This window comes from Eucalyptus grandis, chromosome 10, assembly GCF_016545825.1.
Source record: "Eucalyptus grandis isolate ANBG69807.140 chromosome 10, ASM1654582v1, whole genome shotgun sequence".
NCBI classification, from domain to species: domain Eukaryota; kingdom Viridiplantae; phylum Streptophyta; class Magnoliopsida; order Myrtales; family Myrtaceae; genus Eucalyptus; species Eucalyptus grandis.
The window spans coordinates 7,574,626-7,715,205 of NC_052621.1; the positions used below are offsets into that span (position 1 = coordinate 7,574,626).

Consider the following 140,580-nt stretch of genomic DNA (forward strand, 5'->3'; position numbering starts at 1 on the left):
ATGCTGTGCTGTGCAAATGAACAAGTTTCCTAGTCTGAAAGCACACTGATTATTCAAATCAGCAAGTATCTAGAAATAGAAAGTATTACTCCCACTAAAGCTCGAGTTGTGCACCCAGAGAAAATTGTTTGGAGCATAGTCCTGTGATCCTAGACAACATGGAAAAACCTAACAGATGTATGACGTCTATCATCACTGAGATATGAGAATCACATCTAGTATGTCCCAAACTATGTAATATAAACATCCATTACCGAACGACTCAGTGGTCCATGGGGCAGCATTACATTTGCAGCGGCTAGCTAACAAGGAGAACACTAATAGATGCCAAGTGATAGGAGTATAACAATTATCTTTCACAATATACTGTCACTAAGAAAAGAGAATGAAAGGACAACGCCAGATATGCCCGTCCAACCCACAAGAGATCAATCGCCAAGGCAACTTGCAATTCAAGAGTCTGAATGGCCAGGCGGCCAGCGAACCTGAATTCATTAAGGGGAATGGAGCTGGCTTCTGACTCGAGAATGAGTAAGTAAAAAGACATACATTTTCTAAATGCCATCACACAGCCAAAGAGTAAGATGATCCTACTGGCAATATCAAACAAGTTCTGCTAGAAGAGAACTGTCACGGTTTCGAAGACATGTCTAGACAGCATTCTGCATAAAAAATCCCAGCTCGATATTTTCCCTTTACTTTTTGGGCGAAAAATGAGCAAAAAAACCAAGCATTTCTCACAACTGAATGGGGTGGGTGTTAATATCTCTGTTTCATTCATCAATCGAGCGAGTACCCACGACAGAATTTGTCTACTTTTGACAATTGATGCCCTCAAGGCCAATGCTTGCCATGTGGGTTCTACAACATCCCCCCAAAAAAAAACCCTTTCGCTGCCCAATGCAGAACACCAGACTCCATAAAAATCGCACAGAAAATTGGGAACGAGAAATGCCGCCGAATCAGACGAATGCCGCTAGATGAAACGAAGCGTATCGAGAGCGCGATTCGGCATCGAAATCGATTCGGCGGCTCGGGAAGCGAGAGCGCGACGACATGCGTCGGAGAAAAGGGAATCATCATCACCTGCTCAGCAGTTTTGCGGCTGGAATTGGGGGGCAAATGGAGACAAGACCGACTCGCGACGGATCCAACCCTTCCCCTCCCTCCCGATTGAAGAAGAAGAGATGGAGACTGTTCAGTATAAGAGAGTCGCTGCTTCTGGTTCTGGCGACTTCGGGCGGGAAAGCGTAGTAATATTTAAAGTTGTCGAGACAAATGGATCGATTTTTGTTTTTGTCATACTGAATATGTCGTTATGATTTTTTTCTTTTTACAGAATTTTTACACGCTAATCCTTTTGCTTTTTAAAAAAAAAAAAATCACAAAATATCCCAAATTATATCCATCGGGTGCATTTATTTTGAATTTTCTTATAATATCAAAAATCCCAAACTATATCCATCATGACATATTTATCTTAAATCTTTTTTTTACGTGACACATTATCTTCCATCAATATTTTGTTAGATGATTTTTAGCAAAAACAACTCTTGGGTTCTTGTCGGTAGAACTTTAACAAATGGGAAATATATCGTAAATGTATCATTAAAACAAAATTAGAGTAAATGTGTTACAATAAATATAATTTAAGTTATTGATGATTTGTGCCCATTTGCTTTTGCTAAATCTTGCAATGCACGTTCTTCAAAATTTTATATATTTGAAACTTTTTGCAATACATTAAAATTGACACCTCATTAGGCATGTTCGGCAATTATATTTGGCGATCGATTTAAGGTAACATGGTGTCTATATATTTCAAAGTTGAGGCTTGAGATTGAGCTCGAATTATATGATTCAAACGACTTATGAGTATAATTAAGTAGCTAAATTATATTAATATAGCAAAAAGGAAGAAAATTATGTTTTTCATATACTTAGTATATATGTATATAAAAGTTGAGAAAATTGAAGATTATAGTATTCTTTTCTTTTTTTTAAGACGGCAGCTAGTTCTGAAGTTTATTTATTTATTTTTAAATGTAGTCCTCAAGGCTTTCGTAAGTGTTTTTTTTTTGCAATTTTTATTTCTATAATTAAGTGGCCCACCGGAAGCCGGCGGAACCAGACCGCCAGAAGATGCTGGACCTCGACCCCCTCACCCTCTCTCTCTGCTCCGTCCTTCCTCCTCTTCCTCTTCTTCGCCTCTCGCGCTCCGCCGCCTCCCCCGCCCCCGGCGGCCCCGCCGAGACCCCATGCCCGGAGTCGCACCCCTTCATCGGCAACGTCGTCGGCTTCCTCCGCAACCGCCACCGCTTCCACGACTGGGTCGCCGACATGCTGTCGCGGACCCCCTCCTCGACCCTCCGCGTCCACGCCTTCCTCGGCCTCTCCGCGGGGTCTGCACCTCAACCCCGTCAACCTCCAGCACCTCCTCTCCTCCAACTTCCCCAACTACGTCAAGGGCTCCCGCTACCACGCCGTCCTCCGCGAGCTCCTCGGCGACGGCATCTTCGCCGTCGACGGGCACCTCTGGTCCCTCCAGCGCAAGATCGCCAGCCACGAATTCACCACCAGGTCGCTCAAGCAGTTCATCTCGGAGACCGTCGGCCGCGAGATCTCCGACCGCCTCCTCCCCTTCCTGTCCAGGGCCTCCGACGAGGCAGGGTCGTCGACCTCAGGAGGCGCTGCAGAGGTTCTCCTTCGACAACATCTGCAGCGTCGCGTTCAGCGTCGATCCTAACTGTTTCGCCGCCGCGGGAGAAGCGTGGGGGATCTCCGGCCGCAATTCGGCTTTCGTCAAAGCTTTCGACGAGGCGGTCGAGAACTGCTCGTCGCGGTTCATTTCGCCCCTGCCTGTTCTGTGGAAATTGAAGCGATTCTTCAATATCGGGTCGGAGAAACGGTTCAAATCGAACATAAGAGTGATCAACGAGTTCGCGATGGAGGTCATCAGATCGAAAGAGGAACAACTCGAATCGGCGACCGGACGAGAGAACAGCGACGAGACGAGCCGCGATCGAGATCTGCTGTCGAGGTTCATGTCATCGAGCGCCGATCTGGAGTTCCGAGACCTGAAGGAGAAGAGGAAGTTCCTGCGAGACATCGTCATAAGCTTCGTTCTCGCAGGCAAGGACACGACATCGACGGCGTTGACCTGGTTCTTCTGGCTGATCGCCGCGCACCCGTCGTGCGAGCGCGAAATCCTCAAAGAGCTATCGTCGGCAGCTGCGGCGGAGGCGGCAACAACGTCGGAGGTGAAGATCTTCAGCTACGACGAGCTGAAGAGCCTCCACTACCTGCACGCGGCGGTGACCGAGTCAATGCGGCTGTTCCCGCCGGTTCCGATCAACTCGAGATTGACGGTGAACGACGACGTGCTGCCCGACGGGACCCGTGTGGGGAAGGGGTGGTTCGCCGACTACTCGGCCTACGCGGTGGGGAGGAGCGAGGAGGTGTGGGGCCCGGATTGCAGGGAGTTCAAGCCCGAGAGGTGGCTGGACGGCGGGGACGGCGACGGCGACGGCCAGAGCGTGCGGTTTAGGCCGTCCGACCAGTGGAAGTACCCGGTGTTCCACTGTGGGCCCAGAATGTGCCTGGGGAAGGAGATGGCGTACGTGCAGATGAAGTCCGTGGCAGCCGCCGTGATGGCGGAGTTCGAGGTTTTACCGGCGGCAGAGGACGGAGGCGAGAGCGCGAGGAGGATGGCGGATCCGCCCTACACGCTGTCGTTGCTCCTCAAGATGAGAGGAGGATTGCCCATTCGGCTAAGGAGGAGGAGGAGAGATTGAAAAGGAAGACATTCCACAAAAAGACCATGAAACATTCTATCTTCACTTTTAGAAATATACACACACATATATGTATGCATGTATATATATATATGTGTATATGTATATGTATGTATATGTATATTTATAGATGTTTTTGTACTGTAGTTTTTCTTGGGTCTAATTTTGTACTATAGTTGAGATTATTGGTCTCGACAGTGTACAAGCTCTGCATGTATCAATTTTATGTTTTGTTTCTTTTTTCTACATTTTTGCATTCTCATATATAAAGCGAAAAAGTACTTGTGAATTCTTATCTATCGTGGACTAGATAAAGCTCAGTTAGCAGTTAGTATCGCACGAGCCCACGTCACTCGATGGTGCGATCGTGTGATTTATGGAGGATCGGATTCTCGGGAGAATTCCATTAACAGGCACCTTCAATTGTTGGCGAACTGAAGTGACTAAATTTGTGGTAAAATTGCTCAAGATGGCATTAAAAAAGATTAAAAATAAATTATTGTGGAATTCACGTTCATCTTCAACTCACTGCTGTTCGATGGCTTCCATTCCTTAGGGGATAATCCTTTTTTCCTTCTCAATTTCTTGTTTCTCAAGTTCCTATCTCTCAAAACTTTTGCAAAATTGGTCCTTGCTTTTCGTATCTCCCAAAGCACAAACGCCCAATTAGGTTGTTCAATTTGAGCATAAAATTATTTCAAAGATTTTGACAAATCGCTTTAAATCTTTTCTTTTAAATTTGATAGCAGGAGAACAAAGTGTTTTTCTGGAGAGATAAATCCAAGATAATATCACGATAGTACAAGAAGTATTGCGTCAGCTTAGAATTCGAAACAGAAAGAAGTTTCAAGCAATGCTCAAATTAAACATGAGAAAGGACTCTAACAGGAGGGCAATGGGCATTTGAAGTCTTTCGCAGTCTTTGAAAATGAAATTGCTTAACTTTTGGACCAAGAAGGATGAATATGCAAAGCTGATTTATAAGGGGTGTCAGTATTTCTTTTTTTTTGTCAGAAGATGTCAGTATTTGAATGTCTTATTTGAAAGTGATTGCCACTAAGGGCGCGTTTGGTTGTGTTTTACGTTTAAAAATTGTTCCGGAACGAGAAATAGAAAAAGTATTTACGCTCGGGAACAATTTTTGAACAAAAATACGCGTTTAGTAAACTTGTTCCGGGAATAAAAAATAAACGAAACATGTTTGGTAAATTTTGATAATTTTTTATTTCTTTTATTTTTCTATTTTTTTCTTATTTTTCCTTTTTTTTTTTTTTTCTTTTTCATTTTTTTCTTCTTTTGGCGAGGGCGGCTCGCCCGGCGAGGCGGCGCGGCCTCGTCGAGCCACCGCCGAGCGAGCCGAGGCTCGCCGGCCGTTGGCGGCTCGGCCTCGCCCAGGCTGGCGAGCTCGAGGCGGGATCTGGCGAGATCGAGCTCGCCCGGGCCGGCTGCGTAGTCGGCCTCGCCTTGATCCGTGGGAGCCGAGCTCGCCCGGCGGGCGGGCGAGCCGGCCTCGCGGATCTGGCGAGATCGAGGCTCGCCCGGGCCGGCGCGAGTCGGCCTCGCCCGGCTTCTGGCGAGCCTCGGCCTCGCCGGGGACGGCGACGTCGGCCTCGCCGGGCCTAGCGAGCCTCGCCGTGGGGCGAGGCCGCCGACCCTCGTCGGCCGATCGCCGGCCATGGCCGAGGCGGCGACCGGCCAAAAGAAAGAAGAACAAGAAAATAAGAGAAAAAGAAAAGAAAAAAAAGTGTTTCTCATTTGTGTTCGAAAACGAAAACACAAAATTGGTGTTTCGTTTCTGTTTCTTTTTGTTCACGGGAACAAAAGAACAAAAAGGCAAACGCACCCAAGCAACGTTTCTTTTTTTTTGTTCCTGGAACAAAAAATAGAAAAAGCTGTTTAAAAACAAAAAAAGAAGTGCAAACAAACGGGGCCTAAGCGATCGACCAACAACATGAGATCGGTCGTCAAAAGTTTCCGGTCAGGGTCAAACAACTCGACCCCGCCGACTAGGTAAAAACATTACGATAACAATCCTTTAACATTCGATGCGGAATCGGACGAAAGACTAAGGCTTTTATAAAATGAATTATCTCAGAAATATTTTTAGAAAAAATTGCTTGTATAATTTGAAATAATTAGTTAATGAAATTTTTTTCATTATAGACAATAATTTATTTCTAAGTATCTTCATGGATGATGAAAATATTTTTCGTTTGTTAATTATTACAAGAGAATTTTTTAAGAAATTTTTTCCTAAATCATAATTTTTCGCTAAACAAATGAAACTTAAAGTCTGCTATTATTTTCCTATTGCCATGTGGATGTCTCAAAAGTACTTTGCTATTTGAACCTTCGATGACAGAATGAATGGAAGACTCGCGAAAGTCGACAGATCATTTTCACAAAGAAGAAGCATCGATTCTCATTCAAAGGATAACTTCGGCTCCAATTTTCTAGTATCACACAAAAAGACACCTAACTCTCACTCGACAAAAAGTATCAAAAAAGTCATAGAGCTAATTCAATCTAAAACCTTTTCAATTTAATTAGTTGAGTCATAAACTTTTTCGCATTTTGCCAATTGAATCCATTTAGTCAATATAGGTCGAAAATTATTAACGTGGACGTTGATTATCCTATGTAGTATAACTAGCATTGACGTGGACTTTTTCTTTTAATTCTACTTTTAGTTTTTTTTTTCGTTTTTTTTGTGGTCGATGAGGATTTGCCTCGTTAGGCCACGCCTAGGCGAGGGTGAGGACCAACCTAGCCAGATTTGGTGAGGCCAATCCTTGTTAGCCATGTCGTATGCTGGGCACCGATAGAAAGAGAAGAGAAAGAAAAAGAAAGAAAGAAGATAAAAATAAATGTCCATGTTGGCATTGATAATGACATTCACGTTAGTAATTTATAGCCTAAATTAGCTAGACGACTCGATTGACAAAAACATGAAATTTTTATAAACAAAATTGATCAAATTAAAAAGTTAATGATTAAATTGATATCAATGCAATAGATTTAAAAAAATTTCTTACTTTTTCCTATCACTTCCGAGATAATTTTGGTTCAACTCAATTTTCCCTTGGCTTAAAATTCACAGGAGAGTGGTTTACATTCACATATATGTTGCGGGCCAATGCTTGGGCTTGCGAACCGTGCGGCACTTGGGTTCCCTTTGGCTCTTGTTTGGATGCCTAAACGTAATTCTAATGCTTGAATGCTAGATGATACAAAGAAGGAATGCGTACCCTTGTTTATACATGAGGCCTCCCAATTAATTTCAATCTCCCCAACAACCATCTTCCCCGTTAAATACAAGACCTCGATCTATTTCATTAAATATAAACAATATCTAAAATGCATTTTCATGAAATCTTAGGTCTTTGGTAGTTGAAGACTTATTCGGTTCCCTTAGATCATATGTCGGTACATCAAGCCTTGAAAGCCTCCTGACCGTGATACAGACATATAGATACTATAGTTAATGTGCATCGCACGTCAAGATAAGCACTACCGTGACATAGAGAAAAAGAGAGGGAGCGTTCAAAGAACCTTCCCTCCCATGAGAAAAGAGAATATTCTTCCACACCAATCTACATTATATTACCATTTCAAAACTTTATAACACAAAAGCTCTTATAGAAAAGAACGAAAAATAAAAAATAAAAATCAACGATATCACGCTACGCTACGACGACGACGACAAGACAAATCTTCGTGGCGGCGGGAACAGCAGGCGGCTATCGAAATATTTCGAGGAACGATTGAGAATCGAACGGGTCGCGATGAAGGAAATGATTTGAACCTGGAGTGGATTCGATCCGCCGTTGACTTGGTCAAGTGAAGGTGGATGATCGACTGAATCGTCGTCCCCCTAGTCCAAGCAGCGCGGAATCCTCAACTCGTACCCCTTCTTTTGGCTGCTTCTCATCATCTCCACCACAGCTTCGTCGCACGCCTTCCCTCTCTCCTCGTCTCCGCCGAAAGCGCCGATCAACAGCTCGGCGTCCTTCTCCATCGCGATCTCCCGATCGTCGTCCGCCCTTCGAGCCGCGGCGATCTTCACTCGCTTCATGCGGCGGCCGCTCGCCGGCAGATCCAGGACGGGAACGTACCACACGCTCACTCGGAGAGGGCCTCTCAGGCTCCTCAGCCTCTGCGACCTCAGTTCCTCCGCGGAGCTCCCCTTCGCGGACGAGCTCCCGTTGAAGCTCGCCAGCTCTTCCTCTCCCATGCACAGCTTCCCCCTCCCGGCGTCGTCCGAGACCACGACGCTCCGGAGCCCCCCGTGGTCGCGAGGGACGAAGTAGACGAGCCTAAACGACGCGCTCACGAGCGAGCACCTCGTCGTCTCGAGGATCGACTTCAGGTCGGACTCGCTGATCCTCTCCCTGACTCCGCCGCCGCCGCCGCCGCCGCCCCCGGGGGCGCCGGCCGAGGTCCTGCAAATCGACGCCGCCGAGAGCACGACGCAGGTCTCGAGCCGGGATCCGAAGACGGCTTTCCACCAGGTGAGGGAGCCGCGAGCCGCATCGTCGCCGCGCGACCTCGTGGAGTTCCGGAGCTCCACGCGGAGATCTCCGAGCTCGCGAAACCGGTACTTGAGGTGCGAGAGCTCGCCGTACGGGGCGACGCGGCCGCTGGAGCAGCAGACCGAGGCCGACGACCTTGACCCGACCAGCCTGGCGCGGAAGCTCTGGAGGATCCGCTTCAGGGCGCGAGCGGGGTTCCTCCGGGCGGAGGAGCCACCCCGGCGGTCGAAGTAGTCGAGGGGGAGGGAGAGGGCGTCGACCTGGGGGACGACGAGGCGGAAGCGCCGGCAGACGGAGGAGCAGACGACGAGGGCGTTGAGGTCGGCGATTTTGGAGAAGATGAGCAGGAGGAGGGCGTCGGGGAGCGAATCGAAGGGGTTCCCGTCGGGAGCGGCGCGGCCCGGCGGCGGCGGAGGATGAGGAGGAGCGCACGGTTTTTGAATCATGGAGGCGACGGAGGAGGAGAAGGAAGAGAGAGAGAGAGAAAGAGAGTTTGAATAGAAATGGCGGTGTGTTGGCGTGTGTGGATTGGATTGGAGGTAATGTTTGTATGTATGTATATACGGTGATGGGACTGATTGAGGTCACGCGACGCACGTGAGGGGCAGCTACGTCACCCTACGTAGAAGATTTATAGTCGACGCCCGATTTCTTTCTTTTTAAGAAAAAGGCATTTTGTTAAAGTTTTTTTTTTTTTCCCATCAAAATGGAAAAATAATTTGCACGGTAAGTAGATTTCTTTTGCTTGGCGCTAAAGAATCAGGGTTCCTTTTTTTTCCGTGTCCGCAAACTTTAGTACGCGTTGGTAAGTTAAAGAATGTATCAGGCAAAAGAAAAGGATTTGTGACTTCTTCGCAGCATTTTCATGAAATTACCCGATTCTTTTTTTTGTTGTTTGAAAATTAGCAATCTTTTTAACTACCTTGCCGACATCTCTTTTGCATAAAATTCGAATTTACTAAATTTACTAATTTTGAGAACACAGCTCTAACTTGAATCGGTAATTCACGTTTAATTATTATTCTTATTATTATTAATTTACCAACTTTGCTGTTGATTTACCGGTTTCTATTTACCTTAGGAGAAAGTTGGAGAGAAATGACGACAGTGATTAAATCTAATGATTGGGGGTCTTTCCCAACTAAAATTTGATGTTGTTAAAAAGTCAGTCCATGCATTCGAACACTTGTTTCGAGATGCGGGGGAGGGGGACCAATCATTCGGAAATGTCGAGATAAGAAAAGAGGAAAAGACATGACATGCATGCTTATGTCGATTTTGGTACGACCTATACGTTATTTTCTAAAGGCTAGTCAGAACCTGCCTTCTGAGTTATTTGACTTTCGATCACATCTTTTTTCGAGGGTTGGATGGCCTTTTCATCATTTCGTAGGAATCTTGAAACTCCAAATTTAGATGGAATGCTCATCGTCAGATTGGGTTACGTTTTCTCACATGATAAGGAAAGGCTATTACTATTCGGTAGAGATATGTGGACATAAAATTTTTGACATTCGAATTTATAATTAAAATGGGAAAATTACTATTTACGCATAAGTGCATGCTGACCTATGAAAAATTGCGAACAGTAGTGAAGGAAAAAAAGTTGCTTATCATTAGTTGATACATTCATTAGCTGATACATGCCACTCGGCATGTACTGTTTACCTTTTTCGTACACTAGAAAGGTGTCGGCACATGAAAGAGTACTAGATTGTTGAAAGCTTGAGAGTTACATTTCCTTATCAAAACTTGAAATTGCATGGGAAAAACAACAATTATTGATATAATTAAATTTGCTCTTGTTTTGTGTCATGCGCGGGAATCAATCATCTATGGAGAAATCATTGATTTTTTTTTTTTATTCATGAAAAGCGATTTTTCTCATTGAAATTTACTGACTACATAGAAAAATTGCTAGCCACAAGGAGGTACTTTGTACCGAAGATGAGACCATATAATTAATGATTGCAATGTTATCCACCATTACATCCAAGAGTCGAGCTAGCAATGGGCCAATGGCATACAAAACCACATTTATGCAACGGCTACCATAGTATAAAATGTATAACCAATATGACGTGACACAACATGCACGTTAGCTCAGGTAAATACGATTTCATCATCAATCAATCGTTTGACAAGTTAAATTAAAAAAGACAGGTGCCAATCTCGGCACAGAATCGACGCACGCAACTGGGAACTATAACTGCAACAAGACGACAGAAATTACTAGCAGTAGCCGAACTCCTAAACTACTTTCGTGTATATTTGCATCTTAATTCAGGATTTACCAGACATATATGAAGGCACAAAATCTGCAACGACGCAAGGAAAGAACTCTAAACTAACTGCTAAATGGACGTATACAAGAAGAAGCATCATACAGCGATCGGCGGTCATCGACGGACGATGGTCTCGAAGCAGTTGAGCCCATCAAACTGAGGGGCCAACCGCGGCGGCATGCTCTGCTTCTCGGAGAGGTAAGGCGAGCTTCTCAATGGCTCGTTCTCCGCGACTCTTGGAGCTGAAGACGAAACCGGTTGGAGCCGCGACGAGCGCACCCCATGAGGATCCCTCCCATTGTCATCGCCCGCTTTGCTTCTTTTGCCGTCCGAAACTGCACGAACCTGCAAAAAACCCTATCATTACCCATCAAAGATTTCTGTAACCCAGAGAGAGAGAGAGAGAGAGGACGACCGACCTCAGTGGCGTACATGGCCAAAGCAGCGAAAGAACTGGACATGGACATGGGTGAAGGAGCACTGAATTGGAGAAGAAGATGAAGTTGAAGATGATGATGATGATGATGATGATGATGATGATGATGATTGGGGGAGAGGTGGTGACTGACACCGGAAGTTGGACAATGAGAAAGAAGAGACCGACGGCTGATTTTATATGCGGATTACCGAAACGCGGATGGCACGCCGTGTGGACGGCAAAAACGCGAGAAAAACGTGGGTTTTTGTTTTTTTCTTTTCCGCCTCATGCTTTCAGGTTTTGTATCTTGTTTTCTCGGTCGTTTTTCACGCTAGAACATCCGTGGGGATACTTTCGTGTAATGAAAAAGAAACCTTGGACGCGGTGAAGTTCGAGTCGCAACTAAGAGGTGACGAATGGACAGGGCCGCACGTTTCTCTCGTGGACCGAGGGCTGATAGTTGCGACATTTGGAAACTCCCACATCAATTAATATAAAGGAAATGAGTGTGATAAATATCACGAGTTGAAATTTCAAATAGATTATAATAATGTTGTGGTACGCAAGGGATTCAAAATGTAATTTTATTTGTTTTATTTATAGTTTTCGAAAGGGATTCCGTTAGGGTTATATTAATAAATATTTGGCACTGGGTTGGTTAATTTAAAGTGGTGATAAAATGCGTAATGCCACAATAGTTGTTAATGAAGACTAATACTCTCTGAGATTATGTATCGGACAAATGGTAGGTCTTAGTGGATTCAAAATATTTTTCTGAATTATCAGTATGGACACTGATTTTCTTATTTGTGTACTGATTTTACTAAATATTTTGGTAATTTAATCACTTCTTCTTTTTCATCCACCATCATGTATTTTCAACCTAAGCCATCATTACTTTTAACTCTTGTTTTTTTTTTTTTTGGTCGGTTATACTATACTCATACCCTATCACTCTCTCTCTCGAACTTTTTTGCGGGTGTGAGAATCGAAATTTATTCCTGAAATTAAATCGTTTCCACGTCAACTCCTCTTGAAAAGATGGGGATTTGAATATTCTACTTCTCCTTTCCCATGTGGAAAGGGTGGTATTCCAGTGGTTAACTTTTGATTAATTGTTCTTATGCTTTTATACCTCATGTAAGTTGCTAAATACATCCCATTTGGTCATGAAAATCCATTTCGACATGCTTCAAGTCTTCAACTTCTTTGTCGTCTTTTACTTTCCAATCTTCTAAGTAACCTCGCATTGGTATTTTTAAAGCTTCTAATTTGATATTTCAAGTGTTTACAAGGTGAATTATTGGATTCCTCTTCATCTTATCAAACTAGTTTTGTTGCTTAAAAAAATTGAGTTAAAATTATGTTCTTGATTTGCTTTAAAGGTAATTATAACTTTCATTTGCTCAAGTCATTTTTCTAGCAAGTGAAAACTCTAAAGACTAATGGCCCGTTTTTTGTTCAACTTTGGGGAAATGGTTTTGGGAAAATACAAATACCTTTAAGGTAAATGAGTTTTTCAAAATGTTGTATCGTCGGGTAAATTGTAATTTTAAATAGCATTGGAAAATAATTTTGGTGTAAATACCATTCGATAAAACTCACATTTATAAAAGGGTTTTGCTTCTTCTTTTTTTAATCTGAAAGTTAAATCCAGTGGAGGTTGGTTGCTGGTCAACTGTTGAATGGCCAAATCTAGGGTGCGTTTGTTTGCGTTTGTTTAAAAATTGTTCCGGGGGAACAAAAATAGAAAAAAGTGTTTCTGTTCCGGGGAACAATTTTTGAACAAAAAACGCGTTTGGTAAACTTGTTCGGGAATAAAAAATAAACGAAACACGTTTGGTAAATTTGTATTTTTTTATTTCTTTTATTTTTTCTATTTTTTTCTTCTTTTTCTTTTTCTTTTTCCTTTTTCTTTTTTTCTTCTTTTGGCCGGTCGCCGCCTCGCCATGGCCGGCCCGGCCGACGAGGGGCGGCGGCCTCGCCCGGCCATGGCGAGGCTCGCCGGCCCTCGAGGCCGAGCCTCGCCGTAGGCGGGCGAGCTCGGCCTCGCCGGATTTGGGTGAGATCGAGCTCGCCCGCCCGGCGAGGTCGGCCTCGCCTTGGCCGGCGAGCGCCGCTGGCGGTGGCCCTGGCGAGGCCGAGCCTCACCGGCCGTTGGGCGAGCTCACCTCGCCCGATTTGGGCGAGCTCGAGCTCGCCCGGCCAAGGTGAGCCGACCCTCGCCCGGCTACAATGAGGCTCGGCCTCGCCGTGATCCCAGGCGAGCCGCCGGCCCTCGTCGGCCGATCGCGGTCATGGCCGAGGCCGGCGACCGGCGAAAGAAAAAAAGAAGAAGAAGAAAAAAGAAAAGTGTTCTTCAAATGTGTTTCGAAATAAGAAACACAAATTTGTTGTTTCTTATTTATGTTTCTTTTTGTTCCCGGAAACAAAAGAACAAAAAAGGAACAAAACGCACCCAAACGCGTTTGTTCCTTTTTGTTCCCGAGAACAAAAAAACAGAAAAAATGTTCAAAAACATAAAAAGAAACACAAACAAACAGAGCTCTAGTGGCCTAAGGTCGTGCACTTAAGCAGTGTCGCTTTAGTCATGGGTCACGCCACCCTAGGTGATGGTTGTTGGGACACGCAACCCCCAAGCAGCGGTGGTGGTCGCCAGAGAAGCCCGATTCTTAGGCAGTGGATTGGGAAAGACAAACGGTCGTGAATGAACGGGGAAGAAGATGAATAGTGGATAGATGAACAGTGGACTTGCATTTCCAAAATGTTGAAAACTTAAAGTAAGACCATACTTGCATTGGGCTTTCAGCATTCAAAATGCTAGTATTAGGCCATAGGAGTCTTAAAAATACTTGCCAAACATTTTGTATTTTTCTCGGCTACTTTGGAGAGCCCAAAGGCCCTTGCAAAAGCTAAACCAAACAAGCCTAAGTTAGATTGATCTACTTATTGTTTTTGACTTGCTTGGTTGATGGGTGTGAATTTTGTTTAGTTTTTCTAGTAAAATGAAGGTGAGTTTCAATGATGGTATGTGAAATCTTTGTGTACTCTCGAATTGGATCGATAAGCTTGTTACATCTCTAGAAGGCATTTGATTAATTTCTTAGGGGGTATTTGATTGTTTCCGTGAGATGTGATGACACTTTTTTTGTCTGAAAAATATGGAAAAGGTGAAACTATACCTAAAAATGATATTTTTGTAATTCGATCAGGTTACTGAATTATCAGCTAAATGTTGCCGATTAATCATGTGGTTGATTCTTTGAGTTGGTCGATCATTTGAGTTGTCAATGTTTACATGATGGATTGCCTGAGCTGTTAACTATTTGGGTTTTCGGTATTCATATTGTGAATTTGTAAGCATCGGTTCCAAAGTTACTGATTACCTATCAGCCACCTTTTCAACATGTACTACCTCGAGAGGGCAGAGTCGACCGAGGGTGACGATAAATGTGCTTAGCTACTGCTTCGGACTCCACTATATAATAGCCAGACTTTAAATGTTGGAGGGGACTCTTCAGAAATTGGGCGTCTTCTCTTGACTTCTCGAAGATGAATTTTCCTCGTATGTTATGTTTCGGCTTGGTCTTGAGCGGTAGTCGTCAAATCCATCCAAAAGGGTAACGTTCGAAAAATGGGAATAGACCCCCCACCAAATTTTGGAGATTAGGAACATCAGTCAATGTCGGTGTAATGACTCGTGTACTTCGCGCAGTGCCATGAATAGTGTCGACAGAGACTTGAGTCAGTACACAAAGCGGAGATAAGCAACTCCAAGCGTTCGATTGAGAGCATTACGTAATGGATAGCACAATTTATCTTAGAGACAATTATTTAGAGGATCGAATCCTCTCATTACGGCCGTCGCGGGACATTTCCTTAGATTTGAGAATCGATCGGGATTGCTTTCGATCTAAGTGCAGAACGAAAACAACTATAGCCTCGTCTCTTTTCCGTAACGGAATCTAACTTCATTCCTCGAAGTATGGCTTGGTCAAAAGCTTCATCATCCTCGTTTCCCCCTTTGACCAACCAATTCCGATTCACCAGTAGTGAAGCACAACCTCCAGTAGAAGCCGATGCAAATTGCTAGCGACTTCAACACAAACTCCCGGCGATGATTATAATCAATGAAGCTTTTACCCACCGGATTTTTGCAGAAATCCTCCCAAAGGTAAATAGCAAGTAAATTGCCTCCAATAACTACTACGTCACCGTAACCAAAAATCCTCTTGGCTTTTAACAATCCAAACACGACGACAAGCCATGGACCACGAGAGGGTGCATCATCTCATGTTGCACAACAAAATAAAATGAATTCAATAACTCCTTTGAAAAACAGACTACATTTGCATTTGCCGTTGCTTAAGATAAAGCACACGACTTATCGAGTACTACGCAAAATTTGTAATGTACACTTCCATTTCAGGATTACATGTGAACCTCTTTGTTGTATGTATACATTATGAGACCTCTAACAATTTACACGTTACATGTAGAAAATCGCTGACCTAATTATTTGAAGGTAACTTGTAGCCAAAACAAATTTGTCTCCAAAAGATGAGCTTTGCCTCTGTTTGTCAGCCACCTGTTCCACCAATTTCAAAGGGTGCGCCTGCACCGCAACGTCTCACTCCGTCCAATGCTCTGTCAAAGAATACCAACAAGAATCATTGTGTCGTCCCGATGGACAAGTCAAAATTTCCAAGGAACAACCAGTGGCTGAACCGGATGCATCCGGATGGAAACCTTGGGGTTTCAACCAACCACATGCAATCAACGGATTACTCCGACATAGCAGTGCATGCTTATTTGATATCCGAAGAAAAATCTGGTCTCTGGGGAAAGCTGGACTGACGCATTCTGTATGGTCTCTCGTTAGCAAATCGTCTACTATCAGATGGTGCTGCTCCAAGAATGCCCAGCGAATTCGGGTCAACTAAACGGGAACCATTGGTCATTTGCTGTTGCATTGGAGGCTGAGCAGAAGAATATGCCTCTGCTTCGGGTCTCCTCCTCCGTTTCCAGGCTTCTAATTTAACTGGATCATGGACTTTGTTTGCTGGCTCAGACATATGGTAAGAGGTCGCATTCCTGTAGCCTCTTTGGTTGGGGAAAGGAGGGAAATAGCCAGAATCACCATCTCTGCCCATTGAGCCGGATGAAGAACCATTAACATGAGATGGCCCAACCTCCTCATCCTGCTCCTGTCTAAGTTTTGAGTAAATCTGATGGAGTCTCTCCCCAGATAAGTTTGAGAAGGTAGACACATAGTTCCATAGTCGCGTGGTCATCCCTACATGTTTATATACAACTAAGTAAAGACATAGTGAAGACATTCCCTTCATGAGAGAGAGAGAGAGAGAGAGAGAGAGAGAGAGAGAGAGAGAGTGGATATAAATGGAAAACATCATGTCAAGAAGGATGTGAGAGTATTGAGCTAGAGAACGTACTGTCTTGCTTGTAAGTCTCCTCCTCGTATTCATAAACGATTCCATCAATCCTTCTTCCAATGAGCTGGAGATAATTTCGAATCCTTGCAAGCACCTGAAAAAGGTTTGTAAAGAAAGAAATGTAAATCTTGCCACATGATCAGACCTTGACAGGCAAAAATATAAAAACTCGCAACACCTTTTCCTTGGGAAGATTGGCACTGGTAGTCTGTAATCTATGAAGACGATTCAACGTTTTTATCTCATCCGCCATGACATCTTCACACCACTCCATCCATTTCGCTTCCTTAAACTGCTCATACACTTCTTCATCATCTGACATTTCACCTTCCTCTTTAGCTAATGGTTCAGCTTTCGCCAATTTCTGAGGCCTTTCTTTTTTTGCTTGCAACTTAACTTTCACAGGAGCAGCAGCTCTGTTCTCCCTTGTTTGAGCGGTGTTGAGAACATTATCTTTGACATTCTTAGAGGCTTTACGTCCTCCTTTGACATTAGAATTCTTGCCTCCAGCAGCATCAAGTTCCTGACAAGAATTGAACAGGTTATCAGTTCATTTAAGTCTAGGCGCAGAATTGCACAAAAAAAAAGGGAGAAAAGGAAGTTCGGGAGCAGAGATACTGAAAAAGAAAACTATTTAGCAACATTGACAAAAATAATTCCAAATCAGATTAAAGTAAGAGATTAATACTTGGGGAAAAAAATTCCACTTGAGATGAATAATTCTGTTTTGTTTAGTTTGACTCCACTTTCTCTTACATAACATGAATAGAGGTGATCACTCTAAACATTCAAAAGACTTCTGAGGGTAAGAGAGCAAAGGAATCTGCCTCAAGCAACAAGCTTTAAGTTTCACTGAAGAAGCTTGGAACTTGGTGATTTTACTAAGGCATCATATGCATTCGGATGGTGTTGGGGACAATAAAAACAGAGGGATGCATCCAGATGGCCTGAAAATTTGCAATCTACACGGCAACAAGAAATACAAGGCAAATAAAGAACGGTAAATAGAGATGCAAAAATGACAGATGGTCTTCATGTTACATGGAATTAAAAATCGGAAGAGATCTACCATTTCTAGAAGAGCAGTTGCACGGTCTCGCAAATTTGGAGCACGTGGTAGAAATGTCTCATGGTGCTGAAGTTCGACTGGAGCAATCTTCTTTGTAAGGCCAAGACTTCCATCTAACCGTATCTTCTCCCAATTGCCAAATCCATGATAATAGATGCCAAGCAGTAATCTTGCATCGTCAACTGAGTATATGCAAAGAGCGCGAAAAAGCAAGTACGAAGTCTCAGCTAAAACTGAACGTTTTCATAAACATCAAAAAGCAAACAAATGACAAACAGATGGAGAAGAAGCAATCTACTCTGATTCCATCCACAGCCTTTGGACCAATTCGAAGGTTTGAGATAAGTCAACACCCTGAACTGCCTGATTGGATCAGTGTAGTGGTTGATGCGCTTTGCTAGAAGCTGGAGTGCTTGAACTCGAGTAAGAAGATCATTAGCTTTCACAGAGACACCAAAAAAATCTAGAAGTGGCCCCTGTACAGCAATCAGGAAATGCAATCAGTAGAGAATCAGGGGCTTCGGTCCTTTCTTTTTCTTTTTTTCCCTTTTAATTTGTTGGGGGTGGGGTGTTGGGGATGATTATTATAGAACCAACCTTCGGATCAATGTTTCCCATATTGACTGCCTCTCGACATCCATCAATCAAAGAGTTGAAAAGCTCAATCTGCGCTTCAGAAGGAGCTGCAGAAAATGATCCTCCAACCTCCGAAGCAATAAGAGCAATTTGATTCTCATTCCCAAATTTCATCATCTACATAACCAGAGAAACAAGACAATCAACAACTAATGCAGGACTAAGACCAAAGAAATGAAAGAGACATCATAACACAGACAAAAATATAACATACAGAGCATGACAACTTGAGTGGTAATTTCATACACCTCTCTATCAATATAATGGCTGGGATAAGAACAAGTTAGAATCCAATCAAAGGAGAGATTTTTGTACTCCTAACTCTCTCCTTTGCAATGAAAATGTCACAGCTAGTTGACAAGAGATTGCCAGCCAAATATTTGTAAAAATCACAAGACGAGTCATGAATAGAAGGTTCCAGCAGAAAACAAGGAACAATCCCTCTCAATAAATAAAATGTTCCATTAGGGGCCACTGGGATGTGAGTAAACATGAAACTCCCACACATTCAGCACTTCAAATGTTCCACATAATAAAATCCCTTTCCCCAAGACTTAGAAACACAAACCAGCTTCAACGAATGTTGCAAACAACCCCCCAAAAAAAAAAAAAAAAAGGAGCTCATAATAGCAAAATATAAACCTCAAATTCAGCTCTAGTTTGACAGCTATATAAAATCCAGTTGATTTCCACATAGGGCAATTTTCCTAAAATTGTTGCGAACACAGATTAACACCCAAGTAATTAAGTAATTAAGAATTGTGAATTGTGAAGTAACAATAAACATTATTGCCTACAAAGTCGGTTGTATGATCAGCCCACACTATTAGGTTGGTTCTCGGTGGGCTTGGTTCGACCGTGCAAGTTCCACCCTCTTCCTAGCTATAACAATCAGCTAAACGACACAGAGTCAACATAAGATAAGAACTCAAACTTATAAACGCAACAGATAGGACAACAAATAGACACTCACTTGCCCTATCAATATCAAGTTAGGCATGATATCTTTCAGTAACCCCTATATACAATAACCATATAAGGTAGGACCTACCGCACGAGAAAAGCGCAATGCATCTCTCTTAGACAGATTGCCATAAGACCATCCTCTTACTTGAACAGCTGCACCTTCGATGGCTGTAGCAGGGGGCACAGAATAATCAGCTTTGCGGCGTTTAAGGACCTTCTCTTGTGGTTCAGATTCCTTTTTCCTCCTTTTATTGGTTCTCTCAGGTTGGTCTGAGTGATTAACCTCTGCATAGCTCTTGATGTTCCTCGCAGCACGAGGAAGTAAAGCTTCCTAGAGGAAGGACAGAGAATATTTTAAATCAAAAACTCTGCTAAAATTGGTTAATTTTAGTTTGGAAGACTGTTCCTGTAAGACTCCAACATAAAGCAACGTGTCTATGGAATAGAAATGCTCATACTTCGGCTTGAGCTATAGCTTCTGGTTTGATCCATCGACTCCAAAAACTACTGTCATCTTCAGCACTACAGAAATTAGCGACCTGGATACAACAGGAGAATGTCATCAGAATAGAAACTTCACAATCATACTTCAATTTTCCTTGCTTTGAAAACTAAACAGTTACGATATGTCATGCTCATAGTGCAGGACTCAACATAGAGAAAAAAACAAACAGAGGTTGATAAACCTAATACAATGAGTTTATTTTCCCAGAATAACATTACATTCATTTGCTATTCCTTTTACCTTGAAAGCACCCAACAATTCATGCCCCTCCTCCACAGCTTCCTTCTCTTCCACTTTTTCAGCTCTATCAAGAATTTCGTCAATATCCATGCTTAGTAGTCCCTTCTTGCTCTCTTCATCATTTTTTTCCTCCTTGAAAAGTTCCTCTGCCCCAAATCTCAAGATAGCAGACAACTCGTTCTGCAAATGGTAATAGGGACAATGAGTACCAAAATATGGCATCAGCAATATAAAATATGACAAAAGAAAACCTAACAATAAGAACAGGCAAATATTTGTTTCGTCCTTACTTTGTCAAAATAGCTCCCCTTTTTTGTTTCTTTCTTCTCCAATCTACCCTCCGCATTCAGTTTTTGGATTACCAGATGGTCAAGAACCTTAAAAAGCGAAGATGACCACAAGGAGCACATGTCAAGAGCAGCGTCACTTTAAAATGTCTAACAAATAGTTGGCAGCTTGGACGAGCAAAATGATACTAGGAAAAATATTCTAGATACTCCTACCATCTTTCTCTTGGCACGCTCCAAGATGTCTTCCTCGACACTTTTGCTTGTAACAAATCTATAAATATTGACAACCTCTTGTTGCCCAATTCGATGAGCTCTACTCATTGCCTAACAATAAAATATCACAAAATTTTAATCAGATTCACAAAACATCAAGCAAGACATGTGCTACTCCTGATAGAGTAAAATGTCCATATAAAAGAAGGGAAAAGGAGGGAAAAGAGTGAAAACTGCACCTGCAAGTCATTTTGTGGATTCCAGTCAGAATCAAATATAATAACAGTATCTGCTGTAGCAAGATTAATCCCAAGGCCACCTGCCCGAGTTGATAGGAGAAAACAGAAATCATCACTCCCAGGAGCATTAAAATGATCCATAGCCTGCTGGCGCAACTCGGCCTTTGTACTACCATCAAGCCGCTGGTATTGGAACCCCCTAAGCGACATGTAATCCGCCAGTATATCCAACATTCTGACCATCTGCAGAGATCATCAATTAATAGAAAAGAAAACTCTCGGTATGTTATAAGTAAATATCTGAATGGGTGTTCAATTAATTCTAACAGTGATTTCTTAATGCAACTACAAGTCAATTTCCGGAACCCTCAACCACATCAATTGGCGTGATAAGCAGTACAAGGATTCTGCAGCAATGCAGGGAGAAAAGAAACGAGTATTCTAGCCGGAACTTGACAAATTTGAAGCAGTTAATGCAGTCTATTCTCCATCTTCGCAAATTACTTAATCTGCACAAGCATGCACATGTGATTGCATATAAGCTCGACGCTAGGTCTGGCCCACTGTTACACTGACCACTATGCCTATTATTCTTCTCAACTCCTGGACTCCGCCTGCCATTAAATTAGGCCTACTCCTTGGTACATTTTTAATAAATACCATTTCATTGAAAAAGAAAAAGGGAATGTGATTTCCTAATCTGTTGCCATTCATATGCTTTCTTTTTACAGGTGAACTATGCACTTTTTCCATCTCTCAATGCTTATAAAATTTTTTAATATGCTTTAAAAGGGAGGAGGAAAAACTGCACACAGCACCAACTTAATTTGATTGTGCATGAAGTCTCTATGCCCTCTCATATTGACATGCATATATCTTCAAGACGTTTGCCTTGAACCACTCCCAGTAGATAAGAACAAAGCTGAGCACTACTCGCACTACAACCTTGACAACAAAGAAAACATTACGTCATTGTAGGCCAACTCATCTTCACCACCAGATAAAAGCAATGAAATACACAACCTAAACCATGAATAGGTTTGTGGCACCATGCAATTTCCAGAAGCATGGCACAATAGTCTACAGCTTCCAAAAACTATCCAAACCGGCCCTAAAACATACCTGGGAGAAGATCAGAACTCGATGTTTTGTCTCATGCAATCTGACAAGCAACTTGTCAAGAATAACCAGCTTCCCACTACTCAAAATGATCCTTTCCAATTTACTGTTGTCACTAATTCTAAAATCCCCTCCATAACCATGGTCTGCACTTTCAAACAGGAAAGGGTGGTTGCAGCATTTCTTCAGCTCCACAACAATGTTTAAAAGAGAGACCTGCAATTTCAGATCGATTATATATATATGCAAGCAAAATCCCAAAAAGAAACAATAAAGAGGGAGCCATTTTGTTTTCATAAAAAAAATTAAAGAAATCTTGAAGCAAAAACTGCTCATTGTCTTAACACAATGCATACAGTGTCATGTCAGTCACTACCAACAATACAAGTACTATCACATAAGAGTCTAAAGTGGAGCAGAAATAGAAGTTCCAATTAAAAACAAGGTCAGGTTATCCAATCACCTGATTCCCACGAACTCCTTTGTTCAAGTCATGGAAATTTCTTTCTAATATCCACTTGTAGTACCTAAGAACAAAGTAATTAGAAAGTGAACACAGCCAAAACAACATAAGCAGTTTTAACAAAAAAGAGGGGAAAAACTCTTCATAGAAGTGGAGAACTGTTCTCACTGTTTCTGTAAAGGGGACATTTCAACCCTAAGAATACGCTCGATCTTTGGAGGCAAACTCTTCTCTACATCCTTGATAACTCTCCGTAGAATGTGAGGTCTTAGTTCCATATGAAGATTGGCCAGCTAAAGACAGACAACAAAAATTATCATAATCAATGGACTTTTAATAAAGTGGAAATCAGGAGAAAAAGATGCAAGAAATATATACCTCATTTTCGTTAAACGAGCTGAGGTTCTTGTAGTTTTGGACAAAATCATCTTTACTCTTGAATTTATCAGGATCAAGAAAGTGGAGCAGAGCCCTATTCATTAATAACTCAATAGAAGAATCAAATCAGTTGATGACCAATGACAAAGGAACAGAACAAGCGATTGAACAAGGACCAACGTAACAGCGGACTTAACTAGCAAATGCATCTGAATAGGAAATGAAAAATGGTCCACTGGAAACAAAAACTAAAACAGAAAATACTTTTCACATGGATAAAGACATCAGAGTTAACTGTGTCACAGGCATACCCTTGTCAACTTTTCACATCAGATACAGGGCCAGAATGGGTAGGCAACTTTTATTAATAGGAAAGCAATTGTTCAGTGATATAGCTCCTAACTCTACTTTAAGATGATCTCACCACCTTCTCTTGTCATTTAGAAGGATTCCTCCCTTAAAGTTCATGCCTTCAAGACAAGTGACTAAATCCAATTCCCAGTCCTTTAGCTTTTAAGTCTTGCCCACAAATTATTTCTCCTTTCTCTATCTCATTCTGCAATTACCCCATCATTACTAATCCAACCAGAAAAAAAGATACCCTCCAGAAGCGTCTACTTGGACATTTACCAAAAGCCAGATCAATACCCCCAGATAAACTGCAAAAAAGGACAACGAGTCATCTTCTTGCATGCTAATGTTGTATTATAACACTTCTGGAACCTCTTTTTGCAGATGATCCGTTTTTATCATATGTGCACCAGTCAACTCTATTTGCAGGTGAATGTTATCATATGTGTGCAGTATGTTTATTTGAACTTATTGCCCTTTAGTCAGAATTCTGATGAAGTTACAAGTTCTCTTTCAGTTAAATAAAGTGGTCCACTAAGGGGAGCTGTGTATCCTCTTCTTTCCAAAAAATTTTCTCAAACTCTGGGAGGGAACATATTGAACCTCCCTCTATTTTGCATAAATCAAATTTGCCGAGTACAAGTTGCCATGTGATTTTTTTGTTTTAATATGAAGTCCGCACAGTAAGAAGCAACTGCTAGAATTTTGCAAAACAAAGCAGCAAAGATTCACGTGAATTACAACACCTAATTAAATTTTAGTCCTCAAAAGGGAGACCCAGATTATCGATAAAGATGGTAAAACTAAATCTACCCCTTAACTTCCTTTCGAAGAAGCTTCGAAAAAGTGAAGATTGAAAAATCTTTCACCGCATACTAAAATTGCAGATATGTCAACAAAGGTACCCCCCACCCAGAAAAAGTACACATCCAAGAGAAAGCGCTGACAGATGAAAATCCATTCATTAATGACTTTTGACTACATGAAGAAAATAACATCTATTTCAGGAAGAAAAATTTATTTAATGTGGAAAAGAGATCCAAAAGAAGAACTATAAAGTAAAAAATGGACAAAATCCTCATCTATGGATGCAGCCAACTGCCTTAACTAAATGAAACTGCACAAGAGACTCTCCACTGTGTCAGAAAGTACTTAATCATCTTCCGATTCCTACATAGAAGACAAAGGCATAACTGAAAGAGGCAATTACCAGAGCTCCTCCACGCTGTTCTGTAAGGGGGTACCCGTAATAAGCAACTTGTTTTTTGTGCTAAATTCCTGTGAAAGAGTAAGGTCAAAACAAACAGATATACCGGATGAACTAGGTTTTGGGTCATCCTATACAGCCAATCACAAGAAAAGAAAGGAAGCAGACTAGTCCAGAAAGTACCAAAAGGGTGGTGTACAACTGTGCCTCACTATTCTTCAATCTATGCGCTTCATCAACCATAAGATAACTCCATTTGATCTTTGATAGAACAGCTTTATCCTTTAGGACAACTTCATATGTGGTCAATAAGGCATTGAACTTCATGGTTCGACCACCCTTCTTATCATTATTGAACTCATACTGCTGGCAGACCTGCCAAAATAAGCAAAAGGAACAATAAAACCAAGAAATGCTAACAAATATATTTTAATTGTATTGCACACACTGCCAGTTCTATGAAAACTGATCAATTCATGTACAATATAACAAAACTGTAATGACAACTCAGTCATCCAATATAAAATGATGGCGAACTGATCTTCAATGTACTCGCAGCATAAGGAAAAGACACTTCACATCTGTTAGTTGCAAATTCTCTTCTTCACATGACCACCACATAATCCAACAGAGACTTCACAACGATGTCAGAAAGATCCTGATGCAGGTGTACAATGCAAACCTATGAAATTACAACCCTAACTCACTCACACTAATCCCGAATCATATCAAGCATCTCTAATATGAAAAAAGACAATAAAATCATACAACACCACCAACACAAAGAACATGAAGTTTCACGTAAGAGTACAGCATCTTCCCCTTACAAGAAAGTTCATTAAAGAATGAACATGAACAAATTGTCATACAGAGATTCACAAGAATGGACAGTCTACCAGCTAGAATAAAATCGCATCTACATACTACATTGCCCTCTACACCATTAGTGATCAACAACATATCCATCAGCTCTTCACTACACTTATGAGACTCACCACACTATTAAGAGACTGAATGAAACACTATTAAGAGACTGGATGGAACTTGTAATGCTCCTTTTAAGCAAGATCAGAACATAAGGACACTGTGCATGAGCATGAACTTTCCAAGACCAGATGCCTAAGCAGCCTGTAATATTGCCTAAGCAACACTAAAAATTTTCACTCTCAAAAAAAGAAGTCATATAAAATATTTAACTAACTGACTAGAATATACACAACCTTTTTTTTGGGTATAGAACGTCATTAAATAAAAAAGGGTCATCCATTCCCATGTACTGGCATAATAAATAACTATATGAGCTAAAAGAAACTAAAATGCCAACTTCTTGCGTGCGATTGAAAAGTAGGAAGATAAAATAATCTATACCTCTCGGCTAGCACGAGTACCAACATAAACAATGACATTCATATCAGGAAGCCACTTTCTGAATTCTTTCGCCCAGTTCGACAGAGTAGACAGAGGTACAACAACAAGAAATGGCCCATAGACTTGCTGTGCATTCTGCATTCAACAAAAGAGTTTCTACATTTAACACAATGGTGATAGTAAAGAAGATGAGCACATATATGGCCTAATCAAATAAGCAGGTTGCCAATTACCTGCAGAAAACCAAGCATGGAAACTGACTGAACAGTCTTACCAAGACCCATTTCATCAGCTAAAATAACATTCGTGTCATTCCTCCAACTGTCACATACAAGTTGCCAATCAACAACGATATAATTCAAGACTGACCACACTTAAGGGCACATATTCTTCTAAGACTCCAAGTTCACCCTTTCTTTTATCAAAACTGCCAAATTTTAGAAGAGATAGACAAACACACCTGTTAACAAGGAAATTTAAACCTTCCAACTGATAGTCACGAAGCTTTCCTCCCTTCAACCACTCTGGTTGTTCGTCAAGCTTTCGTAAACTTGCTAGAAATGAGAAAATTGCAACAGAATCACATCTTGCACATATAAATATGAAAAAAGTGGAAATGATATCTCATTCGGCAATCAATGAAAAAGTATGCTATCCACTTGCCACTTGCTAGTCGGATGAGGTATGTCATCCACATATAAAGGGACCACACAAAATGATAATGCATAAAAGAATAGGAAAAGCAAAAAGTTATGAAAGATACAAATTTATTAGAAGTCAATTTTTCAAACTTATAGCTATACATCACAGAAATTCAAGATGGATGCTCCATGGAAACATCGTTACCTATGAAGACACCCAAAAAATACCAGAACTTGCTCATGCAAGACATAGTTAATTGTGTCAAGCACATGATAATTCGGAATATTGAAACATAACAAAGCTGGCCCCTCACTGACACTGCAGATATGGAGAATGTGTGGTATTTGACTGGTAAGAACCCTACTTTTCAAATGTTGTTTTTCTAATATTTTTTCTATCACTACTTCTCAAATGGAAAGTTTTAGACATGACTAACTTGCCTATCTTTTCCACCAGATGGACCTATGAGCACAGTAACTCAATAAGTGAGTCAAGCAAGACATAGTTAATTGATTCAAGCACATGATAATTCAGAATATTGAAACATAACAAAGCTGGCCTCTCACTGACACTGCAGATAAGGAGAATGTGTGGTATTTGACTGGCAAGAACCCTACTTTTCAAAAGTTGCTTTTCTAATATATTTCTATCACTTCTCAAAAGGAAAGTTTCAGACATGACTAGTTTGCCTATCTTTTCCACCAGATGGACCGATGAGCACCATATCTTAATAAGAGACCCTCTTTCTTCTTAAACATTTACCAAATGAGTAAAGAACACTTATCAAGTGGAGTAATTTGATTTTCTGCATCAGTTTGCACTACTTCGCCCCCCTAAAAAAATAAAATAAAAAACTACCAAGGAAAAGAAACTACTTTTCACAATAGATCAAGCAACTCTATAGTAAGTATGTCTTGCACTTCTAGATTTCATGGACTACCAGCAGCCATGAAATTGAAATTGTGGAACATTTAATTTAAGAACACCAAGTACCAACAAAACAACATCCCCCCCGGGCCCCGGTGGGGGCGGGTGGCAGGGTTACATGTGAAAAACTCTCACATGAATTGGTTTCCCAGCTGAAACTTGGAAAAGATGGCCCTTCGTCACAAATTACATGTGATAAAAGCACTTCTTGGGACCTCCCAAGAAATTAAACCAATGACATAACCAAATAATAACTCTACCCTCACATTAACAGATCTCCCAACTCTAATGAACTCTTGTACATCTGCAATTCCATCAAGCCCAAACTATAATAATGGCATCCCCAAGTGGGATAAGGATTCCCCTAAATACTAGATTACACTAATAGGCCACCACATTAGGAGTACACGCAAGCCAGAGTCCAGAATTCAATTGAATCATCCTCACACCATAAAACGAGCAAGAAGAAAACCATTTAGCAGTCCCCAAAGACACTGACTGCTTTCAACTTGCACATAGAAAAGAAAAAAAGAAAGGAAAGAGGTATATTGAGGAGAAAGGTGGTGCAAACCTTTGCTCTTTCTGCGCTGGAAGTCCACCGACTTGCCTTGATCAGCCATAGCAGCCTCCCGTGCCTACTTACAAAAACACAACAAATGATCATAATCTGACACAAAATCTCTTTCATTTGTCCCTTCTTCATGTATCACACACCCCAGAACTTGGAACAGACGCTCATCAGCATAAAGACAGTCACATGCGCACATACCCTCCTCTGAGAGAGAGAGAGAGAGAGAGAGAGAGAGAGTGTCCCACAGCAAGGGACCAAGAAAGTCACTTGACTGCTGGCAGTGAGAACACAAACTAGGACAGGTTCAAGATGTGCCACCAAATCACATCCATTTTCAAGTCAAGTTAAAATTATTCAGAAATGAACTCATTAGCGACTGAAGCCAATCTTCAGCTTTTCATTTCCCACAAGAATAACAATCTTATGGGAGTCTTGGAGAAAGTGATATTGTTCCTGCTCAGTGAAGACATCAGAGGCAATTACTACTTCGATGATTTATTCAATCCCCCAACTGTACTACTGCCTTACATATTCTTCAGATCTCGCCGTAGTAACCTAAGGACAAGTACTTACTGAGAAAATTGCAAAACTTTCGGTGCAAAATAAAATCAAAGTACAAACGCTACAACTTTTCATACATACTGAAGTCTGAAACTAATTAAGGCTTGCAAAATGTGCCAGGACATCACATCTTTTTCACTGGTCTCAAGAATTATTAGGTTCGAGAACACCATTTCATAATTAAACAAGCAGTTTTTTCCTTACAGGCGGAAGATCACACTGCGATACAAGATTAAGTTCCACAACTACAGAAAATTAACTACATAATCATTCTAACCTAAAGCAGAGAAAAAGACAAGAGTTACCTTAAATTCACGTTTAGCACATAGCAAAGGTAAATTCAAACTTAAAGTTGGCAATTTCCAGCACAACTGACTTTTCAGAACAGTCAATTGAAAGTGTTTGAGACAACCTTAATCATGTTAAGGTCCCCAGAAAGTCAATCCATTCATATGTGTGATGCGCAGGTTGACACTTTTAACCTGTTTATAACAAGCTTAGACACATTTATTTCAGCATACTAACATATTATTCACGTCAACATGGACACATAGATTAATTCAAAAAAATTTATCTACTCACCTTTTTACATGTTCCCATTACAAATGACAGATCATTTCATGGACAAGTTTAACATGTCGTGTCATGAAACTAGTTTCGAAACGTATGGTGTTTGGGTTTGGGTTTCAAAGCCATTATAAGTAATAGGCGTGTTACTTTGCAGTTAACATTTGACATGACATAACTACAACAAGAAACCACAAATCAAGACCCTAAATAGTCTGTATATTCACAGAAACAATAATCAAAACAAACAAGTCCAGAATTATGGAATTTACTATATTGTGAAATTATTGCGACATACAATGCAACAGCAACATTAAAGCATAACAGGCAGCAAATGCATTTATGATAAAAAAGAAACTGGAAAAATCCTTCAGGCAAATAGCAAAGTAAGTTCAGTCAAACCAGTGTTCTACCTTGTACTCATCAATAGCATCTTGAGCAAACCCAATATCGTTGTCCTTTTCCCTAATTCCAAAAAGAGAAGTGAAAAATGAATGGACCTCAACATTTCCTTCACCAAATAAAACTGTAATTTTACAAATTAAAAACAGATAACTCAGACAAAAGAGCTAATGAACTCTCTAAATTGTTGAGGAAATATGGAAGTCATAAAGGCACAAAAATGCCAGTTTAGCTTTTCATACCAGGTTGCTTCAGCATAAGATAGCCCTTGCCATTTGACTAGATACTCAGGGACAACATCTCCAGTGCTATCTTTACTAAGTCTGTCAGAAATTACTCTTTCCACCTAAATAAATAACAAAAACAAAGGATATAACAACATTAAAAGCAGCAGAGGCAAAGAAAACTGCATGAAGGTAATCTGCAAAAGAGCAAACCTGACTATATTGCTTGATGAGATCTAAGTCCATTTCCCTGCTCACATCATTGACTTCAATCTAAAGGTTAAACAAAGATCAAGAGCAAAAACGAATATTAACAGATTACATACAAATGAATCCCTAAATTCACATAATTCATGGCACCAGAAAGTATATAAGCAGCAAGCAAACCAAACAAGAATCAGTCATTCATTAGAATCATAAGATAAAGAAACCACCACCACCACCATCATTGTTGTTGTTGTTGTTGCGCAAGCCATTATTGGGATCAAAGAATCGCCTCAAAAAGTTCACCCTATTTTGCAATTACCTTCTAATATCAAATTCATCAACCAAAGCCTCCTCTCAAGAATAAAAGAATTGTCATTACAAAGAGGAGAATGCCAACAACTGCCCCATGTGCATGTTAAGCTAGACTTGTCATGATTTTAAAATATAAACACGTAACGTTTTCATGTTGCAGTTCTAATGATGTGAAATATTCTTGCTTTTAAATGTGCGAAAATAAAATTCCTATACTACCTACATATATGACATATAGAAAAAGGAAATTATATCATGTAATATCCTGGCCACTTGTTAACTAAACCCCTATGCAAAGCAATTCAGTATATCTGGATGACAGATACAATCAGTTACTTTCTCAGTGTTCAGCGGAGCAATCAATTTGCTACTGCATGAGTACACTGATGGAAAAAGCACAAACAATTCAACAAGAGAGTCGCAATGGGTCTCGAAGCCAGACCAATAAAATTTTTAAGGAAGCAATTTTTCAGCACAGTAAGGATTTTCCCTGACATATCGAAAGAATCCCTCTGAGAGTGACAAAACTTGTTAAACCACAAATCCAGGAAAACCCAAGTCAAGAATGCAGCAAACAACTAGACCGTCTGCTTCTTCTTCTTAAATTTTATGGATAACTCAAAAGTCCTCAACTTGCTTGCTCACTTGTGAATGCAATGCTCATCCGAACTATTTGCAGAGAAAGTAGAAACACAGAAGTTGGTAACCAGTGTACTAGTATAGGAACAATTTAATAATCATCCGCCCATCAATACCCCCCAATACAAGCACAGTAGTAAATATCTCCCTTTCTAGACCAGGATCTATGGTAGAACAATACGCCACTCAACTAACTAAGCATGAGGTTCTTAAACTAGAAGCTGGATTAAAACTTTTAGCCTTATTTACACTATCCATCCCTTTACACCATAAGCAAAACCCAACTTCATGGATTAGCCTAGAGATCATGTAGAACTAGTGCAGTGTCCATGCTGGTTCTCATAAATGCTTGGAATTTCCACCAACCTAGGTGCTTGCTAGTGCTTTTGCGTACTTTTTTTATTTTCTATCTCATGAAGCTAGAAGACAATAAGAAGAGTCTTCCACAAGCATCCAAAAGCTGGAGAAACTAAACAAGTTTTCAGGAAGCGACCCAGGGATGCATTGGTTGCTATCTACTCAGCTTGGATTTAAATATTTTCTTTTACCTTTCTATTAAAAAAGTTTCTTTTAACTTCAATAATTAGCAAATACAAGAAAAAGATTAAAAAGAATTCTTTTTGCTCAAGAAGAAATAAATGTAATCCAATATACTATTCACTTTCTTAACCAATCCCAATAACACAATTAAATATTGTTTATTGGATGCCTGTCCTAATGGCAGCTAAAACACATTTCAACAAATTAAACACCAAACTAAAGCACCAAAAGCCACAACCACCCCTCACGAAATCTAAGATTCTTAGGCAGAATCTGGTATCAAGATTCAATTGCTAGGACAGAAGCTACAATAAGATGAAATAATCCATCATACACACTCTATATGAATTGAATAGCCTTATGGCACAACAGGCCAGTGAACCACAAAAAACTTACATAGAAATTTTTTTTTTTTTTTGGTCAAACATAGAAAATTAAATACAATGACATTTAGTATTCCCATCTAGCATGTTGCACAGATGTGGAAGCAAATTCAGCCATTTCAACTCCGTTGTTTCATCATAAGAGATCAAGAGAACAACTTTGGCACAGTAAAGATAATTTACCTCCTCCCTAGAGATTGATCTCCTATACCTCACATCCTCCGTCACTTTTTTAGTATAATTCAACACCTTCTTATATCCACTGAGCTGAAAATGCATATATGTGAAATGTCAATACTTAATAAAAATGAAAAATTCAAAAATATGTTATAGTTTCACACTTGTAAAGGATGTACATGGCTAGAGGTATTGAGGAACCTACATTTTGTAGATCAGGAAGGGACTTCCACTGACAGTGTAAGTGAGACTGTCCTTTCCACTTTATCAAAAATTCCATTTCATTCCAATCTGGCTCAGAATCAAACAGATGGCTCATGAGAGTAGGCTCTGTTGATCTGTTATTCCTACTAGCCGCTTCAGCTGTGCCCTTTGGCTGATGCCAGAGAACCTTTTCAATTGAGTCACCATCTTCCTCTTCCATCTCCTCCTAGATAACCAATTGAGAACGATTATCAGAATCCTTTTAGGTGCAAATTGAAGAAGCAAGAGATGAAGCCACTAAGAAAGAAAATTCAACTTCATGGGCACACAGCCAAGCTTGTTCTTGGATTGTGAATTAAAAAGGGGTCTGGTTAAAGGACGACCTTAAACATTCCAATGCACTGATTACACATAACACAAAAGAGGTTGTTAAATGGAAATGGGAGACTTTCCTTATCTAAATATTTATCAAGTTCCCTGAGGGCATTTTAAAGAATAATCAGTGAAAAATTCTCACAAAACCAGTTAGGAAATTCTTCTAAATAAAAATTGCAGCCATGCACAATCTCACCTTTTTATGTTTTCAAGAGACAAGCAAAGAAAAAGGTCCAAGTCAACTTGTAGAAATTAATGTATTAGCATAACATAAAGTCAAATATGCCACACCACACCAAACCCCAACATTGGGCAACACCGATGTCATCATCCTTATATTCACAAGGATCGATTTCTTATGAGCTGAATTAAGCACAACTAAGGCAACAAGACTGCATATAGTTCTAGTAGGTCTTGATAGGCAAGATGTGCTTCACATTGTACACCATTTTCTCCGGTGAAGACTAATACTTCATCTAGAAAAAAAAATCAATTAGATAAAACATGAAGGGCATGTCTAGATTGACTTTTACTTTATACTCTTTGCTTAATTTAAATCTAGCGATGCATGCACTTTGAATTTTTTAACATGAGATACACGAAAGTTTCACAAAATAAATTTTAGCACATATAGATTCGCATATTCTTATATTTCATAGGTTATAAAGTTTGAACAGAATTTTGCATTCTAGGGGAAAAGCAAAAGAAATACTTTTGGCTTCTACAAAGCTTAAACAAACAGGCCCTGAATATGAATGTCTGATACTGTTGCAGCCAACTCAGTCTACCAGTTGCTAGGAAGAAGAAGGAAAAGAAAAAGCAGGTCTACCCATCCGCAAAGTTCCAACAAATAAAGTCCGCACAGATAAGCACCAAGCACAAGACACGTGTTGATTAATACTTCAAAAAAAAATAGATAAGGAAGAACCAATCTTAAGTAATGCTTACAAAGTTGACTTTATGGTATTAAAGTTTAAAAAGTTGTACCTTTTGTGATTTTTTCCTCTTTCCTTCATCAACATCTTCACTATCATCACTTTCAACATATGATACCTTCCTTACTGACCTAGTTGAGGTACGGACCTCATTGTTTTCTCTTATGCTGCTTGTTAAAGAATTTGACCTGACGTTATTTTTCCTAAGCTGTCCACCCCTCCTTGTAACACCCTTGAAATCTTCTGCACTCTCACTATCAGAATCCCTGGCAGAAGACTCATCTTCCTCCAACGGACTTTTACCTTTTCTTGGTCGCCTTGGTGCAGGGAGTGACTTCCGTTCTGTGGAAGATTTGCCACTGCGTCCACCTTTACCTCCTTTTTTACTCTTCATTTTCTTTGAATAAAACGAGTCATCTTCATCCACAACATCCACATCATCATCAGATACATTATCCTCATCAGAGTCTTCAGCATCCCAGTCCTCGTCCTACAAATGAAAAGAAAAAAAAAAAAGTATCAGGTATGGTCACTCAAATGTCATCGAACTGCCACATAAAATTGTATAAGGATTGCCCAAAAACAGAATGATAGGAGCTATAAAACAAACCTTGAATCCAACAGCCTAATAAACAAGAAATTTACTAATAATGGGCTAAAAGCAATCTAAGGAGATTAAACAACAAAAGATAATAAGCTGATATTGATTAAACCCAAATTATAAAAGAACGTTTGAGCAATCTATCAGGATTTTTTTCCTCAATGAATAGAAACCATATTCAGGGAACAGTCACGCTGTAGAAACAAATCTACCAAATAAAAAATATTGCCGACACGTGTCACAGATTATCCTACCATTAGAAATGCATCTTTTCCTTACATAAATTGCATTGCTGTCGTTAGTGTCATATGCCGCAATTAAACACCTAGGAAAACCTCTTTCAATTGTACTTATATTGGCTTAATGCTCCATTTTCCTCCCACTACTGAATAAAAGAGATCTTTTCCTAGATCCTGTGGGGAACCTAGTCTTCCACATACCAAGTTCATCTTCATCTTATACCAAATATGAAGCAGATAAAAGCTAAGCCGAGAATTTGAACCTGTTCCTTTATAACAAGAGAACACCTCAAGATGCAATTAACACTTGATCTACCATTTCTCACATAACTCAAATTTATTTACAGGCTGAAACCAAGCATTGTCTTTATTCACTGATAACATATATGCATAGATTTTGATACGCAGCTCAGATTGCTCAATAATTCCTAACAATTTCGGCTTCTTTTTCCTCAGGACACAACCACGCAATAAGAAGACTTGGATGAATGAGTTAGGACAAAAACATGTTATCCGACAAGGACTAAGAAGAGAGTCATTCAATAGCACAAGCAACGAAGTAACACCCCTACATCTAAGTTAAGAGACTGGAATTATATTGGACCAAAGCCAAGTCTCAGTCTCCAGCAATATCCCTCATACTCAGGCCATCCAACTTTGGTAAGTTCATAGCAATATCCCTCATACTCAGGCCATCCAACTTTGGTAAGTTCATAGCAATATCCCTCAAACAATTACCAAGTCTGCACTGAAGCTGCTCATGACCACCATCAACATTTCACGAGCTATTTCCTCATCACCTGAAACATTACCCTATCCATGAAACTCTGAACATTGCTAGAGGTCAATCATCTACCACCAAAATAACTGGTCCCTCCTGTGTGTAATTGAAAAGTTAGCCCGACCTCCCAATTGAAAGCAAATACAGGCCGCAACAACTCAAAATGAGATTAGAGAATGCATCTGGAGAACTATAAAAAGCAGCATTCTCTCCAAAGCTGAGTTGTGCGTTCAAATATTGCCCCCATTCTTCTAATAAAACCTCAGGGTAAACCTCCCCAGTTTGTCTTTTTTTATGCAAAATAACAATCGCCCTCACTGATATGTTAATCAAATTCTTAGCCACAAAGTAATTTTACGCATTCTTTATTGCCACAGTTAGCATATGGTCAAACACATGAAACAATATAAGTTTTCGCAGCACCAACAAGCTCCTTGTTTTTACGCTGCCCATACCATGATATTCTCTAAGTAGATCATTGGTAACACTGGTGAGCAAGCTGGAAACAAAAAATAATGAAGCTCGGCAACCAACTATTCAGTGTCATTAGCTGTTATCTATGGCCTCCGTCCATGGAAATAGATATGCAATTAACTACTAGGCTATGTGTTTGTGTCTGTGCGAGGTAAAAATCATAAACCACCCAACATTAAAATTCAAAAGAATGCGACTCCAACAAATTCACCTTTTTTGCTAATTGACGACCTGCAACCCCAGAATCAGGCTCAAAATCAGCATCATCAGGGTCATCTCCTGCGGCAGCAGAGGAACAGTAATCAATGGCAATTCCAAGAAAAAAGTCATAAAAATGATCAGAAAATAGCAAAAGAAGCCTTGCAAAACTGCAATATACGTCTAAAACAAGTACTAGTTAAATAATGGATGAGCTGAATTGATTTTACTAATTACCATCTTCATCGTCTTCTCCCTCATAGTCAGCATCGTCATTCTTTTCATCATCATCTTCTTCATCGTCATCATTCAGGGCCCTTGGATTCCGAGAGACATTTCTATTAGCTGGAAAGGGCGTTGGTTTTGTTGAGGGTATCGAATTCATCCTTGTGGAATGATTGAACGCTCCAAAAGCAACTGACTCACCCTGCTCTTCCCCATCCTGCTCGTAATACTCATCAGACAACATCTCATCTGCTGGAACATCAGAGGGGCCTCTTTGACCCTTGGTTACTTCTTTATGCCCATCGTCATCTGACTCTCTTGCATCAGCTGAATTACCTGCTGACCTTCCAGAAGTTTTACAGTCTGACCCACTTTTCGAATCTTGTCCAGAATCAGACCCTTCTGGAGGACACATGGGTTGGCAGTCCTTCCAAAATGTGGAACCCCACTTGCCCACATTAGCCGTTCTCCTTACAGAAGGCTGCAGGTTGTTTGCTCTACTTCCATTATCTGCTGCTGCTTCTTTCTGCACTCTGCTGGAACCAGATGGTTCACCGTCACTGGGGTACCGTGCATCCAGATTCATATCAAATCTCTCGCTGAAAGACCTATCAACATCGTCATTCGCTACGGAACTCTGAGCCCGGCTATTTTCCTCCACGATGCCACGTGATACTGTTTCATTTGGAAAATTCTTGAAGAAGGCCATCTATCACATGGAACTAAAAATGTCCCCTAAAAGTCCAGATTGCTGTGAAGGAGAAGTAAGAAGTGAATGATGAGAACGGTCTTGTCATACTGAAAAACAAACTTTTTTCTTCTAAGATAATAATAACAGCACCACAGGCAAAAACATGGAGATTCTATGCAGTTCAAACGGCTTACATAAGAACGAAACATGCCTTTATTTGATAAGATAGGAAAAGCAGCAGCACAAACAAGCAGATAGAAAGCTGGCAATCCCATTCAGTTCAAGTGATCTCAAAAAAAAAAAAAAAAAACAGATTTCATAATTCGGTCTTTCTGATAAAAAAAGAAACATAAAACCTTGCTTGAGAGGGTCTGGCACTGGATGGACTTCAAAAATTCTCAGTGCAAACAGAAAAGCTCAGGCAAAACTAGCCTATCTAATCCTCAGCGAAGTACTTCACATCAAGAAAAAGTCACACGTCATTTTGAAAAAAGTCAAAAGTCCAAAAACATTTGAAACGCAATTCAAAACACGCCCGTCGACGCTCCAACCTTCGTACTGAAAGCAAGCATTGGGCAAAAATTCAATCACATTCGATCCCAGACGAGAGCAAACCACGCAAGGCAGCAAGACGAGCAATCAGGACGCATCGGAGAGAGCAGGCGACGGATCAAGGCCGCGGCTTCACTAAATCTCCAAAACAGAAGGCGAAAAAGCTCAAGAACACCGAATCGGGAACCTCAGAACGCTAATCCCGTCCGAAATTCGCGAGCGGAGGGCCGACTTCGAGCTTGTTTACAGTGAAATTAGTAAATCGACCCAAGCAGCGACGCCGATGATGGGAAAACCGACGACGCTCGCCCCTCCTCGGGGCGCGACTATATGGAGAAACTAAGAGCGGGGGATTGATTTCACTCGGGGACAATCGGATGAGCGCGCGCGCATGTTAGCAATCGTGCGCACCTACAGAGTTCCGGACCGGCCGGAGGCAGACCGCCGGGCGGCGGCTGGGGGAGGGGATTCCGATTGCGCGAATCGCTTTTTTAGTCTCGGTTTCCGGGAATCGGAATAGGAACCACCCACCGCGGCGGCGGCGGCGGCGGCGGCGGCGGCTAGGGGTCCGATGCGCCGCTCGGCGGAGGCCGACGTCCGATTCGCGAGGGAAGAGGCGGAGGTGATTTTGGATTAATCGCCGATGATGTACACAGAGAGAGAGAGAGAGAGAGATAAGAGAGAGAAAGGGGGGGGGGCGTTAAACAGAAGGGCAAAAGTTAAAGAGATTTTGGGGTTATTTTGGGGGCTTATATTTGCGCTTGGGGCGAAAACGTGTTTAAGGAGTCTCCCCTTCTCTCTCCCTCGATTACGAGCGTGGCTCGTTTCGCATTTCTCCCTCCGGGGGTCTCCTTTCATTTTCGATCTCTCGAAACCGCCGTGTGAGGGCCGACGAGGCCGCGCCCCGTGGCGGCACCGGAGGCTGAGGGGACCACGGATCGGGCGGCCCTCATAGCTCAGGCTGGCCGAGGCACCGTACCGGTCAGGGAGGCAGAGTCGAAGTGTTGCGTTCCGGTTCGAGAGCGGAGACTGTGAAATGACCAATGTACCCCTACTGAGCGATGGCCTATTCCATTTTCCGGCGAGGAGAGCGATGCGATTCGGAGAGTGTATGGCGATCATATAAATTCTATATTGGCTTTTGTGATGAGTATTTTTGGAATTAAGAATATAAAAGTAAGAGTAAATCCAATCACGGATTTGTGAATACATAAATAACCCGCCTCATTTATCCAAATATACTAAATTATTTTACATTTTATCAAAACTCATTAAAAAAGCTGAACCAAATGTATTGTATATAAAAAAATCAAAAGTGCCAGTTGACCCAAGCCCTACCTAACCTTACTGTGTTTACTAACGATGATCCTTGCCTCGTCGTAGGAATATTGCATTTGCATTTATATTTTGTTCTTATAATTTTTCTCATTTCAAATATGCCGTATTTGTTGACCTAGAAATCCTTAACCAGCAAGTCGAATATTGAGAGGGATGCATATGCCAAAACAATGCAAAAAAGATAGTTTTTTAGATTACTGCATTCTGAAAATAAATAGTCGGATTTAATTATTAACAATTTACATGAGCAGTGATGGACCTTTTATTTAGGGAGGAAATCCATCATTCTATTGGTTCCCCTGAAATAATAAGACAAAGATTATTGATTTTACTAAATTAGAAGTATAATAGAAAAAGGAAATAAGAATAATCTCAAATAGAATTTCACAGCGAAGAAGCATCTATACCCTCAGAACCTCCTTTACAAACAATTTTTGAATATTCGAGAACTCGGAAATTTGTTCGAACGAACCGGAAGTGAAATTGAAAATTTTGTTTAAAAAGAAAAGGAAAAACATACAGAATGGAAAAGATGGTGAAAAGGAAATGGGTGGGGGACTCGCACTGGAAAAGGTTAAAAAGGGGGGACCGAAAAAGAAAAAAAAAATTGTGTCCTTCGATGCTCCGAGGAATTGAATTCGTATCCGTGCGCTCCCTTTTTCAAACCAATTCTAGGGCTAGGGACTGCATACATATACATATGTTACAAGGTTAGGTTTCGAGCGGCCTGTCGCCCCGGTCATCGTAAAAAATAAACATTTCGCTCGTAGCATATTTAAACGTTTGTTCGAACCAGAATATGAAATAAAATTGATAATATTATGGGAATGATAATGAATAAATGATAGCACATTTGTGTAAATGTATAATGAAAAATCCTTATTTGAGAATTGCTCATACGGTTGTTGTCACCTCTGGACGAATTGTGCTACTATCAAAAGCTAGCGAACCGTCGATATGAGAGAAACCTCTACCATAGCTACTTCCTCGTAGTAAATAATCATACAAAGTGTCGGTGAGATTGAATCATCCATAATCGACGAAAGGCACTATGCTTATGTGTTCATTAAGCATAAGTGTCGTGGTTGCTGATGAAAGACGTTGAGTTTGCTTATTGATTAATGTCTTAGTTCCAAACGGTAATAGAATGCAGCAATGGGTCGTATCATCATTTATAGTGAACATATATTGTCTTTGGTTGCCGAGTCTTCTGTTAAACACTCGTCGAAGATGGCACCTAGATTGGATGGCACAAAGTGGGAGCATCATGGTTGTTAACGAAAGGTGCAATGTCTGCTCATCGATTGGTCTTTGGTTGAGCAATTCTCCAAGGCCGCGATGAGGTAGAATCATCCACATTGCCCACATCATAGTAGTTGTAAACTTAAGGTTTCACTTTTGCAAATCTAATGATCTCCTGGTAAACAACCATAAAAGGCGTCAATGAGCTTGAATCATCCATGGCAAATGAGATAGTGTTGTGCAAAGAGGCTTTAAACTTATTTATTCATCACTCTCCGGGCAATAAACAATTGTAGAAGCTCATGACAAGGTTGATTCACCCATGGTTGAAAACATCATGGTTGTAGATGACAGACATTGTATTTGCTTGTGGATTAATCTCTCGGTGGTGAATGTCAGTTTATCAAAAATGGAAACATCATGTAGACATTGTGTTTACTTGTGGATCAATCTCTTAGCAGTGTACTGTAGTAGAAGATGGCAACATGCGACAAGATCGATTCATCCATGATTAAAAAACATCATAGTTACAAACGAGAGACATTATATTTGCCTATGGATCACTTCTTGAGGGTGAAATGTAATAGAAGGTGGCAACACCCGATATATCCATAGTGGAAATGTCATGGTTGTAAACAAGAGACACTGTGTTTTGTTCGTGGGTCAATCTCTCAACGGTGAACCGGAGTGGAAGGCAGCAACGCGGGCAAATTGTCTTCGGCAGTGGAGGGATTGTCGTCGATTAAGCGCATGGTCTCCGCTTGCCGAGTCTCCCGGTGATCAAGCGGCATCGCATCAACGTCGCATCACATCGCATCATAGCAAGCAATGAATTTTCTCTTTTTCTACTTTCGTCCAGTGCATCGCAATTTCTGACTGCCCACAATCCAATGTCGGTCTGCTGCATTGACAAGAACGGCATTTGGTACTTCGTCAGTGACGAGGATGAATGGAGTCCAAATCGATTTTGCCTCTGACCTTCCTCGTCTAGGCGGGACTTCCAGTGCGAGCGCGCACGTGGTCTGAAAACCTACGGATCCTTTTTCGAGGTCGTTTGTTTCGTGCAGAAGAACGCGCGTGACCTTAAATTAACACGAGCATGGAAAACGCTACTTTTTCCTTGTGTCCACGTCAGAACCCAAAAACCCGAAAGAGAAAAGAGAAAAGGAAAAGAAATTCATTACAAATTAAAGCATAACAATTACATGCCCTGTCTAGTCCCCCCTCCGTCAAAGAATCTAATAAGGAAGATTAAATATTCTATATAGACTCAAACTTTATATGGCTATGCCCCAGGAATAAACAAAATTATTATATGATGGCCAATTCAGTCGTAAACCTATTAATTGTGCTAGTTTAGTCCTTCACATTTTGATCATTCGTCAATTTAGTTCTACACATTTAAATCAAGTCAATTGGTTTATGCTATGTAGGACGGTTGACGCTGACTAGACCGTAACGTTAACAATTTCTAGACAAAATTAATGGAAATGATTAAATTGATAAATTATCAAAAGATTTGGGATTATAATGATAAATTGCCAAAATGCTTGGGATTAAATTGACGAAATTTAAAGATTCATAACTGAATTGGCAAGTGTCTAAAGAATTCACGACTAAATTAACACAATTAAACTTTAGGACTGAATTAATTACCATGCAATAAGTTTAAGATCTTTTGAATAATTTTTCCATCTAAACAGATGAAATGAAGGGACCTTGTTTGTTCCTTTTCATGCTTTTCTGGCATGAAACTTGGTCAAAACCCTACATTCTGTTTTGACTGTAAATTGAGTTCACATAAAAGCCGAAGGGAAGAGGCCACTGGTGCAGAAGCACTGGGCCCAAGTCCATATTAACTTATGATGAATGAATTGGACTTTACTTTATTAAATCCATTCTCATCTATATTTTAAATTTTAGACAGCCCGTATGTCATCCGATCCAATAAATATTAGGTAAAACACAGGTCCATGATTCATTTTGCCCACTTTAACTCTTGAATTTTTCCTTCAATCATTAGGTCTCTAGAGTGTCCTATGTGAGTTTGCGATCATTTTTGGGTCTTATATGTTACCTCTTCTTTTCCATATATGATTGATAAACCTTACTTATGGAACATGAATCACTTCTATGCGCTTGAGTGTCGTCATGTCATCATATAGATCATAGATGATCATTGATCTTTCGTACATGGATAACAACAACAGACAATGGACAAATCTTATACTGACTAATGCATTTCATTACTTTACATGTCAAAATGGAAAAAAGAAAAATTAAAAGATAAAAATATTATTTCATACTTCAGATTTTATGATATGTGAAACTGATAAGTAATTAAATGATGACCAATTTCGAAAGTTAAATTCTACAAAGAAAGTAACATAATGGGAAAGCTAAATTTTTAAAATGCATGAGTGTTAAATCAAATTTGTGAAATTTTTGTTAAGTTTAAAAATGAAAAGTTCAAGGAGAGACTAAAAAAAAAAAAAAAAAAAAGGGAAGGGGGAGGGGGGCGGGAATTTAATTATAAGTAGTGGATGCGGGATTCCACCGACTTTTGGGTTTTGACGCGGCTACAAGGAAAAGGTAGCGTTTTCCATACTCGTGCTAATTTAAGATCATGTGCCTCATGCATCCTTTCTTTCTTTCTTTTCTTTTCTTTTTCTAATACTATAAAAAAATCCAAACTAATACACTTATGATAAATTTACCCATAATTAATTTTTTGGCCATCAAAAATCTCAAATCAATACTTTTGTAATAAATTTATTTTCAATTATTTTTATTAAATTGAATAAATATCATGAAAAATCATAAACTAGTATATTTATAACTAATACCTTTATCAACTATCACATATCATTGAACTTAGTAATTTGACAATAAAATTTAATGAAAACTAATTGAGGGTAATTTTTTACAAGTATACTCACTTTGGGTTTTATATGGTAAAAAAATTAATTTATGGCAATTTATCATATGTATCCCAATTTTGGGTTTTCGTGATTTTTTTTTTCCTAATACCTATCTCATTTTTGTCCTATTGTAATTACTCTAAAAAAATCATCACTCGATGTTATGATAGTAAATCTATTAAAATAAATAATAAAGTAATTTCTTAACTCATATATAATGGGCTTGTTATAATCCGTAAATAAGTCATAAATAAATTTAAGCATGATATGAATATTAAATGAATCATAAATAGGTTTACAACCTTTTTTGTTTTTTGTCATACTCTACTCTTCCTCTATCTCTCATTTTTAGACTTTTCCATATTTTTCTGCAACGTGTAGAAGTTTAAACCCACATCATCATCCCAAATCCTACCCTCCGGAAAATGTGGGAATTCGAACCCCCACCTCTCAATTTCCAAGTAGGAAGGGTAGCCAGGGCAAACCCCAATAGTTAGATTTACAACTTATTTAGACTAAGGATATGCATGACAACATTTTTATTTCTTGATTTCTCTGTTTTTTTCCCCAAAACAGGTTTGGAAAAGAAATCTGTTTGGTAACGCAATTTTTTTTTTTTCTGAAATAGATTTATATTCTAGAAATAGATTTTGAGTAGAAATCAGAAGTTAAAATTTTTAGCTTTTCTATTTCGGAACAAAAATGATAAATCAAAATTTTTCTCATCGTTCATTCTTGTCACCACCCATCGTCCACCGGCCACCCGTGGGACGCCGGACGCCCACCACTCACCGCCACTCGCCGACCGCTCGCCATCGGCCGCTCATCACCAACCACCGACCACTGGACTCCGGCTGCCCGTTGTTGACGCTTCGGCTATTGAATGCCAAATGCCCACCGGTCGTTGGCCACTCATTGCCAACCGTTGGACGTCAAAGGCCCACCCTCAACCACCGAACGTTTGTCACCGACCACCCATCGCTTGCCACCGGTCGTTGGATGTTAGCCACCCACAGCCACCTGCCAAACTTCGGCCATTAGTCACTGATCGCCGGTTGTCGGACTCTAGACAATGGACGTTAGACTCGGATGACGGACGCTTTGCCCGGCTAGTCGAATGCGGACGCTTGGAACTCCAAACGTTAGATGTCAAATGCCAGTTGCCGATCGCTAGACGCCGAATGCCGGACTCCGAATGTTGGATGCCGGACGCGGACGTTGGATGTCGGACTCCGGCCATCGGATGTCGGACGTCGAACTCCGACCATCGAGACTCGATCGTCGTTGCTCTTAGAAATAGAAATTTTATTCTTTTACCAAAAGAATTTTTATTCTAAAAATAAAAATTTTGAATCATTATCAAATGTGTTTCTTTGCACTCGTTCATATAATAGAAATTGATTTTTATTCCAAAAATTTTGTCATGTGCGTCCTAAATTCACCTCCATGACTTTCTCTTAATTTTCTCTTGCCATCACTAATTTGGGAATGGGCTTTTCTATATTGAGTTATGTATGAAAGTATTTTAACGATATGGTTTGGGTCGGATATGAGTCATTATATTTGTATTGCATAGAAATGAAAGAGTTAAATGAGTATTTTTTATCAAATATTTTTGACTCAACCACGCCTTCAACGGGTCAAAGAGATAATAAATTCCGGATGCAATTTTGTTAAAAAAAACCATCGAGACCTTGCAGAGAAATTACACTCACAACAAAAAGGTCAATGATTGTTTGTTTTGTCCTGAGATTACACGAACATGACATTATATATACATACACACACACACACACACACACACACACACATATATATATATATATAAACAGATTGCTATACGTAATCTATAATTAGTACAATTTCACGGTAATTAAGGATGTTCCGATGAAGGCAAAGCCAAATTCGATTCAAAAAGGGTGTAAGAGCGTGAAAAACAAAAAAGAATGAAATAAGATAATGAAACCGTCAAATTCATCGACTATCTTCTTCCGTTTACAGTAGTCGAATATATTCCCTGCGAGGGCTTATTCACGCGACCCAAGGCAGGACTTTGTCCGCGCTCCACAGCTTCACCGGAGAAAGTAGACTCACTGTCGGGAATAACGAATTCCCTAAATCAATTCGATACTAAATCAAACTCCTAAAACAAATGTGGAAGACGAGTTCAGGAATCACATGTATCACCGATCAAAGATATACCACGGAATCGAGCGTACCTTGTTTTCACATATTAAACACCAATGCTGAGTTCGAGGAAGAATCTTGATTCCATTTTACTGAGAAGCGTACTATTGCTATTAGGGGAGAAAACTTTGAACTGTCTTTTTGGAGGGGGAGAGATAACTGTTTTCTGAAGATCCTACATACTTCCAAAAGGTACGTCTGTTTTTTATTTTCTCCATTTAAAAACGTATTCTCCAAAAAACATAAAATGTTCCTCCAAAAGACATAACCCATCGTATCTAAACAACATAGCATTTCACATCGCAACCGTTCCTCCATGGGCTCTTATCTTGCGGGTCAGGCTTTTAGGCCCAACATGGACGAGACGGGCCTACTTAGGCCCATCATCATAATTAAAAAACCATCACTCACAATGACGCTGCTACAACCACGTTCGGCTGGCAGGTCGCCGGCTCTCTGCACATACTCCAGCTCGTCCGTTGCCAGATCATAGAACAGCTAGCTCTCCAAGTACTTGAACACGATCTTCCGGCCGCCACAGCCCAGGACGGTGAGGAACCAGTGACTGCTCACGGGCCAGGGTGAGTTCAGTCCGATGCTATACCGCTTCGCCCACCGTTCGCCATCCTCCATCGCCCACATGTCCACCCTCTCCTGGTGCGAGCTGTCGACGAGGCCCAGGACTCTTTAGAGGTCCACCAGGTGGGCGTCTTGAAGCTCAGGGCGCGGAGTCCATGAGAACTCCTCCTTGGCGACGTCGAAGGAGGAGATCCTGGTGACGCTGCATTCACCGACGAATTCCCTGTGGATCGATCTAGCAGCGAACACGGAGCTTTCGGAGAGGAGGCTAGGAGGGACGCTCGCTATGTCCCTCCATGACCGTGAACCTTGATTGAGGACCTCTGCCTTAAGTGGGGGGACTGCGTGGTTCCTAAGGTAGATCGGGTGGACGATTTTGTACCGGTTAGTTAGCTGATCAACCCCGATTCCGATCATGTGCAGGCACCACCGTTCGTGCCATGGGTTGATGCTCGGCAGCGAGATCATTTCTTGGGTCAGAGGATTAAGGATATAGGTCGCTGAGATAGCTAGTATAAGCACCTAGAGGGTGGTGAATAGGTGCACAAACAATTTCTCGAGATACGGAAGCGATTCTAGGCAAATAATAGAAAATAAAATATGATCAAAGTAAAGTAAAGGTTAGGGAAGAGAAAATTGAACACAAGATTTATAGTGGTTCGGCTTATTCCAAGCCTACGTCCACTCTTCCGCACCGATGTACCCCACCTTTGGATTTCACTATGAACAAAAGAGAAGTTACAAAGACAGCCTTTTCCTTGATTCCACAGTGTAGATGTTCTACCACACTTCCTCAAGGTTTCTCACGAATATAGACTCTCTTTTGTTTACAAGATTTTGCTCAACAAATGAATTGACTAAGAACAAGGAGCTTTAGACTTTGGAATTCTTCTATCGTGCACTCTCTCGAACAACTGGAACGTCTTCCTTATATACTCCTTCATGCCATCATACCCGTTGGCACTTACCAAAGGAATTCCTCCAATCTACCCATTGGACGGAATCAATTAGGAAGATCATTCGAGCTATTAAAGGAATATGTCGATAGCCCATCAATCATTCGCCCATACAATCGGGATCTCGGTTTCCATAAGTAAAACCTTCCAAATATACTTTGCCAATCATCGGATCCTTAATCTTCGAATCAATTATGATCAAATAACGGATTCCGTCATGTCATATCCAGCCAAGAGATCTTCTCCAATCGATAAGGCCACATCCTTAATAAAACATCAAGTTCTGGATAGCCTTTCTTCAACGGATTAGAAACTGTCAATGAGGATAGACTTTGAGTCTTGAGTCCGGCTGTCCGGTCTTCGACTTTAAATAGCAGAGTCTACAAGCCTTCAGACTAGACTAATGGAAATGTTTTGTCAACTTCAAAACACTTCAAGAGGATTTCTCCAACAGTCGCGTCATTGCGGAGGTTGTTGAAGCAGAGCAACCCGTTACAGGAAGCTCTGGCTCCGTAGAGCCACGACCTTGCGGCCGATTTGGGGAGCGAAGTCACCATCCACCACCCGTTAGAAGAAGCTCTGGCTCCGTAGAGCCACGACCTTACGGCCGATTTGGGGAGCGAAGTCACCAGGAACTCATCATCCACCATAAACCGGCGCTCTGCCTCTGCTCCGAGTGCAGCAGAATCCGAGGTCTTTCGACGCCGCAGTGAGCACAGCGGTGAAGTGCGGATCATTGATGATGTCACGCCATTCTCTGCAGATGGACCTGAGCTTGAGGAGCGATATTAGGTGTAACATCCCGAGCCCACTATGTAATATTGTCCGCTTTGGATCACCCGCCCTGGCACGGTCGAACCGCCATCCCAGCCACGGTCTTTTCCCTCACGGCTTTAAAACGCGTTACACAGATTAGAGGGACCCAAGCTTTATAAGCTAACCAAGACCTTCCTCCCTAGGCGATGTGGGACAAGAGAGGAGGCTATCACAATGGGGAAGCGAGAGAGAATGTCGCGGAGGAGGTCGAGAGGGAGCGAGCTCGTCCTTGGCGTTCCCAACCGAGAAGAAGACGAAGAAGAAGAATGACAGCTCGACATTGACGAGAGCTTTGAAGCTAGGGCAACCTCTTCACTTATTACTCGATATAGAAATTGAATTGGAGATGTCTATGTTCTCAGCCGTTGGTATTATCTACGAGTATTTGCCAGATAGATAATTTAATTTCCATATGAAACAAAGTATATATAAAAGGGGAAAGAAACCTTTTTTCATAAGATATGCTTAGGAGGTGTTAAAATATTTTACAAATATTTAAAAGGCCTAAACGTATTGTACAAATACCAATTCAATCTAAAATATTTTAATTTGACTAGACATGACACGGTCAACACGTTTACAATTTTTGCAATATTTTTACATTTTTTTTTTCATTAAGGCCGATGAGGGCACTAAGGCTTTAACCGGATCTAGGCGAGGGCCGCTTCTTCCTGGGCCTTGACGGCTAAATTAGCCAAATTAAATTTAGGACTAAATTGATATTCGCACGATAGATTTAAATTTTTTTGGTATTTTTCGCACAATAGTTATTATCAATTATGTTAGAAAACTCGTCGCTAATTTCTATGTCATAACGGTAAATTTTGAAGTCGATTTGGTCATAAGAACCAAGACCGAGATATCACGTGTATAATGAAAGGTACGGAGGGTTTGTTTTATACTAAGTTTGCGAACGCATAAGTGCATACACGTCAATTGAACAAACCAAGGCTTAATTCTACGCTCAGAAAGCTAAAAAATTGTAAAATTTAAGTTAGGGCTTAGGCTATACCAAATTTACTGGGTCAGTATGCTTTTTTACGAAAAAACAAAAACCTGGATTTTCCAACGTGGGGCAAGGTCAATTCGACTCAAAATGCGGTAAAATGTGCAAAACTAAAAAACGAATGATAATATATGCAGACTCATGGATAAATTCATCAACTTCGAGGAATAATATTGTAACTAGTAAAAAAATAGCAATTATTCTTCTTTCGACTAAACTAAAGATTAGTACCTCCAATCCGAGCATGATGTCTCTTTCTTTCTTTTATTTTCCAGATGGTGCGCAAAAATTTAATCGGGGCTTATTTCCTTAACCCTTCCGTTCCACCAGCGATAGCAAACTCTCGGTGACGCTGCAAACAATCCTGGCCGACAACGCGCCGGCTCCGTGCTCATTCCTCAGCTCATCGGTCGCTGGATCATAGAACCAGAGGCTCTCCTCGTAGTTGAGCACGATCTTGCGGCCACCGGCCCACCACAGCCCCAAACATTAAGGTGGCAGAGACTACTCTCCGGCAACGGCGGGACCAGTCGGATGCTGTACTCCTTAATCTACTGCCCACTTTCCTCCATCACCCACACATCCATGCTCTCCCTGCAGGAGCTGCCGATCCCTGGAGGTCCACCAGGTGCGGGTATTGAAGCTGCGGGCATGAAGTCGGCAAAAACTCTTCCTTCGAGATGTCGAATGACAAGATCCTGACAACCTTCTTCGGCATCCCTCCATGGAACGATCCAGCAGCGAACAAGGGGTATTCGTGGAGGAGGCTGGGACTGGGAGGGACGCTCGCTATGGCCCTCCATGACTGCAAGCCCTGATCAAGGACCTCTGCCCTAAGTGCGTGGTGGACTGGGCGGTCTTAACGAGATACAGCTCAAGCGTAGGATCTTGTACTGGCTGGTCAGGCGATCCATCCCGCTTCCGACACTGTGTGAGCAAATCTGTTTGCGCAGCGGGTCGCCGCTCAGCAGGGGGACGATTTCTCTGGTCAGAGGGTTGACGAGAGAGGTCGTGCCGTGGCGGGGGCCCTTAAAGCTGAGCAATCCGTGGCATGAGGCTCTCTGGTTCCGCAGTGCATCCACCTAGTGAACAATTCAGGGAGCGAAGTCACCAGGAAGTCGTCATCCACCGCTAACCAGGGGCTCCGCACCCCTGCTCGGATCTGAGAGCAGCAGAATCCGGGGACTCTTGGCGCTGCTGGCGGCGTGCATGGTGGTGAAGTGCGGGTTGTCGATGATGTCACGCCATTCTCTGCAGACGGATCTGAGCTTAAGGAGTGATATGGTGGGTAGTTGAGAGAGGACATTGTGGAGGAGGTCGAGAGGGAGTGAGCTCGTCCTCGGCGTGCTGAGAAGAAGATGAACCAGAAGAAGAGGAAGAGTTATCGGTCGACATGGGCGAGATGTGTTCCGGTGTGTTTACATAATGGTGAATCTTTCACTGTCCTTGATATAGGAATTGACTCGGAGATGTCTTATATTCTCAGCCGAAGGATTCATCTACAAGTATATGTCTTATTTGTATTTTAATTTCCTTCTTAAAAGAGAAATAGGGAAATGGAAATAAATCTTTATGACAAATCGCGTTATTGGGTAACTTTATCGAGAAGAGATCAATCTCAAAGCCATCGATTATATAATATTTTAATAACCGCTACATCGAAAATTATGAAACATTCTCAACCAGTTCCTTAATAAGACCCTCACTAACAAAAGATTGGTTTTATGTGAAATAGTTTAGATATTAAGGTGTTGATCCAACATAACACGAGATATGCTAATATATTGGGTTGTTTAATAAATGCTACTAGTGAACTCCTTAGTAAAATTATATCGAGGATTTCACTGAATGGTCTCCTAGCAAAGATTATTCTTAGAATTAATGTGACGCATGAGTTAAATGCAAACTAGTTACTTTACTCGTGCTTTGCGCGATTCATACATATTTTTCAACCGTTAACAACCGTATTAATACGCCACATGATGTAAGGTAAGAGAGGAGACTTTATGCAATGTTAATATTTGTATTTTTCTGGAAATATCGTATTTTAAGGAGACTTAAGAATAATATGAGGCGTATACGATGTTCTAATGTTGTATTTCCTAGGCATGTAACGTGTAGTTAGAGAAAGTGGTTATCTCAGTACGATTAATGGAAGCTATAGTTAAAATAAGTCCATCTAAAAAGAAAATGCACTTTGTTTAAATAAGTTGAATTTTTTTCTTTTCTTTTCTTTTTTTTTTTTTACTAAGAATCCATTGCAAGTTTAAGACATAAAAAAAATGATAAGATTAAAGTAATCGTAGTTATTCACAATATGTAATATTTTCGCAATTAAAAGAAAGAAATTCAAATATTTTTTATTAAAATTTTCTATGTTTTTCAAATTAAGTGAATTCATTCGCTCATTGTAGTTCTCGTAATGCACTAATTAAACTAGTCAGATGAAATAAATTACACTAGAACCATTAGGTCAAGTGTCGTGACAATATCTGAGGATGCGATCTAGACGAGCCATTGGAGAAGCTTAGGTGTTTGTCTTTGTTTGTTTCCTTATTTTGTGTATTATTATTACTACCACTATTACTACTACTACTGCTATTGTTATTATTATTATTATCATTAATATTATTATTATTTTGTCAGCCAGATCATCCTCTTGCACATCTTCCGTATTTCACGTTGTGTGGTCTTCTTCTTCTTCTTCTTCTTTATTTTTAAATTGTATTTTCAGGGCTAAGAATATAACAGGAAATGCAGAAGCCCCCTATTTCTGCTTTCAAGAGTCAACGAACTGACGGGAGGGAATACATCAATTATCCTTCTTTTGACCATTTATATGTTTTGACTACTATTTCTGCTTTTCACGGCATCGTAACAAGTTCAAAATCAAATTGTGGACCTTTCACCAAAAGTGATTGTTTTCCGATTGGTTTGACTTATCTGGAAATTGAAAACTCAATCAGAGAGACCAATTCCCATTTTTTAGAACCGAAAATCAAACCAATGTCTCCTAGAATTGGACTGGACTGATCTAAATGAGCCAACAGAACTGATTGCATGATCAAATTCTCCTCCCAATTCCAATATCCACCTTGTCTTATAGAAAGCTAATATTGTAGTCCTGGTTCACAAAAGTTCACAAATCCAAACTTTCTTCCAAAAGAAAATGTATCAATGTCGCCCCTTGAACCATCCTCGGTGGAGGGTAAAAGTTGAAGGGATAACCTCGCCTAGAAGGAGGGGTCAATCATTGAATCCATCGACAGCTGCATGAATTACTTGAACTTGAAAACTGAAGAGAGGCCTTGATCTATTGCCTCTATTGATGGGAATGTGCATGAATGTATTGACCGTGCATCGCCCTTTATTTCCCTTTTAGTGGTCGTTTTCATAATTTTCTCCTTGAACGGCTTGATCCAATTCAAATTAACACTTCTATTTGATTCTTCAATATCTTCAGATATTTCAAATTTGTAAGAAATTTAAAATTTTAAAAATCGGTCCGATCTAGATGATATGAGTGGGAGGAGGTTCCATTCACGGAATCAGGAATAAAACCGAAAATCATAGGATCACGACTTTCATGGACCGAAGGTTGCTTGCGGAGTCACATCCTGATTTGGCCACGCGGTGCGCACCTTTGGTTGCGTTATTTTTCGAAGGTGTGAGCGATGGAGCAGCTGATGAGCTCTTCCGGCAGTCTTCCATAATCGATGATGACGAAGTGAACAGCAGTGTATAAATGTTTGGGCGAACTCGTTATGGTGGCGATGGTTTTTGCGTCATTGAGATATTTTTCTTTAACTTCTTTTCCATGTTTGAACTTAAATATTTTGAATAGTAGATAAACAAAAAACAAAATTTAGCATAAATCACCTAAAAATTCTTAATTATATTGTGCATATGCTAATTAAGTTTTAAACCTTTTAATTTGGTCAATTTAGTTTTAAAGCTTTTGAAAATTTGTCAATTTCAGTCGGAAATTACTAAAGTTGATAATTCTATAATTTTTAAAGAAAATTTGAATTGTTTAATAATTTTTTTTTTTTTTTTTTCATTGAGGTTGACGAGGGCATGGAGGCCTTGCCCAAACCTAGGTGAGGGTTGCCTCTGCCGAGGCCCTATCATCAACCCTCACCGGCCAATATGAAAAAAAAAAGATTTAAAAAAGATTATAAAAATTATTCATGTTAGTTCCGGCCGTGCCACTTAATATGACGAGATTTATGTTAGGGATTTTCGGTCAAAATTAGCTGAAAGCACTCAATTAACAAATTATCAAAAAGTATGTTTGAAGGGAGGAGTTCGATGAAAGTGCAATTCGAATTTTAAGAGGTATGTTTGTATGGTTTTATTGATATATTTCTCCTTTTAATCTCTTATCAATTATTTGGAAAACTCATCACTAATTTCGATTATGGGTGATATATTCCAAGGTGGGTAGGTTCCAAAGTTGGAACCTGGAACTTACTTGTTACACAGTTTTTGACCTTGGAACCTATCCTGTTTGCCTGGAGCTAGTTCTGAAACCTACCATGTTTTTTTCTAGTCCGATTTTAGGGTTTACCCAAGAACCTGTTTTTACTTTCTCATTCCTTTTTTTTTGGTTCATATTTTTACAACAAAATTGTATGAGATTATGAGTAATAAAATGATTTAAAGTTTAAGATGAACAACATAAATCTCTATCCACCAAAGACAACAATCCATAAGATAAATACATAATCATGTATAATTGTAAAGATAAAAAGTTCAAAAATGTAACATAATCCATAAAAATTTAGGCAAAGGGGAAAGACTTGCGAGGAGTTTCGAGGAAGAACAAATGATAAAAGAGTCAAGATGTTAGAATTTAGAGGAAAAAAATTACGATTTTGGCTTTTCAGCTTATAAAATCAATTCTAAAACCAGTTCCAAAATTGAGTAGTTTCCGAGTGGGTCTTCACTGAACTTATTCTCGAACCAATTTCAACCCGTTCCAACAACCCCTACCAAAAAAAAAAAAAAAATCCTTCATTTTTTGGATTGGATCCATCCCTTAGTTGTATGTATAGTATCTCAAAAACTAAATATCTAAAAATATTTCCTCTATTTTTTATATTGATATTGAAAAATTGAAAAACCAAATATGGTTTTTCAGTCACAAAAGCCAAAAATTAGGACAAATTGGAATCGGACCAATTCCTATTGGAACCAGTTCTCGGAATAGTTCCTATTAGAATTGGTTTTGGAACTAGTTTGTTTGCACACTCCTAATTTCGATGCCATAAAGGGTGTTTGTTTTATACTAAGATCACAAATGCAAAATTACATACATGTGAATTGTAAGCTATAAAATTGTCATTTGGATTGCCTAAATAAATTTGGCTCAAGCTATATACAAACTTTATCGAGTTAGTACGCTTTTTTTTCGTAAAAAAAAAAAAAAAAATGAATTTTCCACCGAAGGCAAAACCAATTTGACTTAAAAGTGGGTAGAATGTAAGAAACTAAAAGCAAATGGTAATACGTGCAATCACATGGACAAATTCATTAACTTGGAGGATATAATATTGCAACTAATTAAAAATATAGTAGGTAGCAAAACCTATTTTTTTTAGGCAAGGACTAACTGTCCTGGGGCCCTGCCACCAACCCTCGCTGGCTAATATGGAATAAAAGAAAAAGATTAAAAATTTGCAAATATTTGCCATATTAGCTCCGACCATGATCTATGTGAGCAATTTTCAATTAAAATTAATCGAAAGCACTCAATTGGGAACTTTTGAAAAGGTATAACTGTGGGAGGAGTCCAATGAAAGTGCAATTCAAATTTTGAGAGGTATGTTTGTTTGGTTTTATTGATATGCTTCTCCTTTTAATCTCTTATCAATTAATTTAGAAAACTCACCGCTTATTTCAATGCTGTAAGGAGGATTTGTTTTATACTAAGATCACAAACGCAACATTACATACTACATACATGTGAATTGTAGACGGCAGAGTTTGATTCTACGATAGGCAAGATATAAAATTGTCATTTGGATCACCTATATAAATATGGGCTCAAAAGCTATACCAAATTTATTGAGCTAGTATGCTTTTTTGCCCAAAAAAAAAAAAACCTGGATTTTTATCGAAGGCAAAGCGAATTCGACTTAAAAGTGGGTAGATTGTGAAAAACTAAAAACAAATGGTAATATATGCAATCTCGTAGCAACTTCACCAACTTGGAGGATATAATATTGCAACTAATAAAAAATATAATAGTTAATCTTTTTCTCTATGATGCATCAAAAATTACTCGGCCCTTATTTCCTTAACATACGCTATTCCACACGAGAAATGAGTTGCTATGAGAATAATCATAAAAACCCAAATAATAAATAATTATAAGTTATTGTAGAGTCCACTTCTTTAAGAATTTGGCCATAGTCTATTATATTAGCAAAACCCATTCCATAACTTCTGCGGCGATAGCAAACTCACGGTGATGCTGCGTATAACTCTGTCCAGCTCTATAGCTCCGTTCCGCCGTCGTCTCTGCACATACTCCCGGTCCCGGATGCTGCGTATAGGTCTGTCCCGCCGTCCGCCGGGTCTCCGCACACACTCCAGCTCGCCTGTCGCAGGATCATGGAACCAGATGCTCTCCCTGTAGACGAGCGCAATCTTCCGGTCACCACAGCCCAAAGCATCAATGCGCCAGGGACTCATCGCCGGCAGCGGCGAAATTAGCCGGACACTGTACTCCTTCGTCCACCGCCCACCCTCCTCCATCGCCCACACGTCCATGCTCTCCTTGCGCGAGCAGTCGACGAGACCCAGAACTCCCTGGAGATCCACGAGGTGGGCATCTCGAAGCGCCGGGCAGGGAGTCCACCCGAACTCCTCCTGCGTAGGTCGAAGGAAGAGATCCTGATCCCAACCCCGAGGGTGCCGCCTCGGCCATTGGTTTTCCAGTGGATTGATCCGGCGGCAAACACAGGGCCTTCGTCAAGGTCGAGGCTGGAAGGGACGCTCGCTATGTCCCTCCATGACCGCGAGCCCTGATCAAGGACCGCTGTCCTAAGTGGGAAGACTACGCAGTCCATAGAGTAGCTCACGCGCACGATCTTGTACCGGCCAGTCTGGCGGTCGAACCCAATTCCAATCCTCAGAAAAACTCCAAAACTAAACATGCAATAACCGTTCCAATACTCAATTGTGCAAAACTAGACTGAGAACTAGCCGTTTCTAGATTGTATGGGGGGTTTGTTCTATACTAAGACCACGAAGGCAAAATGACATATATGCGAATTGGACACAGCATAATTTTATTTTACGTTCAAGCTATGAAATTGTCATTTAAATACCTAAATAAACTTGAGCTTAAGCTACATTTATTTAGTACGCTCTTTCACGAAAAATTAAAAGAAAAAAAAACTGGATTTTCCAAGGGAGGCAGAGGAAATTCTGATTCGAAAGGGATAAAATGTTAAAAAACCAATAAAAAAATAGTAATTATTCTGCTTTCGACCAAACAAAAAATTACAAACTTTTTTCTCGGATGATGCGCCCAAATTTACTTGGGGCTTCCTTCCTTAACCCCACTCTCACTCTGTCACAACTTGGCAGGATACGCCAAAAATTTCCTAGGGCTTACTTCCTTAACTCCACTATGCCACAACTTCGCCGGCGATAGCAAACTCACGGCGATGCTGCCTATGGCTTTGGCCCGCCATGCGCCGAGTCTCGGCACATCCTTCAGCTCGCCAGTCGCAGGATCATAGAACCAGAAGCTCTCCATGTCGTTGAGCGCCCTATCCCGGTCAGCACCGCCCAGAACATTAAGGTAGCAGGGACTCCTCGGCCGGACACCATGCACCTTCACCCACCGCCGACTCTCCTCCATCACCCACAAAGTCGCCCCTCTTGGGCGAGCGGTGGGCGAGCCCCAGCACTCCCTGGACATCCACCAGGAAGGCGTTTTGGAGCGCCGGGCATGGAGTCCAGTCGAACTCCTCCTTTGCGATGCCGAAGGAAGAGATCCCGACGACACCGCCTTGGCCGGCGACTAACCAGTGGATCGATCCGGCAACGAACATGGGGTTTCTGGGGAGGAGTCTGGGAGGGACGCTCGCTATGTCCCTCCATGACTGCGAGCCCTGATCAAGGACCTCTGCCCTTTGTGCGACGACTGAGTCGTCGTTCAAGTAGCTCACGCGCACGATCTTGTACCGGCCGGTCAGGCGGTCCACTCCGATTCCGATATGGCATGGGCACCACAGTCCGCCCAACGGGTCGAAGCTTGGCATCGGGACGATTGCTCGGGTCAGAGAGTTAAGGAGATAGGTCGCGCCGTCGCGGAGGTCCATAAAGCAGTGCAACCCGTGAGATGAAGCTCCAGCTGCGTGGACCCACGGCCTCACGACCGATATGGGGAGTGAAGTCACCAGGAACTCATCGTCCACCGCGAATTGGGGGGCCTCCACGCCGCGGCTTGGCTCTGAGAGCAGCAGAATCCGGGGACTTTCGACGCCGCTGGTAGCGTGCATGGCGGTGAAGTGCGGATCGTCGATGATGTCGCGCCATTGTCTGCAGACGGACTGGAGCTCGAGGAGCGATATAGTGGGTAGCCGAGAGAGGACATTGTGGAGGAGGTCGAGAGGGAGTGAAGAGGTAGAAGATGAACAAGAAGAAGAAGAAGAGTTATAGGTCGACATCGGCGAGAGCATTCAAGAAGATGTGTTCTGGTTTGTTCACATAATCGCGAATAATTCACTTTCCTTGATATAGAATTTGACTCGGATATATCTATGTTTTCAGCGGTAGGATTTCTCTACAAGGATATGCCTTATTTGTATAATAATTTCCATTTTAAAAGAGAAGTAGGAAAACGAAAGAAATCTTTTTGACAAGTTTGGACATCTTTATTGATAAGAGATCAATCTCATAGTAACGATTATACAACCGCGGCATCCACGGTGGCAGCATCCTCGGGATCCTGTACTTCTTCGCCCACAGCCCGCTCTCCTCCATCCGCCAGCGACGCTCCAATGGATCGATCCGGCGGCGAACACGGGGCCTCCAAGGAGGAGGCTGGAAGGGAGGCTCGCTATGTACCTCCACGACCACGAGCCCTGAGCCCTGATGGAGGACCTCTGTGCTGGTCAGTCAGGACTGTGCCGTCTTTATCGAGAAAATACTTCACACGCACGATTTTGTACCGACCAGTCAGGCGGTCCACCCCGATTCCGAGTCTGTGCGGCTCGTTCGGCAGCGAGAAGATTCATCGGGTCTGAGGGTTGAGGAGATAGGTCGCGCCGTGGCCGCTGTAGCCCATGACATGAAGCTCCATCTCCCTCGAACCACGACTAATAAGCTGATTCAGAGCATAGTCGAGAGGACCTCGTCGTCCACCATGACCGGGGACTCTCCACGCCGCGGGTCGGCTCCGAGAGCAGCAGAATCTGGGGACTCTCGATGCCGCTGGCGGTGTGCATGGCGGCAAAGCGCGGATCGTCGATGATGTCACGCCATTCTCTGCAGACGGACCTGAACTTGAGGAGCGGTATCGTGGGTAGGTGAGAGAGGACGATGCGGATGAGGCCCAGAGGGAGCGAGCTCGTCGACTGCGTTTGCACTGGCGAGGAGATGAAGAAGGAGGATGAGGAGGAGAAGAACGGTAGCTCGACATTGGCGATGGCTCCGGAGAAGATGCATTCTGGTTCTCAGCCGGAGGAGTTATCTCAAGTCAATGGTAGAGTTATATTTTTTTGACTTCCGACTACAACGAGGAATAATAAAACAGAAAGAGATTTTTTTTTTACGAAGATTAATCTATCCAAAGCATCGATCATGTAGTGTGAAAATAGCCGGTGCATTAAAAACGATCAATTTTTCATAAGTAATTTCTTAATAGGTGCGTGCTCTTAAGATGCTTATTAATAAAGTGAGAGTTTATAAATAAGATAGTGTCGACATCAACAAGTGTCTTAATATTATATTATTTAAAATTTTAAGGTTTTAATTGAACAAAACCGATATATGTAAACATATTGGGTTGTTTAACAAATGCTCCCAGTTGATGTGCAATAAAATAAAATAAATGAATAATTAACGCTAACTTTAAGAAAATTTTATAGCTGAAAGTTTCGTTGAATCTAGAAATGGTGAGCTACATTATAACTCTTGGGACGTCATGGATCGTAACCCCTCTCAATTTTTCATGACTCTTGTACCAAATTGGACATGCACTATAAAGTAATTTTCACATGGTTAGTAATTTTTAATCCATGATAAATATGTCTTGTGCTGCGAGGTGAAGGGCAGAAACATTTGCATAGTCCGCAACAATGATGAAAAGAAAAAATTAATTTCTGAAAAAAAAAAATTATTATTAAAGTTAAGTAATAAATTTTATGATTAATACCACAAAAAATTCAAAACTGGTATATGTAATAAATTTATCCTAACTAATTTTTTGATAACAAAAAATCCTAATTGATACCCACGTGACGTTTACTTTAGTTAATGTCAAATTTTATCATGAAGTTATTAAGACATATGACAGTGAATTATGTTGATGTAGCAAATCTACATGAGAATTTATAAGTTATAACTCACTCTCTCTCTCTCTCTCTCAAAGTACAAAAACCCTCTAGATGGTCTTTCTCTTCATTGAGCATACTCCTTCATTATCATTTTCCTCTTCGTGATTAGACATCAGAGTTGCGAGAATATTACCATAAATAAGAGAGTGCTTGAACGAATTCCAATGCCTAATCAGTAAGCCAAAGACGACGGTGAAGAGAAAGATGATCTAAGGGTATTTACTTATGCTCCGAGAGAGGGAGGGAGGGAGCCCTATTTATTTTCAAATTATGGCTAATTAAAGAAACAAAAATAGATGTTTTATCGTTATCAAAAAGAAGAAGATGTTTTATGGATTTCTACATCATTAACTTAACAATTTCATGATAAAACTTAACGAAAACTAACAAAGAATAAGTATGTCACGTATGTACTAATTTTGGATTTTGCGTAATATTAATCCTAAATTTTAAGTTTTTTATAGTGAAATTATGTTATACAGTGCCTCATATATCAACATGACATTATGTCTATCGATTTGGAAAAAAAATTTCAAAATTTGATGCAAATCAAATAAGTATAAACTTGGTTAGTTCGAGTTTAAAAACCAAATTTTATTATTTGCTCGTTTTTTATAATTACGTTGCCCGCTTCATTAGATGTGTTGTGTTTGTATTGAGACAATTCAACATATTTATCAAGTACCGTAATACTCAGCATAGACGTAACAGTTTCAGAGTTTTTACAATATAAAGATAAATTTATGGTAAATATGGTGCAGTCTTATTAATTTGAAGTTTTTTTATGAAAAATATGACGCGGTCGGTTTTGCCGCTGTGGACGCCCACACGTGTTGGAGCATTTCTCTTTGCGCACTGCGCGCGTGGAAGCATGATGGTTTCTCCGACAGGACCGCCTCCACTTCAGGCACTGTTCTGTCTCCTCGCACGTGCGCTCTCTCTCTCTTTAACTTCAATTAAAACGGTAATAATCAATTAATAAATTTATTTTTACCTCCAATAGGGGAAACATGTCTTTCCCTTGTCAGATCATGACCAGTGTCGCTCCCTACTCGAAAGGGTAATGGAAAACACATTTTTAAAAAAAAAAAAAAAAACAGATATAGAGAGAGTCCGATTCCCACGCCGACTCCGACTCCGACTCCGACTCCGTTAATGGTGTCGACGGCGCTCTAGCTTCGGATGGAGTCCGCTTCCTCCACCGCCTTCTCCTTCGCTCTCCGGCGCTCCTCAGCCGCCGAGCTCGGCAGCGGCTTCGCTCGGCGGACGGGGAGGCCGTGCGTGCGCGCCTCCGCTCTGTCGTACCGGCAGTTCGTCCAATTCGCTCTGGACGAGACCGCGCTCCACACCCGCGTGGCTCCTTCTCCTCTGCAGGTGCGGTCGTTTTCGGCTTTTCGCCTTTCTCTTTTGCTGGTCATGCGATTGTTTCTCGACTCGGCTTCGTGCTCAATCGGAGTTCGAATTCGTATCGCGGGCTCTTTGCTGGTGAACTCGAGTTCGATCCTCTCGTCGCGCGTTGCGTTCCGGACCTTCTTGCGTCGGCGCTCTAGACGTTGTCGTTGCTACTTCTGCGTCACCATCGCTTCCACTGTTTCGAGTTCTGACAATGCTGCTCAGTATGTGCGCGCGTGAGAAAGAGAGAGAGAGATGCGTGACTGTGAATGTTTGTGGCCGGGTTTTTGGTTTTCTCTCTGGTTGTCTGCTCTATTTGCCGTTTGTTTGGTTAATCAAGGCTTGTCCTTCTTCGTGTGCTTAGGAAAGGTTCGGCTCCATGAAGCCACTGGATGATAAAACAGAGATCGAGTTGTTGTCGTATGAAGCGCCGAAAATTAGGTTGCTTCGGAGTTTGAGCATTCAAGGGAGCAAGGGACTGCAGGTATGATTGTCTAATATCTTCGCCACTCGATATTTAGTTTCTCTAAGCTTCTCCAGACACAAGTTAACAGCAAAAGCAAATAAATTTTATGCAATCAGTGTACAGAATCTAGACAGACAGCTTAAATTTATGGTTTTTAAGCAAATGTAGCTGGTAGTTCCAGTCTGTAGCTCCAAAAACCCCCTGTTAGTTTGAACTTGATGGTCAGAGGAAATTTCCTCGAGAGCTAAGACAGTTTTGCTTAATTGATACTATGGCTTCACTTCTTTTGCTATTAAAACTATAGGTATGTTGGCACCATATGGATGCACGATTTTGATAGTTTTGGAAATAAATCAAGAATTAATTGATCCTCTGACTTTTCGCCAATGTAAACTTTCGTGTTCTCAGAAGACAGTATTTTCTGTGTAAAGCTTTTCCTCTAATTAGATTTGCCACTTGTGCTGATGGACGAATTGGTTGTTCAAGTAAGTTTACTTGAACGCATTATTAGCCATGACATTTAGCTACCTCATTTTGTTCTTCTGAAGATACTCTATGCAGGTTTTGGATTTTGCTATGTTTCCAGAACCAGAATACGATCTGCCTATATTCTGTGCCAACTTTTTCACTGCTGCTGAGACAAACATAGTTGTTCTGTAAGAACAATTCTTTGTTCTTGTTTTTTGTTACTTATTCCTTGTTGTAAGAAACAACGTGAGTTGATGAAAATGACAGCAGGTGCTTGCTCTATGGTCAACTATATGCGCTGAGCAACTTTGCATGTGCTCTATGGTCAACTGTATGTCTTGAGCAAATTTGCACGTGCATGTGCGTGTGATATACATGTGTAGAGAGCCAATTAGTGGCCATGTGTGTGTTTTTCCGCTGAAATTACCTGCTACAACCTTTCTGATAAAAGAAAGTGTTGAACAGTTGAAATGGGTTGCGGTGTAGCTGTTCTGCTTGAGTATCATGAGCTGACTTTTGCAGAAGCTTTTAACAGTCACGCATTTGACATCTAAGTATCTAGTACCTACTGGCATGGCGTAGTATAGTGGATTGTGTTTGTCAAGCTAGATGTGCAATAGTGAACTTTTTCCTCCGGCTTGAGATATGGCTTGAGATATGTAATGCTCCTTGATGAGCAGTTAGCATCTTGTTGGAGTCTGTAGTTTTGTTTTAAGATGTGCAATAAACATTTCAACAATGTTAAATTTCTCAAAACAAGAGTGATGCATTTCAATTTTCTTTTATAATAGTTGAATATAGATAATATATATATGATATCCTTCTCGGTTAGTGTAGATAATTACCATCAAGTGGGGGTCAGCAGGTGCTGAATGCTGCCCATCGCCCCTTCAATCCTATATTAACTTTGATTGCTGTACATAAGGCTCCCTGATCTGCTCTGGTATATTGTCTGCAGGGACCTTAACCCTCTATATGACGTTGTCAAGCACAAAGAATACAAAGATAAGTACTATGAAGGCCTTATGTCTTTAGGTCTCAATTATGCTGAGGTCAGTTGTCCATTGTGTTTTATAATAACATTCAAAGAGTTTTAAGTCTTTTCCTGTCCTTTTTGGACGCATCAGCTGAATATCTCTTTATGCAGCTTTTACCATGGGGTGGAAAATTAACGGGCGAATCGTTGAGATTCTTCTCACCAATAGTCATATGGACCAGGTTTAAGTCTAGTCAACACATGCTTGACGTTTTATACTCTGCGTTCATGGATTATCTCAAGGTACCTTGCTTAATAAATTGTCTCTTCAAGGGATTGCATTGTTTCTTTTAGGCGAGAATATTTCTCTAATTAATTTCCTCTCTGACCTTTGATTTGTTCTCAGGCTTGGCTTGGTTTGATGGACCTAGGAATAAGGGAGACTGATGCATCTCGAATTATAGCCAACCGCGAGGCGCAGCATCGGTATCTGACTTGGAGAGCAGAAAAGGTGAATCACCTGGCCACTCATCTCCTCCCCTATCTTCATCTTATCTTGCATTTCTTCACCTGCAATATACAGTCTACTTGTTTTTTTTTTGGGTCGGTATCTACAGTCTACTTGCAAAGTTTATTTATTACATGCACATGCAGAGACCGGTGCTACTACCGATGGTCTAAAGTATTAAGCAAAGTGTTTTAAGTGCATCTAACATTATGCCGTTGCTCTTATGTTTCTCTGACTTTCCTTTTCAATCTATAACTCATTTGATTTTTGTGTCCAGGATCCGGGTTATGAAGTTTTGAAAAGGTTATTTGGGGAGACACGTGCAAAGGTAGAAATGTCATTGACAGCTATTCCTACATCTACATCCCCATTGCATATTAGAATTTGCAGTTACTTATCTCTTGTCATGAAACATAGAATGTGGTCCGGAGCTTCCTATTCGACGGAGTCGATTCACTAGGCAGCAAAACATTTTTGGATTACTTTCCAGAATATCGATGTGAAGAAGGAAGAGTAAATGAGAAGAGAAGCATGCTTGGGAAGTCTTTTGCAACTCGCCCATGGAACAGAAAAGGAGAATTTATAGGAAACCGTAATGACTAACTTGCCCTGTTCATTGTGCTTCTGTTGCCACCTTGGCTGCGTCTGTTTTATTGTGCTACTGCACTTAACTAGTACATAAGTGAGCTTTCTCTCTCTTCGGGCTAGCAGCCTCTTTTCGGGTTTGGTTATTTATTCCTCAAATTGACAAAGTTGTTATCTCAGTCGTTTGTAATTTTCTCATTGTTCTTGCCAAAAATAAGTCCTTTATCTGTAAGTACGATGCAAGAGTTTGAAAAAGTAGCTTACATGTGATTAATGCACCTATCATTCCTGTAAGCAACTTTCTATTGCATGTTGATTTGAGTAGCAACACAAGGCCTCGTTTAATTCGTCAGTCATCGAGTATATGTGAAGTTTTCATGTTGGCTACATGCGTGATCCTGTGAGAACGTCCCCGCAACATCAAGGTTTACCCATGAACTATGACCATCAGTTTTGACTTAGCCGGATCAGGCGAATTTCTCATACTTTGAGAATCGTCTTTTTCGTAATTCCCAGAAGGAGATGAATTTTTGGCCATGGAACCATCTCACACTAGTCTCCCGAACTATTCTACCTTCTTCTTCAGTTAGAGCTAGCATTGTGTCTGTAGAAGCAGGCATTGTTATCATTCTATCCAGATTAATGTCTCCTTTTAGTGCAGCCGTAAATTCAGTTCTGTGAGTGAGATCTCAGGGATAAAAAATGATCGATAAGCGGTTCGAAAACAGGAGCACTGCATCCATGGAATGAGATCTCGGGGCCTTCTCGATTCTTATTTTCTTCAGGTCTCCCCACATTTGATTGGGTTATGTTTGGGGTCATCCCTGATTTGAGGGACAAATCTGAAAATCATAATTATTTATTTTTAATTTAGTTGGTATGCAAGTAATGTCCATAATTTGTAAATCACGAGTAAGTGATGCGATGATCAGATATGTTGTTATTCCGTAATCTATATTTAAACTAAGCACTGGCCCAGCCATATTTAAAACTAAATATAACTTTTTAGTTTTTCATTATGGGTTTTATCATGATCTTTCATTCGAGTGAAGTTAATTTATAAAAGTAACCCTACTGAATGAAACAACGTTATGGTAAAGTCATAGTAAATAATTTATTAAGAAGGTGGCGTGCTATTAGTTGTTCAACTTGAGGAGGATAAAAGTTGTGCGTGGTTTTCCAGCAATTGTCTGGGTAAATTTCCAGAGAGAGAGAGGGAGGTAAAAAATTCCATCGCCATGGTTAAGATGGTGCGAAAACTAGGCAAACTTCAAGAGCAATGCGGTAACAAGAAGGCTAATTTGGTAAATAATTTTGGAAGAAATAATACTTGCAAAAATCTATATTTTGAAGAGGCGAATATACTTGGGGGAACAAGAAGCCCGTAAGATAACACGAACAGGGAACATCTAAGGATTTAATTTACCAAAAGAATAGGAAAGGAAACAAAAATTAGTTACACCTCGGCGTCGCTTGCTTGGTTGCCAAGTCACTAAAGACAAATTGAGCTGGTCTTTCTTGAACGCGGGACCCCTCAAAACGTCGATTGTTTTATCACGGACAAACGGGACTTGCGTGGGATTCAAAAACACAAGATCAGAAAAGGAAACAACAGGCATTAACGAGACTTAGTGCACACGTATCCGACCAGAACGTACTTCAAATTTCCTAATCCTAGCATATTTCTCAATCCGGACAGGGCTCGGGATTAGGTGTAGTTGTTTCAGGAAACAACGAGTACGCTTAGTACTCTGGTATTACAATCGCTATTTAGTCCCCGCTCTTCCCCTGCGCTTACACAAAGAGACCCTCTTGAAGAGCCGAGAGAAGCCCGCAAACGTCGGCGTGCAGAGAACGAGGATCCTCTGCTCATTGATTTATTGAGCATTCTCGGCTTGACTGAAGAGAAAGGGAAAAGCGACCGTTGAAGGTAAATTGGCTTGCCCATCAACAGATTCTTGTTCATGTAAAATTAGCCTTCGGAAGGAAGTAGTTGATTGATCTTTTTATCGGAAATCTTGTGGCCTCTTGTATAATGGGCACGTGATGTTTTGTATTCGTGATAGATTGGTTCATAACTCGTTGGTTCTAGTGGCTCTTCCAAGGGGTACTGTTATTAGCGTACGATGGAGGGTGTTGCGAGCTCTTTCCATTAAAGTCGTCGCTAGTGTTTCTTTTTGCCTGATCTTGTTGCGCTTTAGGATTTCCACGTGTACGGTTTTGCTGCATTCGTAGGACTTTAAACAACAGTTCTCGTTCTTTCTTGTATTGCAGAAGTTTGGTGGAGAACGACAAAGCCGACATTTGACGGATGATGGCGGAGATCTCCGAAGGCTGCATCGATACATCGGACTCTGGCACCCTTTACTTGCCTCAACCGATAATTCAAGAAATCATGTCGTATTTGCCTCCGAGGATCGCAACGCAAATCAGCATCCTCTCCAAGGATTGGAATCATGCCTTCAATACTCTCCCAGCTCTAGAATTTGACGAGGAAACCTTTGGGAGGAAAGATATTAGCGGGCATGATGCTAAAACTGAGAAAACTGAGAATGATACTTTTCTGGAATATGTCAACGGTTACATATCACGGCGCCGTGAGCATGACCTCAGCATCGACTTGATGAGCTTGTTGATCTTCTCGAGTGCTGACAAGCTGAATTCCAAGGTGCCCAAGTGGATAGACACCGCCTCGAGGCTAAATCTTCGAGCCCTTACGCTCGGTCGCATCGTCGACTATCCCGACAAAAGATCCTACGAGCAAAAATGCCCCGACTTAGTCTCCGACACCATCTCTGTCCTCCACGTGAGTCATCTCTCGATGCAGGGTGTCAAGATGAGGCTGCCTCGCCTGGAAGAACTGGTCCTACACAAAGCCCACGAGAGCGACGACGTCGTGAACAAGTTGATGCTGAGTTGCCCCACACTCCGGCGCGTGGAGCTGATTAATTGCTTCCGCTCCACGGACCTCCTCATTTGCGGACCGAAGCTCGAGACTTTTGAGGCGTCGGCCATGCTTCAAGATGAAAGCTTTTCGATTTCGATTTCAGCCCCGAACCTCGTATCCTTCAGCTACACATCGGTGTTTATCATGGCCTTCCGGGATGGGCAGTTGTCGGCTCTCCAAGTGCATGGCGCGCAAAACCTGAGGGAGCTTGCCCTGGATCTGTGCGTGATCGGGATCAGGACGATCCGAGAAGCCATCTCTCGGCTTCGTCTCCTGGAGACTTTGAGGCTCAAGGGGAGCCGGTCTGCTGAGCGCATCAGGGTAACTCACAAGAATCTCAAGCATCTCGCCTTGACCGGATTCGATTTCTTGGTAAGAGTAAAGACCCAAACTCCTAATCTAGTGTCGTTCCAATATGATGGCCCCAACATCGTGGCCATCGGTCCACGAGATTCAACGAGATTGGCGAATGCAAGACTGGAGGTGGATTTCGGAGTCCGCAACAAGAGGAGGAGCTATCTCAAGGCGGCCAAGTTTCTTAGGTATTTCGGTTGTTGCGACTCGTTGACAGTAGCTTGTAATGGAGTTGAGGTAAGTAAATTTCTTCAAATATATATTTTATATTGACTATCTTGCATGCTAGTGTGAACTGAGCATTGAAATTTTGTTAGGCATTGGTTATTCCACGAGAAATCAGAGGTGAGATGCTTCCTCCATTGCGGGATGTCAAGCATTTGAGACTTCAAATCCTCTGCAACACTTCTGAAGCTGATAGCAGCTCTCAACTAACAGAAAGCTTAAGGTGGATGTGTCCTGATTTAGAGACGCTAGTCGTTAACTCCGAACCTCGCCGCGAGAAGAAGACATCATCGGCCATCTCTTTCGGACCCCACAGAGACAAGTACTCGCGATCAAATAGGAAAATGGGCTGCTGGGAATCATCCACGGCAGCAGTTGCTATGAGAGATGCATTCTTGACAAAGAAAGCTGATCTAACTTCATATGCAGGGTCATCTCGTCTTTGATGAAATTTTGGGATGCTGATTTTTTATTTTTTTTTCGGGCTTGAGGAATTTGTGATGTTTGGAATTATCCGTAGCATATGTTAAAGCTTCTATATAAATAAAGTGACAAACCGATGATTCGTCTTGCTCAGTAAATTGAATATTATGAGCTGGTGTATAGCTTAGTTCTTCTTTTTTTCTTTTTTTGGGTCAAAATATATATAGCTTAGTTCATCAAGCGAAAGTGCTCTCAAGAGTAAATCTTTTTTATTTCAAAAAATAATAAAATGAATGATGGAAAAAAGTAATTACATCCTATCTTGTAGTTTTATTTCCACTTTAAAAGAAGGATGAAGAGGAAGAAATCGAAAAAAACATATTTCACTAGAGATTATTATTAGATCCACAAATATGAAACATAGTTATTTAACTTCAATGGGGAAAGTGCAAGTTATTTTTTCCACTAACAGTGTATGTTAAAAAAAGTCGATCATATAGCTTTGTTTAAATATAACTCACTAAGCTTATATGGCTGATTTCATTCAAGTAATTTTTTCTTGTCCAGACTTACTCATACAATTTTAAAAAAAAAAAACCAAAAATTATATGCAAATTTATGTGTAAACATTTCATATGTTGTGAATATTTTTTGTATCCCAAGTAAAAAAAAAAAAATCAAAATCAAAATGTGACCACCGCACCATCTAAGTTGAGTATAAGATTTGATGTAAAAATCAATTCACATATATGCTCATTATGCTACTCAACTTTAATGGATTTTTATTTTTAGTTACATACTATCACGAAATAAAGATGTTTACCTGAATTTCTAGGACGACATTCTCTACGAATCTTGAATATATCTATTTCCAATCTCTATGTATCATATAGATATTGTATATAACAAAATTTATGAAATTTTTCAATCTCGGTTTATGAAAGAAATCAACAGTGCGGTGGAACATCTTTTATATTAAATATATGCATATTTTATGTTTATATATTTAAAATAAGTGTTAATACCCTGAAAAACTCCAAATTGGTATATTTGTGATAAATTTACCCAAATTATTGTTTTAACCATGAAAAATCCCAAATTGATATACCCGTGACAAATTTACCTCAACTGACTATAAAAAACCCTAAACTGGTACATATATGACAAATTTACCCAAAACTTAATTTATTTGACTTCAAAAACCCAAAAATGATAAATTTGTGACAAATATATCCTATCTAAATTGGATTAATACACAAAAAAATCACAAAATTGTAAACGGTGACAAATGGAGCGTAAAAATCTTAAATTGGTATACTGAGTCCATTGTACGTGTCATTTAACTTAATAATTTTAGAATAAAATTTAACAAAAACTAACAGAGGGTAAATTTATTACAAATGTCTTCAGGTTTGGGGGGTAAATTTGTTAAATGTATACTAATTTGGGTTTTTGATAGTTAAAAAAATAATTTGGGGTAAATTTATTATAAGTGTACCAGTTTGAGGTTTTTCAGTATTAATCATAAAATAAAACACTCAATTGTCTCGGTAATTCCCAAAATTACCGCTCCTTTCTGGTCTCGTTCCCATTTATGTTTTAAAAGTCACTTCTTTTACCGCTTCTCGCCGTTAGATTTCCTGAATCGCTTCGTAGCTTGAAATCGGACCAAAGGGGGCGAGGTCTGTGGACGACGGATCGTCGGCGGCTCGTGCCGGACGGTTAGCCGAGGGCGGCGGAGGACGGTGGCGAGAAGTGGGGGCGGTTCGTTCGGTGGAGGCCTTTTGCGTGCCCGGCGTTCCAGGTGGTGGCCGGGTGGAGCCGCGGCGGTCGGGGCGGTGGTGCCGGCGCGGAGGGAGGAGGGGGGGTCGTAATTGCAGAGCGGCGAGCTCGAGCATCAACATCAAGATCAACTCTATCTCTCTCTCTGTGATTACGATTTGGAAATGGAGTCTTCGGCCATGTCGAGGCTAACCAATCTCCAGCGGCACCTGCAACCCGCCGACTCTAAGCTTCTCGAGGTAACGTCAGCTTCGTCTTCTTCGTCCGGCGTCGCGCACCTGTCGCGAAGCAACCGGTAGAACTTTCCTTTTGAGGAAACTAGGCCGGCTCTCGCTATCTCCAGCTTCAAAATTTGTCCTTTTCCACCGCACGCACAGTCACTCCTTCTCGCTCTGCGGTACCAGTTATCGCCCTCTAATTCATAGCGGATGGAGAGAATTGCGTTTGCCTTTACTAGTTGACGATATTGAAGAGCTTTCGAAGCTGCTTGAAGAAAGTTTGACCCTTTGACACTCTTCGAACTCGGGTTCTTTTCTTTTCTTTTCTTTTCTTATATTTTTCCGTGATCATTGCTCGAGAGGTCCCGAACTGAAGCAGCTGATCTCACCCGAATGGAAGAAGAAGATTGACGATTTTTTCTACTGATCGCAATCCGTTTATCTCTTGGTGAGGTTAAGGCATTTTGAGGGTGGTCGGAGGAATTCGAGTTCCTAGTGATCAGAACTTCCCAAAACTTGTTTTTGGGTCTTCTTTGCCTTCATTTCGGACAAGTAGTCACTTGTAGTTTGAAATCCCAGATGGAGCGGCTTTCCGACGAGAAAAAGAGATTAGGATCCAGGAATGCTGCAGAAATAGCAGCGAATTTGAGTTCCGATCATGAAGATGTCGAATGTGGAGCAAACTTCACTAGGAAAATAGCTGATTGATTTTATATTAGGGTGTCTCATGCGTGTAATTAGTCACCTAGATGTGTGCATTGCGTTTGTAACCACCAATTAGAGCCCCATTTGTGGCCAAACTTTCATCTATTTTGTTTTTTTTTTTAACTTTGGAGAGTTGGAGGATTATGATTGTGCTCTAAGTTATTGCAAAGTGGATCGAGTGCGAAAAGGTTGTGCTTATTTCTCGCATTTCTCTCTTGTAGAGTGATGATGTCAGTGGACTGATGAAGATATCTCCAGATGTGGCTGAGGCTTTGTCAACTGGGAAACCAGTTGTTGCTCTGGAGTCCACCGTCATTTCTCATGGTATATGCTTTAATTCCACCTCCCTACGCCAGCTATCTTTAACTGCTGCCATTCTTTTCTAGCAATCGTTTCATTTCTGTATGCTCGGTATCAGGTATGCCTTATCCTCAGAATCTTGAGACTGCTAAGCAGTTGGAGGCAATTGTCAGGGTAAATGGAGCAATTCCTGCAACAATAGCCATCTTAGATGGTGTGCCATGCATAGGTATTCATTTAATTATTTTTTCGAGTGTTTGCCAAATTTTTTTATTGGATATTGTACATCCTATCTCTACAATACCTTTGTTTCCTTCATTATCCTTTTCATATGGTGTTATGAAAAACATACTCTTCTAGCTGCAAAAGTTTCAAGTCTTATTTTTCTTCAAGTGTATTCTTCCATGAGTAGGAATGATAAAAGTTATATTGTAGGGTGAGGCATCTTATATTCACCAGAAAGGACTGCTACTATATTTTTCTTGTCAGCCTTTAGGACATGATGTTCTATAAAATCTAGAAGGAAGGATGCCTTAAATTGTGAATATGCATATTACTACATCTTTCCTTCAGTGCTCTTCTGTAAGGATGTGCTGACCTACCTCTGATGTAGATAGTGACAGCGCTGTTCCTCTTATTAAATCTCACTTGTAATTCTTTGTGCAGGCCTGAGCACGGAAGACCTACAAAAGCTTGCTAATCTTGGAGTTAGAGCTCAAAAGACGGCTCGTAGGGATATTGCACATGTGGTGAGTGGCCTTTGTACTTTGGCCCATGTATGTTTCTCGCCGTAGTTTACTTTTTTTGTTTTTAAGTGAAGATGAAGGAATTTTATTCCTTGGCTTAGGATATAATGATGGAATGGATCATACAATGTTCTCTCTTATGTTACAAGATCTCATGTTTTCAGCTCTAAGAATGTAAACCAAATTCCACTTGGAGTACAAAAAAGATTGAAGTGTAATATTTACAAGGTTCATTCTCATTGCTAATTCCACAACTTCTCCTTTTTTAAAGGCTGCTTTGTTTATGGCTAGTTTGTTATTAGTATAAGATCAAGTTCTTTGGCATGTCATTTTGTGTGCAAATTCCTATGTACTCTCACCCCACATGGCAGTGGCTTTGGACAGTGACAGCTAGCTTGGTAAGGCATGGCCCCTGCTTCCAGAATCCTTATTCTTAAGATCGTACCTATGAAATGCTCCCCATTACATCAAGGGTGGTGGCAGCAAACCTTGGGATGCCAAAATAGCAAAGGGCATTATGAGGGCTATTGCAGGGGTGGAACAGGCCCTGACCAGTTATTCAAGGATTTGCTTGAAGTGATTCATAATATTACCGCTGCATATAAAAAAAAAAAAATTGTACTACTCGGAACAGTGTGTAAATGCTAAAGTGATTCTTCTTTTAATAGGAGCTGCGGTAAACCACTGAATTTTCTTCATGAATGAAATTTCAAAACAAATTTCTACAATGTTTTCTTGATGCATAGTGTACTTAATCTGTGGAAAGGGTCATCCCCTGATATATTGACTTTATTGATGGTACTCGTCAGCAACAATCAAACTTTTGGACTGCCAAATTTATTCCTAGAGTGAAGAATTGTGGGAAATCGGGACAGAGAACACTCTTGATGGATGACATTTCTTTCTTAACATTCCCATTATTTGATCGCACTGATATTAAAGATTGATCTTGGCCTTTATAGGTGGCCACTAGAGGAAATGGTGCAACAACAGTTTCTGCTACCATGTTTTTTGCATCCAAGGTCTGCGCTTCTGTTTTTCTCATCTTAGTTCCTTTTCTTTCGTTTAAAGGCTATTGGTTGAGCAATTTTCTCAAGTTGTACTCAAGTTCCTGCAGGTTGGCATTCCTATTTTCGTTACTGGAGGAATTGGAGGAGTGCATCGACATGGCGAAAACAGTAAGTTTACTTTGATTGGAGTCCGTCTACTTGATTTAAAAGCAACCAAAATTGGTGATTCTATACTGTTACTAAACATTCATGGACTCTTGTAAAAGCAACATTAGTGCTTCATCTAATATTAATTCTCTCTCCACTACCCACCCCCTATCTTGACGTTTATTTCATCGGCCATTGAAATATTTCAAACATCAAATGCACTTTGGGACATTCACTGATGGTTAGTAGAATCTGGAAATTATGCTCAAACACCTTTGGCAGAGCCCCCAAATCCTTTCTCCTTTTCCACACCACCACCCTCATCTTACTCTAAATGTTGCAGCCATAAAAATCCTTCTCTCCTGATCCATTGCCCTACAGGTGAAAATGAGTAACGATTGCTCTTGGGACAAATGGCCTTGGGTGAGTGTGCTATTGCCACTTGGCAATAGCTACAAAATTTTGAAGAGAGCCATAAGATAATGTTAACTTTTTATCTCCTCTGTCCTCTTTTTCTACCAAATTCATTAGTTTAGGTGTGCTTCCTCTTGTGAACCCTAGACAACTCCTGTCCTGTTCCTACTTAGGATTCCAAGATGCACCAGACAAGTTCACTATCTACTTCAACAAAAAGAGGATCTGTACTATTGTTTCTGGCATTGTGTGCATGCTGTACACAATTCCATTGCCTTGAGCTTTCATTATTGGTGCCTTTGTGAACTTCGGACTGATGTAAATTACCGTCTTTGTAATTCACATGTAGCACTGGACATTTCGTCTGACCTTACAGAGCTTGGAAGGACTCCTGTGGCAGTTGTCTCTGCTGGTGTAAAATCTATTCTGGACATTCCTAGGACCCTTGAGTACTTGGTATGATCGGGTTTTTCTTTGGAACCTATTGATATCGAACAGAAGTTCATGCACTTGGACATCAGTTGCTAATTCTGCTTATCTATTGCAGGAAACCCAGGGAGTTTGTGTTGCTACATATGCCACTAATGAGTTTCCAGCATTCTTCACAGAGAAAAGTGGTTGCCGGGTCAGGACAATAAACCCTATTTTGTGAAAACCGTCTAATTATTTATTTGTATCTGTCATTTGCTCCACGCTGTGTGTTATCATTTACTTAGAAATGAGATGGGCAGTTCGGATAGATATGTGATCTAGTTAAGATAGAAACATGTGGAAATTTTTAATTATGAAAGAGGGGTCGAATGCATGGTTCATCATATGTCCAGCCTCCGATAATGGTTGTATTAATTTGTTAGTTGTTTGGAAAAGCCTTACGTGTGATATAATGAGAAATTGATTATTTATAATCACAAATTCAATAGGTTAGCCAGAACAAAACAGAGTGCCTCCTATTAGTCCTATACTTGACTAAAACCACATTTTTGCAATCTTCATGCAACATCTGTTTCGGCTCATAATAACTGAGTTACTTGGCGGTGGTCTGCCTTATGGATGGTAGAGAAGGGGAAGTGGTCTCCTCAAGGTTCTCCAGATATAACAGAACCTGCTTTTAACTGTCATGCTTTTCAATTGTCATTGAAGAAAAAAAATTCAGCTGTTTAAACAGTTTCGGTGTAGTTTCTCAAGTTCCAACAATAAGTTTTGTGTAGAGGATAAAGTAAGGAACTTTATTAGAGATTATAAACTCTACATAGTTAAGCAAGCGACCTTATTAAAGATCGTGTACTCTACGTAGAAATAGTTACGCTGGAGGTTTTGAAGACCTATGAATTCTGAATGTCTTGATCGGCTGAAATTGATGGCAGATTCTATAGAAGACAAATGATTGCCCTTGTGATTCTTAAAGTTTATATTTTTAGCATAGCATCTTTTATGTGACTGTGCCAAGATGTTGCACCAATTCTGCTGAGATTGTCTCAAATATTGTCTAGGTGCCTTGTCGTGTAGATACACCCGAAGATTGTGCTCGACTTATAGGCAAGTGACTAAGGTCCTTTGTCCCTGATTTAATCTTCTTATCGTGGGGTCTTCTTGCATCATGCATCTCCTCATAGTTGTTCTTCATGGCAGATGCTAATCATAAGCTCCGGCTAGGAAGTGGAATCCTTTTTGCTGTTCCAATTCCTAAAGAACACTCAGCTTCTGGTGGGTTTATTGAGGATGCAGTCCAGAGAGCCATTGGAGAAGCTAGGTGAACTTCTCTTTTTGTTTTATATTGTGTATCTGATTATTGTTTTTTTTCAGCCTGATCATCCTCTTGCATGTCTTCTGTATTTCATATAATGTGTTCTTCTTTTTTTCTGTATTTTCAGGGCTAAGAATGTAACAGGAAATGCAGAAACGCCTTTCCTGCTTTCGAGAGTCAATGAGCTGACTGGAGGAGCCTCGCTGGCATCCAGTATCCTTCTTTTGACCATTTATATGTTAAATTCTATTTCTGCTTTCATGCTAGTGACTAGTTCTATCAGTGCACTTTTTAGCGACCTTTTTGTTGCAATGAATTAAATTAACAGCATGCCAATCCATACCCCTTCGAAGACCAACTTAAGAGTAGAATGTTCCAGTGCACCTTGAGCTAATATCTGGATTTCTGGGGAATATTGATTTTCTTGACCGACAACAGATATTGCATTATTGAAGAACAATGCTCAAGTCGGGGCTAAGATTGCAGCAGCTCTTGCTCAGCTCAGAGGACATCAAAATAGTGGTGAGTAATGAGAATGCATATCATTATTCTGTAACCGTTGCTAGCATTTGACAGAGGAAATAAAAATATAAAGAATTCAGCACAAGGACTCACTGTCCAACAATCTGATTGAAGATACTGAAAAACCTACAATTAAATGTTCTAAGATACTAAAAATCATGGTTCGATATGATTCATGGATATTGGCAACTTTTGTCTGTATGGTTCATTATGGACTATGGAGAAGGACAGAAGGTGTAAAGATACAGTCAGGCTACCTGAACTGATACGGTACATGTTTCTCCTCGTGACAGGATAGGCTGAACTGATCCCTACAGCTCTCAGGTACTACTTGGGTCCGATGATGAGTTTGTACTGCCTTGATCTTTTATTTGAATTGTTTTATTTTATGTTAGCATTGATGATCCTTTTCGTTTATCTAAAGCCAGATAAAAGGATGCCATTTGCAGTGTTACTTCCAAAGATCTTGGATGACGGATTCCAGTAGTTCTTCTGCTTGGATCTTTTCGCCACTTATTTTCCCTCTCTTCTGGTTGTGGATGCAGCGTTTTCTCAATTCTTTTCCAAATGTAGATAGCGCAATCTGGGTAGGTGTCCACGATGCTTTAGATGAGCTGCGAATTGGGCAGGTCATGATGGTAACATGGATCGACAGGATTGTTTTACCGTCGTCCTTGGAATGCAGCTTCATCGCTCTCAGAGGAGTCGAGTGATTCGACATTGTTCCTTGGACTCTCGTCTTTTTACAGACACAGTGACCACCTCTATTCCCAGCGATCATCCTCGGGACTTTATAGGAACTGTTCTATATTTTTTCATGAAACTAAGAAATCCATGTCCTTGACATATGCTGCTTAATTCTTATTGGTTCATAAGATTAGATGATGAGGCGATAGACGATTTTAGACAATTTCGTGAAGAAGAATACAAGAACGAGGACAAGAGCCTCAAATCTGGCCCCCAAGAAAAATTGCAAATGCCGATAAAACATGACATAAACTGATGTTCATTTGAATCAGGCTGTTTCCACAATAGGTGAGAAAGAAATTCTTTTTAGTAAATTTAGTCAGTCACATTTTAAGACTATAGTAAAGAATCACATTAAATTATGCTTGTGAAATATGAGCCGGACATAATCGACCATGGTTATTACATTGCCACTAAGACGAGCAAATAAGAATCTCTTATTCATCTTTCAAGGTTGAGTCGTACTCAATTCCATAATGCATGCCGGTCATGCTGCGCAGACAACCTTGTCGGTGCTGATCAAGCTATCTTTCCTCCAGGTCGCCAAGTTGCATGCGCAGCCAGCTCACTGGGTATTTGGCGACGTTGCCAGTTGCCACACTCCTGCGCCACTGTGTGGCGGTTTCCAGCGGCCAACATTCCGGCGGTGACTGTGAGCAAGGAATGGATCTTTACACTAGAAAGAGCCATGATGCCTGTTGACAAAGCCTTAAGCATTCAGAGATTTCAATTGGCCTTGGCATGTTCCCACTCATCGTGGCCTTTGAGATTGGCTTTCTTAGCTCGAGGACACGCCTTTTCCGAAATAGCCCAAAAGAAAAATCTCATTAATCTGGTCTTAATTACGCATGAGAAGATCTGGTGCGTAATCCTTTCGATTAATTAAACAGTAGAGATGCACGAAAACAACAGTTGAAAGAGACGGCTTGTTGCCTTTTACCAAAGGTTAATACATCTTTGTCCAATGCTATCTTCAGGTCGGCCCAGTACTAAAAACCTGGTTGAGCTCGCAGCCCATGGGCCTTGGCCCATCTGGAGTCCGTACTCCCTCAGCAAGTCAGCATCGCCCTTTTTGCCAGAAGACTGTGACGTTGTCGTTTACTTGAGATTGTTGGCGAGGTTTGGCCAACTAATTCCGATGTCGTAGTGCGCTTGCCCTGGCACTGAAAGTTCCCGTCAAAGTGAACGAGATTGCGGTCCAAACACAACACGCACGGCGGAAATCTCAGCGACTCCACACCAAATTTGCGTCCAATCTCCCAGGCTCTGTGGACATTCTACGTTTGATTTTTGCTTGGAAAGACCATTCGATGTTGACTTGTACTTTTTGTCATTATAACCCTTTTGGTTCCCATAATCACTCTATCTAAACATTTTTAATCGATACTTGCTTGCCCTAAAATGAATTTTCTCACCATTTGAGAAAAAAGGAATCTAAGATCAAACATGATTATACGAGTATGCTACAATCGAAAATCAAAAATGTTTGCGGGTGAATGTGATGACAAAACATCTTTTGTATTCAATGCATGTCCGTATTTCGCGAATCATTTGTCTGAGCATGCTTAGATGATATAAAGCCATTGTCTTGTCATCATCGAACTAGACAAGAACCGGAGATTTCGGCCTTATTGCATTAAAAGCTAAAACCCAACAACCCTTGAAGGAAAAACAATGGATGAAACCACTAACCTCGAGAAGGGTTTCCTCTTCCACATTCTATGTGCAACCCCTCTCGGACCGTTTCGGTTTCTTGCATGTTGCAAGTCCCATGAGACTGAGGCAGAGGCAAAGAGCAACGGATTTACTCCGCAGAGACTTTTTTAAAACTTTCTCAAGACACGTGTCACTCATGCCTCAATTCATTTTAAGCTTAATCCCCGCGCATTAAAGCATAATAAATTTCAATATTTCCTTTAAAATGCGATATCGCGGGCATGCAATGGATGCTTTAAACAATAGGACAAAAAAAGAGTCAACGCGAATTAAAACGGACGATAAAAGGTGTGGATCAATCGGATTTCGACCCGTTTAACAAAACACGTTTTTCCCCGGACTCGGGTCGACCCGAATGAGGACCCGTCCTTGGCCGGGTCTCGGGCCGACATTCGCTCCTCCACTTTACGCCATCGCTTTTGCCTCGGGGAGCATGCCATACCTTTCTCCGTCCGGAAGCATCAAATCATTTTGTCTATCCTGTTCTTGAATTGATTCTTATTTTATTTTTATTTTTTTTTTTTTTTGAATCCCGTTAACGAGTACCTCAAAAATACCTACGCTTTATGAAAAATGTCGATTTTCAAGATAAGCAATATATCAAAAACGGCAATATTTTTTTTTATTTGGTTGCTCGACCAGATTATACGGGATATGCTTTAATTAAATTATTTATTTTTCCAATGGTCACTTTTATACTTTTTTTTTCCTTTTTCCCTTTTTCTTTTATTATTTTTTGCTTGCTTGTTCGGGCATTAACTCGGATAAAAAGGCCAACCAACAGCACCTTCGTCTTTTCCTCTTCCGTCCACCGTTCGAATTAAAGGCGTCCTGGTCTTTTTGGCTCTCGTGCGAAAGCCCCCCAGCGCCCGCAAAAGCAACGGGGGAATGACGTGAATTATGGGCGAAGTGACTCTAAATATTAAAAAAAAAAAAAAAAAGAGAGAGAGAAAAAGATTCTGTGAACAAGTTGAAAATTGAAAATTCCCTATTTAGGTTGGAGTGCTTCTTGGTTAAATGTGCCAACTACTTATTTGACCAAAAATAGAACGAATGCTTGCATTATGGAAGGCAAAATGGACTCTTCCTTTAGATTTTGGATTATGTAGGAGATTCATTGGATTTGTGTGCCATTAAATGTCGGTGGTGCATTATCCGTTGATTCACCGAGACGCACAGCTCAGAGTTCATGTGAAATGCGAGGTGGAGTCGCAATTCTTTAGTGCTCTGGATTGATGACCCGCTTACTAAACAACCACCTATTTTCATGTCAGTGCAAGCATGTTTAAAACGCGAGGATGAATGTGTCTTATGTTTAGCTTCTTTTTTCCCCCTTATTTCAAGTTCAACCATCATGTGCTGTTTTGGACAATTTTCCCGCACTTTGATTAATTCATCTCCACAATTTAAAAGGTGCAATATCATATCAACTCAATATATTCGAGTAGTTCTCTTCTAGAATGATAAACGACAAGCCAAATTTCAAGGCATAAAGTCATCAGTGAATGGAGAAAGTTGAATTAGGCTTGATATTGAAAGAAAAATTGCCGCTTCATCTCATGGTGCAAAAAAATAGGGGGTGGGTTACGTACAATTCTCAATATCTTATAATGAATGGATAAATACTAGAAAAATCGCACTAAACAACCGTGGCCCTTAGAGACCCACCGACCCTTTGGGGACTCGGCACCATCCCCGTCCGAATGACATAAATCACATATTTGTCTAATTACATGATTTTTTTTTTTTAATATCCCCCTTCAATTAATAAAAGAAAAATTCGTGTTAACGTGGATCTGACTTGGATATTCTATCGGATAGTGCCCATATTTATAAAGCTAGATAAGATACCTAAAATGTGATTTCACAATAGTGGCCATAAATATCAAGCTAGATAATATGCCTAAAATGTGATTTCACCTGGATTTTTTATCTCCCATAAATATCAAGATAGATAACATACCTAAAATGTGATTTCACTTGGATTTCGATAAGGATGGTGTCCATAAATTTCAAGTTAGATAAGATACCTAAAATGTGACTGTGCCATGCAAAGAAGGAAAGAGTACAGCTTGCTTCCTTATATATCTTTCCTAAATCTCTATTTGGTAAACTTGGTGGTCACAGGCAAGATTGAGATATTGACAATTATACAATTTTAAAATTTTGGCAATTGCATTTACTTCATTACCCGATAAATGTTTCCATTTTGTGATTGCCTGTGGGAAAAAATCTTTTACCACTGACAGTATATAATAAAAATATATATGTATAAATTAAATTCTAATTCCTAATATTTCTCGGTGACCACCTTTTCTATTTGTTCTTATTTTCTCGATCAAACTTAGAAGTTTTGGTAAATTTCAATGTGAGTAGTCACATGACAATATATATATATATAGCCTCCGATTGTTTCACGAAAAATAAATGATTTGAAAAATACGATTACTCACATCGCTTAAAATAACTAATCAATAAATAATGATTTCGTTATCAATGATAATCTATATTTAAACATCTTTGCAAATTATGAAAATATATTTCATTTATTTATTTATGTAAACAACACAAGTGATTATTTTTAGAAATATATTTTCCACATAATTGATTTTTGTGAAACAAATGCATATATAAATTCAGTGTGTATTTGTTCGATTGGTCGTTATCTTCTTAATATTCAAAAGTAATAAGAGTAAAATGCCATTTTATATCCTCTCGAAGTCGCAAAAGAATTGCTTTGAACTTCCAACATGGCAAAAATTTATTTTGGTTCGCATTAATGCGATTTTTATTACCGATTTATCTTTCGTCAGAACTGCTACATTGAGGCTTTATTGTAAAATTAGGTAGATATAATTAATAATTACCGACTCCTGCCTCGGTATTATCGATCTTCCTCAGTATAAAAGGGCCTTAACATATCCTGTCTCATTCGCGTCCTCCGTTCTTCAATTCTAAACCCTACAGAGGCGCCTGCTCCGTCGATCGCCGTCGATCGCCAATTGAGCTCAAATGGTGTGAACAAACTAGGACTTCTCCAGATCCGCTCCTCACCGGATCGATGCATGCCTACCTAAAGGTTAGATCTTTTTCCGAGCATTTTCCCGTAATTTGGTATATACTCAACTTCCGTCTTCCTTAGTATCTACACATGTTTTGTGTCGCATGCAGATACCTTAATTCTATAGGCCCATTTTTTTTTTTTTATGATTGAAGAACCACCGGCGATCAACTTTTAGAGATCACACAACTCTCCGGTGCTTGATAGGACCATCAGGTCCCTTTTTTCTTTATCAAGTTATGCGTGCACTGTTAATCTAATAGTCTATCTAGATCCACCCTCGACACCATTTTCAAGCTTCCTTCCGGTCACCTCTCGTCCTCCGGCAACAAATGCCGAGATCCATCCGTCCCAGGGCTCGATCATTAGACAGGTTCGCCACGAGCGTAGATCAAACTATTCCCATGCTGCTTTCAACCCTCATACCCCCTTCTTCCTATTTCTTCTATCCACCAATTCCATCGTCGAAGAAGGCAGGGTTCGCTCGTCGCGACCGGCCCCGGGTAAAAAAAAAATAGTGCTCTTTCATTAATGAAGAGGATCCACCCTCCAATCCAAGAAAAAGGAAAGAGGGAGAAAGAGGGAAAGAAATCACACCAATTTTTTTTTTTTTTTTTGGGGGGGCTTAAAAACAAATTAAACGCCTCCAATTCCCGCGATAATCGAACGGAAAACAAAAATCGAAAATTTGTCGCAAAACTCTCTCGGAAAATTCAACTACGAAACTCGATTTCTCCTTCTTCCGTCCTCCTTCTGTCCCCCACCGCCGTCGCTAAAATCCGATCGCGACGGCTCGTGGGGAATCGACGAGTGGGAGAACCCCTCCTTTGACCGGAAAAGAAATTCGTCGCTAATTCAAATCCCCCCCTCCCAAAAAAAAAAGAAAAAGAAGAAAGGAAAACGAGAAATGGTCTTCCCTCACACTTTCCAACCTCCTTCTCTCTCTCTCTCTTCCCCCAGAAGGTAATGCCCAACTCATGCAATCCTAGAGAGAGAAAGAGGGAGGGGGGGTGAATCTCGTTTCGGTACTTTCCTAACTAGCTCGCGTCTGTCCGTCCGTCTCTCTCTCTCTAAAACCCGAGGGGGTGGGGCGCGATTCGGAAGCCGACCCAATTCTCGCCTCCTCCTCCCGCTCCGGAAAAACCCTCTCTTTTGCCCCCTTCCGGCCGCCGCCGCCGCCGATGCGCCGAGACACGGCGGCGATGCCATGATCCTTCCGCCGGAGCGATCGCGGAGGCTCTGGAGTTGAGCGAGGGAGAGAGGGACACAGAGAGCGAGATAGGGAGAGAGAGCGTGTGTGGGGATGGAATTCGTTGGGCGGAGCGTGACGAAGGAGTTGAAGGGGTTCCCGAATTTCACGGGGACGGTGAAATCATTCGACCAGGCGTCTGGGCTGTTCACCGACGTGTACCCGGGCGGCGAATCGGAGGAGATGGAGCCGCGGGAGATGGCCGCGCTCGCCCGGGAGCACGCCTCCGGGGCCGAGGCGGCCGGTGGTGGGGGTGGGGCGACGGCGCGGCCCGGTCGGAAGTCGAAGAAGCGGCGCCACGCCGGTGGGGTCGAAGGTACGGGTAATGCGTGTGGGGATAGAGAGATTGTCGTTGGTTTGGAGGCTGCGGGTGTGGGTAATGAGGGGTCGCAGGGCGGGGAAGGGTCTCGTGGCGATTTGGAGAGAGATGTCTGGGTGAGCGAGGATTTGAGGGGGAAAATTAATTTGAATGATCCCGCGGCGGAGGAGAATACGGAGGATAATCTGACGGATGTGGTGGTGTGTAATGGCTATTCCAGTGGGCATGTGGATGGGAAGGGAGGCTTTGATTTGAATACCGGGTTGGATTTGAATGAAGGCTTGAATTTGAACGTTGGCCGTGATTTGAATGTACGTTTTGAGGAGAAAGCTGTGAAGAGAAGTAGGATCGACTTGAATTTGGATGCAACTAGTGATTTGGATGAGAATTTGGAGGAGGATTCCCTTTCTGAAAGAAAAAAGTGTCTTATAGATTTGAATTTAGGAGTTGATACTGAAGTAAAGGATGTTGAGTGCAATGTCAATGGACAGCAATGTGAAAGCATGGCATGTCAGTTAGTTGAGGACAATAATGTAGATATCGCCAGAAATGTTGAAGAAGGATTGACGGAAGTGAACATTGCTAATGGAACTTCCCAAGAAGTTCCTGTAGAATTTGACGGACGTACTAGAGTGAGGCCTACGAGTGGGTCTGCAGATACTGCTTGTGAAGAAGCAAGGTCTGGTCCTGTCGATGTTTCGGTTTCATATGTATTAGGCAATGGGACTTTTGTAGGTATGGCTTGCGATAGTGTGGAAGATTCTAAAGTATATTTGCCTCGGAAAGATAGCGCCTTCGAGACTAGTGATGCCATGCATAGTGGGAATCAAGACGACTTCGCTAGCCCATATGAACACGGAAGTAGGCGGGGAAGGAAAAGGAAGTCCTCGAATAATTCGAACTCTGCTGGGACAGTATTGAGAAGAAGTGCACGGAGGGGATCGACAAAAACTTGTGATGCTGGCGTGGCCCTGTTGGATGCTGTCAATGATGTGGCATCATCTCCTGCTGTTAGTGCAATAACAGAAGACAAATCGAAAGAGCGCATCCCTCCTCCAAAGTTGCAATTGCCCCCTTCTTCCCAAAATGTAAAGTTAGATGGAACCTCGGTCCTGGATGGCTTTTGTGTATATGCATTTTTGAGATCATTCAGTAGTTTGCTATTCTTGAGTCCTTTTGAGTTGGAAGATTTTGTCGTCGCACTAAAATCAGATTCTGCTAATTCGTTAATTGACTCCATTCATGTTTCCCTTCTCATAACTTTGAGGAAGCATTTGGAGCAACTCTCCTGTGAAGGTTCTATGTCTGCATTGAATTGCTTGAGGTATAGTTTGATTCGTTTCATTGTATTGTTTATACCGATTGTGATATTAAAAGGCTTCTCTTTTTTTCCTTTTATTCTTTTCCTGAAAGTGTTTTTGCATTTTGAAATGTAGGAGCCTTAACTGGGACCTGCTGGACTTAGTGACATGGCCCATATTCTTGGTTGAATACCTGTTGCTGCATGGATCTAAACTCCAGGGCGGTCTCGAGCTTTGTCGCCTAAACCTATTAAAGGATGATTACTACAAACAACCTGTACCTGTAAAAGTTGAGGTGCTGCGGTGTCTGTGTGATGAGGTGATGGAGGTGGAAGTTATAAGGTCAGAACTTAGTCGGAGATCTTCGGCGACTGATCCTGATGTTGATATAGATCGGAGCATGAAAAGAACAGGTGCAATGGGTGCTTCAGGTAAAGGTCGCTTGACTGAGGAGACTACTGATGATACTGACTGGAATAGTGATGAGTGCTGCCTTTGTAAGATGGAGGGGAATTTAATATGCTGCGATGGTTGCCCTGCTGCATATCATTCAAGGTGCGTCGGAGTTGCGAATGATCTTTTGCCAGAAGGGGACTGGTATTGCCCTGACTGCACTCTGGAGAAAAACAAGTCGCGGATAAGACGGCGTAGATCTATTCGTGGGGCAGAGCTGTTGGGAATTGATCCTCACGGTCGACTTTATTACAGCTGCTGTGACTATCTATTGGTGTAAGTTTCTTGTCTTTGGCATGTTAAGGGAGCATCTTTTATAAATAAACCCAACTACAGTTATATTGTTCTGCTAGGAACCCAGCCACTCTTCTTAAGTCATTTGCTTTGCGGCTCTTCGTTACTGTTTGTATTCTCATTGATTTGCAGGGTCTATGTTAACAGACTATTCACTTTACCTTGCTCGACCTGGTGGTCGGCATTAACAATCATGACATTAGTTGATATGCCACTGCCTAGTTGTTTAATGAAGTCCTAAAGTCACACTTGCAATGACAATTACTTAGTGTCAAGATGTCTGACTTTTTTTCTGTAACTGGTAGAAGGATTAAATGTTTTCACTGTGCTTTGTCACCATTGTCCGTGAACTTGTGTCCATACCAATTGGCGGAAATCACTTTTCAGTTTCTTCAGCAGTCTTTGGCTCTGCTATTAGTTTTTCTCGTTTCCACTTTGCCATGAGTCTTTACAGTATGAAATGTACTTTTTATGTTTAAAAAATGCTTAACTTTACCTACTTAATCACATAATACTCATGGCTCATGCAATTTTTTTTGCATGTTGCAGGTTGGATTCATCTGAAACTGAAGCTTCTTTCTGTTATTACCACAAAAATGATCTGAATCTCGTTACTGAAGTACTTCAGGGTTCATCAGAAAAATCTAACTTTGACATATTGGAGGCAATCTATAGACAATGGGGCATTCATTACAGCTCAAGAAAAACGAAGGCTAATCTTGGTTCCTCAAATTCTGTTGCCCCTTCGAAGGTGCCTGTGAAGGGACAATTTGTTGCTGCTTCTACGACAGTGGTATCCCTGCCTTTCTGTGCAGCTTATGAAGGTATTGATAAAGCTGATGATGAAAAGCGCTTGGAAAAGGAATCTCTATTACAAGCCTCTGACATCACTGGGTTGGAAACTTCAAAATCTGGAAAAGAAGTGGCTACAGTGGCAGAAACTCCACATGTGAGTTCAGAAGGCTCATTTGAAACTACGTTGACTAGTTCAGAGCCACCCAAACAATGGCAAAGCTGTTCTAATGGATATGTGCAGTTGCTAGAAAAATCTGAGATTCCTGGGAAGTTTCCCAATCAGGGAGATTTTTGTATGACATCTACCATCTCAGACTGCAAAGCAGATAAAACAGAATCTGCAGCCGCAACTGTTGCCTCCTTGACATTTATCTCTGCACAAAATGATGCACCAGTGGAGCAAGGTCAAACCACTTACGTGAATTTTTACAGGTTTGGGCAAATAGCTGCTTCTGTTGCGGAAGAGTTAACAGAAAAATCGCCAGACAAAGTTAGGGAAGACCATGTAAGATTGGATGAGGAAACAATTCTAATTCAAATGAAGGCCATTTCAAAAAAGTTTGCTAAATTTAATTGGCCAGATGAGATAAGTGTCGCAGCACAAAAAGAAAAGTGCGGATGGTGTTTTTTATGCAGATTTCCGAGTGATGAGTTTGACTGTCTGTTTAAAGTGTATGCGGAGCCTGCTCAGGAAGGTTTTGGGAGTGAGATGGACATTCTACAATCACAGCTGGACAAGAAAGGCCACCTTATAGATGTGATTGGTCAAATCATCTCGATGGAACACCGTTTACGTGGGCTTCTATTGGGTCCATGGCTGAGTCCACATTATACTAATATATGGCATGGAAGTGTCACTAAGGCATTGGATTTGGCTTCCCTCAAGTCTTCATTGCTTAATGTAAGTTTCTCCTCTTTATTGTTCAAATCTTTCGATGTCAATATTGGAAATTCTATGAAGTCTTGTATTGGAATTGTCAAATTAAAATTCTCTTCTTTATGCACAGTTAGAGTCAAATCTGCGACGTCTTGCAATTTTGGAAGAGTGGTTCAAATATGAGGACTCTTCTGTGATGCTTGGTTCAGCCTCTCATGTTGTGACAAGTTCGTCAGGCGCATCTTCAAAGCCTAGTAGTAGCAGAAAAAGGGGCAAGAGCTCGGATCTTGAGTCAAACAAGCCTTCACATAGTTCTTCAAGTGGACCCAGCATGTTTTGGTGGAGGGGTGGTAGACTCTCTCGTCGAGTGTTCAATTGGAAGGTTCTGCCTCGTTCACTAATTCACAAGGCTGCCAGACAAGGTGCGCCCCTACCACTTCTTTGATGCTTTTCTTGGGGATGATATGTGTATTTAAAATCTGTTTGGATTTTGAATTTCTGCAGGTGGGTGCATGAAGATTCCGGGGATCTTATACCCTGAAAGTTCAGATATTGCAAGGAGGATTAAACATGTCGCCTGGCGGGCAGCTGTTGAATCATCAATAAGTACAGAGCAGCTTGCTTTTCAGGTCCTCTACTTAAATGCCCTTTGTTCTTATTTCTATTGTTCAGCAAATTTCAATCTTTTTTTCCAGTACGTTGCTCACATGCATTTTTCAGTGAAAGAGAGATGGTTGTGGATTTCTCATATTTTTGGGTCTCAGTCTCTCAATTTTTTTGTGCCTAATCTGGTTTATCTCTGGATGCCTCAATCAGCTCCCCCTACAGTAGTGTATCGTTTATGATCCATTATGCATTCTTACATTAGACCTGAATCACTCTTAAAATATGATTATGTTTGCCAAACTTTTGCCTTTGCATTCTGATTTTGTTTCCCTGTGAAGAAACGGTGCTTGCAAGGTGTCTGCATTCTGCATTCAGTAACTCTACATTAGGTGGGTCTTATGTGATGGTTCATTAGCTATTGTCCCATTGGTAGAATGAGAATTACACTTGGTATAGATAGTAGTAAGTACTGTCTACAGGTAGTGGTTGTCCTCTAGCTTACCAATTTGTGGAGATGTATCGTAGCAGTGTATGCGATTACACATGCATTGTTACTACTATGCAAAGGTTGTTCACCTTAGCCCTCTTTGGCAATTTCTTTAATAATATTCAAAGCCACCCAATATGAGATTAGGCTTCTGGTGCTGAAGTATGCCAGTAGCTAATGTTTGCAATAATCTTGTGTCTAGTTATCTACATGTACTGAAATATGTCCATTCCCAATCATGTCCATTTAATGAGTATTTAGGTGAGTGAGGCCGTACTAACAATTCAGATGATTCACGAAGAATGGTCCTTGAAATAGTTTGCACCAAAATACTTTGACTTTGTTAGTGGAATCTACTAATAAATTGCATAGAAAAATAGCTACTTCCTATCAAATTTGTCAAACTATTATACTTGAATTGTTTCAGTTAATTCATAATTAATCATGTGCTTTGGTGTTTAATGATAATAATAGAACAGTCTCACTTGTGAATGATTCTGCATAGTATATACCTCCTCACGACATCAATAACAAGTTCTTTTATCATTCAAAATTGAAAGTTTATCTATGCCGTGGATGGAGATGCCATATCAATAGTTGTTTGTCCTCATCAGTCATTACTCAGATGGGACTGTTCATAGTGCATGCTGCCAATTCTTTTATGTGGATCCGGTTCCATTATTGCAAATGGCCCAAGATTTCGTGGGTTCAGAAGCAAGTAATCTTTGTTTGATTACCTTTCCAAGCTAAAGGCTTGCACATGTGTTTCTGCCTTGTCTAAGTGTCCTGTTACTGCGTTCTGGTTGATGTTGCATCTTACCTTGCAGCTACCATTGTATTATGTTGTTACTTGAGTACTGGGCTGATCAAACTGTTTCTTTACTTTGAAGCATCGTCATTTATCTTTGCAAATAATTTTTATGAAGTGTAATGGCTGATTTGTTGTATCCAGGTTAGAGAACTTCATTCAAACATTCGGTGGGATGATATTGAAAACACAAATCCTCTCAGCAAGTTTGATAAAGAACTCAAAAAGTCAGCGAGGGCATTCAAAAAAGTTATTATACGCAGAAAAGCTTTAGAAGGAGATGCAGCGAAATATCTTCTTGATTTTGGAAAGAGAAGAGTCATCCCTGACGTTGTTGTGAGACATGGATCAATTGTTCAGGAAGGCTCCAGCGAAAGGAAGAAATATTGGCTGAATGAATGTTTTGTCCCCTTGCATCTCTTAAAAAGCTTTGAAGAGAAGAGAATAGCCCGGAACACTAATAAGGCGATTATATCTGGAGACTCTGAATCTCACCGTTCAAAGAAGTTCTCTGATAAAATGAGTTCTGCAAGACTTTGTGAGGTTGATATGACATTGAAGAAGCAACTCCGCAAGGCAAAAGGGTTGTCCTATCTCTTCTCAAGAGCAGAAAGAGCTGAATTTTATCAATGTGGGCACTGTAAGAGAGATGGTCTAATCAGGTATGATCTGTTTTTGCAGCTCTTTCTTCTTGTAGTCTTAAGATCTTAAAGCTGGAATTGTGCAAGTGATTATATCTGTGACAGTCAAAGAAGTGTGGCTTACTGTTGGTTAACATTTCTTTTCCTCCCTTTTACCTCTAGAAAAAATTAAAACCAATGTCTTCATGCTCTTTTATGTTCATTCCAGTGGGCGGTTGGTGTTATTTTTTAATGCTAGATAAAGAAATTTGTATTCTTACTAGCTTTTTTTGAAGCAGTGAGTTACCTTTGTGATATCATAATCTCAATTACAATTGATTAATCTTGTTGCAGTCAGCTTCTGACCCAATCTCTTCTTTTGACTCGTAATAATCATGTTGACTTTAGGTTCTGTTGGTATAAAATTAGAGGAAGGGATCTATCTCTAGAGATTTAAGGGGTTTTCTTGAGAATGCATTAAGTGTTGGAATATTCGGTTAAATCTCTGCTCTGTGATATAATAGTCATCGATCTTATCGCTTTAAAGGCTAGAATTTTTACTCTATTTTATCATTAGGCGCAACACTAGGAAGGACAGTCCTTTCGTATTCTTGAATTCAAGGTTTTCCTGAACAATATATTTATAATTCGATGCTTCCAGAAAAAGTCCGCTATGATCAGTTGGCTGTTATATCTTTTTATCTCTTTCAGTATTTTGTATTGATTCTCATTCTATGATTTCTTCCTTCTGAATCTTCTCTTTTTTCTTTGGATTGCAGGGAAGCTGTAAGCTGTCAGTACTGCGAAGGTATGTGATTGTGATTACACATCAAGTTAAATCTGATTTTTATAATTTTAACTACCTGCACTCTGTTGCTATCACATGGATTGATTAAGTAAAAAGTAAAAAGTAAAAAGTAAAAGTCAATGCGTATATGCCATTGTTTATATGACTTGCTATGGAGTAAGGATTTGTTTCTTCAGTAGAGAAGAATCTTCTAGCTTTGGGCATGTCTGCAGTTTGAGTTTAATCTTATATGCTCTTGATTGATAAAATTAACTACACTTTGTTGTTTTCAATGTCTTTAAAACTGTAAATCAGATTAGTCACCGGATACAGTTTGAACATTTCAACTGGCCTCTTTGGTTTTAGTGTATTTCGCCAAACAGATAGCTATCATATCAAATAAAACAATTGCTTGACTCAAGCCTTGACCTACTCATGTGGCATGGGTGTGCCTGAAATGTTGTCATGTCCGAGTCATGTTCTCTGCTACTTTATTTGTTTTAACAAAAGGAGAGAATTATAATTCACTAATATGTTTGCCCGTTGGATAAAAGAGGCTGCATGTCATACGGTTGAGCATGGGTACTAGTCCGATAGAGCAAGTTTTAATTGCCTGCGGGGCTACGGAAGTAAATTACTTCTTAAAGGTCAAGATCTGGTTCAAACTGACTGGTTCTTGACTTGTTTTGACATCCAACAGTTTTTAAGTGTGTGATATGTACCGGCCTGTCTGGTCTGATATTAAAAGCACTGGTTGTTGTATTGTAAGTTCTTGCTCATGCTAGGTGCCAGACTCAACTATTCTGGCCTTCTGGATTTAGTCACTGCCTTGACAACTAATGCTATTTTGTCTGTGAACCCTCTTGCAAACTTCAGGTTTTTTCCATAAGCGGCATGTCCGGAAGTCTGCTGGAGCCATTGCTGATGAGTGCACTTATACATGTCATCAATGCCACAGAGGTAACCCTCAGAAGGTCATGGAGAGAGTAGGGAAAACTGAGAAACCTAGAGGTAATATGAAGGCAAGAATTGGGAAAGGTAAAATAACGGGGAAGTCAGCTAAAGTTGTAAAACCCCTGTCAAAGAAAAGTAAAAAGGCTCTTGCAAAGCACACGCTTGTAAAGCTACGTGGTGTTAAGAGAGCAGCAACTGGTGAGCAATCATCAACTTGTCGAAGAGTACCTCTTCGCCGCTCTGCTAGACAAGCTATAAAGAACATTGCATTGCAAAATAAGAGCCGTGGTGGAATTAAAAAGGGGAAACGAATGAAGTACAAAAGGCGAATGCCCAAGAAACCAGAGAAGGATACTTCATGGAAGAAGAAGAGAACAGAGGTCTGTTACAGCCGCTGGGTAAATGGTCTTCTATTATCTCCAAGGGCATCTGAAGAACGAGTGATGAATTTTAGAAAAAGAAGACTCGTCCATCCTAGTGGAAATGTAATAGTGGAGCACGCTGAGGTGAAGTGTCGTCTTTGTGGGGAAGCAGCTCACGATTCTTTGTCAAGTTATATTGCCTGTGAAAGTTGTGAAGGTAATGTGCATTGAGTCTGAATGTTGTTTAAATGTCATAAATAACTTTGGCTTGTCTGTTTCACAACATAACTTTGATATCTGCTCCTCTGATGCAGAGTGGTACCATGGAGATGCTTTTGGACTTGATGATGAGAAGATGCATAAACTTATGGGATTTAGGTGTCATGAATGCCGTAAACGGGCTCCTCCCATCTGCCCCTATGGGCCTACTATGAAGAGGTCCAAATCTGCCGAGGTGCAGAACGATGCTGCATTCGAGTGTTCAGAGGAAGTATTAAATGTTAGTCCGCCCTCCAATGAGGTGAACTTTGGAGAAGATTCTCATGTAAAAGAAAATTCAGCGGCTTCAGTTCCAGTGGACGAGGCACCATAGCTAGGGCCATTAGATCAATTAACAATTGGTGAGCAGTTTGCAGTGTCAGAAGCAGAAGACGACATTACCTTCAAGTGAGATACTGAAAGCGTGTGCATCTTGTAGTCAAACAGAGATGTGAAGCCTGTTTGTGATAGACTTACTGCATTCATTTTCAAAGAGACTTTGAGTACAGACAGAGGGATGTGTTAGATTAAACTCACCTGCTGGAGTTTCCATCTGATAATGTTTATGTCAGGAAGAACCAGCATCTCCAGTTGCTAACGAGCCACCAAAGTGAACAAAATGGTTGTTATTGGGTTGCTGATTGGGAAGAGCTGTTGCTAACATCAGATCGAGGCCTCACATTACTGGCATCAAGCTAATTGTCAGAGTAGAGGATTTAGAAGTGTATAGATTGAATTAGTGACCCATTTAACGTAACAAAGCTGCCACCTCCGTCAGGTTAGGTTGTTTGTAAATTCTCTGATTTAGGTTATATTCGTGGCAGGATTTAGAGAATATGCTAGGGTGATTCATTTTACATTGGCGAATAATATTCGTTTATCGGGCTTATGTGGAGGGGTGAGCAGAGATATGTTACAGCTCGAACAAAGTCAGTTAAATGGATCACAGCATTTCTGCAGGAGTTGCAATCTTGTTTCTGTTTATGTTTTGTTCTTGCACAAAGGCTCCGAATCCCCTGGCTGGTTCCTTTTGGCCATTGTTGCTTTGACATTTTGGTCATCGGATCATGTTATTAAGCTAGGAGCGAACAGGTATGTCTCGCAAACTGGGTTCGGGTTCGGGTTTTGCACTGAAACCAAGGGGAAAAGGAGATTAAAAAAAAAAAAAAATTGCTTGGCTTTCATCGAGTTCTGAAGTTGAAGTGGGTAGAGTCACGGCAAGAGCTGAGTTTTTCCCTCGAATGTGTACCGTCTGCCACGGTTTTTGCAGTACGTGGCAAAGACATGTGACCAGATTCTTTTCTTCTTTTCTTCTGACTTAACCATGGACGAGTAGCTAGCAAGCGGCTACTTGGTCGGCTATTTTTCGCTGGTCGTCTTTTAACATTCAAGATTTTACTGACTTGCAGGCAATACCCGAACCGACCCATCAACCAAAATTCAGGTCTGACTTACAAACGCATGAATAGAACCATCATTTCTCAGATACTCGATATTCTCGATCACCCGCAAATGAGACCGATCTAAAGAAACCGAGCTGTGGAGCACGAGCGTCCCAGACGAGCGAGATTTTTCCGTCTGCATCGAAATCCAATCTTGTTTCGCAGAGTCTTGGTGGGACCTAGAAATCTCATAGCAAAATCAATCATTTTAGCAATTACAGGACGCCCTTTGCTTAGAAAGATCAAATGATTTAAGGAAGAAGATGTCATGGTTGGCTTTTGAGGATGGAGTAATGGCAGGCGTTTGGTCCTACAAAGCTCGTGCTCACAGGACTAGAGCTGCATCCTCCACCACAAGATCAGGAATGATGAGAAATATGCAGATTTGGATGAGAGCGAATGCTGCTGTTCTGTGACTTCTCTTTTGTCCCCCTCCCTGATGAAATTTGTTCTTAAGAAAAATAAAATGGTCGAAATTCGAATATGAGGGAAGGAAAACTTCAACAAAGAAAAGTAATTCTTAACAATTTTATTTTAATGGAGAGAATTGCTTTTAGTGCTAAGCAATGTGAAAATATTCCCGTTAGTGAAAATGACGGAAATAGGCATTCAACTTTTGATCTAATATATAATGTCGTCTTTGAAACTTTTAATTTATTTAATATGGTACTTGGATTTTTCTTAAGTGTTTAATCTAATCCTTAAACTGTATGATAGTGTTTGATTTCGTCAATTAACTCACATTTACAAAATCTAGTGATGTGGCTTTTAATTCGTTATGTTTGAACGGTAGATAACGAAAAAGAGTTACATGCAAATTATTCAAGTAAGATGATACAATAGTATGCATTATCAAATAATGATAAACATGTTAATGCGCCAATTTTTTTGTCATATTCTAAAATAGATGGATAAAAAGATGAACACATTAATTTATCAGTTTTATAAATTCCGACAATTCACGTAATCAGATAACGTCCAATTTCTTATTTGAGCAAACGAAATGACCACATTAAATATTTATTAATGTTTTAAGAACCATTTTGAATAAATTAAAAATTCAGAGATGATATTGCGAATTGAATTAAAGTTCAAGAACCATTTTATCGATTTCTGTTTAAAAAAAGAAAAAGGAACATTATTTCTGTTTTGTTATTTTTGGTTTAAACTAATGAAAAATTCTCGCCTACAGTTTCATGGAATGACTAAAGGAAATGCACTGCACGCAAATATAAAAGGCAGCACAGCAGCAGATAAGGAAGCAATCTCTCTCTCGCTCTCGCTCTCGCTCTCGCTCGCATCCATGGCGTTTTCGCCAACCGCTCATCATGCTCATCCATGTACTTCCTCCTTCTCCCACCTCCATTCCTCTCTGATACCTCCCTTCAAGCTGCGCGTGCTCCCGCTCGCTTCCTCGCTGAAGCCGAATCGCTCCCGCGGCCGCGCCGGCGTCCGCGTCCGCGTCGTCCGCGCCTCTTCCGGGACCGCGACTCTCGACTCCGGCAACGGAGCGGTCCTCGCCGCCGCCGACGGGCCGGAGGCCGATTCGTCTTCCTACGGGAGGCAGTACTTCCCTCTCGCCGCCGTTGTTGGCCAAGTAACGGCTCTTCTCTGTGTCTTCGTTAGTAGTCGCTTTCGGCGTTTCTGTGGCGTGCTTGAATTTTGAAGTGAGGATCGGCTGGATTGAGCTCGTTATTGTTCATTGGCATTGTCGTTTCACGTGGTAATGTGATTGTGTGGCTGGCGTTAGAGATAGGGAATTTGAAGTCGTCCTTGTTGCGGCAGTGGAAGCTTTCCCGTCTGAGGTAGCCTGTGACTGTGAAACGCTGGCTTTTGTGGAGTATTCAACGCAAAAGAAAGTAGCTGCTTCTCATATGATTGCTATTTTAGATTGCTAGAGAGAAAAGGAAAGAACACGGCGGAATGGATTAGAAATTTAGAAATGACGAGTCAGTTAGAGAATTGTTTTTTGTTTTTGTTTTTTGGCCCCCAGATTAGTGGCTGGGATGCAATCATGCCTGAATTCTGATTGGTGCTCTTCAATTGTTTAGTTTGCGACTGGTTATGATTGCTGGATTTGATGGATGGTAACTATGGTTTTTGGTGATTCCGGTGATGAATCTGGAAAGTGTAACTATAGATAGAAATTTAGCAACTTCATCATGAAAGATATTAGGCGGGGAGAAAATGCTTTAATTGAATGAAGCGTCTAATTGGAACAATATAAGATGCAGAATTTCTTTATGGAACATTTTCTCCAATTTCGTTTTTTATGATTAGCTACTTGATGCTGGAATCTGGACCTTTTGATAGTTGAAAAATCAAATTGAAGACAACATATTCATGTTGTGCATCCTTGATATTGAATGTTGTCTTCCCTTCTTGTTATTGAAACTAGAGGAAATTTGTGAACTGATTGAATTTAGCGTGTTTCTTGATTTTGTCAGAATGAGGCAAAATTAGTGAAAGATATCTAAAACTCGCACATCATGTCTCAACAACTGGACAAAGGCAGAGTGTTAACTGGAGACACAAAAGTTATAGAGGAGACAATCAGATAAATTTTGGCCAAAGAAAATGTTTGATACTTTTTAAGTCACTTGCTCAAACTCTGGGAAGCATATGATCAGTAATCTGATTAATTATGTTTTTAAGTGCTCCTCTCAGTTGTGCTTTTGTTTTAGAAATGCAGGCTAATATATTCTTTTATCTCTACAAAAAAAGGTACTTGAAGATGAAATTTCACCTTGATTTATTTGAGGACCACTAGCTTCATCATGCTCGTTGAGAGATACTGACTGTTGCAGCTATTTCTAGTTTTGTGCTAGCACTTTCTTATGGATGTAGTAGCATTGCAATTTTCATCTTTCTGGCTTGGATGCTCATTTAATTCTTTGATTTTTTTATTTTTTTTTTCTGAGATTCAGTGGAAATGTATAAATCATTTGGTAGTTCTGTCAAGTAATTCTTTACAGCTCATTTGTAAGAAGTGGTTGTCTTTCTATTGTTTTCAGGATGCAATTAAAACTTCTTTGTTGCTTGGTGCCATTGACCGGGAAATTGGAGGGATTGCCGTCTGTGGCAAACGAGGAACAGCCAAGACAATAATGGCCCGTGGACTGCATGCTATTTTACCACCCATTGAAGTAGTTGTTGGTTCAATAGCAAATGCTGATCCATCCTGCCCAGAAGAGTAAGTTGATGTATTAGAAATTATCTTCTTCTGAGTTGGAATTTATCCAAAAACATGTTAGATGTAGATCTATACTGTTACATCATGGAAGGAGAAAGACCGTGAATGGTTTTAGATTACTATTGGGAATAGCTATCAGTCATGATTGATGCTTGTAGTTTGTGTTACCCGTTACCGACAAGGTTACCAAAAAGATCAAAAAATGATTTCCTTTATGTTCGTCTACTGTATTATGTTCCCTTATTTCAATTAGTACCACCAAGAACGGAAGACCTAGACACGTTAAATTCTTATTCTATAACCGTTAATTTCAAAGGAAGTGGTGATAACTGTTAGAAGGCTGTTGATGATGTTGCTAGGCATATGTTTGACATTTTTATTTTAATTTCACAAAGTTATTCTTTAATCGTTGCTCTAATAGTAGCACACATCTTCTTAAGATTATGAATGCTTTGCTTAAGTTCTGTAGGTGGGAAGATGAACTTTCTGATAGAGCAGAGTATGATTCTGCTGGTAATATGAGGACAAAGATTATAAAATCTCCTTTTGTTCAGGTAATTTTTATGAAAGAGTCATGTGATAATAGACAATTTTATGTGTTACGTAATCTTTTTCACTCTTGCAGATTCCACTTGGAGTCACAGAGGACAGACTCCTTGGGTCTGTTGATGTTGAAGAATCTGTCAAAACAGGGACAACTGTTTTCCAGCCTGGCCTTCTTGCTGAGGCCCACCGAGGGGTTTTGTATGTTGATGAGATCAATCTGTTGGATGAGGGTATTAGTAATTTGCTTCTTAATGTTTTGACTGAAGGAGTCAATACAGTGGAAAGAGAGGGAATAAGCTTTAAACATCCATGCAAACCGCTTCTAATTGCTACTTATAACCCGGAGGAGGGTGCTGTACGAGAACATCTTCTAGATCGCATTGCCATAAATTTGAGGTAAACCCTCTGCTCTTGTTCTCTAACTTGTCCTCCTTTCTCCACTAGTAACACACTTCTGCTGCAGCGCAGATCTTCCTATGAGCTTTGAAGATCGTGTTGCTGCAGTTGATATTGCAACCAAGTTCCAGGAGCATACTAATGAGGTTTTTAAGATGGTGGAGGAGGAAACAGACTATGCAAAGACTCAGGTAAATTATCCAGTAAACTAGTATTGCATGCATTACTTACCTCTTTACCCCTTCTGCACTTATTTGTAAGTTGGTATTTCATTTTATTTTTTTGTATGTGAGATATTAATCAGTGGAACAAGTAATGCATCAAGTCTTTCAACATTGATTTGCGGATAGAAGATGCTAAGAGCTATGGATAATTCACCTTGTAATTGGTGGCAAAGTTCAGAAACTATGTTTACATTTATATTTTGAGATGTAACTTGGGAAATGGAATTTTCTTCTTATAGACATCAACTAAAGATTGCTTGATAGTCCTGTCTTTCGCTTTGTGTGTTGATCTTAGAAACACTCTTGATGTGGTTTAATTTATTGAATCTACAGTGGTCTTGGACATACTTGCACTTACTTATCATTTGTGAAGTGGATATAATTGATTTATTAAATTTCTACTCCAATTTATGAGCTCCTGTTAGATCTAGCAGTGCTTATTTTACTCAATTGAGAAGCTATATTCGTCATTATACTCTTTAGTACTGATATATTTGTTTATTTGAGTAGCGTTGTTTTGAGATGAGATGCTTGTTAATTAACTACTGGTATTCGGATCACATTTAGATCATTTTGGCTAGAGAGTATCTGAAAGATGTCACAATCAGCAGAGAGCAGTTGAAGTACTTAGTGATGGAAGCCCTTCGAGGTGGTTGTCAGGTTCTTACATCTGGACTCTTTGTTAGCTTATTATATTTCTGTATTTTTGGATTGTAAGTCTGATGGCTTTGTGTAGACAAAGAGTGAAAAGTTCCATAGAGTATGCTTCCAGCTTCTCCTCACCCTTCACCTTTTATGACACTAATTCTGGTACACTGTTTTTCTTCAACAAGTAGAGTCAGTGATATCATTGGGCTACAAGGCCATGGCCTGATTCTTCCATGCTTGTAGTTCCTCAAATTGGCAGTGCAGCCTCTCAATTGTTAAATTTGGTGAAGGCTTCTAATGCCATTTTTCTGATTTCCAAGAAATTATTTCCACCTCATACTAGAAGCCTCAGAAAAGTATGTTTTCCTTGTTTAGATATTGGCTTTATGTGCTGTGAACTACCGGTGATTTTTTGTGTGTTGTATAATCGTTTGACAAGTGTTCTTTCATGTGTAATGCCTCTCAGAAAACCTGTAGTTTTGAGTTTTCTGCATTATTAATTTGCCATCTCTTGTGTTTAGGTTGCAGATGGCATTAAATGCTTAATCCAGATAACTAATAAAGACAAAAGCTGTATAACTTATGCAGGAAACTTGTAGTTGTAGGTGGAGGTTGCTGGATGATGTCATAGAAACTCCATTTCCCTGGAAATAAGAACCTAAATCATGTGGCTTTTACAGCACAAACGGCGGCGAGAAATAAACAAGTGAATCACTATTGGCCTCTTTGCATCAGCAGACATGCGAGTTTCTTTTCCCTAGAAAGTGAAATCAGATATGAACTCTGCTGTTCTGGCAAAAAGAGTTATGGAGTTAGCTATCTGTTCAGTGGCGATGCTGCATACCCACTGAAATATCTCTTAACCTTTGCAGGGACATAGAGCTGAGCTGTATGCTGCCCGAGTTGCAAAGTGCTTGGCTGCTTTAGAAGGGCGTGAAAAAGTTAACGTGGATGACCTTAAAAAAGCTGTTGAGTATCCATCTGAACACATTATATTCCTGGTTTCTCCGCAGTCCATTATTGTAGAATACTTCGTTCTGATTCTTTGAACTTACAAGCATGGGTTATTTCATAAGCAGATCAGATTGCCTTTAAAAAGTTTAAGAAATTCTTCTGCTCATTTCAACTGTTGATTTTGCCTCACTGGCATCAATTTTTGGCCCATTTCCATGAGTTCATTCTGGGTTTTCTTATGATGCGTGTAGTAGAGGTTTATAAGACTCGCTGTTTCATATGGATAAGAGTATTATAGCCTATTTAGCTCAAGATCACAAGGATGTTCTCCCACAAAAAAAAATATTTACTTAAGAAGAAATAACACCTCATTTCTCAGAGTTAGTATTTATGAGATCCTAAATATGTTGCCATCTGCAAATGCATTTGCAGTTCATTGAATGAGTTATCCCTTGTAATTATCACAGCAATTTCATTATGCAGCAAGGTGTAAATCTCTTCTATAATATGCTGTGGAATACAGGTGGAGCTTGTGATCCTTCCTCGTTCAATTGTTAGTGAGAACCCACCAGAACAAAATGACCAACAGCCTCCTCCACCACCTCCTCCGCAAAATCAGGATTCTGGGGAGGAGCAAAATGAAGAGGAAGATCAAGAGGTCTGTTTTTTTTTTCCTATATTATCGCATAATTGTAAAAAAAAATTATTGTATAGGTTTACCTAGAGATGCAGTTCTCCTTGTGACCAGGATGAGAGTGATGAAGAGAATGAACAGCAGCAAGAACAGCTACCTGAGGAGTTCATCTTTGATGCCGAAGGTGGTTTGGTCGATGAGAAGCTCCTCTTCTTTGCTCAGCAAGCGCAGAGACGTCGAGGGAAGGCTGGTCGAGCAAAGAATGTTATATTTTCTGAGGATAGAGGCCGGTATATCAAGCCCATGCTTCCAAAGGTTACTAGTGTGCCTCTTTAATATTCTTATGGAAAATCTCACTCTTTGCTAAGTTTGTATGCATGGTGCTGAAGCTTGCTTCAAGTTTGTTTTCTTCTCTGTACTACTTAGTGGCTTAGTCTAAATTGCCATCCACTGTTAATTACCCATAAAGTTTTTGGAAGTTGGGGATGACTAAGCATCTCTTTGCTAAAAGCATAGTGACGGACTCATTTTTTGTAGTTTTAGGGAAGGCTGTTTCTATCTTTTAATTCTAAATGTAGTCCATTTTCAGGGTCCGGTGAAGAGGTTAGCTGTTGATGCTACCCTAAGAGCGGCTGCACCATATCAGAAGCTGCGCAGGATGAAGGATGTCCATAAGAGTAGGAAAGTGTATGTAGAGAAAGCTGATATGAGGGCAAAAAGAATGGCTCGGAAAGCTGGAGCATTGGTATTGAACCTTTACTCTTGCAACGGGATTGCAGTAATTCTAGGATAAATCTTTGGTTGTTCTCTTTGTTATCTAATCTTATCGGGTCCTTGACTGCTGTTGTACAAATAATTTGTTGGATTCTCAGCTTTGGCAAATTAAATAATGTATGGAATTTTCCATATGCCATGACAATCCTGCTATTTGCTGATAGAACTTCGTTAAACATTGTGCAGGTAATATTTGTGGTTGATGCAAGTGGAAGTATGGCTCTGAACCGAATGCAGAATGCCAAAGGTGCAGCCCTTAAGTTGCTGGCTGAGAGCTATACAAGCAGAGATCAGGTAATTAATGTGGATTTGGACTCAACATCATACTTATTGAGCATAGCTAGTTGTTGACAGCACTAAAAATTGCGCCTGAGGTCTTTCTGGGGAAAAAATAGAGAGAAAAATCCAGCCAGCAACATTTTTAAATTATAAGTACCAATGAATTAGAAGATGAGGATTGCATGCTTTATTACTAGAAAACTTCCTTATATCTTAGACTTCAGTGTGAAACAAGGAGATTTTATTGATGATGGAGATAGCACTACAAAAATTTCAATCCGCTATGGTGTGTTGCAGAAAGTTTGTAAATGTCGTATTGTAACGCACTCTAACTTATCCAACTTGTTGTGCTTAACCTTGATAAGGTCCATGCAAGCCTTGTAAGTTTACAATTTCCATGCTTTTAAAGGTCACTGTTTGTTTTGTATTTCTAATAAGTAGTATTTATTTAACAGGAGCCCCTTATTATGTTGCCTGCGTGGAAGGAAATTTCTCAAAAGAATGAATAAAAAAAAGATAAATAAACTATAGTAATTGGGAAGAAAGGAAGATTTGATGGATTGAAGGTGAAATGAAAGGGTCTTTGCCTCTGAGGAATGGGTTTATGGCAATGTTTATGGCAATATGTGAAGCACTTGAAATATGCGGAAAGTTTTGTCCTTATTAAGACGTACTTCAAAGACATACCACGTATTGTAACAGCCACAATGATGGCATTTGTTGGTAAAGTTGTTGTAGGCATAGGAGAAACCAGAAGGATTCTCTTCAAACCTTATTTCAAGATCTGTCTTTCCCGTGTTGCTCTGTATGCAAAAGATACAGATATAGGTAGCATATCACAGACAGTGAAAAACCTATTTCTTCGTAAATGCCCAGAGAACTTGCAAACTAGTTTTGAGTCTCTCCCTGAACATCCAGGACATTTGGGGAAGCTGAAGGTTGACCTCGCAACAAGTTTTTTGGTGTATAGTGTTTTTCTAACAATCCTTTTTGAATTGTTTTACTGGTGATGTTGTTTAGGTCTCTATTATTCCTTTCCGTGGAGATGCTGCAGAAGTTCTCCTGCCTCCTTCCAGGTCAATTTCGATGGCAAGAAAGCGTCTTGAGAGACTTCCCTGTGGTGGAGGTTCTCCCCTGGCTCATGGTCTTACCACGGTATGTGGAGCGTCTGCTTCTGGTCATTTTCTGTTTTACTCGAGTGTTCCTCTGGTCATTTCTGAGGGAAAATCTTCCTTTTTGTACGAGTAAGATCTTTATGGAATGGCGGCCAGGCACCATCTTTGCCAGATCTCCTGGTAAACTGAGAAGATGGATAGCTAGATCTAATGCTCTTCCAGTGTCATTCAATATTATGAACTTATTAGGTGAAATTATTAGTGTGCTTTTTTAACTTGTGTGACTACAGTTCCTATCGCTTGTTGAATAATCATCTCTCACTCTAATGGATCTTACATAATTGATTTTTATCTAAAAAAGACTCTAATTTGCTTAGGCCGTGAGGGTTGGGTTAAATGCAGAGAAGAGTGGTGATGTTGGACGTGTGATGATTGTTGCCATAACTGATGGTAGAGCAAATATATCTCTGAAAAGATCCACTGACCCCGAAGCTGCTGCTGCTAATGATGCTCCAAGGCCCTCATCACAAGAGTTAAAGGTAAAGTTTCGGCTCTGTATGTGAATATGGCATATGATGCCAATGACATTATATTTTGGAAGTTGCAGTTCCACGCAGCATTTTTATTTTCTCAATTCCTGATATACTTGGCCGTTGCTGATGAGGCGCCAGGCGACATTTCCTTTGCCTTTTTATTTGGCTTAAGGAAGTTCGTGCACTTTGATGCATTGCTGCGAGAGTGGTGGTGAGAAAGTTATTTTCTTCTCTTATTTTGGCTTCTCAGGATGAAATCCTTGAAGTGGCTGGGAAGATATACAAAACGGGGATGTCGCTCCTCGTAATTGACACAGAAAACAAGTTTGTTTCCACTGGTTTCGCTAAGGAGATAGCCAGAGTCGCGCAAGGTTTTTCCTGTGTAAAAATATTACGACTTGTTGCAGCAAGTAAACCGAAGCGATCTCACTGGGGTTCTCTGTTTGATTTGCAGGTAAATATTATTATTTGCCCAATGCTTCAGATGCCGTCATCTCAGCCACGACAAAGGAGGCTTTATCATCCTTGAAGAACTCTTAATGCCGAGGACGCTCTCTTCCGTGTTTTCTGGGGTACCTAGCAGACCCCAAGACTACGCCGCCATTTCCCTTTATCGCTGAAGCTCGAGTCGTAGTGAGCAGTGAGCCAAGTTTCATGAGCTAAGATCAAACTTAATTTCAGAAAATTGAGGTCAGGAAGGAGAAACGGACGATTCTTCGATCCAAGGCAAACTTACTACGCATGTTCTCTTCGGCTTTCTTAGCATTAGCAGTCAGCACAGCACTCCAAAAATGAAATATGAATGTGAATGCTCTCTTTTTTTAACTTACGCGTGGCAAATGTACCAATGCGCCTGCCGGGTTATGTGTTATGCATATAGCTCAGGAAGAGTAATAGAAAAAATCACAATTTTCTTTTAATCTTAAACTAGCCAAAGATTCTGAGTAAGAAAAAGGAATAAAAATTTCAACTTAGTTTAACCAAAGCGCATTTTCTCTTCTTTTTTTTTTTTTTTTTTGCTTTTTAAATGGACGTATTTCTAATTTAACTTCCATAAATTGTATGCTAAAATAATTACTTTCTTTATTTATGTAGTACATGCTTTGAAAACATAACATTAGAAGGCCTTTTATGCCTCATACTAATCTTAAATCTCCTTAAAATGTGATAACTCTAGATAAATGCAAATATCAACATTGAACAAAGTCTCGTCCCCTCTTACATCATGTGGTATATAATAAGGTTGTTAAACGGTTGAAAAGTGTGCATAAACACATGGTTACGCAAAGCATGAGCAAAGTAACTAGTTTGCATTTAGCTTGGGTCACAATACTTATGTGGCACATTAATTCTAAGGATAATCTTCGCTGGGACTATTTGATATTGGCTCTGTGCAAAATCCTCAATATAATTTTACTAAAGCGTTCACTAGAAGCATTTATTAAACAAGCCAATATATTCACATATGTGTGTTATGTTGGATCAATATCTTAATAATTAAACTATTTCAAATAAATGTATCTTAATAAGTGTCCAAGGGCTATATTATTCATAAATCTTGAATTTGTTAGTGATAGAATAGAAAAATATTAAACCACACATTCATCGAATGATTTTTAGAATGTAAAAAAAAAATCATATTTAGAGTTTAAGTTGTTAGATGAAAGTGCAATTTAATATTTAATTATTCTACAAGTTAGTGAGCGCCTAATTAAGAAACTAATTAAGAATATTTTATAATTTTCAATGCACCAATTATTCTCATATCGTGTAATAGTTGGCTTTAAGATTGATCTCTTCTCGATAAAGATGCCTAATAATATATAACTTGTCATAAAAATTTAAATTCCTTTTTTCTTGTTGTAAAATATTGTGTTGCGAATATATAATAGAAAGAGATTGAGAAGATAAAGCAAGTGAACACCAGAAATAATAGAGAAAGCAAGATGAGAGAGCTTTATTTCTAGTATCTCACTATCGTGTTTCTGTGTTGTTGTGTTGTTGTGTTGTACATCAAAACTAAACTCTTATTTATAGGAGAACAAGAATGTACTTATCATTAATATCAATGTATGAAATAATACATGTACTGGATAGAGGAGATGAACGTTAATTATATAGGGAGATGTACTTAGAATATATGATACAAATGTACCGTAATAAGTACATTAGATAAGATGAATATAATGAATATCCATTTATGTATTCTGTTCATTCATGTATTTCATAACACTCCCCCTTGAATATTCATCATATTCATTACGAATATGCATCGAATGATACTGTCTATCGAATGATACTGTCTCATTAAAAACCTTAAGCCGGAAAAATCCAGTGGGATAAAAACCGGACAAAAGGGAAAAAGAGTGCAGAGCACGAATATTCATTATATTCGTTGAAAACTTTAAGCCAGAAAAACCCTATGGGAAAAAACCAGACATAAAGAAAAAGAGTGTAATGCATATATAGCCACTCCTGGGGCTAATCATTCTTGCATCTAATGCTACAATACATAGTTCATAATATCTCCCCCTCAATTGAGCCATATAGCTACTTCTGGGGCTAATCAATCTTGCATCTTGTGAGCTCGCCGCATACCAATGCCATATACTAATTTCTCAAAAGTTGATGTTAACAATGATTTGGTAAAAAGATCTGCAAGATTATTTATGGATCGAATCTGTTTAACATCAATTTGTCGACTTTCTTGGAGTTCATAAGTATAGAAAAATTTCGGCAAGATATACTTGGTCCTATCACCTTTGATATATCCTCCCCTAACTTGTGCAACACAAGCAGCATTATCTTCATAAATTATAGTGGGAGAATTTGTAACCGGTATTAAGTAACAAGAATTACGAATATGTGTTATAACGGATCTTAACCAAACACATCCTCTTCCAGCTTCATATAAAGCAATAATCTCAAAGTTGTTAGAAGATGTAGCTACTAGCGATTGCTTCGTAGAACGCCAAAAAATAGCGGTGCCGTTATAACAAAATAAATACCCGGTTTGAGAGCGAGCCTTACGTGGATCAGATCTATATCCAGCATCAGCATATCCAACTAAACCAGAGTTAGGGGAATCCTTGGAATAATATAATCCCAAATCTGTGATTCCTCGGAGATAACGAAAAATATGTTTAACTCCATTCCAATGTCTACGAGTTGGCTCATAACTAAAACGTGCCAATAAATTTACCGCAAAAGCGATATCTGGTCTCGTACATTGTGCCAAAAGTACATCAAAGCCCCAATTGCATTGAGATATGGTACTTCAAGACCAAGTATCTCTTCATCATATTCTTTAGGACGAAATGGGTCCTTTTGGGGATCTAGAGACCTTACAACCATAAGGCTGCTCAATGGGTGAGCTTTGTCCATGTTGAAACGTTTAAGCAATTTTTCAACATATACTGATTGATGGACGATTATTCCATTTGCTTTACGCTCAAGCTCTAGACCAAGACAAAGTTTGGTTTTACCCAAATCTTTAACTCCAAACTCAATTTTCAAATATTCAGCAGTTTCAGCTAACTCTTCTGGAGTTCCAATTAAATTTATATTGTCGATATAAACTACTATAATAGCAAATCCGGTTTCTAATTTCTTAATAAACACGCATGGGCAGATATGATCATTCTTGTACCTTTCTTTAATTAGGTACTCACTTAGCGTTGATACCACGTGCGACCGGATTGCTTTAACTCGTACAAGGATCTTTGCAATTTTATTGAGAATAAATTGCGGGGGTGCATGCTTCAGGCATTTTGAATCCCTCAGGAATTTTCATATAAATATCAGAGTCTAATGAGCCATATAGATATGCCGTCACAACGTCCATAAGATGCATTTCCAATCTTTCAAAGATTGCTAGGCTAATGATAAAACGAAATGTAATCATATTCATCACAAGTGAATATGTCTCATTATAATCAATCACAGGTCTCTGGGAGAATTCTTGGGCAACGAGTCGAGCTTTATACCTAACAACCTCATTTTTCTCATTTCGTTTTCGGATAAATACCCATTTATATCCAACGGGCTTTACATTATCGGGGATACGAGTTACAAGTCCAAAAACCTCTCGTTTAGTTAGGGAAGCTAATTCAGCTTTAATTGCTTCCTCCCACTTAGGCCAATCTTGCCTTTGACGACATTCAATAATAAATTGCAGCTCACAATCATCATCCAATGCAAAAGCATCATCAATGATGATTTCATTCCAATTCCAAATTTCATTACAATATGTAATGGAATTCTCAATATTCTCGGGGCTAGTGCTCCTTTCATGGGTTTGCGCCTCTTCAAGGGCAATAAGCTCTTTGAGAGCAAGCACAACGCCAGGCGTTTCTGGAGCAAATTCCTGATTCTTTCCCCTTCATTTTCAAGGGATAATATCTTTTGATCCTATTGTATACCACACTTCAAGTGCGCAAGTAAATGCGCAAATGTGACATTGCGCGTAGATAATAGGCAAACATAAGACCAAGGATGCGTCCACTAATACCATAAAATATTGAAATGGTCAACTTGGTGGTTGTATTGGTCCACAAATATCACCATAAATTCTTTGCAAGAATAAAGGAGATTCAAGATTAACCTTTGTTATAGAAGGTTTGATAATGAGTTTTCTCTGTGAGCAAGCCTCACAATTATAATCTTTGGACAGCAATACCTTTATATCATTTAAAGGGTGGCCTTTTGTATTTTGAATTATCCTACGCATCATTGAAGCGCTAGGATGACCAAGGCAATCATGCCACAATCCAAACTGATCAACGCTTACCAATCTCTAGGATGTGGTGGCGTAGGTTTCAACGGCCTTAATCATGACACAATACAAACCCATAAAAAAAGTTTCTAGCTTCTCATGGATGGTCTTTAGGCCCATCTTATAAGAGGAAATGCCAATATATTCCTTATCTTGCTCATAAATAGTCTCAATATGGTACCCATTATAGCGTACATCTTTGAAACTGAGCAGATTCCTTTTTGATCGAATGCTTAAAAACGCATTCTCAATATGCAGGATTGTGCCATTTGGCAAAATAATTGTAACATTCCAAAAACCATCAATAATTGGAACATGACCTGATATTGTATGGATTTGTGCCTTACGCAATGTCATACTTGAGAAGAAAAAGTGTCTACTACAAAATATAGTATGTGTTGTTGCACTATCAAGCAAACAAACATCTTCCTTTTTCTCGGTATTTTCCATTTGCATTTATATTGATAACTTCACATGTCAAGTATCATAAAAGTTGCATATTAGTTATATAGTTGAATAAAATTTCAAAAATAAATATTATATAAGGTTCATAAGTATTTCATAAAGAACAATAAAAAAGTAATACATTTAAAGCGAAACAACATAAAATTCAAAGTTCAAATTATCATCCACCAATCTAATTCATCAAAGTAATCAGAGGTCCTCAAAGAAATCAGAGACATCCAATGATGTATTTGCTACTTTAGGAGCAAGAGGAGTCCCACCAACGAAGATATTATTGGCATCAACAGTGGTTATGGCAGTATGATTGATTTCAATGGCATGAGATTCACCACGCTTGCCCGTATTCTTTAAAGATGCCTGATATAGGTCAACAAAATGTTTTGGCGTACGACAGTACATGACCAGTGCCTAGTCATGCCACAGCGATGACAAATACTTTCATTAATCACTTTCTTTTACTTATTTTCTTTGCCATGATTCAGGCCAAAAGTTTGAGGCGGTTAAATTTCTTGCCATCCCTTCTAGGATTATGTTATTGCATGCGCTTATAGTCCTTAAAATGGCTAGTATTTTTCTCAAAGTTAGCATGTGCTTCAGGCAATGCTTTTGAGCTAGCAAGTCTAAGATCATGATTTTTTAACAGCAATTCATTAGTTTGCTCGGCAGTAAAAAGCACAAAAATTAATTCAGAATATGTGACAAACTGACATTGCCGGTATTGCTGTTGCAATACAATAATTTCTCAAGCAATTCCGCATCAGCGAGTTTGATACCGCATAACTCAAGCCAAGAAACGATATCAAATAAAATAGAATTATAGTCAAACACTGATTTAAAATCTTGCAATCTGAGATTTTGCCAATCATATTGTGCTTGAGGGAGGATAACCGTTTTGATATAATCATACCTATCATTCAACCTCCTCCACAAGATATGCGAGTCTCGAACGGATAAATATTGAGTCTGTAAGTTCTCATGCAAATGACGGCGAATAAAAATCAGCACATTTGCTTTATCCTTTTCATTTGAGGTTCCATCCTCTGTAATTGTATTAGAGAGACCTTATCCTTGGAGGTGCATTTTCATGTCAAGGCACCAAGATAGATAATTCTTTCCACTCACTTCCAGGATGTGGAATTTGGGCTTTTCAATATTTGCCATAATCCTTACAAAATTAAATCCTTAAATTAATTAAAAGAATTTCCAAATATCCATCGCTACTTCAGGAGCAGAATGATACTTTTAGATTTGAAATTTGGTTTCGGGCCAATAAAAATAAAAATGAAGAATTGATAGAAGAAGATGAAGTATAAGTTGATCAATAAAAAGAATACCCACCTTACAAAAATTACTTACTCAGTCGGTAGATCTTCGTGCTGATAACATGTTGTAAAATATTGTGTTGCGAATATATAATAGAGAAGAGATTGAGAGAGAGCTTTATTTCTAGTATCTCACTGTTGTGTTTCTGTGTTGTTGTACTAATTATTTATAGGAGAACAAGTACATTAGGAGAACAAAAATGTACTTATCATTAATATCAATGTATCAAATGATAGATGTACTGGATAAGGGAGATGAACGTTCATTGTATAGGGAGATGTACTTAGAATATATGATATAAATGTACCATAATAAGTACATTAGATAAGATGAATATAATGAATATTCATTCATGTATTCTGTTCATTCATGTATTTCATAACATTTCTATATATCTTTGGCAATAGAAATTTGAATGCGTATCTCTCATTTGCTTGTAGATAAATCTCACGGCCTAGCCCTAGTCCTAGTCCTAGTCCTAGTCAATTTCTATATCGAGGAAGTTAAGAGGCGCTCTAGATTCGCGATGGTGTAATCAAACCAGAACAGATCTTCCTCAATGTCCTCGCCAATCTTGGGCGACACGCCTTCTTCTCCTTCATCTTCTTCTCGGTGTGAAGCACCAACGATGAACTCAATCCCTCTCCTCCGCAACATCCTATCTCGCCTACCCACAGTATCGCTCCTCAGGCTCAGGTCCGTCTGCAGAGATTGGCGCCACATCATCGACCATCCGCACTTCGCCGCCATGCAGCACGCCAGCGCCGTCGAGAGTCCCAGAATTCTGCTGCTCTCGAAGCCGAGAGGCGGTGCGGAGCCCCGCATCGTGGTGGACGACAAGTTCCTGGTGACTTCGCTCCCCGAATCTTCGTCGTGGCTCCACGGAGTTGGATCTTCATGTCACGGGCTGCTCTGCTTCCACGACTTCTACGACCGCGCAAGCTATGTCCTCAACCCTCTGACACGAGAAGTCGTCTTGCTGCCGGGCGTCGACCCATTGCGTGAACGGTGGCGCCCGTTCAGTGTCGGAGTCGGGGCGAGCCGCCTGACCGGCCGGTACAAGATCGTGCGCCTGAGCTACCTGAGGGACGGCGCAGTCCTCGCATTCAGGGCGGAGGTCCTTGATCAGGGCTCCTGGTCGTGGAGGAAAGTAGCCAGCGCCCCTCCCAACCTCCTCCTCGAAGAACCCGTGTTCGCCGCTGGATCAATCCACTGGACGGACCTCGGAGCAGGCCTTGCTGTCGGGATCTCGTCATTCGACCTCGCGAAGGAAGAGTTCGCGCCGACTCCATGCCCGGAAGGGTTTCGAGACCCCTACCTAGTGGAACTCCAGGGAGTTCTGGGGCTCGTCGACTGCTTGGGCGAGGAGAGCGTGGACGTGTGGGTGAGGGAGGAGGAGAGCGGGCGGTGGACGAAGGAGTACAGTGTCCGGCTGGTCCCGCCATTGCCGATGAGCAGTCGCTACAGCCTTAATGTTCGGCGCTGCGGTGGTGGCCGGAAGATCGCACTCAACTACGAGGACAGCTTCTGGTTCTACGATCCCGCGACTGACGAGCTGAGGCATGAGCAGAGAGACGGCGCGTCGCGGGCCACTGTTGCTTGCAGCATCACCGTGAGTTTGCTATCGCCGGCGCAGTTGTGGAATGATGGGGGTTAAGGAATTAAGCCCCGAGTAAATTTTGGCGCATTTTACCCCCTTTTGAGTCGAATTGACTATGCCCCTACGTCGGAAAATTCAGGTCTTTTTTTTTTTTTTTTTTGTTGAAGTTGCGTACTAACCAAATAAATTTGGTGTAGCCTGAGCCCAGATTTTTTAGGTGATCCAAATTTTACAGTTGTATAGCTTGCCGAGCGAAGAATCAAATCAAGCCTCATCCAATTCACATGTATGTGATGTCACATTAGCTATCTTAGTATAAAACAAGCCCTCCTCTTTCTTACCATTGCGACATCGAAATTAGCGATAAATTTTCTCAAGTAATTGATAACAGATTAAAAGGGGATATATATCAATAAAACCAAACAAACATAGCTCTTAAAATTCGAATTGCACTTTCCATCGGACTCCTCCCTGCAAAAGGGCTTCCGGAGATGGATAGGCATTAGACACCATGACTAGTTTTGCGGCAGAGTTTTGGGCAACATAGAGATAGAGATGGCTTAGCTCTAGTCAAATCTCTTAAAATTTAAAATGTGGAGACGAGGAGATTAACGGAAGAGTTTATAGGCTGCTGTATCCATATCACCATCCACCTACAGGCTGATTGCTCTCGCTATTAGCCCATCTTGAATTTGTATTACAACTTTTGTTTGTATAGATGTCGATTTAATTATAAACCTTCTAACACCGGTTATCTCACGCAATATAGCCGATGCTAATATGAATAATTTTTGTAATTTTTTAAAAAATGATTTCTGTTTTCTTCTTCTTCTTTGCTCCTCAAGGCATTCACACCTTTGTCAACCTCAATGAAAAAGAAAATAAAAAATTATTTTAAAATATTTTTAAAAATATATTAAAACTATCCACATCGGTGCTTATCATGCTTGGCGGAATGACTCAATTGGCATTATTGTCAAAAAAGTTTAAACTAAATTGACTAAATTAAAATATTTAAGAATAAATTGACATTGGTATATTAGGTTTAAATTTTTTTTGATAATTTCTCTCAATTTTTTTTATCAACTAGTCAAAACTGGGAAAGTAGTTATATCTTCAAATTTTTTTTTAAATGATATTGCAAATTTTGAAAATACTTTGGTAATAAATGTAAGCAAAACCACTTAATTTAGAATATCTTGCCCCGTTTGATGTGTTTTATCTTTCAAAAATAAAACATAAAACACATAGGTAATTATTTGTTTTCCACGAGACAAACACCAAGAAAATTAGCTCGCTTTTCATGTTGGTATAGGCCGTAGTTAATTTAGAATATTATGCCTCCTTACATTACTATCGCATTTGATTTGTAATATCCCAGAAATTATTTTTCGCGAAATAAATAAAGTTTAAGTGAAAGTAAACTCGATCATTCCAAGATCGAGCTGGGAATATGTAAGCATGAATTTGTTCGTGACTCCTGTGAAAACTCAAGAACTTTTCTAAAAGGAAAGGGGGCAATGGGCACTAATGAGCAGCATCGGCGATCTGTAGGGTATTATCACGAGTGTTTCACATGGCTAATGAAATGTACAAAGATCCAAGATTGGCAATCCCCCTCAGAATCGAGTAGTTTATTCACACCAAAATGCTGGCACTCCGGTAGTGTTTTTTCTTCTTCTTCTTTTTTCTTCAATAAGATAATTTAACGCAGCAGGAGTCGTTCGGTGAATCGCAGCGTCCCCACGCCGTTTGAAGGACCACATCGGCGGTGAAAACTTAAAAGAGAAAAAAAGCCGGCCGTAGAAAACGTTGCCTCGTCTTCGAAATTCGAACTTTTGGCTCCTCCTCTCGCCGGCGAGACCAGAGAGAAGATCGCCGCGCCTCCGCCGTCCGTCCCGCAGCGACGCCTCGCCGCGTTCCGAATTCCCCTCGGCGGTCGCGCGAGAAGCTTCTTCTCCCGCCGTCGTCTTCCTCCTCTCGAATCGGTTCGGAAGTTAGGGTTTTCCCGCTCCTCCGTACTCCTCTCCTCGCCTCGCGTCGCGAAGATGGAGCCTCTGTACGCTAAGCTGTACGACAAGTACACCAAGCTCAAGGTACTACCTTCTTCCGTGCCCCCCCATTTTCTTTCCCCCTGCTGCGTTTTCCCGGATCGTCGTCGTCTGAGATGACGGTGTCGGCTCTGGCATTGCCCTCAATTTCGGTTTCCTGTTTCTCTTGCCGGTTTGGGATTTCTTCCCGGTCGCTAGGCGAAGAAATTCAGCGCCTTGGAGGATGTCAACAAGGAGCAAGAACTGAAGTTCATGAATTACATGACTGGTTAGTGTGCTCTCTCTCTCTCCCTCTCCGTCTCCCAAATAATTTTGTGATTTTTTTTTTTTTTAAGAGAAAGATTTGGGATTTTCTGTGATTCAGCTGCAGAGGAGTTGATACAGCACTTGAGGGATGAGAATGACAATTTGCGTGCGAAAATCGATGAATTGGCGGCTGCTACAGGGTATTCTAAAGATTCTTCCTTTCTAGATTTCTGGGCATGTCGAATTTCCAATTTATGCTGGAGTTGAGAGTAACATGATATCAGTGTATCTTAACGCGTGACAGATCGAATGTGGACGAGTCCAGTATGGAAAACCAAAAGCTTTTGATTGAAGAAATCCAGAAGAGTAAGTGATTACGAACTCTTATGTGACACAATCTGTTGGATGTAGGCTGGTTTCATCGTTCTTCACTGTAGAAACTCCCTTGCTAGTGTCCCGGGTAGATTGAAAGATGGCATTTTTAAGCATTTACTGAAGTATTCTAGTACGCTCTGTGAATTCCCACTTTGCACTGGGTCTTACATGTTTGCCCTTTTGCTGTCTCCTACTATGTTTGCCTCCCCCCCTCCATTGACTGACTGATCCATCTCCATAACATGTCAGATTCTTGTGTTTCAGTTATTATTCAGGTCGACTTCAGTTTTATGTGTTACTACAGTTGCACATTAGGCATAGCATCGAATTATGAGGTTGCAAAATGTTCCTCATATGTTAAAACTCCCATTTCTATTGATGCTTCATAGCGGTGCTAAGTTTGGTTTGCAGGGTTCTACTTCATTATTTGCACAATTCGTCTACTTTGCATGTCCAAGTATCATTGCTTGTGTAGATTTTGAGTCATTATGAATGCTTTATGTGTGGAGACTGAAGAAGCGCTTTTTTAATCTTGTTGCTGCCCATATGAATATGAATAGCTCTTATGTTCCTTTCTATTTGATTTACTGCATTCTTGCATCTTTATCGGGTTGTTCTGTAACAGATATGCTAGACTTCAAGAATGATTAGCCAGAGTGGTTCTGTATTTAGTGGTTCTATTTTTGTGGCAGATAAAGAACTTTCTGAAGAAGTTGCCAGACTCCGCAGGCTGCTAGACAGGGACCCTACCTTCATCCAAGATCAGGGGGGAAATGATGATAAACAGCTGCGTACGCCTGAAGGTGAACAGCCAAAATCAGACATGCCTCATGGCTCTTATCAATCATCAAGAAGAAAGCGTAGGAGGCATTCTGAGACTGATACTAGTAATGCAGTTAGGCCTCATACTGATGTTCAAGAGAATTCTCAGCTTCTAGGTTTAGAGGAAGAGTTTCATGGGGATGTTGTGCCCCGCGGAGCCGTTCAAGATGCTCATCAGGTATATGATAACCTTATTGCCTTTTCTAGATACCTGGTTCTTTATCTTTTCTGACGTGTTTGGGGTAACTATACAGCCAGGGTGCTGCGTAAGAACAGATGAAAAATCAGGTATGTTTCAGATTCAAAGCCTTCACTATTCTAGTTGAAAACTGTATTTTCATTGCTTATGTTTTTGTAGGTGGTGGAGTGAGTGGCAGTTCAACATTGGAGTGCATGTTTCAAGCCCTAATTCAGTACATACTTGGTATGAAATTTTCAATTGGCAATCAAACTGGAAAATTTTGCCTCGTAGCACTCCATGAATCAAGCGGTAATTCTTATGCTGTGAAGACATGTGTTTCCTTTTGAACTAAGACAGCTTATACTACTTGTTTCTTCAGTTTTTTTTACTTTCGAGAGTATTTTCTTGCTCAATTTACTTTAATCATTGGTACGAAATATATTAATCCAGACAAGCATCTGCGTGTCCATGCTGTGCAAATGTGCTCTTCGTTGTCATGGATGTTTTATGAACTCAACTAGTGCATGTGTATCAGAGGTGGTTTCTTTTACAAGAACTAGGGAAGGATTTGGGATTAGATCCGGTGCATTAGGTAGCATCTCTCCTGCGGATGGCTTTGAAATAGCAATTTGAATAGAATCCGTGTATTCAGGATCAGATCAGGCGCATTAGGGTAGCATCCCTCCTGCAGAGGGCTTTGAAATAGCAAGTTGAATGGAATAAAGTGAGTGAATCATCTACGGTGGATGTGATCTCGGAGATAAACTCGAGCATTTATGTTACTTCTTCGGTATCTGTGGCACTTATTGACCTGTTGTCATAAATCCAAATGGTTATCGCCCCACTAAAATCCTTATTCTTGTTTTTCCAACAGGCTATTCATTCAGTCTCACCTGGGCCAATGGAGCGTCTGGAGCGTCTGGAGGGGATGTAGAGTTGATGTACAGCGTGCTATCGCTGGGAACCTACGAGAGAATCGCTCCCGAATGGATGAGGGAGGTTATCAAATTTAGTATAAGCATGTGCCCTGTTTTCTTCCAACGAATTTCACGGGTGATTAGATGAATCGGTGAAGCATACCTGTAAATTGAAGGTGTTGTAACAATGTTCATTGTTCAAGCACTCTATTGAGTTCAAATTTAGTGGGAAGTTTCAGGGCAATGAAGGCTTTTAGTATGTTTTGTACGATTGGGTCATCCTTAATTTAACCGCAGGACCTTCTTCTGTCTTACCCTAGAGACATTAGCCTGCACCAGCAGTAGATTCTACTCAGTCCTATTCTATAGCTTACTCGAAACGAGAATTATCTTCGAACTCAAAGAAAACAAGCGTGAATATAAAAGTCAAAACAGAAAAGAATGAAAGGATCTCATCTCTTAGAAATGAGTTTTTTAGCCGTTTAATCTCCGGTCCTCGCTGTTATGACGCCAACCCACCTAGCATGCCGTCCTATTGGCGAAGTCATTCTCGCGATTATGCTAGTAAGAGGTTGGGGGCTGGGTTCTTGCCTTACAGATTTTCACCAGGAGAGTTCACTTGGCCTCACATAAGGGAAAAGGCCTAGGGATGTTGAAGTTTAACTCAACTGGGATGAATGGACAGAAGAGGTTCCCCATTGGAAAAAGTCTTTATGAATATCTGTGGAGGGATGATGCGTGTAGAATCCTTTGCCATAAAGAAAATGCGTCTAAGTGCGACATCCTAACGATCATTGATAAACTCGAAACTCTTCGTTCATAATTTCAATTCAATCACATCACCTCCATCATGATAGGCCGGATGCTATATGTTTGAAATTTGAGTGTAAATGAGGGAATTCAAATGTTGGGATGGAAAATTGAAATAAAAAATCACAGATCTTTGCAAAACAGGAGGGAGAAGTCAAAATTTTAAATACTTTTGGCTCTAATTTTCTTCTCCCTCCTCCCCCATATATAGCATACATATGAAAGAATGCACATTTGTATCACCATAATATTCAAAATAATTATATCAATAGTCAAGACAACAAAGATATGGATTTCAACAAAATAAAAAGAAGGAGAATAAAACCGGATTAGGTAAGTCAAACACGAAATGGGAAAGCCCGAACAACTACTACTCGGAACGTCAAAAAAAACTAGCCGTTTGAAAAGGAAGCGAGGAAACTGAGGGGAGAAGAAACCTACCTTGCTTGTTCGCACGGCCGCCCTGTAGTGCAACGGTCATATTTTTTTTCAAAAAATCAAATAAATCCCACCGCCCCTTCCTCCTCTGCCAAAATCATTCTTAAATCTCGCAGAGCTCCGCCCCTTCTCCTTCCTCCCCTGTTCACTCGTCTCGCCTTCGATCTCTCTCTCTCTCTCTCTCTCTCTCTCTCTCTACGCTCCGCTGATTTCTCTCTCATCAAGAAGAAGAGATAGAGAGAGAGAGAGTGGAGGAAACCCCAAAAGAAGAAACCCCATCTCTCTACTTCTTCCTCCTGCTCTGTAATTTCCTTTTCGGGGCCGAATTCGCCTTCTGATCCGGGCCTCGTGCTCTCGCTCGCGTGCCGCATCTTTCGGCACTCCGTCGCGATCGGCGAATCCGGGAACGAACGAAGAGAAGAGGGTAGAAGGAAGCAATGGCCGCCGTCAACAGCTACGCCGAGACTCCGCAGGAGAGGTACCAGGGCAACACGCCGGCCGCCGCGCCGCCTTCCAAGCAGCCGCTCCCGGCGGCGAAGAGCGTCGACACCCAGTCCGTGCTCAAGAGGTCCACCCCGATCGCAAAACCCTAAATTTCGTTTCTCTTTTCGGTTTTTTTCCTGCTGGGATCGGCGTTTTGGGCCCGGATTGTGTTCTGATTGCTTTTTGCTTTGTTTCTTTCGCTGGATCAAACAGGTTGCAATCTGAATTGATGTCTTTAATGGTAAGATATCATCACCCATCTCCTTTCTATTAGATTTCTGTATTTCTTCTTGCACTCTAAGGAACGTGTATGGAGGGAAGAGATTTCGCTGGTTAATGGGGTCTTTCAATGGCTGTCGAAGCTACTAACATGTCGCACGAATGAGAAATTAGCATTCTTTCTTTATTGGTTGCGGATCGAACTTATCTCGCAGTCAAGAAGAATCTAGGGTTCAATGACTAGTTAGGATCTTGAGTTCGTCATGAATTATTGGGTTTTTGATTGGGATCGGCGTGTTGAATGCGCAGATGAGCGGCGATCCCGGGATCTCTGCATTCCCAGAGGAAGATAATATATTCTGCTGGAAAGGAACGATCACCGGAAGCAAAGACACGGTGTTCGAAGGGACGGAGTACAAGCTCTCTCTCTCCTTCCCGAATGACTACCCTTTCAAGCCCCCGAAGGTCAAGTTCGAGACCGCCTGCTTTCACCCCAATGTCGACATCTACGGCAACATCTGCTTGGACATTTTGCAGGTGAGTTTGCGATTCTGCATATGATTAAGTGTTTCCTACAAGATGAGCTCATTGCTAATTGGGAGTGGTGGGGCTTTTTATAGGACAAGTGGTCTTCTGCGTACGATGTAAGAACCATATTGCTCTCTATCCAGAGTCTTCTTGGAGGTAATGTGCCACAGTAAAACCACTTGAGTCTTGATTATAGTCTTTTTAGTCAAGTTTGTTTCATCTCTCAATTGTGCGACCTGACTCTTTTTCTTTCGTTCGGGTTGAATTGGGATCTAACAGAACCAAACACAAGCTCGCCTTTGAACACCCAAGCAGCACAGCTATGGAGCAATCAGGAAGGTCAGCTTCTTTTCTCTGTCTAGTCTGCCTTTGCGCTATGTTGAATTATACGCAATCCAGTTCTCAAATGGACTTTTTCTTGATCGAATCTGTCTCTCTCTCGTGCAGAGTATAGGAAGATGGTGGAGAAGTTGTACAAACCTCCAACTGCTTAGACTCCAAGTAGAATGGGTTCCTGGAATGTGAGAGGGGGAATATTTGTTTCAGCTTTCCATTCATTTCCAAAGAGGGTTGATATAATGGACTTGGATTCTTTCGTTTGTTTCGGTGTGTTTTGAGTATAATTTCCTTAGGCAGATTTGGCCCAGGAAATGCCTCTCTTGTATTGGATGGATGACCATTTAAAGATAGGTGGCGCTTGAGTATTTGGAATGGAAATGACTCTCTCTCTCTCTCTCTCTCTCTCTCTCATATTGTCCTTATCTAGAAGAGTTTCTACGTGCCCCCAACCTTAATAACTATTAATTCTCGTTCCTGGGATTTTTTTCTTTTGGGGCTTAATCGTGGCCATAAAATGAATTGAGACACAGGTTCACCCCGGTTCATTTGGCTACATCCAGAAAAATACAATAATTAACATCTCTCATATCTTTGGAACTAACCTTCAATTACAAGAAAAAGATATTATAGTAATAGTCATGACCGAATGCCCAAATGACCAATTAAATACTCAAATTAATAAAAGCCCTCGTAGCTAGTGGCACTGCCTCAAAAAACCTCCACCGAGGTGACCGAGTAGGATCCCATGCCTTCCTGTCCATGGGAAGTAATGAACATGTTACCGTTAGATTTTAAATAAATTTCACGAGAGTCTCAAATTAAACGTTTGCCGCCCCCAGTGATTTAGGTATAATTAGGCGGTTTGGGATTAACAGGATTGACTGATTTCACGACCTCGCAAATCGACTCCCTATAAAGAATTTGTACATCTACCATTCCAATAACTTCTGAATCTACTACTGAATCCCAATCACGACATGAGGTTGCATTTGATTTGCATCTTCCCAACCAAGAAGGGGTTCACTTTCTTTGGGATGAACTTGCAAAGACTCAACCCGAGGACTTCCCTCGAATCCCATGGAAAAGCTTCCACCAGGAGCTTGCATTTGCTACATCAATGAATGTGCTTGCGTACTCTTCAATTCCTGTGGGAGACATATTAAAGAGTTGGAACTTTCACTAATGTTTCATACAATAGTCTTTGTCATCAACAGATTACCAACAAGTGCAAATTCGAATGTTATGTCTGGTTATAGGTCAGTCACTGACTATTTCATCTTAAGAGCCTTTGGTGTATATCTTATGTTCATGTGGATAAAAGAGTGAGGGGAAAGTTATCCCCAAAGGTAGAGACATGTGTATTTATAGGATATAGTGATGAGCATAAAGGGTATCGATGCTTTTTTTCTCCTTAGACAGGAAAAATGTTTGTTTCCCGTCAAGTAACGTTTGATGAGAATCATTTTGACTTTGCCACTTTAACCTCATCATCTCCTACAGCATCTTCTCCTAGTAAACCATGGTGTACTTCACCTGAGGAACCTTCAGATACGTCAAATGGAACTAGAACTCCAACAAGTCCAACTCACTCTATTGGCACAAGTGCTGAACAAAATAATCAACATGAAAATGAAGTCATTGACCTTCTCTCAAATTCAACATACTCCAGCTGTGCCATCAACCAACCCAAGCCTATCTCAGTCATCCGGATTCACTTCTTTGTGAGTAAATACCAAGCCAAAAGGCCCAGCTCTGACTTATTTATTGGATATCGAGAATCCAATCTATAGATGAAGCAGGCAAAAGGCTCAACGCCAGCGAGGAATTTGCCATAATAGATCAACTCTGAACTCTGTTCATGGTTGGTTGTAAACAAATTGTCTCTTTAGTACCATCCCTACAATACCATCTAACTGCCCCCTTCCACTCGGCCTTTCTTCGTTGTGTAAATAAGGTCTTAGTATGTATGGACCATATCCGCCACCGAAGTGCTCTCATCAAGGAATTCGTGCTTAGATGTTGAGATCAAGGGACTCTATCCAAATGCATGTGGGCTGAGCCATTCCCATCCCAAGCGGTGGCCCGATTCAGCCTAATCATTTGAATGATTCATGTGAGTTACACCTAACTTAAATTCCACTTCAATGGTGACCCTAACAGAGAGGAGAAAAATGAATACACTCGAAACACTACTAGTAATGAGGCTTCCAATCTCCACATGTATATATTCATTATAAGTCTAATACACATGTACCATTCGATCCAGTGGACTTCACAAGTCTCAAGTTGAATTCCACTCGAGTCCCGTCCTAAATTATGCATTCTATCTAAATGACCACCCTCAGGGGCAGTAGCGCATGGTACCACTAGCAACTAGACTTTTTTTTTTTTTTTTTGGGGGGGGTCATATAACAACCAGACTTATTTTCTATACATTTCACAATAGAATGTATCTCTTTTATTTATTTTTTCTTTTAGTTATCGATATCCACCATTAACATTTTTTTTTTTGAAAAATATCAAATAAGGACCCAAAGTTGGCATATTTTTTCAAATAAGGATCCAAAGTGGTTGTTGACTCAAATAAGAACCTCCTAAAGTGGCTAACAAGTCACCTGAACTTGCCGGCCAACCAAAATGTTCATCGGCCAACGAGTGTGTAACATTTTCGGAATTTGGTCCAAAAAAAAATGGATAAAAATTAACAAACCCTAAAAACAAAACCTCCCAAACTCTTCACGTTCTTTTAGCCTAAAAAAACTGTTCACGTTCTCGCGTTTTTCCTCTTATGCTCTTCATCTTCTCTGTTCTTTGTCCTCTCTCGCTTGGAGCACCAAAATTTTCTGTTAAAAAGAACACAAATTGTAACACAACAAGAAACCCTACCTTTGTTTCTTCGCATCTTCTTCTTTTGTTTTCTGTCTTCATTTTTTTCCAACGAAGAAGACAAATCTCGAGGACAGCCACATTTTCATTATTGAGACATTCGTGTGTAACACGAGAGTCTCGATTATTGATTATCTTTTCCTAGGTTAGCCATACATTTTGATCCACACTCCCGTTCAACCGAGATCAGTTTCATTCAAATTGGTGCAATCGATCCTCCGTTCGTTCAAAGTGGTTGTAACTTGTCGAATCAACATATTGACAAGGCGCAGGCATGTGGTGGAATATCACATAGATGGCAGCGAGGATGGTGATGGTAAAAGGAAATCTTTTGTTTCATGGTGTTCTTTTTTATGGGTAAACGGTAGTACAAGGAAAGTGCCTGCATAACCTACAAGTAAAGGGTAGATGAACTATAAGATTTGTGTAAGTTCTTCAAGGTATATCTAGCAGACTCATAGAAAGCAAGAATGTGAAGTTTTTGCATTACCTTATTCTTCAAGTTCACTAAAACCGAATGATTTTCGGTCCCCCAAAACAAGTTCAATAAAAAAGGAAACAAAGGTAAGAAAGTAATACAGAGTATTCCACAAACATCTCAATCTTGAGCACAATTCAAATCCACTTCCATAGACCCAACCAAGAGACAAAGAACATCTCCATCTCGAGTACTCACATCTTGGGCACAATTCGAATCCAAATTCCATGGACCCAAGCATGAGACAAAGAATATCTCCATCTCGAGTACCCACATGTCGGGCACAATTCGAATCTACCTCCACGGACCCAACTGAGAGAGAGGGAGGGAGGGCATGTACCTTCGGAACTTAGAGAGCCACGGATCTTGCTCCATTAACAAAGAATTTGGGTTCTCGAAACGAGAGGGCACAAAGAACGTAAAAGATGAAGAGCAGAAGAAGAAAAATATGAAAAGTTTGGGGTTTTGTTTTTAGGGTTTGTTAATTTCTATCTATATATATATTTTTTTAACAAAATTGCCCATCGGAAATGTCACACACTCGACGGCCAGTGAACATTTTATTTTGGCCACCCAACGAGTTCAGGTCAAATACGAGTTCAGGTCTTTATTTGAGACTTGTTAACTATTTCGAGTCCTTATTTGGAACAACAATCACTCCGAGTTCTTATTTGAGAAAGTAAGCTCGCTTTGGGTCCTTATTTGAGATTTTCCTTCTTTTTTTTTTTTAATAATGAAAGAAAATAACTTGGACAAAAGGAAAACAATTCTTTCAAGTACCTACCATCCCAACTAGCAAGTCTACATATTGCAATTCGCAACTTGCGAGGGGGATTATCAATAATGCAATTGGTGGTGCCCTCTTCTTAACCTGTAATTTGCAAGTGGGCATACATTTGCTCTTGCCTTTCCTGGCGAATACAAAAGGACAAAATAGAAAGAACCTTCATTAAATTTGCTTCGTCGAATGTACAATAAAGATATGAATCCAATGGCATACTATGAACAAGCCTCACCTCTTTCCATTTATAAAGAAGATATGGACATGCCAGAAGAAAAACAAATGCTACATTTACAGGGGCTATTCGTATAAATATCAAACAATATATATACTTATAGCATCTGTACGGCATCCCGATCGATGGATGCGTGTGAAGCGGCGAGGAGGGAAGCACCAATTCCTGATCCATCTTCCATCACATTGAGAATCACGTGTTCCGCCACGTCTTCTCCTAATATCTCAACCATGGCTTCGTTCAGATACTCTCTGAACATTGAGTAGTTGGTGTATAAACTGCCTTCAATGGCCACTGCGGTTCTCCTCATTTTGATGTCACTTCTGCTTCTCCCACTAGTGATTCCACCGCTACCATCCCTACCGATCTTCTTTAGAATTCCCACAATAGCAGCAGCTGCCAGTCGAGCAGCTCTTCGAGTAACCACGTCACACACGTTTACGACCAATTTACGTACTTTCAAGGGGACATCCGGGATCTAGAGGAAGAACCGAAGACACAGGCAACCAAATGAAAGAATTAGAAAGTGCAAACTAACTAATGTTACTCATGAAAACCTAGTCAACGGGAAAAAGAGGAGAGTATATCAAATAAGCATGCTTACCTCGAGATTGTCTCTCAAGATTTCTGCAACTTCTGCCAAATCCAGGGAGTCATCTTCATGCATATTTGCTACCAAACGTGTGCTGAAATGATAGATACGAGTAAATACTTGAATGTCAGAATACCACTTACCATTTCCAGTCCAGAAATAAGAGTAGGAAAAACTGCTGATATCAGGTATGTCAAGCAGTCATTTAACTGATATTCAGACCACCGCATTGCTAAGATTTCCCACATTTGGTATCCAACAGCACTCACTAGTATTTATAAGAACTAAAATTTACACTTAACTCTCTCCATCTAAGCACAGTCACAAATGCTCAGAGAGAGAGGGAGAGAGAAAAGCATTCAAAATTTTACCTCAATATGAAGGGTTTCAACAACGTGGGAGAAATAGGCCCCAAAATATCAGATTCTTGGGACATCCTGAGTAGTACTCTCCTAACGATATCACCCAGGTACATTCCCGATATCATTTTCTCAAAACCCTACAGCAAAAGCTCCACACGGTTATGTTAATTCGAACTTATTGATGCCAAAACAAAGAAATAGAAAGAGAGCACAAAACAACACCTGTTCATTTGGGTTGGGGCTCTCGGCATCTAAATCAATATCATACGAAGTTCTTGGCAAATGAGACGACCAGAAATTTCCCCACTCCATGTTTACAACCTAAAAAGAAAACAAGCACGTGAAATCTATGTCATGCAAGATAATTTCAGTAAGAGAGGAAAGAAAAGATACCATAACTCCAGAGGAAGTAAGAATTCCTTGGCATTTGATTATTGCATCCATTCTCTCCACATAGCAAGCATTTGTACCAGTTCCAATTATCACTGCAGCAACAGTGTCTTCATCATGATAATGCCCCAGAGCTAAAGTTCCCACCGTGTCATTTACCTGCTCATCAACAATGAGAATCTCATCAAATCCACCAAAATTTTAAGTCATAAAAAGCATAGTAGTTGACCATTCCATAATTTATCACAAAACAGAGCATCAATGCATGCCATGTGTGAGTATACAAGTCATGTGAAGGTGAAAATCTTTCATAAGCAGGAGTTTGCTAAGGCAAGCTGAACTTGATCTAACTCGATCATCTAAAAGCTTGCCTCTGGGATTAGCCAACTCAGCCAAGGTTCCATGCACACGAGTCCTTCCTTGGCATCTCCATTTTCAATGGAAAACCCCCATCTAGATTTTCCTTTTAGATGAATTATCACCTCACTACAAGATCATCAGACCTAATCCAGATGAACAAAGTCGATCTCAACAATAATTATTCATTTAACAGTCTGAGAAAAGTGCATCTATCAGTCAAAGAAATTAATTACATCAAATAGAAGAAAAAAGAAACGAAGAAGGGGAAAAACCATGCTAAAATTCAGCAAATTACAGAAAAATCTTTATTTTTATATTACATTATCTATGTATACATCTACATAGTGACACGCTTCCGATATGCTTAAAAACTCTTGGCATGGTCAACAAAATACACACATAATACTAAAGATGGAAAGTCTACCAGAGCAGAAACGCGCATAGACAGGCCTTTTCTTGTCAATGCTTGTTGTAAACATTCAACCACCTCTTTCCCAACCTGACAACCAATTAAATCATCCAACTTAAGTGGTTCAGTTGTCACCCTTTGCACTGATGACCGTGAATAGATGATAGCTAAATTGTCGTCATCATAGGAAAAAAATATCCACATAAAGAGAAGGATCTCGTCTGAGTTAGGACGATTGTTTGAGAGAACAAGATAAACAATCTTGAAACAGGATTAAAGAAAAGAACTACTACCTCCTTAAAAGAGAACCATTGTCACTTGGACCCAAAATTCAGAAGGGTAACATTATTACCTTCATTAGAACTCCCGTCACGAACTTAGATAAGTGGAAATAAAGTTTTCGCATTGGAAAATTACTAGCAATCTAACAAGGAAAGCTGGAAGAAACCAACCATGTCCTTGATAGCAAATCCTTTTGTCCATTTGATCAGAATGCCAGATGAAACAGAGGTTTGCTTAACGGGATATGAGAATGTGAAACCAAGTTCTCTTCTTCTGTCCAATGGAAATGAAGAACTGCTTTCTTCTCTTTCGACGAATTCCTTCAATGATGAAGCAACAAAATCAAAAAGAGCCTGCAAGGAGTAACCATGTTATGATAAGCACACTGTAAAAGATATAGGGCTCAGGATTACAAAATAAAGATATATAAATCTTCCGCAATGCGTTAATCAACGCACCTCAGTTGTGCTGGTCATCAGATGTTGAGGAATGAGTTGTCGTTCCACGTCATGTGCAAGGATCGAGGACCTTTGTCCTCCTAGCTTTACCCTCAACATTCGAAAATATGTACCACCGACATGCAGCGCATAATATGTCCCTTTCTCACTCCTAGATAGCAACGAAAAAGAAACAGAATTACAAGAGAGAACAGAGTCACCAAATCGCCAGCATTCCCTTTTGAATCATCTGCATTGCTCCTTGCATAAGTCAACTAAGCTAAGGTGACACAGGGCACATAAATATCAGTCCTAAACGCAGCACAGCCCTAGACAGAGAACAGGATTCACAATGCCAACAAAACATCATACTGAACAAATGAAATCCCAATTTTCTAAATCGTGGGACATCCGCTAAAGCTAGACATTTCCTATTCCCCGAAAAAGACTGCTCTAAGCATCAATGAGCTGGAGTGTCTAGCGGTTGAATAAGAACATCAAGAATAAACATCAGACATTGAAAATAAACTGCTCAGGGACGAATAAACAAGAAGCCCAGCAATGACACGCAACCGGCATCAGGAGTCCCATCCCTTCAACGTGCGAACAGTCAGTCAATGCAAAGCACGAAAATCGCCAACCAACTCGCAAGAAAAAACAGGCAAAATCAAAGGGGTACAACAATTTCCTCGTCAAGAACAAGTAAACATTCCAAGCCGGCGGAGCGAGAAATCAAGAATCGAACAACACGAGCTAAAAATGGAAAAAAAGAATTTACCCAGAAGGGAGATTGTCGACGAAAGTGAGCAACATTCTGAGCTTGGAGCCACCCTCGGACGCCAACCCCGCGTGCATCTCGACCGCCATGGCGTCCACCACCTGCTTCAGCCTCCCGACGCTAGTCTCGCACCCTTCCTCGACCTCCCTCAGCACCCCAGAACCCTCCCCCACTTCCTCCTCCTCCTCATCCTCCGCCCCACCAGCGCCGCCGCCACCACGCACGCCGCCGCCGCCCCGGCGGCCGCCACCACCACCCCCACCTTCCCCATCACCCCACTCCTCCAGCTCCTCCGTACTCACCCTCCCCCCGGAGCGACGCCGTCTTAGGAAAAGCTCGGGAGAGGAAAGACGGGAAAACGAATTGAGCGCACGGGACAGTGGAAAAAAGCGCGTGCTTTTCAGCTCCTAGCCATCGAAATCCGCCATTTTGATGTACCTCCGATCGTTCACTGGAACGAGACCCTGCCTCCGGACCATGCAGGGCTCCGCCTCTCGTCGTCGCTCCCGCCGAATCTGACGGACCCCCCGAACCGGATACCGGAACGCCGGCCAGCGAGGGAGGGGCGCGCTTCACCTGGCCCTCGGCGGGGGGGACCGCTTCGTAATCGGCGAGTCGCCGGAGGTCCTCCGGAACAGTTTTCCGGCGAGACGGCGGCGGCGGCGGCGATGGTCGCGGTAGTTCTCTGCGAGGGAAGAAAGAGAGAGGCCCGGACAAGGGCCAAGATGGTGGTGGTGTAGGGGGTGTGTGCGCGTGTTATTTTTTTTTATTTTTTTATATTTATTATTATTTCTTTCTTTCTTTCCTTGCACTAAGCGAAGCATGGGAAAGCGAAACTAAGGTGATATTTATATTCACCCGCAAATACTGTTTTGCCCTCGGGTTGTCTTTTGTGTGTCGGATTCGTGCCCTCCTGTTACTCATTTGTTCGAGTTTTCTGAGAAATTGTAGAAATAATATGCCAGTAATTCGTACTTTTTTTTCCTAGGGAGTTTCAGATGTTGTCCGTGTAAGTAGAATAATACAAAGAATACAATTAAATGTACAAGTTATGTTTGAGGCAGATAAAACAATTTCTTATTTTTCAAGACACCTTCACCAAACGTAAATGAATTCCCTCTTTTAAGCATATATAAATTAAACGTGGATGCTCTTTAAAACATCATTGCATTATTTAAGAGTAAAGGAATAGAGTTCTAAAGTAAATTATAATAGACAGTTGCAATCTTCTATTCTCTTTTAATTAATATCTATTGCGTTGCACAAGGATATACTATGTGAAATTTCCCTTTTTCATTAGTACACCCTCGATCCCTTTATCAAGTCAAACAAAAAAAAAAAAAAAACGAAAATTGAGGACACATTACATTCACAAGAAAAGAGTCGACTATCGAACAAGACAGCTCCTTGTTTTGGCGGCCTAAAAATATCGTCCTCTATATGTATTTTTCGTGGTATTCTAATAATATAATACAAGGTTGTCCTATCGTACGATGAATTCACAAAAATGTATGTTCGCCCTTAATTTTAGCCGGAAGTCTCCTATACCACGATGTCAGAAGGATTGGAGGGGCAGATGAAAATGAATTAACCCATTTTCAGTGGATGGCTAATCATTCAAATATCGAATTTCGTGATTTTTTTTAAATGGAAAATTCATGATAGGCTCATTTTCCCTCATATTATTTTTGCCATTAAATATAGAAACGAAAATTGAAGTCCCCCATTTTTTCCTCCAAGCCAAACCATAAGCATGTGTTGTGTTTATTTTGTAAAAGAAAAATTATTTGAAAAATCTTTTTTGAAAATGATAACTTGTATGACTTATAAAAAAAATGAACGAATAAAAAAAAGAAATTCATCAATAAAAAAATGTATACAGAAATTATTATTTATAATATAAAATTTTTCATTAACTAATTATCTTAAGCGATACAATTGATTATTTTTAAAAAATAATTTTCAAATTATCAATTTTCTACGAAACAAACAAAGTCCATGTATCATGGTAAAAAGGCCGATGCTGGCGTGAAATTATGGAGTTGCCCCTCACTCAGGCACCTTACCACGGCAAAAAGTGGGTCGGCGCTCACTTGGGTTAAAAGGCGGTGTTGATATCGATTGCGTTTGACTTTAAATTAATGGAGACGGTTGCCCAATCGGCAGAGCCTGGGGGCATACTCGTGGCCTTTCGACCATCATTCTAATTAACTATTACTATTATTTAATTGATTTCTGTAGTCCTTGATTTAGCGGCGTTATAATTAAACGAACGGTTTTCGGATGTGACTCGTTGAATAGCTCTTGTAATTCGGTCGCGATTAAGGTCGTGGAAAATGAGTTTAACGAGGAAAACGGGTCAACCGCGAATGATACCGAGGCACCCTTTTTCCATACAATGCTTCTTTAATTGAAAGGTTAAAATCGATGATGGCCTCTCCGTTGCGCCACGCGACGAGGGCAGTATGGTAAAAGCACGGGGACGCCCCAATTTACAATGTGGCTAAATTCCGGGAAAGCTTAGAAGGGCATAACGGTCAATTCAAGCACGCTTATTACATTCTCCTTTTCAGAATATTTTTATTTATTATAAAAATTACATGTTAGGCGTATTTATCAACTTGTAATGTCTCTGGGAATCTTTTATGAAAACGAACGCTCGCGTTGTAGTAATTACTCTATGCGTATCGAAAGACGCGACCAGCTGCAAGATTCCGAAGAACAAAATTAATCAAGTTTCGGAATGTTCAATGAGTCGAGACTAGATTAAAGAGAAAAAAAAAATGTTCACCATACCTCTTTTCGCTCGTTAATTTAAGAGCTTCTATTAAAAATGGGATTTTGTCAAGAGGTGTCCTCCAAGTATTTATCAGATAACTAATTTCTCAACGAAAAATGCAAGTTCAATTCAGATTAGTATAGAAAATTGATTTATTATGTGATGTACCGGGTTATTGTTACTTCTTCAAGGGTCATATTAGTAAGCAAACCGATTTTTTATGTTGATCCTAATAAGTCCTACATCCCTATTTTTCCATGCACACTCTTTCATTCTATACTTCATGTAATTTGAATAACGAAAATGCTTAATTAAATATGACATACTCATACTCAACACAAGACAGTCGATATACATTGAAAAGTGTTGGTTTTTCTCAAATTAATAATCCGATTGATGTTTTTGAGATACTCATTAATAAAATTCATATGATGTGTTGATTAAATATTACTTAAACGAGAATGTAAAGAAGAAAAATAATAATAATAGGAAGAAATGGAAAGGTGAAACAGAAAAGGGGGGAAGAATCTGATTGGGGAAGAGGAGAGGATCGGCGACGGGAGCTGCGTAGCAGGGGAGTTCCGTACAGTGCCAGTTGGAATCCGCTAAATTCCAGCTGTGCTCACCAGTCACCACCAATTCAAGAGAGAGAAAGACAGAGAGAGATTGTACCCTTCTCACCATTCCCCACCATTCATCTTCTTCCCCCCAATTATGCTTCCATTTCTCTTTCTCTTCTTTTTCCTTTTTGTAAATATCTTTACTACTTTCTAGGACTTTCTGAAACAAAAAAAAAAAAAATCTAATTTTCCATACATTAACTATACAGATTAGCAATGAAGATTGGATGATTGGTGCTAATGAACAAGGAAAACGGCAGGGCGAGGCGAAATGGATGAAACCTTTTAGATGAATGTAAATCGATTTCACAAATACAATGCTTTTCCGACGCCGGATGTAAAAATATTTTCCATTTTGCAATCATTCCGATTTGTCTTCTTTCCTCAAATTAATTCTGGAAACCAATCATTGATCCCCACGAGGCGCTCGTGTATGGGACTTGCTTTCCACGTGCATCCTAATTTTCGAAACCAGTCATTTAAACTTTACATACGAGATGTGATCAGGTTGTCTATTTGCATCTACCAATGACAATGCCTAATTCTACTATGAATGAAGATGGACGAAAGGGGAACAATGCGTGTTTCTCATCTTTTAGTTCGGTCGTCACATGACATTTGAAGTTAAAAAGAAACTGAGTTTGGTTTGGCTTTAAGGTAACCAAAAGTCTTCCCTTGAAAAATCTAAAGTAAAGAGTCAAGGGGTCAAAAAAACACGAACATTGTCAGCCTCCCTTTGGCAACGGTAGTAGAATGCTTTTACCTAAGGGAACATCGGATGCCATTTGTAAGAACAACGAGTGCCCATTATATTCAATTGAGCTAACATCATGAAAATCATAAATTGATAAATTTATGAAAATTTTATCTAAAGTTATTTTTTTATCACAAAAAAACCCTAAATGGGTACATTTGCGATAAACTTATCTTTCGTTAATTTTCGTTAAATTAGACCAATACAGAAAAAAATCACACACCGATACAATTGTAACAAACAAATGATGAACAAATGCCACAAGTCATCAAATTCGGGACTTTAATAGTAAAATTTAACGAAAAATAATGAAGAGTAATTTATGATCGAGTATACAAATTTGAGATTTTTTATGGTATTAACCCTATTTAATTTAGTAACCTTCAATTTTATATTTTTTTTCGGGTTTTTGTTTTCTTCGTTCGTGAATTTGTTTAAAAATTATGTAAAACCAGTAATTGGGTTTTTAATGGAAAAAATAACAATTTTAAAGTTCGTTCTTTCTCTCTTCTTTCTTCTTCTTCTTCTTCTTCGAATTTCTCTAAGCCCACAGAAACGAGGCAATAATTTTGGGCTAGAGGGATGGTGGTCCGATGGAAAGCTAAAAAGGCAAGCGCCAATAATACCCAAACGGCGCCGCAATAGGAGGAAATGGTGAAAATCCCAGCTGCAAGCACGTACTCTCTCTTTCTCTCTCTCTCTCTGTCTATCTGGTCTTCCTTATGGCCCCGGTCAAACGTGATTTTTTTTATGCAAATTGAATGATCGACAGCGACCTCGCCTTCCCCTCAGCTGCGCAACACCGTCTGATCTGCTGTCTTGTCCACTTCTTACTTCTCACCATCGCCGCTCCCCCCCCTCCTCTACATTAACCCCGCGTGAGCGGCCGCAAAGATTCCTTCCTGCCCACAAGACCAAACCCCACAGAAATAAAGAAGAAAAGAAAATGACACGTGCCTATTAGGGATCCCCGGGGCCCACCCAGTTGGGGGGCCCGCCCTGCTGGGGGCCCACCCTAGGGCTTTCTTTTTTTTTTTTGGTCGGTAGCCCACTGTAGAGTTCGGCAGTTCGATTTGCACTGGATTCGCACTGGATTCGATTGTCGCCTTTTTGCGTCCTTCGATTTTTAAAATCTTTGTTCCAGGTTCGAGGGCAGTTGGGCTTTGTACGTATCTCGCGTTTGACTCTCTGGGATACGGATTTCCAGCTTGATGCCTCTGTGGATGCCACCGACTGCGAGCAATCCGAGTTCGTCGTTGTCGAGTCGACTTGAAATTATTGCTCTTTTAAAAATATGAGTCTGCCCTCTTTAGGTCAATTATGCTGCTTAATTTGGATTATTATTACGAAAAATCTCAAATTAATATATTCATGATAAATTTACCACGAGCTAAAACTCTAAATTGGTATATTCATGATAAATTTATTTTATGTAAGTTTTTGTTAAAATTTGCTATCAAATTAATTAGTTGAATAATACATGACAGTTGATGAATGTACCAATTTGAAATTCTATATTCCGTTTGTCATGGGTGAATCAATCTGTGGTGTTTTGTGATATTAAACTAATTTAACAGGAATTAACGAAGTATACCAGTTTATGAATTTTGGTATAATATATTTATCACATGTGAGTGTACCATTTGGAGTTCTATCTTCCGTTAGTTACGGGTGCATCAATTTGCAATGCTTTGTTATATTAATTTGATTTAATATACCAGTTAATATCACATGTACTGATTTAGAGTTTTTTGTAATAAAAAGTTTGATTTAAAGTAAATTTGTTATAAATATTATAACTTAAAGCTTGGTAAAAAGGAAGAAGTTATCGGGAAGGCAATTATTACCCACGTCCCATCTCTCTTTACTTTGCCTTTCGACCCCACTCATAGGATTCCAACATCTGAGACTCTGGCCTCTTACTCCAATTTCCGTGCCTCTTTGACTGCAAATGCGAATGGCAAGCTCGCAAGCAACCTTTATCTCTTCAAAGTTAGTTGACGATGGGATGTGCTTTTGCTGACGTGATTGAGACTTGAGAGCTCGAAATAACCGGTCGTTCAAAGAGCCATCGAAAAGCTGGAAGTCGCCAAAATAGGGTCGAACACCGTTAGGTTTATAGATCATGCAAATCAAAGCCCATATGTGCCCGTCAATGGCGCAGCCGTCATGGTGGTCCCCCAATAATTCGTGGTTGAAATGGTGTGCGCATACGTGGTTTATAGACAATGCGACAATTTCTCCAAAAATTAATTTGTTAAGAGTAACTTTTCTTCTAACTCTTAATCTTTTTTCAAGTCTCACGATATATGTGCTTTAACTTGTTGAAGGGTAAAATTACCCTATGATAATATTTCGATCACCTTATTAAAATCTGTAAAATGTTTCAAATTTCAAGGGAGAAAATTTAAAATATTATTTTTCACTTTTGTTAAAAACCAAAAAATTATAAAGAAAACAAAACAGAGTGGAATTAGGAGAGGCAAGCAAGAATATTCTCCGACTTTTTATCTCTTGGATTTCGACACCCAATGAGACGTGTGGAGTGTCGATCTCTCCGGTGATTCGGGAGGGCCCATCATTTTGTCATTGTTTGACCTGGGTGTTTACCGATAAGGATTCCACGTGGCAGCACGCCGCTTTAATGCAATTTCAAATTTTGGATTACGCAACTATAGGCCATAGCCCACCATAGCTAGCTGCTGCGATAGAAGAAAAAGGCTGATTTCATACATAATTGACGTTACGGATAGCATTTATTTTTCTGCCGTTATGATAGATAACGTATTTAGGCCGAACTTTTATTAAAATATGTATTTTACTACCATGTGCTAAGGGACGGAATGATGAGCTTGATTGATGCTGATCTTCCTATAGGCCGCTGTAATATAACCATCGGTTAATAATAGGAATGAGCATGATTTCAGGGTAAAATTGATAATTTGAGAATTGGACCAATTCCCCTATTTGGCTAAAATTGGGAACTTACGACATTATGAAACCATGAGTCAAAACTTTAAATTTATGATCGAGACTTTACTTATTTAATATTTCGTAATTTACATGCATCTAAATATGAACTGTGTTCAATAGCAAATTGTAATCATTTGAGGTAATTATTTATTACAATCCTTCAATCAATAGTATGAATGGAACCCAGTAGGTCTTAGAACTCGCGATAAAATAGATTTTAAATCCCTGGTCATGAAAGTAGGTTTTACATTAAAAAATTTAAAGAAACTATTTTGACGAATAAGTTTCAATTCTAAGTAAAACGCCGTATATCAACATATCAATTTACATCATTTATCTTTTCCTTTTTTTTCCCAAAGACCAATTATCATAGTCACAGAAAGATACGAGGAGAACCCTTAATTGCCAAATCATCCAAAGCCAGGATGTTTTTGAACCTTGATAGTGGTTGTTCAGCTACCATCCTCATAATTTCAATTGTGATTTGTGGCACCATCACTAGTGTCGCTCTCATGCTTTGAGAGAGAGATTCGTGAGCGATACTAGCAATGCAGAAAAATAGGAAAAGAGAGAAAGGAAACGTGTGGAGAAAATAAAAGATATGATAAATTTACAATGGCAATCGATATAAAGCGTGATTCCAGAAATAAGCACATTTCGGTTGATTTTCAAAGTATTCGTATTCGACCCCATCTGACCTAAAGCAAGCGTGGCCAAAGATGGAAAACGCTCTGACCTCATAAAGCATCGGCTGCTCACGGCGGATTCGAACGGCGCCGTTAGTCACGAGTCACGATCCAATAACGGCGCGGGAGGTGTGCAGATGTTAATCACTAGCCATTTGAAAGCAAAGGGGGGGCCCACGACGTTTCGTTTTCACGTAATATTCTAGGGGAGACACCGTGGAGATTGCGGCATCTCCCTGACTTGCCCTCCGACCAATAGAAGCGCGACACGTCTCCTCGCCGCGTGGCGCTTCCTTTTGCGTTGCCCGATACGAAACGATAAAGCGGGAGAGGTGATGACGATTGCCAAGTGACGCATAAACACAGGACGGTCAACGTGCATATATCACCGTGCTTGATGCTATAAGATACGAGAGAAATTAATTTTTTTCCTCATTTCGAAACACTATTTTTCTTATATCATCCATCATCAGTACACTAAAAATATTTTTTTTAGGTACGATTTACGAGTCTGCCGAAAGTATTCATTGAATGAGTGAGATCCCTACTCAATTTTTTTAAAATTTATTTTTATTGTTGTCGTGGTAGTGAGTGCACAATTTATTTCTAATGGTGAAGTTCGACTCTAATTTATCTTGTTTTTTCTTCCAATTGCTTGGGTCAAATAATTTTCGTTTAGCAAACTTGGAATAGCTGAAATATCACGCGCATACTAGCATCGTCACATAAATTCACATATATTTTATTACTTACTTGTCCGAGTTGATTTCTAAAGTCCGAAGTTGGATAGGATTTAGGGGAAGTGGGTGGAGATTCGATTCATCGAACACTGCCAGAGAAAGGGTTCCTTGAACAATAACCTCCCCATCAACTTTTGGCCAAAAGCAAATCGACCAAAATGGGTCTGAGAGAAAAAATCAACAACGAGGACACGAAAAAGTTTCTACGGAAAAGAAAGGAAAATGGTAAAAAGGGGTCGGTCGAATTTCGGACAACCTGCCAACCAAGAAAAGGTACAGAGAAATTTCGATTTTCCCCCATCTGATTTTGTCTCGTGAAATAACGTTCGGTTCCATCACTGCCTTGCGGCCACGGACAACAACCTCAGGGCTCTTCATACGTGTACTTGTAAATACAAACAGGAGAAAGGAGAGGATTGGTGTGGAGATTGCCTTTCGGTTGAGTAGGGGTACAAAAATAGAGGAGGTCGTCCAGCAAAGAAGCTTCATGTCCGGAAGTGTTTTTATTAGAGATACGTTTAATAATAACTCAAAATTTACGTTCTCGAAATAAAAATTCATTCGACAAGTCTTATTAAATATCTCTCTAACGTTCTTTCACATTCATCATGCTCCACTCTTTCGTAAGATAAACACATCCTAAATAAATTGAATTGAAAGTGTAAATTTAGAAATCATAAATCGATGGCAACGAAGGCAAGCAATAAGAATATTTTATATTAGTACTTTGGTTCCAAAAATATATAAGTAGAAATTTTCTATCTCTCATTTCCGTTTCAAACAATTTTTTTTGCATTAAAATTTTGTCCTGGAAAAAAAAAAGAAATTAAATTTCCAAACGTAATTATGTTCCAAGTATGTTATTGGGAACAAAAAAATAGAGAAATAAAATGATTATTATGAACGCCTTTATCATTTTATTCTCTTATGTTATCACATCATGACAAATGAAGGGAGAGAGTTGAAATGCTAATTGCATGTGAAGTTATCAGATACTTTCGACTTGTCTTAACTCACTTCATATAAGCAGTTAGATCATTTGAAATTTATGCGAGAGTCACGTGATATTCGAGCAGCACGATTCTACCAAGTTTGACATGAGTTAGTTCATAAGCAATCACCACCATGTAAGTATAAAACCAGAAAGGGGATCGTAACCCATTAATTCTCAAAATCCATGGAAATTCTGTATTACCTATCTTTAGCAGACCAAACATTCAATTCACATCTATTAAAGTCTCGTGCAATGATTTCGGGTCAACGCCGGTCGGGTCAGGTCGGGTCGGGTCGGGCCGTGAGAGGTCAGCACTCAGCAGCGCACGCGCCAGGAAAACGACTGGAGAGGCAAACGTGTTCTAATTTGTTCACACCTCTTTTGGAGCTTGCAGGGAGAGTCCCACCCGCATATCCACATCGGAGATCTCCTCCAATTGACCCGTTTAGATCCTCAATCATTTCGTCGGGGTCGCTCTCAACTACAACTACGCTCTCTAGGTCGAACTCCAATAGCTCTCTCCATTCTGTCCTAGCAATTGTTTTATTTCTTTCATTTTTATTCCATTTAATTTAAATTCAATCATTTCAAATAATTATTGGCCGAATTATTCATTTTTCATTAAACATTAAGAGTTTAAAATATGGCATATCCGTAGTACTCTTCTGCTATTGAGTCGCACGGCGTATTTCCAATTTCTAGTGGTCCACACAAGGAAAATCATGCCAATAACTTCTTTCCCGTCACACATTATTAGCATCTCCCCGAAAGTTCATATTACACGATTATAAGTATGCCACCTACTCAAGGCCATGCGTAACAACTGATAAACAAATCCTATTATTGTCTAGTTAAAAATGCTGAGTAAATGCATCAGGACGCTTGGTAACGTGACCGATTTAGTAAATATAACATGCGAGTGTCTAATGAAATTTGTTTGACTCATGCATAATTTTGATGGTCATGTTGGCACGATTTACCGAGCGTTAATCGAAAGCACGATTGATTAATTAAAGTTATCCTAAATCGAGAGTTTCCCTCGTCCTCCTCGACGGGTCACCTTTTTTTTTTTTTAACAATATTTTAAATCGTGATTAATTATCGTTGGCCAATCCTCGAGTGGCTTAATGGGAAAAAGTGCGTGCGCTCGGTCCCCCACGCCGCCCAGCAAATCCTCGTCGTAAAAGACATCCGCCCCACGTTGCCCCTCTCTTGTCTTTTCCCTTTTCTTTTTCAGTATTTTTTTAAAAGATTCCAAATTTTCCCCTCAAAATCCCCTCCGGACTCGTCTTTTTACACTGATACCCTCCAACTTGATCACTCTGACCAAATAATTCATATTAGAATGGCGGTGCATGATAAAATCCTCCACGGATTTAACTCTGCCAAAATATTTCCTGAACTCGATCACCGCAACTCAATAACGCCTGCTCGTTATCATTGAAAATGACCGAGCGTGTGAACACGGGCTCGTCATGCGCATTACTAGAGCATTTTGATCAAAAAATCATTATTACCCTGAAATTATAAATTGACATTATCTCGTACTTCTGGTATGTAATAAAGTGTATAGCTAAATTGGATTTGATCTGTAAAGTTCTCTATTCACATAGTCCAATTGGGAGAAATTTTGAGAAATAAAACACTCCTTCGAGGAGCATGTGGATCAAAGCGACAAATTTATTTGGTATTATTAAAATAAAGTAAATGACATGTTTGTTTCGGATAAAAAATTATTATAAAGAAAAATACATTACCGAAAATCATTTAAAAAAAAATTCTTACTCTAGAGTTAAGGAATTTGTTTCCTAAATTCAAACATGCGTAAATAGTTTTTCTTTCATTGATTAATTTGAGAAAAACAAAAGTATAAAAATTCAGAAAACTAATACGCAAAAATTATTTCATTTAGACAAACCCATTCTTAAAATCCTCGAAGAATTTAAAAATGCGAAGTTGCTTTTGGAGAGATATTTAGGATTTTCCTTTCCTTTTGAGTTATTTTCAATGAGAAAGAAATAGTATTTCGGCGAGCAGGCGTCCACGTAGACCCGGAATACACCATGTAGATATAGCGAACAAGCGTCCACAATACACTTACGAGAAAATTATCTCCGAAGAGCAGGGGAAAAAAAAAAGAGAAGCGTTTTTAAAAAATTTCCCGAGGGAAAAAAAAGAAAAAGAAGCACGTGACAAATATAACATCGTTTCGATTTGATCCCGTGTCGGTCAGAGGCGTCCAGCTGGATGCGGGAGAGCCCCAGCTTGCACATACAACACGTGTGAAGCCGCTGGCTCGACAGCTCACGATCTGTCGTGGAAGGGACCATTCGCCTAGGTTTCCGCCTTTTTTTCATCCTCGTTTTCCTATTTTACCCTTCTCCCGAATCTCCTCCTCCTCGGGAAGAACTATTATATATACATATATATATGTGTGTGTGTGGGTATATAATATGACACGTGTCTAGTCAATCGGTAAAAGTTACAAGATAGTCGAGGGTTTTAAAATCGAAACCGGAAGTTGGATAAATTGCCCCTGGATTGTTGAGCATTGTTTAATAGAAAGAAAAAGGGTTATATTATTAAAATATTATATACCCATTGCACGAATAATATGACGACACCTACTGATAGTTGCCTGTATCATCTAATGTGATATACGTGTCGATTTATCTTGAATTTCAAATGATGAATTTTTTATATTCTACTAATTTCTTCGTTCAACACTCATGATTATACATCCATTGAACGGAAAGATTTCTTTTCTTTTATTTTTTTCAATTTTGACAAATTCTTTTTTATTTTGGTTAATGATAGAGTTAGATCATTTTTTTAAAGAAATGAGAACTTATCTGCTTACCTATAAAGATGTGTAATTTCCCCTTTATCCCATGGAACATAAAGTATGATTTAAGTTGGAAAAGTTGCACATAATTCAGAAATTTATGAATCCTTTTTCATATATATATGAAATATTTAAGATTTTTTAAACAATCGATTAATTCCCACCAAATTATATGTGAATTTATGTTGAGGTTTTCGAGAACTATAGTAAAAAAAAGTCATGGGTTTACATTAAAAACAGAAAAGCAAAAAGGTAAATCTAAACACGAGTGTTTTCTTAAGATGAAAATGCAGAAGCAGTAGATTTATATATATGACAAGAATTAATGGATTACATTTGCAATGTCATTAGTTAATTCCAAAATACCTTCTCTTTATTTTTCACTTCTCTCCAGCTGTCGCGGTCAAAGGAACGGACCTCCTCGGCCGCCGTGAAACGTCAAACTTCGTTTCTCCGCGTGCCCCGCTGGTCACGTGACGAGCACACGTCATCCATCGCGTCACGCTGCGGTGGGCGGGGGCGCCCCTGCTTCTAGGCAGTCGGACGCTGCGCGTCTTCTTGTTCGCAGATTTGCATGTTTGGGCCCAGCAGCCAAAAAATACCCAACAAAAATCTAAAAAAGAAAATTAAAAGGATTGCTAGAAAGGAGATTTTCTGAAGCCGAGGGGAAGGGAACTTTGGGATATGCCTTTTCGATTCGTTCCAAGAACTCAAGTTCTTCTTCTTCTTCTTGGTTTTCCTCTTAGGTTAACAATTTTATTCAGGATGGACCACGGATATTATCTCCGCCGAGTATGGCGGTTCATTCATTTCCTAAATAGTTAATTACGATGACGAGCATACGCTATTAAATGATCTCGAGAGGATGTACCGGGACAAGTGAGAGAAGATTCCAATTGAACTCTCGAGTGTGCAAACGTGTCATTCGAAAATGATGGAGCATATTCAAAAGTAAAATTGGGTTTTAAATTAGGATGCTTTAACTTTGTTTTGAAATTGCTGGATTTTAGAGTAGATGACGGCAAGGCGATTTTTCTCTTTTGAATAAGTGATGAACCAGCTTGAATTGCACTCTCCATTGTTGCATAGCCTCCCGATTTTCTAGTCCTTTGAAAAACAAAGAAGAAAGAGAGGGAGCATGCTCTCAAAATGTCCCAAATAATGCCCAAAGGAAAAAAGAGAAAGAAAGTCCTATGATCAGCGTATTAGGGGATTCACGAGCAATTTCGAAAGGGAAAAGGTTCACTCATCGATGGGAACCAATTAGGGGCCTTTTGATAAGGCCGTCTAAGGGATTGAAAAGGAGAAAAATTATCTTATTCGGAATTCGAAGGCAGACTTTGGACCGGATAACCCTAAATAAAACATTTGACAGCTTTTCAGACATTAGAGATGTGATAAACTCATTTGCAGAGACAGTCACAACCACAATGATTTTTGTTATTAAAATTTCAAGTACATAATTGCTCTTTAATCTAATGACTTAAACAATTCGAACACCGATAATGGTTTCACAAAATTTTATATGGTATTAAAACAGGGTTAAATTTCGTTTAAAGTGAGTGATAAAATATTTAAATATTAAATCATTTATTCATCTAATTAATTTAAACTTTTAATCTTATTCCATTTCAACCTGGCTTTACCATATATCTCATGTCCCTTGTATTTCGCCAAACAAAAAACGAGCATAAAAAAATCCAAAATTTTTCAATCTTATTATATCTAGTTGTGTATGCCCCTTGGCCAAACATGTTCATACTCGCTGGAATCATCGATTGCACACCTTGCCAATCAATGGCAATTAGTGTAACGACTTGACTCCGTCCACGTAGGCCAAACACTCCCCGAAAAGAGTATCCGGAGTAGCCATATAAAATGGTGATCGATTTGGGTGGATGTTAGTTTATGAATTGATGAACACAGCCTTATCTACTTGATGCGGAACTTGAGATTTCATAATTAGTCTTGTTGATGGAAACTACACCAGGAGGTCATTGTTTCCGCACGCAATGGTAAATATTAATTATTTGTCACCAATATACGACATGGAAAATTTTCTCATTCATATTACGATAGCTCGTCAGGGTAAGAAAAATAAAAAAATAATTTGGCATAGTTTGTTTCGTGAAAAATTGATAATTTTGAAAATATTTTTTTAAAAAGTGATCGCTTGTATCACTTTGAATAATTTAATGAAATATGTCTTCATTATCTACGAAGATTATTTTAAATTTTTTTGTAGATGTCGAAAATATTTTTTATTTATTCATTTTTATAAACGATACAAATAATTATTTTAAAAAAATATTCGCTGACTTATTTATCTTTTTGCGATATAAACGACATCGGAAAAGTGCGATTCATGGAGATCGGATTAGAAGCAATCTCACTAGCCAGTAGCCACGCCTTCATCTGCTTGCAAGGTTGAAAATGACGAACCCTCCAGTCGCTATCGCTTCTCATGTATGACACCTTTCGAGTGTCCGACGTGGGCGACTCAACCACGAGCACAACAACCTGCGCATAATTTTTCTCTGCCCTTGCTGTTTGGTTTGGGACATTTGGGCCGATTGACTTTGCAAATGGGCCCCCATTCACTGGGCCTACTCTAACAGGTAAATGGGTCCATCTCGAGCCCAATCAATAGTCTCTCCTTTCTTCTCTACAAGGAGAGAGGGGAAAAAAGTTTGATTGACCGAAAATAAAAAAGAGAGACACAAGGGTATATGGTGCTAAGTAGGATGAGTTTATAGCACAAGTGCGATGGTAATTGGTGAAAGTGCTAGAATGAACACCTAGAGAGGGGTGAATAGGTGTAAAAATAAATTCTGCAAAATAATGTAAAAACTTTTACTTTTAACCTAAGTCTGAATAACAACAAACTTTTGAAATTGAGTCCGTCTTCTTGTTCAGCTTCATTTACGTTCAGTTTGGAATTTGTCGAGTGGCTTGATTTCGAAGACTTTGACACTAAAGTTTGGCGCTTTCGACTTTGACATGTTTTGAAATCTTCAAAATATACTTTGACATCTATTACGTTCAGTTTTAAGATTTTGACAATATCATTTACATGTTCTATCATCTGCATGATTTATTACTTAACCATTAAACACATTAGTAGTTTTTGATTTATTTTGTTATCTTTAAAATATCATACGGGATTTCCCTAATAATTGGCCGTCATGCTACATCATTACTGCCATAAAATATACTCGCTATATAAAATTCTCATTCAACATGCTTATTTCAAGATGAAAATTATCTTATCAGTAAATTTATCATCTTAAGACTACTGAAAAAGTATTATTTAGACGAATGGCGTTCAGATTTGAATAAAGTTTTATCAAAGCAAACTTGATTCATTAAGAAATAGGTTTTCGGTCGGTGTCCACTCATTTTCTTCCCAAAATATTCTTTATATCTCATCTTATCGAGATAGTATTTGCATATAAAGATTTTAGCACATTCATTAAAATATAATAAGATCAGTTTATAAAATGAATATACCGACTGGGGCAGCCGACAGCGAGAGATATTTGGATAAAAATATGCTGTTCCGACCCCAAAAGAAAAAAAAAAAGAAAAGGCGCGATAACGAATCCACTGCCTTATCATATATGGCATATTATGGCATATTTGTAAATAAGTGGGAATGAGCTGGTCAATTTCTCTAGAAAACTCTTCGG

At 40.2% G+C, this 140,580-nt stretch overlaps 14 protein-coding genes across 21 annotated transcripts; 9 read left to right on the forward strand and 5 right to left on the reverse strand.

Moving 5' to 3' along the window:
* Window positions 1-2,205: 2,205 nt before the first annotated feature.
* LOC104423475 (cytochrome P450 94A2) lies at window positions 2,206-4,040 on the forward strand (the record flags this gene model as incomplete). The annotated part of the gene is given in 3 exon segments (XM_010035961.3): window positions 2,206-2,408; window positions 2,410-2,679; window positions 2,681-4,040. Coding segments are annotated over 3 exon segments (1,587 nt in total), but the record flags the coding sequence as incomplete, so codon positions are not given.
* Window positions 4,041-7,668: 3,628 nt separating this feature from the next.
* On the reverse strand, window positions 7,669-8,772 carry LOC104423476 (F-box protein At5g46170-like). Its single transcript, XM_010035962.2, has one exon. The coding sequence runs from the start codon at window positions 8,770-8,772 to the stop codon at window positions 7,669-7,671; it is 1,104 nt and encodes a 367-aa protein (XP_010034264.2).
* A 1,868-nt stretch (window positions 8,773-10,640) lies between these two features.
* Window positions 10,641-11,179, reverse strand: LOC108955641. Its single transcript, XM_018863730.2, has 2 exons — window positions 11,031-11,179; window positions 10,641-10,956 (listed from the first exon to the last, which is right to left on the reverse strand). Exons 1-2 carry the CDS (start codon window positions 11,076-11,078, stop codon window positions 10,726-10,728), a joined length of 279 nt encoding a protein of 92 aa, XP_018719275.2. The 5' UTR covers window positions 11,079-11,179; the 3' UTR covers window positions 10,641-10,725.
* Window positions 11,180-15,323: 4,144 nt separating this feature from the next.
* LOC104423477 (protein CHROMATIN REMODELING 5) lies at window positions 15,324-37,651 on the reverse strand. Of its 2 annotated transcripts, none has more exons than XM_039303793.1 (31): window positions 37,365-37,651; window positions 35,723-36,461; window positions 35,499-35,566; window positions 33,245-33,682; window positions 31,884-32,108; window positions 31,685-31,768; window positions 29,634-29,693; window positions 29,439-29,542; window positions 29,208-29,259; window positions 27,667-27,730; window positions 25,987-26,080; window positions 25,760-25,847; window positions 25,527-25,661; window positions 24,342-24,533; window positions 24,162-24,229; window positions 22,601-22,694; window positions 22,391-22,515; window positions 22,223-22,286; window positions 21,763-21,975; window positions 20,641-20,883; window positions 20,402-20,512; window positions 20,189-20,275; window positions 19,899-20,078; window positions 19,612-19,692; window positions 19,239-19,484; window positions 18,149-18,304; window positions 17,850-18,027; window positions 17,552-17,733; window positions 16,661-17,005; window positions 16,483-16,576; window positions 15,324-16,325 (listed from the first exon to the last, which is right to left on the reverse strand). In XM_039303793.1, the coding sequence occupies exons 2-31, from the start codon at window positions 36,417-36,419 to the stop codon at window positions 15,838-15,840; spliced, it is 5,256 nt and encodes a 1,751-aa protein (XP_039159727.1). In that variant the 5' UTR covers window positions 36,420-36,461; window positions 37,365-37,651; the 3' UTR covers window positions 15,324-15,837. The 2 variants fall into 2 exon arrangements, with proteins under 2 accessions (XP_039159727.1, XP_039159728.1); XM_039303794.1 differs by lacking the exon at window positions 37,365-37,651 and adding an exon at window positions 37,141-37,332.
* An 18,158-nt stretch (window positions 37,652-55,809) lies between these two features.
* On the reverse strand, window positions 55,810-56,685 carry LOC120288692 (F-box/LRR-repeat protein At2g43260-like). Its single transcript, XM_039302782.1, has one exon. It carries the CDS (start codon window positions 56,683-56,685, stop codon window positions 55,810-55,812), a length of 876 nt encoding a protein of 291 aa, XP_039158716.1.
* Window positions 56,686-59,687: 3,002 nt separating this feature from the next.
* LOC104421483 (phytochromobilin:ferredoxin oxidoreductase, chloroplastic) lies at window positions 59,688-63,264 on the forward strand. Its single transcript, XM_010033438.3, has 8 exons — window positions 59,688-59,949; window positions 60,332-60,451; window positions 60,995-61,089; window positions 61,860-61,953; window positions 62,049-62,180; window positions 62,284-62,388; window positions 62,663-62,713; window positions 62,803-63,264. Exons 1-8 carry the CDS (start codon window positions 59,758-59,760, stop codon window positions 62,986-62,988), a joined length of 975 nt encoding a protein of 324 aa, XP_010031740.2. The 5' UTR covers window positions 59,688-59,757; the 3' UTR covers window positions 62,989-63,264.
* A 2,043-nt stretch (window positions 63,265-65,307) lies between these two features.
* On the forward strand, window positions 65,308-67,077 carry LOC104423480 (putative F-box/FBD/LRR-repeat protein At5g22670). The gene is made up of 2 exons (XM_010035967.3): window positions 65,308-66,508; window positions 66,589-67,077. The coding sequence occupies exons 1-2, from the start codon at window positions 65,366-65,368 to the stop codon at window positions 66,940-66,942; spliced, it is 1,497 nt and encodes a 498-aa protein (XP_010034269.2). The 5' UTR covers window positions 65,308-65,365; the 3' UTR covers window positions 66,943-67,077.
* Window positions 67,078-68,538: 1,461 nt separating this feature from the next.
* LOC104421484 (pseudouridine-5'-phosphate glycosidase) lies at window positions 68,539-75,404 on the forward strand. 6 transcript variants are annotated; one of them, XM_010033439.3, is made up of 14 exons: window positions 68,539-68,940; window positions 69,846-69,948; window positions 70,043-70,153; window positions 70,591-70,673; window positions 71,633-71,692; window positions 71,788-71,848; window positions 72,591-72,697; window positions 72,789-72,866; window positions 73,732-73,777; window positions 73,871-73,991; window positions 74,113-74,198; window positions 74,424-74,507; window positions 74,801-74,831; window positions 74,932-75,404. In XM_010033439.3, the coding sequence occupies exons 1-13, from the start codon at window positions 68,866-68,868 to the stop codon at window positions 74,803-74,805; spliced, it is 1,020 nt and encodes a 339-aa protein (XP_010031741.2). In that variant the 5' UTR covers window positions 68,539-68,865; the 3' UTR covers window positions 74,806-74,831; window positions 74,932-75,404. The 6 variants fall into 6 exon arrangements, with proteins under 6 accessions (XP_010031741.2, XP_010031742.2, XP_010031743.2 ...); XM_010033440.3 differs by having other exon boundaries at window positions 74,936-75,404; XM_010033441.3 differs by having other exon boundaries at window positions 75,053-75,404.
* A 5,545-nt stretch (window positions 75,405-80,949) lies between these two features.
* LOC104421485 (DDT domain-containing protein PTM) lies at window positions 80,950-91,163 on the forward strand. Its single transcript, XM_010033446.3, has 9 exons — window positions 80,950-82,923; window positions 83,036-83,629; window positions 84,197-85,343; window positions 85,450-85,741; window positions 85,824-85,948; window positions 87,365-87,882; window positions 88,620-88,648; window positions 89,504-90,160; window positions 90,258-91,163. The coding sequence occupies exons 1-9, from the start codon at window positions 81,335-81,337 to the stop codon at window positions 90,533-90,535; spliced, it is 5,229 nt and encodes a 1,742-aa protein (XP_010031748.2). The 5' UTR covers window positions 80,950-81,334; the 3' UTR covers window positions 90,536-91,163.
* A 1,748-nt stretch (window positions 91,164-92,911) lies between these two features.
* Window positions 92,912-101,764, forward strand: LOC104421486 (magnesium-chelatase subunit ChlD, chloroplastic). Of its 2 annotated transcripts, XM_010033448.3 has the most exons (15): window positions 92,914-93,240; window positions 94,658-94,836; window positions 95,306-95,390; window positions 95,462-95,778; window positions 95,846-95,969; window positions 96,570-96,662; window positions 97,523-97,618; window positions 98,128-98,262; window positions 98,353-98,553; window positions 98,828-98,983; window positions 99,199-99,306; window positions 100,312-100,446; window positions 100,784-100,945; window positions 101,190-101,310; window positions 101,394-101,764. In XM_010033448.3, exons 1-15 carry the CDS (start codon window positions 92,947-92,949, stop codon window positions 101,477-101,479), a joined length of 2,292 nt encoding a protein of 763 aa, XP_010031750.2. In that variant the 5' UTR covers window positions 92,914-92,946; the 3' UTR covers window positions 101,480-101,764. The 2 variants fall into 2 exon arrangements, 1 of the variants encoding a protein (XP_010031750.2); XR_005547102.1 differs by lacking the exon at window positions 101,394-101,764 and having other exon boundaries at window positions 92,912-93,240; window positions 100,809-100,945.
* Window positions 101,765-108,249: 6,485 nt separating this feature from the next.
* LOC104423481 (F-box/kelch-repeat protein At3g23880-like) lies at window positions 108,250-109,158 on the forward strand. Its single transcript, XM_010035968.2, has one exon. It carries the CDS (start codon window positions 108,250-108,252, stop codon window positions 109,156-109,158), a length of 909 nt encoding a protein of 302 aa, XP_010034270.2.
* Window positions 109,159-110,648: 1,490 nt separating this feature from the next.
* On the forward strand, window positions 110,649-113,961 carry LOC104421487. The gene is made up of 8 exons (XM_010033451.3): window positions 110,649-111,197; window positions 111,351-111,420; window positions 111,517-111,598; window positions 111,703-111,764; window positions 112,466-112,773; window positions 112,850-112,883; window positions 112,954-113,085; window positions 113,651-113,961. The coding sequence occupies exons 1-8, from the start codon at window positions 111,150-111,152 to the stop codon at window positions 113,839-113,841; spliced, it is 927 nt and encodes a 308-aa protein (XP_010031753.2). The 5' UTR covers window positions 110,649-111,149; the 3' UTR covers window positions 113,842-113,961.
* A 1,073-nt stretch (window positions 113,962-115,034) lies between these two features.
* On the forward strand, window positions 115,035-116,900 carry LOC104421489 (ubiquitin-conjugating enzyme E2 20). The gene is made up of 6 exons (XM_010033452.3): window positions 115,035-115,509; window positions 115,638-115,665; window positions 115,953-116,180; window positions 116,264-116,327; window positions 116,451-116,510; window positions 116,619-116,900. Exons 1-6 carry the CDS (start codon window positions 115,379-115,381, stop codon window positions 116,663-116,665), a joined length of 558 nt encoding a protein of 185 aa, XP_010031754.1. The 5' UTR covers window positions 115,035-115,378; the 3' UTR covers window positions 116,666-116,900.
* Window positions 116,901-120,800: 3,900 nt separating this feature from the next.
* Window positions 120,801-125,235, reverse strand: LOC104421490 (hexokinase-3). The gene is given in 10 exon segments (XM_010033453.3): window positions 120,801-121,368; window positions 121,495-121,576; window positions 121,854-121,981; window positions 122,067-122,165; window positions 122,238-122,393; window positions 123,019-123,093; window positions 123,456-123,638; window positions 123,744-123,894; window positions 124,501-124,660; window positions 124,663-125,235. Coding segments are annotated over 10 exon segments (1,524 nt in total). The 5' UTR covers window positions 124,772-125,235; the 3' UTR covers window positions 120,801-120,987.
* Window positions 125,236-140,580: the final 15,345 nt, after the last annotated feature.

Bases quoted from the DNA above. Each gene is read 5' to 3' on its own strand.
- LOC104423476 (XM_010035962.2), bottom strand. From the start codon at position 8,772: ATGATTCAAAAACCGTGCGCTCCTCCTCATCCTCCGCCGCCGCCGGGC.
- LOC108955641 (XM_018863730.2), bottom strand. From the start codon at position 11,078: ATGTCCATGTCCAGTTCTTTCGCTGCTTTGGCCATGTACGCCACTGAG. The intron at 10,957-11,030 runs GTCGGTCGTCCT...GGTTTTTTGCAG, and splicing joins TGGCCATGTACGCCACTGAG to GTTCGTGCAGTTTCGGACGG.
- LOC104423477 (XM_039303793.1), bottom strand. From the start codon at position 36,419: ATGGCCTTCTTCAAGAATTTTCCAAATGAAACAGTATCACGTGGCATC. The intron at 29,543-29,633 runs GTTTGCTCTTTT...TTATTTATTTAG, and splicing joins TCATCAAGCAATATAGTCAG to GTGGAAAGAGTAATTTCTGA. The intron at 16,326-16,482 runs GTACGTTCTCTA...ATAAACATGTAG, and splicing joins GGAGACTTACAAGCAAGACA to GGATGACCACGCGACTATGG.
- LOC120288692 (XM_039302782.1), bottom strand. From the start codon at position 56,685: ATGTCGACCTATAACTCTTCTTCTTCTTCTTGTTCATCTTCTACCTCT.
- LOC104421483 (XM_010033438.3), top strand. From the start codon at position 59,758: ATGGAGTCCGCTTCCTCCACCGCCTTCTCCTTCGCTCTCCGGCGCTCC. The intron at 59,950-60,331 runs GTGCGGTCGTTT...TCGTGTGCTTAG, and splicing joins TGGCTCCTTCTCCTCTGCAG to GAAAGGTTCGGCTCCATGAA. The intron at 62,389-62,662 runs GTGAATCACCTG...TTTTGTGTCCAG, and splicing joins TGACTTGGAGAGCAGAAAAG to GATCCGGGTTATGAAGTTTT.
- LOC104423480 (XM_010035967.3), top strand. From the start codon at position 65,366: ATGTCGTATTTGCCTCCGAGGATCGCAACGCAAATCAGCATCCTCTCC. The intron at 66,509-66,588 runs GTAAGTAAATTT...AAATTTTGTTAG, and splicing joins TAGCTTGTAATGGAGTTGAG to GCATTGGTTATTCCACGAGA.
- LOC104421484 (XM_010033439.3), top strand. From the start codon at position 68,866: ATGGAGTCTTCGGCCATGTCGAGGCTAACCAATCTCCAGCGGCACCTG. The intron at 73,992-74,112 runs GTGAACTTCTCT...CTGTATTTTCAG, and splicing joins AGAGCCATTGGAGAAGCTAG to GGCTAAGAATGTAACAGGAA. The intron at 74,199-74,423 runs GTATCCTTCTTT...GACCGACAACAG, and splicing joins AGGAGCCTCGCTGGCATCCA to ATATTGCATTATTGAAGAAC.
- LOC104421485 (XM_010033446.3), top strand. From the start codon at position 81,335: ATGGAATTCGTTGGGCGGAGCGTGACGAAGGAGTTGAAGGGGTTCCCG. The intron at 88,649-89,503 runs GTATGTGATTGT...TGCAAACTTCAG, and splicing joins AAGCTGTCAGTACTGCGAAG to GTTTTTTCCATAAGCGGCAT. The intron at 90,161-90,257 runs GTAATGTGCATT...CCTCTGATGCAG, and splicing joins TGCCTGTGAAAGTTGTGAAG to AGTGGTACCATGGAGATGCT.
- LOC104421486 (XM_010033448.3), top strand. From the start codon at position 92,947: ATGGCGTTTTCGCCAACCGCTCATCATGCTCATCCATGTACTTCCTCC. The intron at 94,837-95,305 runs GTAAGTTGATGT...TAAGTTCTGTAG, and splicing joins GATCCATCCTGCCCAGAAGA to GTGGGAAGATGAACTTTCTG. The intron at 96,663-97,522 runs GTTCTTACATCT...TAACCTTTGCAG, and splicing joins CCCTTCGAGGTGGTTGTCAG to GGACATAGAGCTGAGCTGTA.
- LOC104423481 (XM_010035968.2), top strand. From the start codon at position 108,250: ATGCAGCACGCCAGCGCCGTCGAGAGTCCCAGAATTCTGCTGCTCTCG.
- LOC104421487 (XM_010033451.3), top strand. From the start codon at position 111,150: ATGGAGCCTCTGTACGCTAAGCTGTACGACAAGTACACCAAGCTCAAG. The intron at 111,765-112,465 runs GTAAGTGATTAC...TTTTTGTGGCAG, and splicing joins GATTGAAGAAATCCAGAAGA to ATAAAGAACTTTCTGAAGAA. The intron at 112,884-112,953 runs GTATGTTTCAGA...ATGTTTTTGTAG, and splicing joins AAGAACAGATGAAAAATCAG to GTGGTGGAGTGAGTGGCAGT.
- LOC104421489 (XM_010033452.3), top strand. From the start codon at position 115,379: ATGGCCGCCGTCAACAGCTACGCCGAGACTCCGCAGGAGAGGTACCAG. The intron at 116,328-116,450 runs GTAATGTGCCAC...GGGATCTAACAG, and splicing joins TATCCAGAGTCTTCTTGGAG to AACCAAACACAAGCTCGCCT. The intron at 116,511-116,618 runs GTCAGCTTCTTT...TCTCTCGTGCAG, and splicing joins GCTATGGAGCAATCAGGAAG to AGTATAGGAAGATGGTGGAG.